The 111,875-nt window shown below is 42.2% G+C and overlaps 3 protein-coding genes, 1 non-coding gene and 1 pseudogene across 5 annotated transcripts; all 5 read left to right on the top strand.

The window, feature by feature from the left end:
- The first annotated feature begins 432 nt into the window (after positions 1-432).
- alkbh8 (alkB homolog 8, tRNA methyltransferase) lies at positions 433-13,814 on the top strand. The gene is made up of 12 exons (XM_085429899.1): positions 433-574; positions 1,251-1,384; positions 1,498-1,598; positions 2,420-2,551; positions 2,650-2,745; positions 2,887-2,991; positions 3,653-3,723; positions 7,910-8,016; positions 8,291-8,451; positions 9,259-9,539; positions 12,004-12,153; positions 12,871-13,814. Exons 1-12 carry the CDS (start codon positions 437-439, stop codon positions 13,600-13,602), a joined length of 2,208 nt encoding a protein of 735 aa, XP_085286025.1. The 5' UTR covers positions 433-436; the 3' UTR covers positions 13,603-13,814.
- Positions 13,815-23,696: 9,882 nt separating this feature from the next.
- cwf19l2 (CWF19 like cell cycle control factor 2) lies at positions 23,697-53,530 on the top strand. Its single transcript, XM_085429896.1, has 19 exons — positions 23,697-23,803; positions 25,714-25,824; positions 26,555-26,680; positions 27,013-27,126; positions 27,485-27,604; positions 28,194-28,287; positions 30,913-31,028; positions 31,818-32,352; positions 33,707-33,911; positions 35,148-35,265; positions 36,484-36,585; positions 39,691-39,819; positions 40,324-40,461; positions 50,628-50,840; positions 51,067-51,183; positions 51,334-51,489; positions 51,598-51,678; positions 51,866-51,967; positions 52,094-53,530. The coding sequence occupies exons 1-19, from the start codon at positions 23,711-23,713 to the stop codon at positions 52,232-52,234; spliced, it is 2,811 nt and encodes a 936-aa protein (XP_085286022.1). The 5' UTR covers positions 23,697-23,710; the 3' UTR covers positions 52,235-53,530.
- Positions 53,531-58,570: 5,040 nt separating this feature from the next.
- gucy1a2 (guanylate cyclase 1, soluble, alpha 2) lies at positions 58,571-110,655 on the top strand. 2 transcript variants are annotated; one of them, XM_085429895.1, is made up of 10 exons: positions 58,571-59,467; positions 59,557-59,890; positions 68,201-68,262; positions 69,630-69,739; positions 72,193-73,103; positions 88,176-88,388; positions 89,400-89,672; positions 98,782-98,925; positions 107,281-107,435; positions 107,657-110,655. In XM_085429895.1, exons 2-10 carry the CDS (start codon positions 59,573-59,575, stop codon positions 107,874-107,876), a joined length of 2,406 nt encoding a protein of 801 aa, XP_085286021.1. In that variant the 5' UTR covers positions 58,571-59,467; positions 59,557-59,572; the 3' UTR covers positions 107,877-110,655. The 2 variants fall into 2 exon arrangements, with proteins under 2 accessions (XP_085286021.1, XP_085286020.1); XM_085429894.1 differs by having other exon boundaries at positions 58,571-59,890.
- On the top strand, positions 85,414-85,485 carry trnap-cgg (transfer RNA proline (anticodon CGG)). Its single transcript has one exon. It is a non-coding gene; the product is annotated as a tRNA-Pro (tRNA).
- LOC146693906 (uncharacterized) lies at positions 92,383-93,935 on the top strand (annotated as a pseudogene).
- Positions 110,656-111,875: the final 1,220 nt, after the last annotated feature.

The raw sequence follows: 111,875 nt of genomic DNA, 5'->3' as shown, positions 1-111,875 counted from the left end.
CTTTTTCCGAGGTCGTCATTTAGGAACGTGGTGGGTAGCCGAAAACGTAATATGGTGACGATTTGTCACCTAGCGTAAAATGTTACGCTTTGGGAGTGAGAACGGGTTGCAAAGTCACATAAATCACATTTTTTGCCATTCTAATCCTCAGGTCGTCCTAATACGTCCACGCGTTTAAATGCACTCAGTTGCTGCCATGTGATTGGCTGAGTAAGACAAGATGATAATAAGTTAACAGCTGTAGCTAACAAAGTTCCGAGAAGTGCATATATATATTTTATTCACATGTAATAATTTCATTTTATTCTTAACAAATCAGAATTATGTAAGATAAACACTTTAGTTACATTTTACAAAATTTCTCCTGGAGAGGTAATCTTTGGGAACCGAAGTCTTTCAGTCCCCGTTGCACCCGGACGGATTAAAACAACGTACCATGGATGCTAGTGAGGAAAACAACGTGAAGGCCGTCAGGAGAAGTAAAGAAGAGAAAAAGCTTCTCAGAAAACAAATTAAAGCCAGTCACACATTACTGAAGCATGAAGGCATCCATACGACCCCGCAGCTTACCAGGGTAAAGAAAAATAACGTTTATTTGACGGGAAATGGTTCGTTGTCATATGTTTCATTATTCTTCGCTTGTTTTATAACATTAAAATGATTTTAAAAGTTACCTGCATATCTAATATTTAATTGTTCTATTCAAAATTTTTATATATATATTTATTACTATTGTTGTTATTATTATTGATAAATTAACAAGAAAATCAGCCGCTGTTTATGGAAAATACCTTGAATATTTTACTCGTTATAAGAGACTTTTCATTTGCTCCTTTTAAATGGGATTCATTTTTGTGTTCCTGCAGCAGTCTGAGACAGTTTTAAGAACCATTTCTATTTATCTGAAACGATTTCACGCTGTTATCTCTGCAGACAAATACAAATACGAGTTCATAAAAATTGGGTTTCATAGCAAAAGGGAACAAACTACTTTATACTAGAGACAAATATCAACAAACAAACATCAACATTTTAAGCCAGTAAAAGCATCACAACAAAAACACAAACTACTTCATTTGTTTAGTTGTTTTTTCATGAGAGTATGTGTTGTAGGTTGATTGATTGCTAAGCAGTCTAACAATCCTTGAGAAAAGGCCTTTTCCCCCTTTTTTCTGACATCTTCTTTTTTTCAGTTATTTTCAGGTTTGTTTGTTTTTGTGTGATTTTTACTGTTTATTTCACCTCTGCAGAGTCTGGTGGTGGCTAATGGTGGCCTGGGGAACAGCGTTAGTCGAGAGGAGCTCTCGGCAGCGCTGAAAGAGATGGGAGAAGTGGAGAGCCTGCTCATGCCTCCCCATAAGCCCTATGCTTTTGTCACATACAGGTACACTTGGGGCACAGACAGCACTTTGCCACAGCAGGAATGCGCTTTGTACATTGAGGACCTTTTTATTCCAGTTAAAACTAATATTATTGTCATTTTCATTCTCGTTCCAGGTGTGAAGAGAGTGCTCTAAAAGCGTACACCCACCTTAATGGACAGAAGCTGCAGTGCGGAGAGAGCAGCGTCATGCTCTACCTCGCTTATGTCAACTCAGGTACTTTTACTTTCAGTACCATCAGGAACATTGTGAGTTCTTTCAGATATAGCCTGGCTTAGACATAAATTCTCCTTTCTCTTTTAAATGGATTTACACTTGCAGGGTTTTTTTTTATTGTGTTTTATTAATGTAATGAGTTATTGCAATGCATTTGACTGAAAGTTGTCTTCTTAAAGTTCCATATGACATTACAATGGCTTCAGATGCCGGTGATTGTTCTGTATGGGTCTTATTAGAGCTTAGCTCAGCTTTCGATACAGTGGATCTTACACTGGATTGGGTTTCTTCATATGTTACTAATAGAAGTTGTTCAATCTTTGCAAAGACTATGTCAGTGTATGTCTGATGTTTTTTTTGGGTCTGTATTTTCTGCCACTTGGTCAGGTAATTGCCAGTGCTGATAGTATTTCTTGCCATTTTTTTGCTGATGACCGTCAGCTGCGTTACTCTTTTAAACAGCATGTGCACTCTGCACTCATACTTTTGATTGGCTGTTTATCAGCTGTTAAGGATTGGCTAGCTGGATTTTTTTTCTTTTAGTTAAACGAATAAGAAGCTTTATTATTGCTTTTTCATATTGCTTCTTATTGAAGCATTTGTTGGGTTCATAGGCTCTTCTGTCAAGCGATTTATAAATAACCTTGTGTTTTACTAGATAGTTCTTTGTCTCTGGATGCTCATGATAAAACTGATACATGTGCCCGACAAATCTTAGGTTTACAAGTAAGTCAAATAATCTGAAATACTCTGAAAGGTTTTGTTGGTTTTTTTGCAGCCAGTATTTAAGATCTACTGTGTATTTTCACGCTCTTGTATAGTGACCTATGAGGAGGAAGCATCCGTCCCATTGCCAGAGGGTTTAGTTCTGCTGGAGGATTTTGTGTCCCCAGAAGAAGAAGCTCTGCTGCTTGCTGCTGTAGACTGGTCATCCACTAATGAGGATGTTACAGGTGAGGGTATCATTTCCCCCCAAAAAAAGCTGTGAAGAAAAGCCAGGCATACACTTTTGATTACTGTTTCTGAATAATCCCCTTTAACTGATTCTTAGCGCAAAAAGCTCTGAAGCACAGAAGAGTGAAACATTATGGCTTTGAATTTCGCTACGACAACAACAATGTGGATAAGGACAAGCCATTACCTGCAGGTAATCTGGATCTTCTTTTATCAAACATATTGTATCAGGTGTGGTTTTGTGGACTGTGTTTTTCGTGATATGGTCTTCAGTCACTAGACAAGCATATAATAAAGCAAAACAGAAGTAGCAGAGGAATATGTGTGTTTCTAGGTATCCCTGCGGAGTGTTTACCTGTTCTGGAGCGTTGTTTAAGAAACGGACAGATCAACGTTATGCCAGACCAGCTGACTGTAAATCAGTATGAATCTGGACAGGGTGAGTTACAGCTCGAATAATTCACAGAAAGTTTTTGCTCATTCCCAACTCTTATTTTTTAATTTCTGAACTCTACTAGCTGGGATTGGCTCCAGAGCCCCTGCAACCCTTTGTTAGAATATTGTGATAAGGAAGGATAGATAGATTAGTGCTGTATGATTCTCAGCTCAGAATAATAATAATAATTATACTGGTCCTTTGGGAAGTTAATAACTGAAACAAGGACTTTTAGTCCCCGTCGCCATTATATTGTAATTTTAAATATACAATATAAATGTAACAAATTTATTAGACCACCACCCAGTGTAAGGTTTATGCCACAGCTGCTCTAAGTTAACACAGTATTGTTAATTACTAAGATGCCAAATTATGATTATTTACTTGCATTCATGGACGGAAAAATTGGTTTTAGTGGTTGAGTGTTACGCTTGATTAATAACTGCTTTTATAACTGATAATTAATCTGTTATTAAAAATGAATAAGAGAGCACACAAACAGAGTTTACTGATTTGCACCACTGGGTGGCAGCAGAGCCTTTCCTGAACCAGTCGATGAGGAGTTATGGAAGCCTTTGGGCTGAGAGAAGTTTCTTAAATGTTTCGCTTGATTAACTTTGCTCTGAAGGTTTTCATTTTTCATGTTTGTTTATGATATTTCCAGGTATTCCTCCTCATGTGGACACTCACTCTGCCTTTGAGGACACCATCCTGTCTCTGAGCCTGGGGGCAAAGGTGAGAAGTCGGTCAGGCATCTGTGATTTGATCATCGTCATCGTTGCCACAGACCTGTGAGCTGTTGGTAATTAGTAGCTGTTTGAAGCCAGCATCAGTCAGCAGTACTCGACGTGCAATCATCAGTGATTAAAATGAAAGTTGTACATAAAGATGGTCTAAAGAAAACACTGCCAGCTTTCATCTTAAAACTGTTAAGAGGTGGTTATTCGTTTAAACCCAGTGAGATCAAGTCTGTGTGTATTCATTTATAAGTTCTAGTTTAATCTGTCAAATTAACCGCAACCTTCCTGAGCTCTGTGATTTATCTGCTTCAGAGAGCTGTCAGTAGTGTGTGTGTGTGTGTGTGTGTGTGTGTGTGTGTGTGTGTGTGTGTGTGTGAGGGTGCGTACGTGCACACATCTTGTGTCCTTGTGTTTTTCCTGAGAACACTGTGTTACCTTCTCGGTGTGTCTCATTCTTTTCAGTTCCTTCTCACCGTAGCATCCGTTCATCCAGCAGGCACTTAAGGAATTAAAGCTCGCAAGAAATTTTGTAAACAAACGGATGTACACAAGAGTTATAGATTTTCCATTTTCATGTCCTTCACTCTTCCAGGTGTTCACAGGTGTTGCGACCTATAAACTAAGATCGTGGGTTTAGTCTTTGCTGCCTGATTGCTGTGGATGAACACCCATCTGTCCCTGCTTGTCTGAAAAGCAGGGGCTCTGCTAGCAATCAGCTGTCATCTGCTGTGGCATCTGTCACACACACACACACACACACACACACACACACACACACAGACTGACAGTGTGTGTATTCATTGTCCTTGCTTTTCAGTGGAGATTCAGAGCCACAGAAAAAGTGGGCATATTAAATCACGTTAAAAAAGGAAGGGACACTTGGAGGAATATTTGAAGCGAATAGACCCCGAAAGAAAGTTTTATTGAGTGCAGTTAAACTGGCTCTTCTTTAAGCGATGCATGGGAGTAATGGTACTGTTAAGCTGAGCGGTGGTATTTCTCGCAGTATTTCCTGTTTAACACCACTCAAGTACGCATTTACATGTAGTCATGGTGACCTGCTGAAGCTCAAACTGTGCTTTAGAATTGGAAAAAGTTGATTCGAATGACTAAACGTGGCATGGTTGCTGGTGCCAGATGCGCTGGTCTGATTATTTCAGAAACTGCTGATTTGCTGGGATTTTCCCACACAGCCATCTGTAGGGTTTACAAAGACAGGTCGAATAAAAGAGAATTTAACCAGTGAGCGGCAGTTCTCTGGGTGAAAATGTGTTTTTGATGTCAGAGGACTGAGGACTGCTTGAAGCCGATAAGAAGAAGAACCACTGCACGCAGAAGAGCATCTCTGAACACAGAACGCATTGAAAACTTGAAGCACATTGGCTACGTCAGATTGCCGCTGCACTCTGCAGTAAACTGAGGCTGTAGTTCCCATCAAAATTGGATAGTGTAAGCATGGATTCATGCTCCCTCGTATCAACGGTTCAGGCTGTTTGTGGTGGTGGGGGGGTATTTTCTTAGCACACTTTGGACACCTAGTACCAACTCAGCATTGTTGAAACACCACAGCCTCCCTGAGTATTGGGAAGAAGGTGCTCTGCTCCATCTCAAAGGGGCTCCGACTGGGTACTAGTAATGAAGCTCTGAGTGCACATTAGGATTTCTAAATTTGATGTTGTGGTGGTTGCAGAGAATACAACAAGTAGCTTATTTTAAAGACTATTTGGAAACCTTGTTAAATATTTTGCTACTCTGTGGATTTAATGAGTGCACTGCAGTTTGATTCAGCTTTGATTTAAGCAGACAGGATTTGGTGCATAACAAACCTTTATGCCATTCGCTCAGTTTCATTGGATTTAATTTCTCTGAAAATGTAACACAAGTGATTCAGTCATTATTAATGAAACACTTGTTTCCTGGTAATTACACGAACTATAACTGCATTATTGAGCTGTTTGTGATGTTGTATATTGGCAGCCTTTTTGGTGTGTGCTTGTGTGTTTGTGAGGACCAGTTGTAGACTACAGAAGCAAGGACTGACTTTAGGGCTAATTGTAGAAGTTAGGCAGAGGTTTAGGGTTACTTATTGTGATGCTTGAAGTTAAGGTAAGGAAGTAAAGAAGTAAAGAAGCTCTCTGTAATTGATTGTACTCAGAAAGATGTACAAACCTGTGTGTGTTTGTGTGTGCGTGCATACGTGTGAGGAGGGAGGGAGATGATGAATAGTTGTGAAGTAAAGCGTAGTTGCCGGCGTCACCATCGATTTAGTCACATTCCACCCTTTCATTGATTGGCTAACACTCCTCAGAGGGGAACACACACACACAGTAGTGTGTTAGTGAGGACCTTCATTGACATAATGGCTTCCCTAGCCCCTTACCCTAACCATTAAAAATGAATGCCTAACCCTTACCCTAAACCTAACCATAACCTAATTGTAACCCTGACACTGAAACTACATTTTGAGCCTCAAAAAGGCCTTCACTATACTTGTGAGAACCAACAGTCACTTGTAAGGACACACTCACCGGTCCTCACAAGTATAGTAGAATGCAGATTTCGGTGCTCATAAAGATAGCTAGACAGGAACACACACACACACACACATGAATGCCATCTACTTCACAAAATCCAATTTTCCTGCTGTCAGAATTTGGAGGGATACAATTGGAAATTGTTGTAGATGTAATTTCCCAGCAGAGCTTATTCTGTTATGTGCTGTAAGGAAACATTAGGATCAAACACCAACGCTGTGTCTGCTAGCTGCAAGTGAGAGAAAACATGAACAGTGTTTTAGGTGGTCGACAGTGTTTTCCTTTGGGTGACATCAGTCAAAACTGTGTAGTTTGGAAGTTTTGTGCCAAAGTCTCTTTCAGTCCTGAGCTACTGCTGGATCAGTAAAATATTAGCTTTGGTGCAAACGTTAAAAAAAAAAAAAAAAAAAAAGTAAATGAAAAATGAGTCAAAGTTTTTTAAATTTGTTATACTACTACTGCTACTAATAGTAGTAGTAGTAATAATAATAATAATAATAATAATAATAATTAATAATAGCTGTACAGCAGTATGGCTTAATTAGAATATAGAAACAAACCATGAAATTGCCCAACTCTCTACTGAAGAACTAAAAGCATAAAAACTAGTGCGTAACTTGTTTCCTGTACTTGCAGATACAGAAACATTTTGATGAATAATAAAAATATAAAGGTGTATTATCAGCAGTTATTACTTGCAGCAGATGCACAGTAATATGTAGGGAAACACTGATGCAGGATGCCAAATTATTATTGCTGTTGAACTGTTAGTTGGAATTGCATGTCCACAACAGGAGCATCATGATGTCTTCTAGGTGGATGTCCTGCTGCTGTGATGGGCCTTCATGCTTATAATGTTGGCCTGATCTTTGTTGATGTTGAGACTGATTCCCAGTTCTGATGTCAGAAGTGCAGTTTTTGTCCAGCCTCTGGGGGCAAGAGCACCGTGTCATCAGCAAAGTCAGAGTTGCCATGTTGTGCTGATAGTGCCGAGTGAATGCTGTTCCTTCTTCCTACTGTAGAACTCGTGATACAGTGAGTTGGAGAGGAATAGATATGTTTGGGTGTCTACTCAGCAAAATGCACAGGTGCAATGAGAGAGGACCAGGACCCATTCCTTGAGAGACTTCTTACATCATAGCAGTTCTTTCTCATTCACCATCATTGATGATGGCTGCATGTACCATGTGTGAGGAATCTGATTGCAGTTCCTGCCTTTCCTATTTAGAAGTGATCCACAGTATCAGATGCTGCTAAGATCAAATGCAGTCGAGTCTGTGAAACTCCCCGCATTATTCCTCAGGCAAATTGTGTTCAAAACCTTTGCAAGGGCTGCTTCTATGCTGTGATACGAGCGGAAATCTGACTGAGAGCTGTCAAGGATGTCATCCATCAGTAGAAAATGATTGGGTTACAAAGGGAAGGGCCTGGCGGCTGTTTTTTTTGTGTGTGTGTGTGTGTGTGTGTGTGTGTGTGGCATTGGAAATATGCCTGCAAGAAATATATATGTATATAAATCCACACCCAATGACTTTAAAACCTTCATAAAATTTTTTCATTTAATCAGTAATTTGTTATTATCGGTGCAGTGAAGTAATGAGTAGAAACCACTCTTACTTTTAACACAGCGCGTTTGTGTTTGTGCAGACGGTGATGGAGTTCCGACATCCTGATGGTCGTGTTGTTGCTGTGGTGCTGCCTGGACGGAGCCTGCTGGTCATGAAGAGCGAGAGCAGATATCTCTGGACTCATGGGTAAGCTGGACTGTGTCAAAGCATCAGTCTCTCCTTTTGGAGTCAGGTTCTTTTGACCTGATCTTTGGATCGATGCTTAATTTGCTGCTTTTTCCTCTGAAAAAGAAACTATTTATTTACTACAATTAGTACATTTCAGTCTGTTGATGGTCTTCGTCTTCAACCTTTGCATTGTATTTGTTCACATCCACATCCTCTCATCCTCTTCACCAGTTGGTTTGTGTGTTTTTGTCTTTTATAACTACTAAGACAAGCTCTTTGTGTGTCCTTTTAGGATCACTCCTCGTAAGTTTGACATGGTGCCGGCCTGTGAGCAGCAATCCCCCGATCATGTGACGCCTGAACCTGGAACACGTAGCAATCTGACTCTGAGCAAGAGGGGCACACGCACTTCTTTCACTTTCCGCAAGATCAGGCCTGAACCCTGCCGCTGTGGTGAGAGTGAAGCAAAACACACTTTGCTTTTATAAACTGCTTTACTCACATTATGAGAGTGAGGTTTTGAGAGGTAAATTTAATTTTAATATATGTAATATGTTACGGGGCTCCTTTTTCTCATTTTTTCATTTCTGTTGTTCTGGGTTCTTTTGTGACCTGGATGAGTTGTTGATGCGCTCTTGGAGTAATTTTGTTAGGCTGGCCACTTCTTGGGAAGGTTCACCACAGTTCCAACCATGGCTGTCACCATGGTGACAGGAGTCCCAAACCTTAGAAATGGCTTTGTAACCCCGTTTCACACTGATCAAGCAACTTTGTTTCTCAGACGTTTCTTTAGATCCTGACATGATGCTTTGCTTTTTGAGGTCTTTCAGCCTGCTTCACTTTGTCAGGTTCAGTTTAAGTGATTTCTTAATTCTACAGGTATGGCAGCAATCAGACCTGGGTGTGGCTAGTGAAATTGAACTTGGCTTTCCAAAAAATGTGGTTAATCACAGTTTAGGCTACTACTTTATCCCCCACAGGGCCAGATTGATAGGTTTGTTTACCTTTTGTCGCTTAATAAATGAAATTGTCAGGATATCTTTGTCTAATATTAAAATTAGACAGCAGGATTATGTTATTTTGTCTGACAGTTTCATCGCATGAGAATCCTAAACCCAGAGCATAGCTAGCGCTTTTGCATAAAGACAATAATAAAAGATATGCGAACGATATGATTGTAATTAAACGTTGCATGGCAACGCAGGTCAAAGATAAACGATCGGCACATCTCACCAGTGAACGCCTTCTCTCTGTCTCCAGCCTTCCCCTCTGCCTGTGACAGTCAGGGAGCTCCTTCAACACTCTCGCCCTCTACGCCGTCCCCTCCCGCGCTTCCATGTTGCCATGCCGATGCAGCCCGTCTAGAGGAGGAGTATGTGCACCGGGTGTACGACGCTATCGCCTCCCACTTCAGCAGCACCCGCCACTCCCCCTGGCCTCGCGTTTGCCACTTCCTGTCCTCGCTCCCACCGGGTAGCGTACTAGCTGATGTGGGCTGCGGAAATGGGAAATACCTGGGCGTAAACCCAGAGATGATTGCAGTGAGTGTCATTTTATACTGAAATGTCTGCGCCTCTGAGATACTTCATTGATCCCTGCAGGGTAATTTCCTCTATCACTGCTTTTTTTATTGCTGCTGTTTCTTAGATTGTCAGCGCTTTGAAATGCTACACATTTTCATAACAGGCGCTTATCTGCAGAAGCATTCATCTGTGTATTCGAGCTAGAACTCCTCTCCTTCATTTCTCACATAGGGATGCAAAATCTAAGATGGCTCTGGGCTTTTTCAAACACATGTAGATCAGCATGACTCATCCAATAACTACTAATGACCTTACACAACACTGTCGCTCTGATAAGGCCACAGAGGTGAGGTTAGAGATGTAACATCAGGTTTAACTTTGGGTTAAAGCCTTTAAACACCATCAGACTTATAGGTGAAAGGATAAAAGAAAGTGAAATGGACTTACATAAAACATCAAAGCATGGCTGTAATAAATGGAATACAGGGTTGTAATTATAGTCAGATCTGCTTGTGCTTTAATGACGGGGGAGTGATACTGATGAGCTTTTTAACTTACACATTCAAGCAGTCTTGAATGACTGCTCGAATGTGACAAACCGTTCCTAAAAACAACACAGCTTTAAATTCTTGGGAGAATTCAGGAGCTCTAAATTCGTCCATGTTAAAGGTTGATTGTCTGGTGGCAACATTTTATTTTGGTGAATTGGTGGATTGGTTCACTTGAATGAGTTGTGATGTTTAATAGAACCGGAAAACAAAAAAGATATCCTAGTTGTTTAAAAATCTCTTTAGTTGGAAGAAATTGAGACAGTATTGCGATATATACAGGGACACCAATTATCAATATTCAAGTAAATAAATAAAAATTAATCTGGGAATATTCAAAACAAAAGGCCTCATCTCACCTGATAAGAAGCAACCTTTCTGCAAACAATCGGGGAGATTGTTGAAGGTTTCCAAAGAACTTTTTCATTTATAACATAATAGTTAATGGGAATTTCTGTCTATGCAGACAGCATCAGGGATTTTCACTGATTTATCACAGTTAACTGTTGTATTGACAGACATAGATTGCATGTTATTGGCAACTTGACCCCATGCAGTCCAGACTGACTTCACATTTATGGCAGGTTTCAGTGACAGTGCTGGTGTGGTTCACCGTCTCATTTTGCAGCAAAAAACAAATCGCTGAAGTGAGATAACTTTGTCTTCTTGGATAAAACAAGTATTGTTTACATTTAAAAAAGTTCAAGGTGAGCTGTTCATCTGTAATTAGGGTACACTGTTCACCTCAGCTGTCAATGCTGGGTGTGAAGTATCCACATCTATTTACTCTGAAGGAGGCTGAAAACTTTATACTGTCAGTTAAAAAAGAATCGCCCCTGTACAGCTATACATATCATAATTTCTGCCCTGAGTGTTTTAACATTGGAGACTATGGGGTTTATTTCCTCTCAAAGCCAACCTCAAGTGGCCATTTGGGGAACTGCAGCTGTTGCGCATCAGCTAAAGCTTCTTTCCCCGAACAGTAGACAGACCACGTCGTGGTCACACTCGCAGTGCTCGGGATTTTCATAAACATAAAAAGAAAAGGAGGAACCTGAGCGAGCCACTTCAGGACCTGGTTGCATAAGCCTGACCTCTGTGCTTCAGAATGAAGCAAAGTTTGCATCATTGGGCTAGACGCTGCAGCTTACACGTCTACCTCCAGTGGTAGAGCTTTGGGTCTCTGGGAGGGTATAACTGAATGTGAAATGTAGGCGTGAGTTAGCAGAGAGTTTGCTTTTGGCCACAGGTGTAAACATCACGTCTTGCTTCAGGACGGCTAAATAAATAAGAGTAAGGCACAGCAGGATGAGATTCCTGTTGTTGCTCTCATTTCTTCCCTGTTTCTTTTTTTTTTGTTGTTGTTTTTTTTTGCATAAGCTCAGTTTCCATGGTAATATCCTACATTTCCTGTTTACGTATGCACACTGGGATATTCTTGTTTGGGATTTGGGGGTGCATGTAAGCAGCTTATCCTGACTCAGAGTGTAGCTGTGATAAATCAGAACAGAGAACACTGTGATCATGCAGCGAGCACAGCAGCTACCCGAGTTTTATTCTGCTTGTTCTCATTTTCTCCCAACCCAGGCCTCTGCTCTTCTTCTGTTTTCTCGCCTCAGTCCTTCCCTCTTTTTGTGCCTCCTGCTCTACTTAATCTTTCTGTTTGCACGTCAGCAGTAGATCGAGGGTGTGTGTGCATATGTGTAGTGTTCCCGCTCTCTCACTTGTGTCTGCTGTCTCTTGTTCACCTCGCATAGTTTATCTCCATTCTTGCTCATTTTCTCTGGCTTAAATGATCACGAGCAGTTTGTAAACGTGTTCTTCTTCAGACCTTGTACGTGCTGACACTCTGCTGACCTGTGCGTTTGTTGCCGTTTGAGAATGATAGTCCACTGAATGGCCTTGTTACTCTCTCTCTGTATGTTTTATTTCAGGTGGGATGTGATCGTAGCAGCGCTCTCGTCCAAATTTGTGCAGAGAGGGGTTTCCACGCATTTGTTTCTGATGCTCTGAATGTTCCTCTGCGAACAGCCTCCTGTGACGCTTGCATCTCTATAGCCGTCATACACCATTTCTCCACAGAGGTACACACAGCTCATCCTCATACAAAGAATAACCAGAATAGAACCGTTATATCAGTTTTATTTAGAAAGATGGACCTACAAAAAAAGACTTGTATTAATTGTTAGTAGCTCACTAAAGTTTTCATGTTCTGAACTTTTCATGGAACCGTGTGCAAAAGCCAGCTCTTATTTCTTTAAATTCTACTAGGAACATGGGAATGGATGCAGTGATTTATTCAAACATGTGCAAACATACTTGGTAATACTGATATAAGGCATAAGGAGACAGACTTAAATATTTGGTATGACCACCTTTATTCTATACAGCCTGAACTCTCTTGGGCAGCTTTCCTGTAAGGTCTGGAAGTCTTCAGGAATAGTTCTCTAAGCTTCTTGAAGGACATTCAAATCTCTTCTTGGGATGTTGGCTGCTTTTTGTTCTGTTCTCCATCAACATGATCCCACAGTGCTTAAATAATGTTGACATCTGGGCTCTGGGGAGGCCAATCCATGACTGATAGTGTTGCACTGTATGCTTTTCTCTCCAGATACGCTTTTACTGCATTAGCAGTAGGTATTGATCGGTGGATCAAAATCTGATGGTATTTTTCTGTGTTCATAATTCCATCAATTAGGAATTAGGTTGTTGGTGCAAAATCTCTCTGACAATGATTCACATGCAGTGAGTTGCATGTGATTCTGTCTTTAATTAATTTTTTTAATGTGTGTGTGTTGTAGGAGCGGCGGCTAGCAGCTATGAGAGAGTTGGTGAGACTTCTAAAGCCTGGAGGTCATGCACTCATCTATGTTTGGGCTTTTGAACAAGAGTACAACAAGCAGAGGTCCAAGTACCTCAAAGACCACAACAAAGAGCATAATGGGAAGGAAAACCTTACTAAAAACACATCCGAAGACAGACGGGAGCCTCATGGGAAATCGGCTATCCAGAATAGCGGACATTTAGAAGAAGGCTACGAACCTGTTGGCAAAGTGACTGATGGCAAGCTTAGTGTGCACACAAACCGCACAGCCTTTAACACCCAGGACCTTTTAGTTCCCTGGCATCTGAAAGAGGGGAAAAAACCAGGGGAGGAAGAGTCAGGAGATGGTGTGAAAAGGAATAAAAGAAAGGAGAAGTCTAAAAAGGTTTTAACTAACCAAACCAGAACTGACAGTAACCCTGGTCTCAGTCCAGGTTTTGATGCAAGTATGTCTCCTGGATTAAGACTTGACACTGATGACGCCACTCACAGCCCAGGCTCTAAGCCCAGTCCGAGTGGCACCACTCAGACCTCGAGTTCTCATCTGAAATCAGAGTCTGAGAGCCATCTAACCGCCGTCTTTCACCGCTATTATCATGTCTTCCACCAGGGGGAGCTGGAACAGCTGTGCAGCCAGGTGGATGGAATCAAGGTACAGAGCAGCTACCATGACCAGGGTAACTGGTGTGTTATATTAAAGAAGGACTGACACACACGTCATTAAAATCATTTTTATGCAACTACAGATCTGCATAAATAAAGAATTTTAACTTAAAATTAAAGGATCCAGTTTTTGCCTTTTACATATATATGATTTTTAACTGTGTTGGAATAAATTAAAAACAAATCTCTGCTCCTGTTGTGCTTATTTATATCACCATGTTTTGACCTTGGCTGAGCAAACACACCTTTTCCCTGTTATGGTGTCATGGATCGAATAATCCCACTGCGATAAATCCCACCAGCTTTACTCAAAAATAAATGCAACTAAATGAAACATTTCTGGAGTTAGTATATCTACTAAGCATACTCTGGCTAGCTCACTGAAACCCCACAATAAAAACAAGCCTATTCAGCCGAGTGCAAAGACAAGACTGTACCTCACAGGCGATACAACCCTAATCTCAAAAAAAGTTGGGACGTTGTGTAAAACGGAAATAAAAATGATGCGATGAAAATGTCTCATTTTAAGACAAATATTCGCTCATTTTGAGTTTGATCACAGCAACATGTCTCAAAAACATTAGGGCAGGCCATGTTTACAGGTGTGTAGCAACCTTGCTTCTTTTAAGATCTGGGAACTAAGGAGACCAGCTGCTGGGCTTTTGGGAGATGAATGTCGTAGCTGCTCAACATTCCTGGGTGGTCTTTGTTTTATTTTTGTTTCATGATGCATCAGATGTTTCCAACTGATGAGAGCTCTGGACTGCAGGCACGTTCAGCACCAGGATTCTTCTGATAAGATTGACATGATGTGAGATAACTTAATGCATTATGTAGTTCAGCATTATCTTTTGAAATATGCAAGACCTTCCCTGAAAAAGACATCACCTGGGCGGGAGCATATGTTGCTCTAAAAGCTGTTTATACCTTTCAGGACTGATTGTGTCTTTCCAGATGTGCAACTGTGCAATTCCATAGGTACTAATGCACCCCTGTACTATCAGCGATGCAGGCTATTGAGCTGAACGACGTCATATTGTTCGTGAAATAGTAAAATGTTTGTTTTGCGACACACATTTTCCCCACATTTTGTTTGACATTGTAACTCGCTGCTTTGCTTCCTCTCCTGACCTCAGTGTCTGCTCTGAAATCACTGAGCTGTAGTTCAGTTGTAGCCTCTCTGCCTGACCTTTTCAAGGTAAAGGGCTGAGGTGTAACACAGCAGTTCAAGGCTGCGGGTAATTTGGTCACATTTAGGAACTGGTCTATATTTTTTTTTGTCCTTTTAAATATGACAGAGGTGGCACCTCACGGTTAGGCATCATACAGGCACATGATTAGCTACACACTGTATGCATACAGTGATTAATAACTGTTTAACCCCACCTTTTCTACCATAAATCCTTACAAACAAACAATACAAAACTAAGAATGCTCTTAACTAAGAATAAGAGATCACAACAGGAAAATAACATATAGCTCTATTCTGTTGCCCACATTGTAAAGGGTGACTTTGCATGTAAACAGGAAAATGAGTAGGGAAGAGGTGAAAGTGGGATTGAGCACTTTAAAATTGGTTGTAATGGCTCAGCGTGGGGAAAAGAATCACAACGCAGAATCATTTCTATAGAGAGCTCCAGTAGATTTTCTTTAAACACATCATGTATTTCACATGGTTCACTTCTGAATTACAAAATCTTAGAAAAATCTGAGGCTCAGTTAACTGAAGAATCACACAAAAGAACAACTTTAATTTCACCATAACCCTCTGGAAATTTAAATGACTTTACAATTGTTGTACATTACTCTAAAATCAGTGCTATGAGATTGATTTTAAGATGACAACCTGATTTAAAACAGAATCTAACAAACAGTCTTGCCCCTGGAAATAGCTCTAAGATATTAAAACAAAGGCAAATGAGATCATTTGGAAAAAATGTACTTGTACTGTGATGAATGCAGTGCGTTTATTTACAGTGAAATCACAACAAGATGCAGACTGAATTCGGTGAATGTATGTCCCCGACTGCCGTGCAGGATCTCCTCCCAGTGACTATGGTCCGTGTTTCCGCTCACTCCGTTTCTAAATCCCGTGCGCTCGCTACGCGATCCTGCAGGAAACCACAAAAGCAGCCGTAAAAAAACACGAAGGGCAAACCACGCACTTCTAAACATCTATGTTCACCGGGTAAACTGACGGTTTCTCACGCAGCGATCCAGTGTCGACCGGAGATCACTCTGTTAAGAAGCTCCACAGGTGAGGCTGATCAGCTGCAGGTGTGTGTGGTTATGCTCCCAGGTGTGGCGGGTCCCCAAGGCGGGAACACACTCGGCAGGCCCCGGAATCAAAAGAAGATGAGCCCATGAAATAAAAAGAAGTCTACAAACACTCATGAATTCTGGGTCACTATAAATGAAAATGTGACATATTTTCAAAGCATAAAAATAAAATTTTACAAAATTCATGTTTGTTGACCATCATATTCCACGTGTCACAATTGAAAAGCATAATATACTTAGAAAGTGTTCAAAGTTGAATTTCCAGATCCCAACTAACCCAATTATTGTTTTTTTAAGCTGCAGAGTAGTTTTCCGCTCTTCTTGCCCGTAAGATGTTTCTAATCATACATTACCCATCTGACCTGATACATTAGCATTAAGTACCACCATGTGATCTGTAAGTACAGGAGTGATTGTTACTAAAAATGGACCCCTGTATTACTGTGTACATATATTCTTATTACTGTTAAATTTCATGTAATATTACATGAAAACCAATGGAAATTTGTATTTACAACAAGGACTTTTCACCCTGACGTCAAACTTTTGAGCAGTAGTGTGTATTGTATGCATGTATCTGTGTGCATGGGATCAGGATTTTGTCATCACTTCCAATCAAAGACTACATTTTTTAGCTGTGTCCGTCTTTACAAATTGAGTTGGAGTGTTTCAAGGCTGATGGAAAACTCTCCCTAACAAGTCCACTTTATTGCGTGCACATGTATTTTCTCCTATAAGTGGCTGATAGGTATCTAACTAGTCCACTTTATGCATGCTGCCTAATCTGTCACGCTTATCGGTGGCTCATGGTTGCTTAAAGCCTATGTCTGTACTTGACCACAGAGGCAGAGCATCATTCAATCCTGCCAGCTGCCTATCTTGGTAGCATTTCAAGGATGACCGACTCCACTTTCTCTGCAGCAAGACAGCTCATAACTTTTTAACAGTGTCTCCCTGTCCTGATATCCAATATCATCTGCTATAATCAAGGACCATTCACTATCATTGCAATCTACACTACAGCTCAAAAGTTTGAAGTGACGTAGAAACGACTAATTTTCTAAAAATATTGAAATTCATAATGACGTTCAATGGAATATATACAGTTGTATACAGACTAGGGCTGGGCGATATGGCCTAAAATTCATATCACGATATAATTTTAAGCATGTGCGGTAACGATATATATATTTTTTTCTTCTGTATAACGTATTTTCCACACTAAAAATCCTTTAATTTTCTCAAAAATCGAGAGTGTGCCTTATGTATGAATTCTGGTTGTGCTTACTGACCTCGAACCGATTTCTGTGTGCAGAAATCTGTTAAAAAATGTTTTAGTACAACTTTGGTAAGCTGCACTGCTTGATGGATTGTCAGAGCATTATGGCTGCCGTAGTGAGGAGCTTCGCGGAGTAATCTGGGTCCAAACCCCCTCATAGTCAGGTCCCAAAGTCAAACGAATACTAAGAGTTAAAAACGGTCTAAATTCTTTCATCTTTAATTAAATCATCAGCGTTGCTGCTTTATCGGGTGTAACAATTAAGTTTTACATCCATGAAAACAGAATTTATTAAATTTAACGGAGTTACAAGTTAACAGGAAGTTAGCTTGCTAGTTTACAACTAACCATTTCATAGCATGTTCTGACTGAGAGATTTTTGAAACTAATTAAAACGTACAGCTCTGCTACCACTTCCAACATAAATGAAGACAGAAAACTAAACAGCAGTGGCGTTTGCAGGGTTACTGAAGTTGGACTACCTGGTATATAATGTTGTGCTACGTGATTGCTAGCGACACAGCTATGTTAGCATAACATTAGCACAATGAAGCTAGAGGATGAACGCCAACTTTTTCTCCACTCGATAAAAGTTAACGTGAGGGATTCTGGTGGTCAGGGACAAATGCAATCGCATAGCAGGATGCTATACACGGGCCAAACTTCAGTCAGGAGAACAACTGAGATTATTCATCCAGTCATTTGCTATTATTCATCCACAATACGAGGTTAGTTATTAATATACTACAACAACATGGGAATAGAACAGCTGCGAGAGAATTCAACATTAATAAATCAATGTTACGGAAGTGGAGGAAGCGCAGTTTTCGGCTTTCCCCATATTTCAAAAGTGCTTCATCTCTTTGCTATGTTGCCTGGCATTATTTGCAGATGATAATGGTTTTAGCCGCTGCCATGCTTTTGACCAAAACAGGCGCAGCTTGATGACATCATCAACATGCGCTATCGCGATAGAGCGGTATAGTCAAAATCTCTATCGTTGGCCAAATTTATATCGTTTCTATCGTATATCGTTTATATCGCCCACCCCTAATACAGAGGCCCATTTTCAGTAATATCTGCTGTGTTTTAGTGGTACATTGTGTTAACTGCTGTCAGTTTGTCAAGTGTGTCAGTTAAGAAGTTATTTTTAAAACACATAAGCATCGACCAAAATCCTTGTGCTTTTTAAGAAAATAATGCATTTTTCCACACACTGTGTGCATCATCCCTTTGTTTTTCCAACTGCAGTTTCTGTGACAGTAGTAGCACACTGAGGTGTTTAAAATCTTTAGGTTTTTTTCAGTTTGCCACATCTATTAGCTCTCATTTCTTACAACACGATTTCTTCAACAAGCTTTTCATATCCATTTTTTCATGCCTTTTAAGACAACTTGAACCCAAATCTGAAGCTTTAGACCCTGACCTAATCAAATGTAAAATTTCTTTAGTTCAGTATAAATTTTTTTCTCCACCGTTAATATAATTGCATCTAACCAGTACTAAGCTACTTTGAATTATCCGTTAATTTCCAGTGCTCTTTATGTGTTATGTTACTCACAGTTTTGCTGTCTGTTTCTTTGACTTGATTGATGATCATGTCTCGACATTTTCTTCTCCTTATCCAGTACCTTAATGTGTCCTGTCTTCAGATGTAATCCTGCCACCTGCCTTCAGGTTTCCGTCTTGACTTGTGTTGGCAAAATATCCAAAGTTAAGAGAAATCCTGAAAAGTTTTTCATCTTTAAATCCTCCTCTCTTCCTGCTGCCAGTCTTGTTGTCCTCTTTTAAATGTGTTCTATTCAGTTTTTGTTTTTTTTACCTAGTATTACCATGACAACATGACACAAAGCATTATGGTAGGTTAAATCAGGGGGTCCTGTCCTCCTGATGTCACATAATTCCAAAACTGTGTTAATGATGCTAATCTTTAAAATGACACTCAATGCCTGAATTTACACATTATAAGATCTTACATATCATTGGTGTTTTCTTATTATTGCTTTTTCTCGTTTCACATTATTTTTAATTGGATTTCTTTACATACAGAGAGAGAAAATCCAGGTCAAATCAATTCTACGCCGTTCCTCTTTGACTTTTTTAAGAACAGCTGTCTACACTGATTGTTACTGTGTACTTGTACTTATTATGTTGACTGTTTCTTTTCTAAATAAATGTGTGTGATGGCCCTCAGGCCTCTATATCCCCTTCCAGGATTTTGTTAAAATGTTTGTTACTTTGGTAATTGCTCAGCTATCTTCCACTGTTCTAGGCCATCTGGGTTTGTCTGAATTTTGTTAGCTTTACACAGCACAGAAACACCCATCCACACAATACACACATTAACAATCAAGCGATGACAAGTTTAACGTTTTGATAAATCATGTGTGATATCCATAATTTGCCTTTCCCGTCGAGCCAGGGGTGTGACATGTTGGAATGTCACACGAAGATGCCTTTAATGACACTCACACATAATTTAGGGCACACCCTAGACTTAATCATCTGTCAGTCTTCATATTTTCAAAGTGGAGCTGCCTGATAACGCTCTTGATATTTTTATTTTTAGATAACTATCCATCCGTATGGTTAGGATAAAAAAAGTTGGAAATACATATTTAGACATTAAATTTATTTTATAACATAAAACAATAAAGTAATCATTGTTTAACAAAATGTTAACATTTTATTGAATAAAGTATAGGGTGAAGGAAAATTCAAAGAGCAATATCCCCATCTCCTCCTAAGAACCGAGGATAAAAGTATCTTTCAGTTTAACCAGTTTGTCCGCTATGATTGTGCTGGATGTCCAAATTGGGTGAGATTTCTTTAGGTTTGATTAGGAGTTATATCCAAGTTCAATTTGATGTGATGCCATTCAATTTATGTAGCGCCAATTTACAAGACAGTCATCTTATATTGTAAGGTAAAGTCCCTACAGTAATCAAGAGTAAACCGTAACAATCACATAATCCCCTCTAAACACTCACTTGGCAACAATGGGAAGAGAAAACTCCCTTTGAACACAAAGAAACTTTCAGCAGAACCAGGCACAGGGAGGAACAACCATCTGCTCCAATCAGGTTATAGGGTTATGGGAGGGAGACAGGACCAAAGACTCACCGTGGAAGAGAGAAGGCAAATGTTAATGACATGCAGTAGTGGTATATGAACATGCTGACAGTGAAAGACATAACTCGAAGTGCTAAGTGCATCACTGGAAGTCTCCTAGTGGTCGCAGCCTAAATCAGGATAACTAAGGGATAGGTCTGGGTCAACTGATCCAGCTCCAACTAATAAATTAAGGTAAAGAAATAAAGGAAAGTTTTGAGTCTCATTTAAAAGAGGAGAGTCTCTGTCTACTGAAAATAAATTGTGGGCTGGTTCCACAGGTGAGGGTGCTGATAGCTGAAAGTCTGCCTCCCGTTCTACTTTTAGAAAAAGAACAACAAGAGTGATTCTCAATTTCTGATGAAAGACAGTTTTAGAAAAAGCTACTAACGTGTTTCAAAGATTTGGACTAGGCAACCGAAATACTCTTGTAATCAACAACTAAAGAATGCAGTTAAGAAAAAATTCCTATGCCTCACAGCCCTTTATAACCACACAGCAAAATCTCCAGTGTTAAATTAACACTGGAGAGTGTCTATATGGGTCCACACCTCTGAGTGTTAAATACAACACTGTTGAGTGTTAAATTAACACTTTTGACAGTGTTATATGTTTAAAAGTAACTTAGTCAGTTTTGAAGATTAACAATGGCTAACACTGAGAAGTGCTGGTTTTCTAACACTGGAAAATAACTCAAAATGTTAGAAATATTCCAGTGTTAGAAAACCAGCACTTCTCAGTGTTAGCCATTGTTAATCTTCAAAACTGACTAGGTTACTTTTCATTCATTTTTATCAGGATGTCCTAAAAACTCCCTGAAAAGCCAAAATGCTGCAGCAAGAGTACTGACAGGGACTAGAAATTGAGAAAATATTGAAAAAATATTTCTCCTGTATTGGCTTCTCTTCATTGGCTCCCTGTTAAGTCCAGATTTAAATTCTTAATCCTGCTCCTCACATACACGGACTTGAATAATATGTGCACCCTGTAATGTGTTTGTGTTTCTTAAGGCCACATTAATTAACAGACCCTGTAAGGCCCTCCTTTGTTGTTACAGAGCTATGCCACGAAAAAAGTGAGGAAACAACTCCCAGTATGGCTATATCTTTTAGGAGTTTCTCTGACAGACTACATATTTGAGTAGAGTATTTATATAATGTCGTATAGTGTAGTAGTGTGAGTAGTGTAATTTATGTAAAGTATTGAAAGCCATACTACCACATGCACTGCTCCATTACCTTAATGTCATCTGGGTAGTTTGTAATCACGTCTGGACATATTGTCTTGGACATAGAAAGATTTACTTATCATTTTAAATATGGTGCATCTGTGATTATAGCGTCAAATTAAGTAGTTATGAAGGCATGTATCCAGTACCCATGCATGAGAGTACAGCTGTGTGTAGTTCTCGAATTGCTCAGCTCGGTGTAGCCACTACAGCACAGCATACTGACATATTCACTATGAGTATATGAGGCCATTGTTATGTACTGTTACAGTGTTATTATTAACATTATTATTATCACTATGAGAGATGGGAATCATGAACTGGTTCCCTACAAGAGCTTGTTCCCAGTATTTCAGGTGCTTCAGATACAAACAACAGGCGAAGCCAGAGCACAATGAAAAGGTTTATTTCATTTGGTACCTGCGATTAATATCATTTCATGTTTGGAAAAATGAGAAATATCAGATGTTATCAATTCCCTTGTTCACAGCTTATAACTGCTGTGATTAGTTCAAGATAAATATGGATTTAATTAATTAAAATATCTTTATGCTCAGTTCTCTCTAATTTTGATGGTATAATGCACTAATGCTGGAGTATAATTGAATAACAACTCCTTCTTTTTCTATAAACACCTTCAAAACTATCTCTTTTTTTTTTTTTTTTTTTTACTAGGCAGCTAAAAGATCGAGTGGATTGTAGGATAATGGGCTATTGATGTCTGTGGAGTGAAGCGTGGTTATTCCATGTGGCTCCTCTGTCAGGTCAGTAATTGATCGGCAGCTCCTCCGGGACCCACAGAGACAAACACATTAGGTGCTGAGACGGCGGATGGGTTGGAGGCTTTTATTGATAGTGGTTTATTGACTAAGTAAAACAGGCTGCATGTGAGAGAAAACATTAACAGAAAAGATGTGAGTGTACAGTAGTGGTTGTTTCAGACAGCAGTTTCAGCACTTGACATTCTGAGACATGTAAAGCTTTAGTGTTTTCCCTTAGGTGTAGCCTATTTATTTGGGAATCTGCAAGACATTTAAATCAGCTCACAGGAGTCAAGAGACATTTCTACTGAAAGCAAGTCCTTTCCTGATCCATAAGTCATATGTGTGATCTGAATAAGACAATAACAAACCTTGATTGATTTCCTCACCAGCCACTTTGCTAGGGACACTTGTTCGACTGCTCATCCTTCCATTCTCTTTCATTTATCCTTATCAGGGTTGCGTGTGGGCTAGATCCTATCCCAGCTACCATAGGGCGAGAGGCAGCCAGGATACACCCTGGCCAATCTGTACAGGGCTAACACAGAGAGACAGACAACCATCTGCACTCACATTTATGACTATGGGCAATTTATAATCCTCAATTAACCTAACCCCACACTGCAGGTCTTTGAACTGCCGGAGGAAGTCGCTTAATTTCTGCAGCAACATTGAGAGGATGTGGTGTAATTTGGCAACAGGAAAGCATGGATTCATCCTACCTATATCAACAGTTCAGCCTGATGGTGGTGTAATGACATGAGGGGTAATTTCTTGGCGAACGTTGGGCCTCTTAGTACCAGCTGGGCATTGTTGTCACAGCTTACCTAAGTCTTCCTGCTGACCATATCGAATTTCTTCTGTGACCAAACTATATCCATCCTTTGATGACCGCCTACAGCAGGATAACACACCATGTCACAAAGCTCAGATGATGTCAAACTGGTTTCTTGATCATGAAAATGTATTCAAATGTCCTCCAGAGTCATGGGATCTAACTCCAGTAGGGCACATTTGGGACGTGGTAGAACAGGAGATTGGCATAATTAGATTAGATGAAACTTTATTAATCCCTTGGATGGGTTCCTCCAGGAAATTCAGTAATAAACAAGAAGCAAATAAATCTGCAGCAACTGTGTGATGATAACATGTCAATATAGGTCAAAATCTGGGGAATATTTCCAGCACCTAGCTGAATGACTGTGGATTGTAAATACAGTCTGTATTTATGATTACTATCTTCATTGTAGACACTAAAATCACATTCTGTTGAAGTGAATTAAATTGTCATTGTAAATGTTAACTGTCAGGTGAAACATTGTGCCAAATCATAAGTGTCCATATATAATGAAATAGGATAAGGAGAAAAAATTGAGTCGAAAACATTGGACGACAAAATTACTGCCGTCTTTTTGAACTACAACAACCACAAAACGACAGTAGTCGTAAACCTCAACGCTTTACGACACTTTACAAAAACATTGACGGCGTTGTTATGGCGGAGTACGGACTCAGTTTTGAGAGTACAAGTAGCATCGATGAAAGGAAAGAAAAGAAACGACAGGCACGACAAGAGGCGCTAGAGAAGGTACGAAATGTCAGCTTCCGAAACCGTATCTCTCTGTTTAAATCTCAATTTGTTTATTTGCCATCATTTTTGGTTTAAATCATACGCGTTTTATTCAAAGGAAAGCTAGCAAGCTAAGTAGGCTAACACCCACAGTCATGTTAACTCTTAGTGTGAGTGTTTTGTGACACAGCAGCGTCTTTTCAGGGAATTATCCGTACTTGTTATATAAACCGGCACCTTTGTGTCGTTTTTGGTCCCCATTTCTCTGTTGGAAAGCTAACAGGACTTGTGTATCTTCACAATAACCCGATGACATTTGTGTATCTGAACAGGCAGATCCTGTCAGGCTCGTAGAGAGAAGGCAAACACTGAATGAGGCAGATAGCAGACATGTGTTTAACAGATGATATATGCCACAGTGTCAGCTACTCGCGCTGCCCGTTTTAAAGATTAGGACGGCCTCGTTGTTATAATCACATATATACACAGTTTGTCGATTGGGCGTTATCTTTTTGCCGTGCAGCTTTGTTTACACTGTTAGCAGATGGAGGTACTCCCACAGAGTGCACCTGATGATGCCTCCAGTAGATGAGCCACACTATCTGCTTTGCTCACACGTAATTGAGGTGGCTAAAGCAAAGAGTGCCACCTGATTTATTATACTGAGTTTAAAGTGGAATAGAAATGATTAATCAATGTCACACATGTAAACATAAACTGAAAGGCCGTTTAATGTTTAAATATTTGACAACTTCAGCCCTCATCTCCTGTGTAATAAGCAAAACAAACAGTTTGGGGACTGCCTTTTCGATATTGAGCTGTCAAATTCTAATAATTTTTAATGTCAGCTTTTCGGTTTCTGGCCACCGCATCAGGCTAGCTCTGCATCTTCCTGAACTGGTATTATACTCACCATACATTTTTTTTTTTTTTAGATATAGGTGGTTAATACCGGGTTAGATCCCCTTCTGTCTTTAGATCTGTCCTAATTTTTTGTAATTAAGATTCAACAAGGTCTTGGAAACTTTGCTCAGATTTTGGTCCTTATTGACGTGATAGCAACACACATGAATTGAGATCTGGTGGCTGAGGAGGGCATCGGAGTACAGTGAACTCATTGATGTGCAGTGATATGCAGTTAAACTGTGGCATTTAAACATTGCTAATTTGTTATGAAGGAGCCCAAAGTGTGCCAAGAAAATATTCCCCACACAATTACACAACCACCAGCTGCCTGAACTGGTGATACAAGGCAGGATGAATCTATGCTCCCATGTTGTTTCCACCAAATTCTTACCATATTCTCTTCTGTTATGGCAAAAATCAAGACTCAGCAGATTAGGAGACGGTTTACAAACTTCTGATGTCCAATTTTGGTGAGCTTGTGAACTGCAGCCTCAGTTTCTTGTTTTTAGTTAGAGTGACACCCAGTGTGCTCTTCTGCCACTGTAGCCTCAAGGTTCAATGTGTTGTGGCTTCAGAAATGCTCTTTTGCATACCTTGGTTGTAACGTGTGGTTATTTGACTTACTCTTCCAATAATAATAATAATGGATTGCATTTATATAGCGCTTTTCAAGGCACCCAAAGCGCTTTACAATGCCACTATTCATTCACTTTCACATTCTCACACTGGTGGAGGCAAGCTACGGTTGTAGCCACAGCTGCCCTGGGGCAGACTGACAGAAGCGAGGCTGCCATATCGCACCATCGGCCCCTCTGGCCAACACCAGTAGGCGGTAGGGTAAAGTGTCTTGCCCAAGGACACAACGACCAGGACAGAGAGCCCAGGGATCGAACCGGGGACCTTCCGGTTACAGATGCGCTTCCCAACCCCCTGGTGTACCTAATAAAGTGTCTAATAAATATATGTCACAATGCAAATGCTAGTAAAACTTTTGAAGTGTTTATTTCCATTTTGTCATCCAGGCCAAGCAGCAGTATGACAAGGAACAGAGGAGGAAGGAGCTGAAAAGGCAGAGAGGGGAGGACACTTGGATGCTCCCTGAGGTCAACGAGAGGCTGCAGCAGATAGAAGACGTAAGATGGAACATTTATACTCGTGCAGACAGTGCCTTTAGATAGTTGCATGAACCATCCTTACTGCGTTTGCTCAAATATGACTGGCCTCGTAAAAATATGTATTTTTAAGACTTATATTACAGATTTAATACTTTTAATACATTTAATACTTAATTTAATACTTATATTACAACAAAATAAAACTTTTATTATTTCCTTGAAGTAATGGCTGCTGGTACACTGGGGAAATCTTTGCAGTATAATCATTTCTTAAGTTTTACAGTAGGTTTGTGTAATTGATTTGTGTGCACTTTTCTGTGTTGGAGCAGTTTACGTCATGAAATAATTAAATAGGTAAATATGTTTTTAAATACAATTAATCAGTACATTTGATTAATTATGCATTTGATAAATAATTAATTTTCTATTGAAGGTGTAATTAATGACACATTTTATACAATTATTTATCTATTTTCAATTTTGGTTAATTAATTAGACGATTTATTATTTCATAGTGTATTTATTTAGTTCTTTATTCATTTCATTTTGGAAATGGATGTCGATCACTGTTGGAGACACATTCCTGTGTTTGTTCTTTATTGGAGAACTTTAACCTGGGGAAAAGCACACGTGCATATCTTTTATGATTAAGAAATGATTCTGTGGACATTTTTGACAAATTATGGTTATCTAACAAACTTAAGGTGAAGTTAAGAGAAAATAATCATTCCCTCTGCATCTGCTGCAGGAGGGTTCTGTCAAGAGCAAAAAAAAGAAAGAGAAGAAATCAAAAAAGAAGAAAGAGAAGAAGAAGAAGGTCAAGAAAGAGAAGAAGGCGGCAGAAACAGGAGATGGCTCAAGTGACAGCTCACAGGTAGATTACAGAGTCATTTACTGCAGGATTCCTTTAAGCGTGGCCTCAAGTTAAATCCTGAAGATTTATCTCCGATTTCAAGCTGATATCTGATAAATGAGCAATCGTTGAGCTTTGTAGTTGAAGATTTCATATTGTGACATTTCTGAATGATCAAAGCATGTTTATTTTGTTATAAAGTGACATCCCTGTCAAGTGGCAATGCTATTGATTGAGAAGACTGCAGCTCTTGTCACTCTTTGATTGATTTTTTTTTTTTTATTGCTTCCCTTCTTTGTTATCATTTCCTCTCTTATTCTCTTTTCCTTTTATTTCCTCTGACTCTGTGTCAGGACTCTGAAGATGAGTGGGTTGAGCTTCAGCCTCAGACACAGACTAAAGCCTGGCAAGTTCCCAGTGAGTCCAAACCTTCAGAGAGCGACGTCAGCCCAACACAGAATGTCCAGGTCACTTCCTCAACAAGTCTTTCTTTACTAAATAATTATTAGACTCAGAAAGTAATTTTTCAAGGTATTTTTAATTGTAGAATCAGGTTTCCTGAATGATAATGACCTTTCCTTTTTCATTTTTCATTATAAGAGGCGATGCTGTCTATAGAGATATGAAAGCATTTACACGTGCACACAAGCTTTGTTTGCTTTTAAACTGTACTCATACTCATTAATTACTTCCGTAAAGTAGCAAATTTGAAAATGTTTTTGGAGTTTTTCACTTCTTTGTTTGCTGTATATGAGAGGAAACCTGTTATGTGTTAAGTTGTGTATTTTCCTCGTTTAACTCTCCACTGTCTTTCTCACGCCGCAGAGAGACGAATGGATGACTTTTGACTTCCTGGCAATGAAGACTACATCCACTGCTGATAGAAGGGCTGAGAAAGAACGTCAGAAAGAGGAAGAGAGAGCCAAGGCTCAGGCCATTGAACAGGTTTGTGTGTGTTGTTTTTTTTCCCCCACTTAGTTTCTGGCTGCAGAGTGACACTACCCAAATGCATCGCATCATAATAATCTTTTCAGCATACCATGCAGTTTCTGAATCATCAAATTAAAACGAACCTTCTAGTATTTGCTTGCTTTGTCATAACTACTGGGAGCTGGGTCGTGTGATGAGTGTAGCTTTCTTTATAACTGCAAAATATTCACTGCAGAGTCTCTCACAGGTTGAGCATTAACTGTTGGTGGTGCGTGGCATAGCTACAGTTTAATGTACATATCACATTAATTGTTTTAAGGGTGTAACAGAAAACCTACAGTGAATTATGAGAACTGCTCAGCACAGCACGTCCTTGGATTCCTAACAGGATGCCAGTCAAGTAAGAAGTAGCTTTGATGAACTGCTGTTAAGAAAATTAAAGAGATCGTTTATGTCCAAATTGTTTCTCTGCAGCTTGGGTCGAACCTCTCACCCAATCAGTGTGAGTGAGACGTTCGTTTGTCACCGCTTACTGTTTTTGTGCTCCTGTTGGATTATTTAAATGAATATAAGATATTCTTTTATGTGTGTTTATAATTCTTAGGCTGGTTTGCACAAATTAGAGCTAAACCCATACTGGAAAGATGGAGGAACTGGACTGCCCCCAGAGGAGATGACTGATTCTGCAGCAAGAAAAGGTAACATACTAGACTCTATTGAGTTTTCCAGTTTTATGATTGCGAAATGTAAACTATTCTTTGAGGATTTTTGTCTCATCTCCTCAGAATATAATTTGATTCTTAATTGTATTTGTTTGTTTCACTTTATCATCAGCGAACATGAATATCCATTAGTTATATTGGTTTAGATTGAAGTGCAGAGCAGCTTATACTCTGTACATAATTTAGAGTAACCTAACACTGAAAATCGTGTGCTACTCAGATGTTCCACCTGTTTGTCCCGTTTTCTGTCTTCTCTTGCTCATGTGACCTTGATTGTCATGTTTTCTCTTCCATCCTTCTCCCTTCTGCTGGGCTTCAGCTCAAGTAAATGAGACATTTGACAAATCCGTGGTTTACTATACTGCCCATTCGCTCAAATTGGTATTTGAAATGTTGGCTTTAAAATAAGTCCCTTAAATGTACATTGATTTTAAAACTGGGCCTACTTAGTAGTGTTGTCTTTGAGGTTATATCACACTTTTTTTCCTGTGTTTTCTCAGCTTCTCTTTTTATGTACTTTAAGGACCTTTGTTCATGTTGGCTTGGAAGTTGAGTTCCATATTTAATTCTCATCCTTTGAAGCAACTATCTTGATTTAGGAAAGATCTTGTACATACTGTTTTCGAGTATTGTAAATAAACGTACTAAATGATTTGTAAAATACTATGCGGGGGCTTTAACATCTTCCCTTCCTGCATGCCTTTTAATTGATGGATATTTTATTTGGATACTCTTACAATCTGAGGCCTCAGAGGAACATTCCTACTATTACAAATAGTGACCCTCTCAACCTAACATTTATATTTCACCCTGAACCTGCCCACATTGAAAAAGACTGATTTCTTTGAGCCACAGTCCTACTCAAGGGAGTTTCTGTAAGTTTGCATTGTTTTTTGGGAGGGTTTTTTATGTGTTTGTTTTTGTTTTTTAATTAGCCAGAGACTTTGCTGGTGTTCTGAATGTGCAGAAGAAGGTAGAATAAGATAAAAAGAAAATAATAAAAAGCATGTTTGTAGACAGAAAACAAAATTGGCCGTGTGACAGGAGAGGAAGAGAAAAGCAAGGCTTCTGAGTCGGGGATTTGGGAAAAGAAAGTGAGAGAGCTGCGTTAAGCTGACAAGCAAATTCAGATATGTACGCACGTGTCTGTGATCTCTATACCATAAGTGAAGCTCCCCTTGAGAGCTCGCATAGCCTCTTGTAAACTTGAATTGAAAGCAAAGCAAAATAGGATGAAACAAAAACAAATACATGGAGTATTCATGTTTAATTCAAATTTAGTGTGGTTGAGGAATGTTGTTCACCTCATTTCTCCACACTTTTTTAAAAGAGATAGACAGAAAAAAGACTGTAGTCTTATATTTGTACAGCGTGCTTTAAGGACGACAGAGTTTTAGCTTTTTGCTCTCCTCTCTTCAACTTTGAAGCAGATATTTAAGCAGTGGCATGCTCCCAAACACAAAGAAATAAAATGCTCATTGCTGACCTTGACCAGAGAGACATTTGGCTTTGGTCGGTGCATTCGTCATGTCGTATTGCTCTGGGAAGTTGGAAGGAACATTAACTTCCCATAGATTTGAGAAATGTGTTTATCTAGTTTTTTCCCACCTCCCTAATCCTGACCTTGGGTTCGTCTCTATTACTCTTCTTCTTTTTGCCTCAGCCTGGCTTTCTTATTTTGTTCACTCGCTTTTTGTGGATTTTTTTTCTTTGTACCTGGGATTAGGTGTTTGTTTTTGGTTTTGTTTTCTTTTGTTTCTATGATGGTGTGTGCAAAAAGTCCACTAGTGAAAGGCCACCTGGATCTACTGTAGAGTTTAATGTAGATAATGCTAGTTAATGTCTGGTACAGGGTTGTCAAACATAAGGCCTTCGGGCTAGAATCAGCCCAGCAAATACTCCAAATCGGCCCATCTTAAGAAAATGTGAAGGTGTGCATACATTTGTAACTTTTAAATGAAATTTATATTTTACAGTTTTTCCTGTTTCCTTTTTTTGTAGTTTTGCATCTGTACCCCACCACAGTGATGTTAAAATTCACAATCAAGATATGATTGAACTGCTTAAAATGAATTGGACAGACTAGCTTACTTTTAAATATCAGGATTATTTTTGAAGGAAAATCCTTTGCACCCAGTGACCATGTGAAATCTAGACCCCGTAGGCTTCACCAAACGTGTGTTTCCACCCTTGAGATGCTCCGCCTGTCCTTTACTGCAGTCACCTTCAGCTGCTGCTTGTTTGTGTCGTTTTTGTAGCATTTTGCATCAGCTCCAAATCTTTCATCTGTGTAATTTGCCATGAAACAAAGAGGGTAGAAGCCTCGCCATGAAACTGCTGTCAGTTATTTGTCCTAATGATTCTGAGCCTTTGAAAATGTGGGGACTGTGTATAAAAATGACTGCAGTTCCAAAACCGATTTGTAAAAATTTTGTAAAACCCTTTGAATTAAAGCAGAGAGCCTGCACTTAAATCACAGCCTTGGTTGTTTGATTTAATTTTGCCTCTGGCATACAGAGGCAAAATGTAAAAAAAATATGTTTATTAAAATAAATGTGTTATTCAAAAACCTAACTGTGTTTTCCCTGTGTATGCCTGCAGGCCCAGTAGTGAATGATGGTGGTCTGAGCTGGCTGAGGAAAAGCTACCAGAGGATGAAGGAGCAGGCAGAGAGGGAACAGCGCAGCCTCAGTGATGTGGTGGCTGAGAGATACGGAGTGAGAATTAACTTTTGCTGCTCTGACACATTCGCACACATACATGTGCACGTAACGGATGATGACGCTGCATAACAATTGAGATTTGGACATAAAAACATCGACTGACATTCACGTTTATCTTAGTAAGAAAGGCTTAACTGTCAAAGCAAATGCACTTAGAAGACGAGGATTTATGCACACATATTCCCTCACTACTGTGGGAGGAAAGAGACACCTTGGACACCTTGTTCTATTATTAATCTGTGTCTTTGCTGTTTGACATCACACACACACACACACACACACACACACACACACACAGTGCCTGGTGTCCTTTGTTGTGTCACTTTCAGCAGTTTCAGCGTTTGTGCATCTATTTATCAGCGCAGAAAAAATTCACTGTCAGAACATTGTGTGAATAGAGCGTGTGTGTTTTTCTGTGTGCATGACTTCTGTTTCCTTTGTCAAAACTTTGTCAGCAGCGCAGCTCTTGTTTCTTATAGTAACGCAGCTGACTTTCAGCTTAGTCAGGCAGCCAGAAAGCTGCTGCTTTTTTTTGCCTGATTCATGTTGAACTGCAGTAAAAATACCTTCAGAGTCACCTGCATCTGAGGCCAACAAAATTTTTACACATCAGAGTAGCCTGCTGGAAATTATACACCAGATACATTATGCATTCACTCTATTGTTTCCTGCCACTTTTTGTTTTATGTGCCTTAGGTCCAGAGTAAAGTTCAGGTATGTGATCTGAAGATCTGAACTGAGAACATTTGCCTTGTGGTGTTTTGTATTTCTGTCTTTTTATAGTCAATGGAAGAATTTCAGCAGAGACTTGATGAGGCTGAAGAAGCTATGTACGACCAGAAGAGAAGAGAAGGAGATGGCACAAGCAGAGGCGGGTGGAGGAAAGGAGAAGAGGAGTACAGGGAGAGGTGGAAGAGAAAGGATGAGGACGGGGAAGACAGAGATCGGTGGAGAAAAAATGAAAAGGACAAAGAATCGTCATCGGAAAGCCGAGAAAGATACCACGGTGGAAGGGGAGGGTATAGAGGAAGAGAGGAGGAGCGAGGTCGAGATGGAGACAGGTATAGAGAAAATGAAAAGGATAGAGAAAGGAACAGGAATAGAGACAGAGAAGGAGAGAGGGACAGGGATAGAGGACGAGGCAGAGATGCAAGCAGAGAGAAAGATGGGGATAGGTGTAGGGATGGAGAAAGAGAAAAAGGTAGGACTGATGCAGCAGCATCATCTTCTGGGCAAAGCTGGAATCAACGCTCCCTCACGCTTGGATCATTGCAAGGCCGCTTCCTCAAACCCTCAGAAGATGATGACAGTGGTGAAAGTGAGTTTGCGTCAAGACCTTTTCTTATATGTACAAAGAAGCATCAATATATTAATCCCATTTAGGGAACATTTGCTACATAATGCTACAGTCATTATAGGAAAAACAGCAATTGGAGATCATGACATGGCCATAAGAATTGTGACCATGCACTATTAATTTGTGATCTTATTCACTTTGCTTTGAAGACGGTGAACATGTCTGCGACCACTCGCAGTCAGCTGATGTTTACAAAGCAACTTGAGTGCATCGAGATGGCGTTAAAACTGTGATAAGACAGTCTGCTGTCAGTTTACAAGGTAGACGGTGGAAAAAAATGCTAATCTGTTGGCATCTACAAACAGAAATTCACATGCAGAGTCCAGCCAGAACCTCATAGATTTGAATTAGAAATTCAGAAATTCCTCCACAAATTCTGATGTAGTTGCTGTAGAATCACATTTAACCACAAAATGGCATATATGGTGTATAAATATGGAATATAAATCCCATATAAATATGGGATTATAACCAGAGTCATACAGTTGGCACCCATTTGAGTCAAGTCACCTCTTCAAATCAAATCAAATCACTTTTATTGTCACATCACATGTGCAGGTACATTGGTACAGCTCTTGCAAAGAGACGTATTGCAGATCTGCAGACCTTTGCTGAGAGTGATTGCAGTCAGTCTGAGTCGGACCGCGATTTTTTTCGGAGGCAGGTTTCCTCCCACCAGGCAACCTATACAATCAAAAGTGATCGCCAGAGGCTGAGGGTGCTGCCTCTGAGTGACTACTTGGCCATTATAACTGCTTGCGATCGGTCACTTGACGATGCAATCACTGGGTAATCAATTTTTGTTTTTCGGTTGTTTTTTTTTCCTTTTATTTTCTCCTTAGTCAAAAGGAGGTGGCCGTCTTATTTTTAATCCTGTGTGAGAAAACACCAAAACACCTTAACGTTGCTTCTTTCAATGTGGATAAGCAGCAGCTCCACTCTAAACCCCCTCCTGAACGAGTGAACTCCTCCTCCTATGCTAAAGTCCATCCACCCTTCGACGAAAGCTCATTTTCCACACTTGTGTCTGTGATCTCATTCTTTTGCCTTTAAAAATTAACAATAATAATGTCAATAAAAATGTCAGCCCAAGGTTAACAAATTTATGAAGTTTCTCAGCAACGATGCTTCATCTGGCGGCACATGGCTACATAACATTTAGGACACTACTATTTACCATCATTGGGCATCAGTTACAATGATTGCAATTAGTCTGCGACTGGTACGTTTGGTACCGACTAGTGACAGAAGAGACGATTAGTCATCTTGTCAACTATTTGTGCACGTCCCTAATCTTTAGTTCGTTCCTCTCCAGCTCCTCAGCGTCTTCCTCCTCCTGCACGACCATCCAAAGGGTTCCTGAAACCCAGCTCTGATGATGAAGACTCCAGCAGAGCTCCAGCCTGGAAGAAGAGCAGCAGTCCTGCCTGTGAATCTGACACCTCTGATAAACCACAACAGGAACACAAGAGAGATGCTGAGAAGACTGTAACTGTTCCTCAACCTGCTGCACCACCAAGGTTTAAAGTTTTTTAAAAATTATTTTAATGCATAAAAACCAAAACTTTCTATGATGTTAAACTGCATAAAGCTGCAATAGGTGCAATTTATAAACATTCTCATATTTTTCTCTCCTACATGCTAGCTTACCTAATAATATCTTAACCACTGTTGCATATGAACAGACAGACTAAGCTCTAAGCTTAGCCAGTTGTCTTTTATCTATGCTGTTTTTTGTTTGTTTGTTTTTTTGCTGTATCTAAAACTGTAAATGGCCCCTGCAGCGGAGTTTCTGCCACAATGCTGTTTGCTCCATGTTTCTGGTGTCGGACATCAGTCACTTTGTGAAAGCATTTGTTATGAGCTCCTTCACACAGCGTTTCCCAGTAGTCAGACTGATGCAGTTTAGCTAATTCCACCATGCCCCCTGCAAGTCTTCTTTTTAAAAAAAAAAAAAAAAAGAATTTCCGTCTCTCTTATTCGCCTCTGTATTATACATACATACATACTAATCTCAGACAAAACCTTTTTAGAACAGGGTTTTCAGCATAACCTTGCGTTTCTAACACCGAAATGTTTAATTTATTTTGCAATTTGTGAGACAAACATTATGAAGAATTTAAAAATAACTGCAGTAACTTCAAGTCCAACATGGTCCTTTGTTGTAGGCCAGATGTTGGAGTATCAGTGCTATGTAAAGGCTTCACAGTTGTTCTGTTTTGCCTCATTAAGCTGAGTTGTTTGGGTAAAACGGCACTCAGAACCCCTGCAGCATGAAATGAGTCTACAGTGTGGCAGCAGCATGAAATGATGCTCTGAGAAGTGTAATAGCCTAGAACGACGCTTCCCAGGCTGCAGAGCTAATCCTTCAAGGCAAGGATGTAATGATCTCTGGAGGGCTCAAAGACTCAAATGATTCATAGCACATAAACGCAGAAGCAAACAACTATATGGTTAAAATTAAAACCTTCACAAATACATTTCCAATTAGAAGATAAAGCCTCTTATCAGGGTGGCATCATTGTGTCTTTGAAAGCGGCCGTTTGGAAGGTGGAGTACGGAAAAGTCTAAAGGAAAAGAGGAACACCGTTCAAGTGAATTTTTATTTTTTAAACTTAATGGACAATTTAATTTTGCAGGTTTCTATTTAGAGTTATGAATTTGACATATAGTAAATCGGTGACATGTTTTAAATTTTCCTTTTCACCTCTTTGTTTTAGTGCACCCTTCAGTCTCTCCTCTGTGTGTTTACCTAGGGCTGAGAGCGAAGGCGAGGAAGAAGAAGAGGAGGAGGAAGAGGTTCCACTGTTGTCAGAGGAGGAGCTGAACAAACTAGGGTCCAAGCTAATAAAGGCAGAGATCATGGGCAATACGGTGAGGCAGTTATTTATTACTGCTGACCTTCTGTCAACCTGTTTTAACTCGGGCATTAATTTCCTCCAAAGCAGCAAAATATGTTGAACTGCACTACATTCAGGAGGGCCCAAGACTAGACCTGTTACTCCTTCACACCAAAAGGACCCAGTTGAGGTGGACACCACCTGGGTGAGGTGTTTCAGTCCACCTGGGAGAGGCCCTGGGGCAGAACAAGGGGAAGCACTGGGGAGAACGTGACTCACGGCTGGCCTGGGAATGTCTTCCTAGAACAGCTGGAGAACGATGTCTGTTAGAGCTTAGAGACTTCTTAGACTGCTGCCCCAACACCTGGACCTGGATTAGTGGCAGCAGATGGATTGATGGATACAGAAACGCCTTTAGAACTGACTGTATGCTACAAACATCATTCATAACGGAACATTGTCCGGTTTAATGCAACCTCCGGTTTTGACACAGAGTTGAAAAATCCTCTGGTATTGTGGCAATTCAGTATTCAGTTTGATTAATCGGTTGTATAGTACAATAGTCTCAGATGATCAATAGCATATAAACACACATGGATATGACTACATGAATAAGTCAGAATTTGTTGATGTGAAAAAACCTCTAAAGTTCATATTTGTTGTGAAATCCAGAGTTAAGTTGTTCGGCTTTGTGGGAGAGTTGATATTGATTTGCCTTTCCTCGGCACATATGCTTCAACTCTCATCTTTGGATGGATTTAACAGCACATCAGGGGATCTGTTAATTTATAGCATTCATTGATCCGCGCACTCGAGCCTTCCTCTGTCTGTTTTCCTGTGTCGATTCTAAGAGTGCTATGGGATTTCTTCTGGTGCGTGTCAGAGCTGCCTGTTACAGTGTTACCATCCTGGCTATAATCACCTCCCTACATGATAAAGCAATCAAACTATGTCTATGTTTGCACACCTGTGTTCCATAAGTGCAGTTCACAGTCACACACTTGGCTTTAATGAAGGTATCAGTGCACTACACTCACCTCCCACTTTATTAGGAAATCTTACTAAACTGTGGGGACTTCCTTCTCTTGTTTATACTCACCTGATCAGGTCTGAAAGGATCTTTGATTGGTCAAGGTCTCCTGTCTTGGGAAAGTTTTCTCTAAAGCTTTAAACTTATGTTATATATGAACATTGTGTTCTTTGTGTTATAACTAAATTTCTGTTTTTGTGTGTGTGTCTGTGTGTGATTTAGGCCGTCATTGAGAAGCTGAAATCACAACTGGAAGCAGCTCATAAAGCCAAAGAGAAACATGCTGCCAGGAAGAAGCTACAAGAAGCAGCCAAATCAAACCAGGTCTGTAGATACTTTACAAAGTCACCATCTAACTTTATCTAACTAGTTATTGAAAAGGGAGACAGAATATTAAAAACACCTCTCAATAACACAAGATGACCATGAAGCTGTGCGGTTGGTTACAGGGTTGTTCTCAATGCGGTTTGCTTTTCGTGCGAAAAGCCGTGTAGCATTCCTAAATGACACAAAGATGGTCGAACAAGACAGAGAACAAAACATTTTTATTTTTCACAAAAAGGAAAACGTGTTTTTGTACGTTTCTTTATTCCCAGCTTTAGAAACTGTCCCTAAAGATACCTTCCAGATCACAGAAGTCTGACCATGTCAGCTTCACATCCGAGTCACTCAATTTTTGTGTTACGACAGCAGCCTTAGTGGGTCAGACCTAAAAACATTTACGTATCACTTTTAGTGTGACATAAGACTAATCCACATCTATTAATGCATAGATATGTATAAGATTATGACCTCCAAGGGAATGGAGGAACCCCCACCTCCCCACCCCACCCCCCTAAAAAAAAACACATCCAGAAATTTTGTTTTGAAATCTGTAAGACTATGCAGACAGGAATGAGCCATGCAGCTGTGGAAAGATGCAAAGGAGGCTCAGAATGACTTCCTTAGAGAAGTTTTGAGCCGGATGTCTGTTTTTAGCAGCATTCTCACATATTTATATCCAGCACCCAATGTTGCACACTCACCGTGGCTTTCTCACTTGTTAGTATATCTAAATGAAAGCATGAAGAACAACAATGTAGCAGTGACCTGTTTCTAAATGATAGAATAACAGCATTTTAGCAAAAGTGATAAGGCCAGCACTGTTACACATCCTGTATCTGAAAGGGTGAAAGGGCTGATATATACAGGACTAAACGTGTCCTGTGTATATAACACACACACACACACACACACACACACACACACACACCTTCAGATGTAAGTGAACTCTGCTGTCATGGGGGACTGCTTGTAAAAATAATTTATTTGTTTGAAGTCGTGTTTCTGTTCAGCTCTTACGTCGCGCTGTCTGGAAACTGCTCCTGTTCAGCCGCTTCACCAGATTCCTAATGAGACACAAATGTCTTGTAGTGTGCTGACGCACTCTCCTATCAGAGGTCAGGATAAGTGTGCATGATGTATGTATGTGTATATGTTTGAAATAAGAGAACACCAGTGGGGCCAAGTGAAAGGGGCCGGATGCATGTGCTACCATGTCTGTGTCCATAGCGCAGACAATTCAGTCCTCTAACGTCAGGGCACTGCTTCTTCTCTACTTACTGTCTTACTAATGTCTTTTCTGGCTTCACACGCAGCTGGATACCCAGACAAATGGTTGCATATTTCTTAGATGAGCAGACGCTCAACAACTTTATAAAGACATGAAAAACAGTGTGATTATTCCTATAATCTGTAGATCATTATTTGTAGGTTAGGCCAGATTTATCCCCAAGAAAGGCTTCCCTGTCCAAATGAAAGGACTAGAATGAAATACCTGGTAAGGGTTCAGGGAAAATGTAATAATTCTTAGGTTTTAGTGCACTTATCAGCCGAGAGGTACTTCAGCACTGTAAAGATGAAGTGGTTTTGATTTGCACTCATTTGAGATCCTTCCAGTTTGTGTTGTTATAGAAGGCAGTTGGCTTCTTTTCAGTGTTCAGTGTTTTGACTCTTGTTGAATGTCTGGCTTGTATTTAGTGTTTTTTTTTTGCAATGTGTGGAGACTTAAGGCCGTACTATAGTGACTAACGTGGAGGAAATATTCTCTTCTATTATTTAGATTTTTGTCTTCTCACCCATAGAGATGGGAATCACCAGGCACACCACAGTAGAATATTACACAATACTTCACTGCTCACATAAGATTATTGCAATTTTTGACATTTTGTGAGATGCTGAGTTTTGCAATAACAGATATTGTGATTTATCACATTTTTCAACTGGAAATTATCTCCTTAAAGTTAAACTTTGTCATATCTTTTAATTCAATAAGATAAAGTTATCCTACTCTTGAAATGAAATCGTCAAGTATACCAACACTGTGACTGAAACCTGCCATAAATGTTGCTTCGAGACAGTCGGTCTGCGATCGCTGTGATACGTGATCGAATGGGTTCAAGCTAACAATCTGTTTCTGATCGGAAAATCCTAAAAACCGAGTAGAGCCAAGCTGAGCAGGTGCTAGTTGAAAAGAAGCTTTTGTCACCACATGTTGCAATCGGTAGATGCAAAGAAGATGCTGTCTTATTTTGACCCACGTGACTGAGGCATTGGATGCTCTGAAATAGGAAGTAGCTTTGTCAAGCTTGGTGCGCCCAGTGTTGGATGTTTTTTTTGTTGAGATGTAAGTTTGCTCATCTAACATTACTGCAGGATTTGCGTGCATGAGGCCAGCCCTGTTGTTCATAGTAGTCCCAGAGTATTTTAATGTATTTAATAAAGTATCTGTATTTTGTGTGCCTCTGTTGATAAAATGATACAATATCGCCATGTATCCCCACCCTGACCACCCAGTTTTCATTTTCATGTGGCGTCCTCTCATCTTCTTTGTTCTTCTTTCCCGTCTGCCTGTCAAAACTTTAAAACTTTAATTAAACTGCAGTTACACACGTCTTTCCTTCTGTATTGATCGAATCAAACTGATAACTCTCACCAAAGTAAAGATTAGGAGAGTATACGTAAAATATGGAGATGTTAGTCCTGTGTTTTATTCAGAATGATATGAAAGCTCAAGTCCAGCCCTTTCAAGCCATTTAAAATTTCACTGCAAGTAGGATGTATTTTTATTCTGAAGGAGCCCAGATTATTAGTTGAAACTCAGCTGCTTCCTCTGTCTCGACAGCCTGTGAAATCTGACAGATCCACAAACATTAGATCCATCCTCCTCCTCTGCAGTGATCTGAGTGATGAGACTGAAAACGTCACCTTGCTAGTACATTTCAAATAGTTTTCTTTTTTAAAATATCATCAAAACTTGTTTTTAAAATTACCTTTCTTGTTACAGTTTGTGGTTGTTGAATGGTTAAAGGTTGAGCGCCTGCACAGATATAATTTTGTGTATTTACAGAATTAAATAGACCTTAAAATTACCCACTTGATTTGTTTCAGGCCTCAGATGGGACCAGTGAAGACCGGGAAATCCTGCTGTTCAGAACAGATGAGTCAGGTCGGGCCTGGCCTGTCAATGCCCCATCTGGACCTCAGGAACAGCACGGAGGACGGCGAAAGAAGAAACCGGTAAGGAAAGAAAAATTATGTAATGCAAGAAATTAGATAAATAATCTATTTGTTGTATCAGCTTGCCAACGCTTGGGGGGAAGGGAAAAAAAAAAAGACTGAGAGGGTCCTGGGCATTGATGCAACAGAGGTGTTGAGAGATGGGGAGCTAATAAGAGGCTTGTATCCAGCTATTTGACTTCTTTTTTTTGTGATATTCATCGTGTGTGAAAAGACAACAAGCACCTGCCTCTGAGCTGAAACTTGTATACAAGAAACAAAGCCCTCAGTTTATGGTCATTATAAATTTATAGAGCAGTCTAGTCTCCTTTATTCTTCCTGATTCTTTTTTTCTGTCCACTGTCTCGCACCTCCTGTCAAATATATGATTTCAGATGTTTTGAATAGACTTTAATCTTCTGGGAGTGCTTATTTTAAACATCACACCCAATTTCCAGTGATTTCAAAAAAATCTTGTCTCTCTTTGCTTCTTTTTCATACTACTGTCTTTCTGTCTCGTTTCAGATCGAGACGCATGTTGACGGTGAGCGTGTCCGTTACTTCCAAGATGATGACAATGTCGGTCTAAAGGAGATGGTGAGAAGGGAGAAGATGAGCTCTGCACAGGATCAGAATGCCCTTTACTCTCGTATGGCTGCCAAGGTAAGAAGACATTTCACCATAATTGTGCAATATCTTTATTTAACTTCTGAAATGCTTATTTATTTACAATATAAATCGTATAATCTCTTTTTTTTTTAGTGTTTAGGTTTGAACACAAGCCGACTAACACAGAGAAAAGCTAAAAATCAGCCCAAAGAGACTTCGAAGCAATCGCTACTGCTGTTGTACTGTAGAACCATTTGTAGGGAAAAATGGAGGCTACAGTGCTAAAAGCCTGATCAGGTTCAGGCTGTGAGGATGGGGTTGGCATGCACTCAGGCTTAACATTGCTCTGGATACCTTGTTAACTTTGTGTTAGCATGTTGTTTGTGCAGATGCTTTCAAAGACCGTATGTTGTGTTAGCAGTATAATGCAATTTTTTCCTGTCCTGGATGCAGATTGCGCTTTACCGTTTCACTCTTGTCCTTCTACGCAATTAAAAATAAAGGTTATGTCCATTTCCCCACTCCTCAGAACTTGTATATTTCCACCATTTTCTACAAACTCAAATCAGCTGATTGTAGTATCAACTGATCAGGGCGCACACCTGGTAATATGCAGCCACTGCATCTCCAAAAGACTGGAAACTTTCACATTGGAGCTTTGTTCTGCAGTGCGTAATATTCATGTCAGTGTCTTCTCGACATTGTATTTGCTTTGTTACTCAGGACAGCAAAAAATTAGTTGATTAAAAAAATTAATGAAAACCTCAACCAAGTTTTATCCCTGCAGGACCAATGAGGCGCATCTTTTACACCTTTTCTTTGTTTTGTTTTTAATTTAAATTTCCTCATGTTTGCGAACAAACAGGGCTCCTGTCCACAGTCCTGAAACAACAGCTAAGCAGTGTGCGGTATCCCTGCCACTATATTATTTTATATTTTATCTAGGAAACAGAAATAAAGGAGGCAAAAGTAGGTTTTTATATTAATTAAGGACATAGTGGATCCAAACAAACAAAAGCCGGTTTCAATCTTGGGGGCTGGTCTTGAGTCACATTGTAGTGGATACATGGAAAAGCTCTCTGGTTCGAGTTAAGTTAAGGAGCAGATACAAACCCATCGGGGGTCACAAGGCGGTGTGCTGCCAGAAGCTGGTCTCAAACCTGGATAAATGGCAGGTTTGCATCAGGAGGTGAATCTGCTGTAAAATCTGTGCCAGTCCGACTGCTCTGGCTACTCCCTTTGGAAATAAAGGGAGTAGTCGAAAGCTGCTTCTTTGAGTCTGAGTTCTTTGAGTTCATACATGCTGTCAGGGATGGGTTTTGTTCTTCTCCCATTTCAGACTGGGTTCATACACTGAAAAAATGTAAGCAATCAATGAACCTTGACAAATGCAGGGCATATTGATTTTGGTCTGCTTATACCCCTGGCAGCAGGTAAGATCAGCAACACACAAACTTGAAGATAGTGGACACAAAATATGGCAAAACTAACTATGTATGCATGTTAATGGGAAAGATTACCCCCCTTTTTTTCTGTCACACTTCTCTGAGGAAAACGGCAGCATTTAAAATTTGCACCGTCACATCAGTGTTTGGTTCGATGTCATTATTGGTTTCTCTCCACTACTAGCTGTCTCTGTGAGACTCTCTCAGCCACTGTGTGGTTGAAATAGACACACAGCAGAAGATGAGTTCTGACAGGTTGCGGTGCGTGTGTCAGTCTATCAGCAGCTTTGCAGCCCGCACTTTATCATGAGCCAAGACACATTTTCCTCTTTCCTCCTTCTCATGTTTTTTTAGCTGTTTGCTTCTTCTCTTGGTGCAGGTTGGAAAATGATAAGAACCTGTGCAGAAGTCATAGAGTGTGTGTATGTGTGTGTGTGTGTGTGTGTGAGAGAGAGAGAGCAAAGCGTTAATAAACAAAAGGATGGAGGAGTTGCTATGGAAATTAAAAAAAAACCACACACTTAAGCTCTGTCCACATTTTTCCTCGTCTCTGCCTTTCTTACTCGTTTACGTTCTCTTGCTGTCTCAGTCACTCAGCCTCACTTATATATTCACTACACATATGTGTGTCTAAAATCTCACACGCACAGACACGTTCTGCACCTACAAAGAGTGACACTAAAAATACATCTACAGTTACCATGGCAGGACTTCTATAAATACTGCTAATCACAGCTATAGATTGATGATTTACAAAGAGAAAGACAAACTCTCTATTCTCTCTTGATATCACACTCTGCTTCCCTCTTCGGCCCTTCCTTCTTATCTTTTCTGCTTTATCTATAATTATCCGTCTAAGCCTTTTATCCGCTTGTCCGTGTTTTTCTCAGTTTTATTTAACTCTTCTCCGTCTTCCTCTCTTCTCCCTCCAATTCTCACCAAGCCAGTCGTATGACTTCAAACGTGTTGGTTACATTTTCCAAAAAGCATAGGTGCTTGTTTGTAAATGTGGGTTTTTGTATGCAGATGGTACGGCTGAAATGGTCATCTCAGGCGGCCCATCTGGCTGCGTGTCTGTTCAGCCAACTGTTTGGTCCAGAGCACGATATCTCCCCAACTACTGAACAGCTGCTCACCACAGTGCCATCAAAATAACCCTGAATTTACCATTGAGAGGCCTTTGTTGTGGTCCTGATATCTTTGATCGGGTGTCTTGAGGTAGATAGTTTTTCCTGATTTTGTTAATTGGAAAAAAAATGAAATAAATAAAAATTAAACAAGTCGCAAATTCGCTCAAATCAGATAGCTGTGTTTGGATCATCCTATTGTCCTCTTTTGAAGCATCAACTTTTAAGAGAATTGTATTATATTTTGTATACATTCATTTTGTTGTCTTTATTCTTTTTAAGCATAATTTAGGATGTTTGTAGTGCAGTAAAAATACCACAGCTTAAACGAAAAGCAGACGTGAAATTTAAAAGTGAAATAAGAGGTCAAATGTGGCCTGATGTCTGGATGCAAACTATAATGTGATTTTTAGTACCCGTATTATTTCCTGAGTGTTGCCAATACAAACAAAGACAGCTGAATTTTAAGCACAGTTTACAGATCAAAGATATTTTATGAAAGTTTGACCTCTTCTTCAAGGTCAAATAAGGTCACAGTCAAAGTAATTTAATATTTAACATCCGCATATATCATGTGTTGTCAATACAAACAATGGCAGAACAAAACACAGTTTTAAATAGCAATGTATAGCATTATTATCACTTTGAGCTTCAGATCAATTTGTTGAACTTGAAGGAGAGGTCAGAGGTCAAATGTGAAACATTGTAAATCTTTATTTGGTACTTTCTGTACTGTTGACAATACACACCACACTTCATATTTATAAGTTTTAAGGCTTTTTGTCCATTTTTGACCAATAAATCATTAAGTTGACCTTGAAGACGTTGATAGATGAAAGGCAGATTTTAAAGGATTGTTAACATGAATTCACTCCTCCACAGTTCAGTTAAAACTTTTCATGCTATCGGGCTTACAGACAGAAAGAATGACACACACACACAAATGCCACCAAAACAGAACGTCCTTCATTGATGCAACAAATGACTAATTGTTTTATCTTGTATGTGAAAAAAATTTAATTGATTAACATTCCCACACAAAAAATGGCATGCTAGTTTATTTATTTATTTTCAACAATCACATATTTCATAATGTAAACAGTGACTGCAGTGCATGGGTATCCAAAAACAAAAGAAATGCAGCTTTGTGTGGCTCTAATGCTGTTTTATCAAGAACACACAACGTAGTTTTCTTTACCGTCACCGTGCATTTTAACATTTTTCTGGAAACGTTATGGTCGAACATCAGATATGTCGGTGTCTTGTGGCTACAGCAGCGTGCTGTATTCACGATGTATAATTTAAATTGCATCAGGAGTGCATCCGTAAATAAAACATCAGCGGTGATAGTGAGGACTGACAGCATGGTTTGGTTGATTTATTGCTATCGTATAATGCTTAATTAGTCTGTGTGAGAGTGCTCGTGATGGCATGTGTGCAGTAAAATAAAATTGTCTGCTCTTGGCTTAATGCGGTATGTGCTTTTGCACACTTCTATGCCCTCACACTCACTCCTACACACACACACACACACACACACATTCCCACCCACACTAAAACGATTAGTTATGTCTATAACTTCTGTTCCCTGAAGGAGAGGAACGAGGTACAACACATAAGTATGGGATATCACGCCCTCGCGTGTCCTGGCTGAAGAAACCTTTATTCACGCCTTTACGGCAGATGACGTGTGATGACACGCGCAAGGCCCCGCCCGCACATATAGCCGCTGCCATCACCGTCATCCCTCAGTTCGATAGCCGCTCTTCACCGAGCCAACTGCTCAGTGGGGCCACCCTGTGTTGTACCTCGTTCCTCTCCTTCAGGGAACAGAAGTTATAGACATAACTAATCGTTCCCTTTCAGTCGATTCACTCGGTACAACACATAAGTATGGGACCTATATACACGCCCCGCAGAGCAGCCACCGAACCGGAACGGGACCACCACATCCTTAGTGAGTGGTAGACCCAGCAGAAAGGACAGCATGAGCCACCGAAGGGGCTGTAACGTCCAACCGATAAAACCGCACAAAAGTGTGCGGCGACGCCCAATTAGCCGCTGCACAAATATCAGCCACAGGCACCCCTCTAAAAAGAGCCCATGAGGTCGCCATCCCCCTGGTGGAATGAGCTCCCACCCCGTGGGGCAACGCAAAACCTCCGGTGCTGTATGCCAGCGAGATAGCTTCTACAATCCAGTGGGACAGCCTCTGTCTGGACAGAGCTCTACCCCTATTCGGATTAGCGAAGCAGACAAACAACTGGTCACACAAACGCACATCCCGAGTGCGCTCAATGTAGGTGCGTAGCGCACGCACCGGACAAAGAGAATGCACCCTCCTCTGCTCCTCAGATTCAAAAGGAGGGGAGCAAAAGCTCAGCAACTCAAACTCCATTGAACTATAAGATGCAGGCATGACCTTGGGAAGATAGGCGGCATTCGGACGCAATACGACCTTGCGGCCATCAGGAGAAAACTGTGTGCAGGCAGGATGCACAGACAGCGCATGAAGGTCCCCCACTCGCTTCGCCGAGGCCAAAGCGAGAAGTAATGCGGTCTTATACGAAAGAAGTTTCATATCTACCGACTCAACGGGTTCAAACGGAGGGCCACAAAGGGCCTCCAGCACCAAAGACAAGTCCCAAGCCGGGACACTGGACTTAAGCACGGGCCTCAGCCGGCGAACCCCTTTCAGAAAACGCACGGCGAGGGGATGCGCACCTGGTGTCACCCCGTCAAAACCGATATGACAAGCAGATATAGCCGCTAAATAAACCTTGATCGTCGAAAACGAAAGGCCTTTATCCAACAGCTCCTGCAGGAATGTCAAAACATCCACAATAGAGCACTGAAATGGGAGAGTGTGGCGGTCCTGGCACCATCGCTCGAAGGCTCGCCATTTGTAAGCGTACAAGCCTCTAGTAGACGAGGCCCTGGCGCTCTGAATCGTCGCTACCACACTAGGTGGCAGACCCTTAGCAACCAAGTTTAACCTCTCAGCAGGTAAGCATGAAGGTGCCACAGATCCGGGCGCGGATGAAACACTTCCCCCCCCGCCTGAGAGAGGAGATCCCTGCGGAGAGGAAGCTGCCAAGGACTTGCTGCAAGCAGGCTGATTATTTCTGCATACCACGACTTCGCGGGCCACCAAGGGGCCACCAGGATCAGAGAGAGGGAATGCCGACGCACCCTCTCCAGAATTGGAGATATCATTTCCACTGGGGGAAATGCATACAGGAGCACGTCTGGCCATTGGTGCGCTAGCGCGTCCAAGCCCAAGGGTGCATCGTGGTCGATTATGGAGAAGTACAGGGGGCAGTGAGCATTCACCCTGGAAGCAAAAAGATCTATTTGCGCCTCGCCAAATAGATCCCAAATCTGAGCCACTATTGAAGGGTGTAACCTCCATTCTCTCACCAGAGGACCCCCCCTGGAGAGAAGGTCCGGCCCCAGGTTCAGGTGGCCCGGGACATGGGTGGCTCTTAGAGTCAGAAAATGAACACTGCACCATAACAGCAGAGAGCGAGACAGCTGCAACAGGGGAAGAGAGCGTGTTCCTCCCTGCCTGTTTATATAAGACACCACTGTTGAATTGTCCGTCCTGACTAAGACATGCTGGCCCTGCAGGACTGGACGGAAACGCTTTAGAGCTAAGAACACTGCTAACAGCTCTAAGTGGTTGATGTGCAGCTGGCGCTGAGCCGCGGACCAGATCCCTCTCACTGACGCACCCTCGCACAGCGCTCCCCACCCACTTAGGGAAGCATCTGTGGACACCACCTTGCGAAACAACACCCTCCCAATCCGAGAGCCCTGGTGCAGTAGCCCGGGCTCCCTCCAAGGACGGAGAGCTAGCATGCAAGACGCAGTCACCGGCAGCCTCCTCCGGAGGTGACGCGAAGCACACAAACGGTGAGAGAGAGTCCAGCGTTGAAACGCTCTCATTTTCAACAGCCCAAGCGGCACTACGGCGATCATAGATGCCATCATGCCCAACAAGCGCAATATCGTCTGGAAACGCAGTCTGCGTCCCAGCTGAAATTGAGCGAGGCAGCGATGAAACGCGGCCACTCTGTGCTCTGACAACCGTGCGCGGCTGGAAAGAGAGCATATTTCCAGACCGAGAAAAGCGATCTGTTGACCTGGGATTAGCGAGCTCTTCTGAAAGTTCACAGAGAACCCCAGTGTCTGAATGTGTGACAGAACCCGCGACAGCTGCGTCTCCGCCTGTTCTCTGGAGCAAGCCACGAGAGCCCAGTCGTCCAGGTAGGCCAAGATGCGGATGCCCCTCTTCCTGAGGGGCGCTAGCGCTGCCTCGGCACATTTCGTAAAGGTGCGGGGAGCGAGCGACAGCCCGAACGGCAGCACTAGGTATTCGTAGGCTACGCCCTCGAATGCAAACCTCAGAAACTGCCTGTGTTTCGGGTGTATAGCGACATGAAAATAAGCATCTGTTAGATCGATTGTCGCAAACCAATCTCCCGGGCCGACTGCACTCAGGAGCTGTCTGAGTGTTAGCATCTTGAACCTGTACGTTCGCAGGTACGTGTTCAAGACTCGCAGGTCGAGGATGGGACGAAGCCCTCCCCCTTTCTTCGGAATGACAAAATAACGGCTGTACCAACCTTTGTCCGTCTCCGAAGCGGGGACCACCCGTATTGCTCTCTTCTGTAATAGCGCCTGTATTTCCTCTCTGAGTACCAAGGCTGCCTCGGGGTTGACAATCGTGTTCACGACTCTTTGGAAACGAGGCGGCTTGACCCGGAACTGCAACCGGTAACCCATGGCAACGGTTTGCAGCACCCACGGAGAGGGGGCGCAAGCGCGCCACTGAGGGAAGTGAGCAGCCAGCCGGCTGGCCTGCAGCACTGACGGCGGGGCGCCGTCGCCCCCCAGTGTGTCTGCAGGGGACTGCATCCCCTGCCTGACCTGGCTCATTTCGCCTGCAGGTTGAGCATTTGAGATTGTTTGAGAGTAAACAACACTCTTTATTGATTGCAACATGGGAACATGTACATTTATACATTTTGTTGGGTGCACCTTTTCCGGGGCATAACAATGAAAAACAGCGGGAACACTCGATGTGGCCGCTTGAACATTCAACACATCTGAACCGTGTGCAGGGGTTATGTGCTTGGGAGACCGCGATAGGGAAGTGCAGCGCCTTCTGGGGCTGACAACCTGAACAGAACTTAAGCGGCACCTCTTGTGCGGCAACAGAGGGGTAAGAGCAGCGTCTCCCTGCTGCCGGATCCCTTCCCCACTCGCAATCACAGCTAGGAGGGCTGAGGCTCCTTCCTCCTGGGCGTCGGGTCCCGTCGGGGGCCCGGGGGAGGGCCTTTGCCCCAGGCCGACTGGCGTGGAGCTCGGGCCGGAGTACGTGCTCTCGCCGGCGGCCCTCCCACTCCAGCAGTGGGCGCCGGTCTCTTGCCAGCTGTCAGAGGAGCGGCGGGCCTGTGAGAGCTAGCAGTGGGCTTGGGCTGGGGCTGGCGTCTGGGGATGATGTCGCGCAGAGCTTCCGTCTGCTTCTTCCTCAGATCGAATCTAGCCTGAATGGCTTCAAGTGAATGTCCGAATAACCCAGCCGCAGACACTGGTGCGTCCAGATACACAGCTCTGTCTCTATCAGGGACGTCGGAGAGGGTCAGCCACAGGTGCCTCTGCGCCACCACTGTCGAAGCCATCCCTCTGCCCAGGGAGAGCGCTGCACAGCGAGACGCACGGAGGATGTAATCCGTGGTGACTCTAACCTCGTTAAGAAGAGGTGACAGCGGGCTGTCCTCCGGAACCAGCGATCCAAGCTCCGCCAGGCACATTGCTTGGTACGTCTGGAGCATGGTGACGGAGCTCATGGCTCGAGCGGTGCCGGCCTGAGCCCGATAAATCTTCTCCAGCTGCGAGGCCGAGAATCTGCAGTGCTTGGACGGCAGAGTTGCGGGGCCACCGACACCATGGTTATGGGACGGGGCCAGATAAGCAGCCAGAGACGGCTCCATAGGGGGTGGGTTAGCTAAACCAGCTCCCTCGGCGCCGTCCAATTCCATGTACTGTCCATAGCCGGGCACAGTGACGCGGGTAGACAGAGGTTTGTCCCATGACGCTGTTAGCTCGCAGAGAAAGTCTGGGAACATGGGGAGGCAGTTTTTGGCCGTTGCGGGCTCCGGTGGAAGGAAAAAACCCGCAAACCGCGACGGCTTCCGAGCTGGTGGAGGAGAGGGCCAGTCCACCTGCAGCTTCTCAGCGGCACGGCGAAACAGGGAGAAAAGAGAGGTGTCATCGTGGCCGACCGGCGCAGCAGCGGCGGCATATTGGGTCGACAATGAGCTCTCCTGCTCATCCTCCGACAAACCATGGATGTCCAGGCCGATGTCCAGCACGTCATCGTCTTCCTGGGGAGCGCTGGCGGGCTTCAACCCAGGCTGAAGCCCGTCAGCGCTCCTGCATGGTTCCGGTCCGTCATCGGCTAACCCGTCAACGTATTCCATGTGGTCAGCCCAGCTAATCGCGGGGACATCGACCTGAAAATTTTCGTCTTCGGACTCGGACGAAGCCGGGGCTCCAGACTCGGAAAGAAGAGGGTCATGCCGTGCGACAGCCGAGCGTCCCAGCACTCTTTCCACAAACGTCACCCGTCTTTCCAGGGTCGAGCGTCGGAGCTGGCGACAAAACGCACAAGCTTCGGGCTCCGTCAACGCTCTCCTAGCGTGGACGATCCCCAGGCAGACAGGGCAGGCATCGTGCTGGTCGCTGTCGTGCAAAGAGAAACCACATCCCTGAGGACAGGGGCGAACAGAAGATTTCTGCTTTGCTCGCTTCGGTTTGGAGTCCATTCCCAAAACGCAAAGCGAAACGCTGCACAAGAAAAACTTGAAAATAGCGCTCCGCGGGCAGCCTACGCACCAGCTGGGCGGTGGAGGCTAACACCAACAGGGGCAGTTAAGCTAGGTTCAAGTTGGCAGACAACGGAGCTAACTAGCAGTAGCTAGCTAGCCCAACTCAGCAGAGGTGTTCTCAGCGAGGTGAAGAGCGTAAGAACTGAGGGATGACGGTGATGGCAGCGGCTATATGTGCGGGCGGGGCCTTGCGCGTGTCATCACACGTCATCTGCCGTAAAGGCGTGAATAAAGGTTTCTTCAGCCAGGACACGCGAGGGCGTGATATCCCATACTTATGTGTTGTACCGAGTGAATCGACTGAAAGGGAACTAATCCAATTTTCACTCTCACACACTCACTCCTACACAGCGTATCATGTACACACACACACTTGAGCGACGCTTGACTCTCGCTCTCTCAAATACACACAGATTCCAACCTGTTGCTGGATCACCATGGTGACAAGACTCAGACGTAGAAACACTAGAGTCAGCGTCCTGACGAATACTGTTAATGCACAGAGAGTCGACACCTGCGTGCATTTAGTTGACACTACAGCAATGACTTAATTAATAAATAATGACAGTTTCAATCGCTTTACTGTTTTTAAAAATGTATGTTTTCTCTTTTTGTTTGAAAGTCTGAAACAGGAATTTCAAACCGCAAAATACACAAAAAACAACATCAGACATGAGAGAAAATGTATAGAGACGCCCCCCTCACCGTTTCTGTCTCCGTCTCTGTCTCTTTATCGCTCTCCTCTAATCTAGATGATGGGGAAGACGGACGGCGACAACTACACGCTGGACGACATGTTTGTGTCGAGCGCAGCGCAGCGGGAGGGTGAGGGGAGGGAGGAGGAGAGGATGAGGAACAAAGCCATCGGGGAGAGTAGGAGGCTGGCTGCCTCAATGGAGAAATGCCAGCACTGTTTCAGCAGCAAAGAGCTCCAGAAACACCTTATAGTGGCGATAGGAAGCAAGGTAAGCGCTGGTTAACGCAGGCTGTTATGGGACAAGTAAAAGGAATCTGTGCTGGCATACTTGGATCCTCAATTGTTCGAGTTGTCCATCAAGGTATAATTGGAAATATAGATGATAAAGGTGGGCTGTGATTACTTTTGGAATGTCGAGAAGGTTTAAACCTCATAGATTTATGCATGCTTTGCTAAATTTCATCTGTGTCTGTGTGTTGTGATCTTGTTCTTAGGTGTACCTAAGCCTGCCCGCAGGAGTGTCGATGACAGAGGGCCACTGTCTCATCTGTCCACTCCAGCATCACTGCTCTGCCACTGGCATGGATGAGGATATATGGGCAGAAATGCAGGTTAGCCCATCAGTGCTCGGAATACTGTTGCTCCAGGCTACAGGGACAACTTTTATCTGCATTTATAGAACAGTGGCAGAAATCATTGGAGCCAAATTGCTGCTATAAAGTGTAACTGAGCTCACCTCTGTGCCACTTTACTGCCCTCAGCTGTTCCGACGTACTTTGGTGCGGATGTTCGAGGCCCAGGAGCTGGACTGTGTGTTCATGGAAACGCACATGAATCCCCGCAGGAGACAGCACATGGTGTTAGAGTGTATCCCACTACCCAAAGAGCTGGGAGATATGGCACCTATCTATTTTAAGGTGTGTGGACCTCCTATCTCTCATCAGTCTAATTGAGTGTATTGGTTGCTTTGGGGTTTAAATAGCCTTTCTATTGTGGTTTTTAAAAAACAATCTGTGTTCTCTTAGAAAGCTATCATGGAGTGTGATGAGGAATGGGCCATGAACAAGAAGGTTGTCGACCTCTCTTCGAAAAGCATTCGGCAAGCTGTAGGTTAATTTTTACTCTGTGCAGTTAATTCATTCTTAATCTGGTTACTTAGTATTTCTCTCTGTTTTTGTTCTGCTCTCTGCCTTGTGTTGTTTTCTGTGCAACTTTTCTTTCAACTTTCTTCTTCTGCTCCTCTGTGTTCCTTTTGAAATGGTAATTTTCATTTTTATTTTATTGCCTTCCCAGGTTCCTCGGAGTCTGCCATACTTTGCCGTAGACTTTGGACTCCAGGGGGGCTTTGCTCATGTCATTGAAAACGAACAGAAGTTCCCTCATTACTTTGGCAAGGTCAGCGGGTGTTTTGAGACTCTTACACGTCATGCATCTCCTTGGGCTTTTTTCTTTCGTTTTTTTTTTTCTGGTTACAATACAGTAAAATTTCAGTACGAGTGACCTCTCTTTCTTCTATTACAGGAAGTTGTAGGAGGCATGCTGGACTTGGAGCCTCGGCGTTGGAGAAAGATGATTAAAGAAAATTTTGATGACCAGAGGAAGAAAGTGTTACAGTTTTCACAGTGGTGGAAACCACATGACTGCACCAAGACTCAGGGCTAGAAAAATTCTGTTTTATTGTTTTGTTGTACTTCTTACACAAACCACCATGTGTTTCCCAGTGCAGGGATCGCATTTGATGAACCTGGTGTAGAGTCCCAATTTGGAATTTAACATAAATGTGCTACTAGCAATGTTACCATGAGATAATTTTCACTGAAATAAAAATAAAAGGACAAATGAAGAAATGTGTTTCAAAAGTTTGTTTCAGTTACATATGTTTGCATAATAAATGCATTTTGTCGCTACATATATGCAGTAGATAGTATGTGTAAAATGTTAAAATAACAGTTTTATGTGACCATAATAGATCATTTCAAAACTTTTCCCACCTTTAATGTGACCTCTAACCTGCACAATTGAATATAGTTTACATCTGAGAGGTTCCAGAACTAATTGGTATTTCTTTATAATTTTTTAGGGTCTTATAATATAAAATGCTTGAAATGACAGGATGATACTGCCACCGCCATGCTTTACCATAGGTATGGTGTTCTTTTGGTGTTGCAACACCAAAACACATCTTTTGGCAAAAATTTCCCACATGTTTTTGGGAAACTTGATTTTTTTTCCGGGGAGCTTTGTTTTTGCAAATTGTAGCTGAGCTTGATTGTTTTTGTTTTGTTTTTTTCTTTAGTCCGTCTTGCAACCCTACCTCAAACTCCAAACCTATGGAGAATATTGGAGTTTGTCGTTCCAAGTAGTATACAACCAGCATGGTTGCACTTTCTGGAAATTCCTGCAGCTCCTTCAGTGTTGCTGTAGACCTGTAGAACTTTTGGCAGCCTACTTGACTAGTTTTCATCTTGTCTTTTCATCAGTTTTGTGGGGACAATCAGTTCTTTGCAATGTCACTGTTGCCCCAAAATCTTTGGGCATCTGCCGGAAAGATGAAGATGAAGAGGAATGTAACCTTTCAGCATGACAATGACCGCAAGCATACATCCAAATCAACAAAAGATTGGCTTAATCAGAAGAAAATTTAAGGTTTGGGCATCCCATCCAGAGTCCAAATCTAAATCCTAAACGAGAATGTGTGGGGCAATGTGAAGGGCTGTGCACAAGAGATGCCCTTGCAATGACAAGTGGACAAATACTGCCATGTCAAGGTGTGCCATGCAGACTAATACTGAATGCTGTGATTAAATCAAAATGTGCATTTGTTTTGATGTGTGTGCACAGTTGTGCAACCAGCTTACATTTTTATTTTTGTGTTTTTACTCACAGATTTGTTTGTTTTTTATAGTTGAATTGTAAATGTTATAGGTCACATTAAAGGTGGGCAAAGCTTTGAAATGATTCAACGTGGTCTGATTATTTAACATCACAAAAACCTGGCCCTTTAATTGTACAGTGGATACTAAATTAAAGCCCTTGTCTCTATGCCATACCCACCATTCTCATCTCTTGCCAATGCTGCCCTTCTCTGCCTTTCCAGCCGTGGGATTTAATTTCTTTCCCAGTGGTCTCATGATCCTTTCCAGCTGTCACTTAATTCTAAAAGAGGGTTCCATGTCATCACCACATAGGCAAGTGTACACACATGCTCATATGTCAGAGCATTGCAACCTTTAGACCTAGTCTGTTGTGGATACACACCTCTCGTGAGCAGTGGGCAGGATTGCCCCAGCATGCAACCTTGGCAGTTTTTCGGTTAGAGCATTGGCTTTCTTATAGGTTTGCTGCTTCATTGACCCCTGTTATTTTCAGGTTTCATCTGAGATACTGTTTGAAGCATCGGCACATCTGGTTTGTGCTGAATTTCAAAGAATCACACAGAGAAAGATTTGATTTTGCAGAGTTTGTGTATATGGTCACAGATTATTAAAGAAAAGCACTAAATTAGGATCCTGTGTCAGAAAACATAACAGAGTGACTGGGTACCTCACTGCAGTTCCTCCTGTTCTTTTTTTCTTACATTTTTAACCTGTGGGTACACAGAACAGGGACTCTTTATTTAATAAGGGACATTATTAAAATACTCCTCAGATGGCACTGGTCGGCACTTTTATTAAGAGAAATCAGGTGTGTTATGAGACCAGGGAGATTGCCCCTTACTTGTAGTATGAGCACTGACAAAATTTCATTTCCCTGAAAAGGCAGTGTTATGTGTTATTATTGTTGTTTTTATGAGCGATCAATAATCTGTGTGTTGTTTATTATTTTTTCTTTTTCTATGTGCATCTGAGTGACAGTTTTGGCATAAATAGGCTGCACTTGCCGCCATGAACGTGATGCAGCTGACAAAAAAACAAAAAACAAAGCCATCACTCAATACGTGAAATCAAAAGTTGGGTCACATTCCGGTCATTTACGTGGAAATTTGGCTAAATCTATGACATACTCCTTTATGCAATTCCCTACTCTTTAACCCTGGTTGAACTTAAAAAAACATCCTCATGACCAGTAAAGCAGGTTCTTTATATTGTACATGTGTCAGAGAGGCACAGTTTCACGGTTAATAGCGTCAGAGTGGCGTGGAGTGATGTACGGTTATGGCCAATTAGATTGGCTTCTGGCAGATTTATGACCAAATCAGCCATTTGTCTTCTCCCATCCCTGCCTTAGCTGGCCTGACTCCTGGTATTCTGCAAACCCCCGGCACCATCCTGTTGCATCTGCTGTAGCTTTTGGTTCATTTATGCCCCCACCCACTCTGCCTCAGTATAGACAGGAGGTAGATATTTGACAGAGAGATAAGACAATAACATGAGTGTATGTCTTCTGCGTCACAAAATTGAAACCGACATGCCTGCTTAGCAGCGCTCGCCACAGACACACGCGCAGCAGAACGAAAGGATCTTAAAGGCATGACTCACTGGTGTGTGCCATGGGCCTGAACCTTTCTTATCTTTGTGCATTCCATAACTACACGCATTTCATCTTTTACTGGCTTAAACTCCAGTGATGCTGTTTCCTGTGTGGCTTTGTCTATATGTGGGTTTTTGCTCCATTTCACAAGTATGGATTTAAATACTTCTCATTCTGTGTGTGTTGTACTGCACTGGTTAAATTGTGTGACAGTATGGCTGGTATTGTTTTTATCTTTTGAGTCTGCTGGTGTGCAGTACTGTGGAATGAACTACTGGAAAGCTGGTTTTGAGTGGGCCGTTGTGGCAGTTTATAGTTCTGCCTCTGTCTGTTCTGCAGATAGATTTCATCAGTCATGCAAAATACAGATGCGCAACTTTCCAGGGATCGTAATTGAGGTCAGGTCAGAAGACACGTGTGGTCTGAGTAGAAAGAGCCATGGTGCAAGTGTTCCCTTTCATCTTTTAAGATCCTGTCACTCAGATTTATGTATTTTCTAACTTTGCCCAAATGAAGAGTTAAAACTATTTATTTTCCAGGGTTGGCTGTTGCCTGAAAAATCATCACAAGATGCTTTTTAGTCATTTTCATAAATTCACTTTTCTCCACCCTGCGTGCCGTCACCCCTCTTTTGCACGTTACGTGGTGTATGCTGTACAGTGCAGCGAGGAATGCCCAGACCTCTACATTGGAGAGACCAAACAGCCACTTCACAAGCGCATGGCACAACATAGAAGAGCCACCTCCACAGGACAAGACTCAGCAGTCCATCTGCATCTTAAGGATAAAGGACACTCTTTCGAGGATGCCAATGTTCACATTTTGGACAGAGAGGACAGATGGTTTGAAAGAGGAGTGAAAGAAGCCATTTACGTCCACTGTGAGCGACCATCTTTGAACAGAGGCGGTGGTTTACGACACCAACTGTCTGCCATCTATTATCCAGTTTTGAGTTCCCTTCCCAGACGCCTTAACGCCCACTCACATCCTGGGCCATCTGACCTCAGGAAATCACATGATAAGGTGGAGCCAGGTTTCACAATGAGCTCACCTGAAACTCTGGCTGATTGTGACCTAAACCCGCTTTCACACCTTGGCTTATGTGATTAGGTAGAGGATCATCAGGGGGTCCTTTGTCCCTCTTTGGAGAGAAACTCCCACTGGGTTTAAATCTGGGACTCCCCACCATTTGACCTTAGAACTGAAGAAGCTTCTCGGATGAGAGGTGAAACGGCTTCAAGCAACTTAAAGAAGTCCAGACGCTTTTCTTTCCAAGCTCCTTAGACTACGATGACCTGGATGACCGAGAACCTTCACAGACGTAATCTGTTTTACTTCTACTGACTTTCATTCCTCTTCTGTCCAGTGCATACCTCCACCTCTCCAAACTCTCTTCCCCCTGCTCCCCACTCTCACCACAGATCACATCATACTCCACGTAGACTCCTGCCCGACCTCATCTGTCAGCCCGTCCATCCACCATTGCGAACACGTACTGTGCATCCATCAATCCTTTTTTAATTCTGTAGGAAAAGCAAGGAGCTGTGCCAAGAACACTCAAGGTTGGACTGCTTCATCCGTTATTTCAATGATGACATTTCTATTGTCTAATGGCATCCGTGTTACATGCGCCTATTGAAGGAGATTACCACAGTATTTCAATAGTTGCCCTTTCTATCTGTTCTGCTTCCATGATAGCACAGCCAGTGATCTGTTGCCCTGTCTGTACTTAGCTTTAGATGGCTGGCAGCCAGCTCGAGGCAGTCTCTCAGCTGGTAGGCTTATCTCCTTTGGAACATCATTTATTCTATTGTAGTGTTGGCTTTATTAAATGCCCACATTATGACTGATGGATGGCAGACTGATGCAGACAGATAAGGAAAGAAAAAGAAGGCGTTCGTGTGTGTGTGAGTGTGTGGTTGTCTATGCACAAGAGAAAGTGTGTGGGTGTGAGTTAGAGAGAAGAGAAAAAATAAAATGATATGCAGTGGATTGGGGTCACGCTGCTCCAGAAAGTCAAATGAATTAGCGCGCACCTTCATGAAATTGTGTTAGGGTGTGTGAGCATATACATGCACTATGTCTGTCTGACTCAGTGTCTTTCTGATTGGTCCATTGGGGCCATTAATGAACATGATCTGCTAATAGAGGTCAAGGTTGTGACTGTTGTTAGCGCCAGACTGATCGTCATTCTGTCCTCTGATCAGATACAGCAAGCATGTGCCACCGCCGCGAGCTCCATTATCACCCTTTAGAGCCATGTTCGTCCATGTAAACCCGAGCTGAACATATCTGGCACATTGCCACGGACCTGGCTTATTGACCACGGCTGTTGTTAGATTACAATCAGATGCTGCTCGAGTGCCATTTCCTGTTAGTTAATTGAGGAGCAGACTGTTGTCTGCCAAGATTTCACAATTATGAAACCATGTTAATGACAGTATGGAGACTTCCATCTTTAATTCATTTAATGTAAAAGTATTGCATTCACTGTGTACTAATTACAGCCATTTTTATATTCCCCCCCTTTTCCGGTTGCTCAAAAGTAAATGGACAAACTAACATAATTTTAAACAAAATGACTGTCATTAATACTTTACATGGTGTTCATATTACACACACATTCACAGTAGAGTCTACAACACACTTTGAACTACAGATCAATTGAGAATGTATGAATAGCCTATTTGAAATGAATGAATAGTTGATTCGTCTTTAATTACTGTTTCAGAGAGCATGTTTTTTGCTTTTGGAGAAAACATCTGCTTTCATCCAAGGTAACGTCACTTTTTACTTAAGATCTGACAACACACAACCACAGTGATTTTAATCTATTTTATTGAAAGTGAAAATGGCAGTGTTGGAATCAAAAATGATCAATACTGATTCTGTATTAATAAACATTTAAAGTTTAATGAAGACTATCCGGTGCATTCAGCATTGGTAGTATATCCTTCATGGGGGATGTGCTTCCCACACTCACTGAAATGGAAGCCCAGGTCCCTTTATAATCTTATGAGCTACTTTTGCTAGCTATTTTAGGGAACAGCCCTCACTTGGCGCCTTTTCATTTAACGCTTTTCCCGAGCACTTTATACAACATAACTCCTTCACACAAGCACTGCTTTCAGTGCGTCTATCTAACATCCCATGAAGGCTTGAGCAGTCAGGAAGCGAACCAGCAACCTACTGACTAGTTAACTGCTCTTCAGTTATGTCAGTTTGTCATTGTCCAATTACTTTTGTCCAATGTCTGCGTGAGTGTGTGTGTGTGTGTGTGTGTGTGTGTGTGTGTGTGTGGGGGGGGGTTATGTATGAAAATGGCTCTAATTCCTAATACGAAAGACATAATAATAAACAATAAATAAAAGTAATAATAAATACAAAATAAAAAATGTAATACAAAAATAAACTAAAGTACACAGACTATGACATTGCCCAACTCCGTCTGTCTATCGATTGGCTCTGGTTTGTTTTCCAGCGCAGAGTAGCGCGTTGACGCGTACTTCACAGCGCGTGCTTCGCAGATTAGAAGCACCACTGGCGCGTGCTGCTACTGCTGGCTCACCTTTCGCGCTCACTCTCGCGCGCGCTTTTACCTTTCTAGCTCACCTCTACCCCGGCCACTTCTTAAAGCAACAAAAAAGGGCCAAGGAGCTGCCGTGAAGGAGCGGAAATAAAAAGATGGAGGAATGCCCGGACTGCGGTTAGCAGCTGGAGGACCGACAAGAGAACCGCTGTCGCAGAGGACTAAGAGCAGGAGGAGGAGGAGGAGAGAGAGGGAAGCAGACGCATCTCACATCTGCGGTGACTTTGGGGATTTCTGGGCAGCGTGAGGAGAAAAAAAAGGAAGATACGTTACATTTTTTTTCTGATGCTGTTAAATTCTCCCGCGTGCAAGAGGAATAATTACCATGTGTTTGGATTATCGGTGGACCAGCGCGTTATGCTCTGCAGTTTCGGCAATTAGGGGGACATGTCCTTCAAAATAGTTGCGTCTTTTATTAAAAATAAACACTGTTGCCGGGCGTGATGAATTCTTCCGCTCCTCATTTTTAATCGGAAGCATCCGCTGGAGTGTTTGGCCACCCGGGGGAGCGGCGAGGAGGACGTTTTTTAGGGGGTAACGGAGGACGGTTTTAAAGAGGTGATACCCTCCCCCTTCATAAATGCTTGCGTGCCGTTAGTGCTCTCGCTCTCAGTCGACCTCACCCCCTCCTCTCTCTCTCTTTCCCCGCGTCTCACACGCAGGCAGACGCGTCTCATATGCATACACAGACACGGGCAGGACTGGACATTATCTCACCCGCACACCGACACAGCATGCGCGCATAATCACACACATACACACAAGCCTTTCCTCTCAACCAGCCAGCCCTCCCTCCCCCCACTATCTGATGACTCCCCGGTGTACAGGTGGACGTGGTACGGAGCCGACTGTAGCATCATCCTCATCCTTAACACCGCCACTGTTATCATCATCACCATCCTCCTCCTCCTCCTCTTCTTCTCAGCAGCACAACCACCACCATGTCCTCGTCGTCGCGCAAGATCTCCTCGGAGTCGTTCAGCAGCTCGGTGGGCTCGGACTGTGGGCTCGAAAGCCCCGGGGGAGACGGAGGGGACGGCGGGTTGGAGCCGGCGGAGGAGATCCGAGGGTGCCCCTTCTCTTCCTTCCCCTCCTCCCACAGAGCGGTGCTCTGGAACGGCCGCAGCCCCGCCGAGAGGACCGTGTTCCCGGCGGGTGAGGAGCAAGCACCCGGCGGACCACACAAGAGGGTCACCAGGAGGAGAAGGGTGAACCTCGACTCGCTGGGGGAGAGCCTGAGGCGGCTGACCTCACCCACGGTAGGATTTCAAACAAGTGTGAAAAAGCTTCACTGTGACCTCATCAATTGTCTTTAACATGTTTCTAAAGAAAGTTGCGGTGATTCTGGTGCATTTTGCCTCCTGCTGTCAGAATATTGGTCACATCAGGGACTTAAAGTGTGTGTGAATTTGTGTAAACGATAAAGTATTCTTCTAAATCATTAAAAAACTCCTTGTTTGTCATACAATTAGGTCAATTACTGACCAAATCAGGTCTCCTGAAGATGAAACCTGTAATTTAAAACCAGCAGGGTCAAATATCCTGATGCATTTATTTCACTGCTCAGAGATGTCTCCAAAGTTCAGAAGGAACAAAAACAACCCAACAACATTCAAGCCTCTCCACATTAGTGTATTACTCCCAAAAACCCAGACAATGCCCTTTCTTACATCATGATAGGATGTGTGCTGTGCTGTCTACGAAAACAGCCTCTTTTCATCCTTCACCTCTGATAGCCTGAATCATCTGGCTGATTATATAATAAATATGTTGTTGTGAGTTAGAGAGAGACAGCGAGAGCGATGCCCATGGCTTGTCTGTGTGTATGCGAGGATGCTGGGAGTGTGGCGAATGAGCCTGCTGCTGTGTCTGCGTGTCTCAGTTGTGTGACAGGCTGTAATACAATAAAACCGCTATTAGAACTGAGTGCGATTGTGATGGATGGCGTGTTATTAGGGAATCTGCTATTGCACTGTCCCTCGCGATGGTACATCGGTTTGGGATTTGATTGCATCTGTTGTTCTGTAGTTACTCAACAATAGAAAATAAGTAAACAGATGGACAGACAGATGTGGGCAAAACAAAAGTACCAGTTGGGGACAGGACATCAGCTTTTAAATAAATTATACCACAATCTCCAATACTTATGATATTAAGGTATTTGCATATTATCAGTGCCACCATAATGTTGCTTTTTGGTGCCTTAAAACTGGGTTTAAGCACTCGCCTATTCCAAACTTCTTTCTGGACAGAGAAGATATTTCCTAGAGATATTTGTAAGCACCAGAAAAATGTGCATGCTACAAATAAACTGGGGAATAAAACAACAAATCGAGTAATAGGATGACTGTTGTGAATGTCTCTTTGTACCTGATTTGCTCAAGTATAAAAGAAGCTTATTTAGCCACAGTGCTTCAGTAAAAACATCTGTTAGTTTAGGTGCATAAAAATAATTAAAAAATACTATAGTGCGTTTATTGCAAGTAGTCTGTCGTTACATCCTGATGCCTGTTTAGGATATTGAACTGTAAATGTTGTCATGAAGGAGTTCAGTAGACATTGCCCAACTCTAAAAACGACAAAATCAGCGCAAGAGTAGTCTTCTTGCTGTGTTGTGAGTGAAATATGTATCTATCCTGAGTATTTGGTCATTGGTTTGTGACTTTGCAATTTCATGCTGAAAATCTAAAAGATTATGAACCTGAGTAGTTTGTGATAGTTTGGCCATGGTTTAACATGAGTGGGAAGTAAATCAGACACAAGCTGAAGACTTTGAGCCACAAAGTGTGTTGCTGAGACTTGAGACAGGCCGGAGACATGTCCAGGGTCTACTTTGCCTCTCACCCTATGACAGCTGGGATCGGCTCCAGCACCCCCATGACTGTGACTTGAATAAACCAAAGAAGATGGATGGATAAATGGAGTGCCACATTGACTCCATAGACTGTGTGTAAAATATGGAATTAACTTCCAGGTCCTGATATGCTCTAATGCACAATTGTGTTAAACTTGTGTTGTTGTTTTTTTGCTAATAACCAGCAAACCGTGACTCGTCTGTTTTGCAAAAACAAACGTGTCCAAGACTAAAGACGACTCCTCGTGTCGTAATTTAGCACCTCAGTAAACACTTCCTTAACGAGTTTATAGCTTCACTTACTTAAGTCTTAGTGAATACTGCGTGATGTTCATTCTACATTACTTATGTTTACAGCACTTTTTAAAACACACAATTACAAAGTGCTGCAATGTTTGGATAAAACCACACATTAAAGATAAGTTTTCAGTTCCCAGCATACAGTCAAACATAAGGTCATACTTCTAGTCCCACATGCATACTTCCATGCACGTATTAGAATCAAACCAAAGCCAAATATAAAAATTAAGGAAAAGGCAATTTATAAAAATGAATTTTCAGCAGTTTTCAGCATTCAGGGCTGAGGATGGCTGATCCAAAATTTTAGGTGTTGCAACCTAAAAAGTGCGATCGCCTCTGGTTTTAAAATGGAGTGTGTAACAGTTAAGAGGTCCCGATTGAATGATCAGAGAAGCCGGGCTCAGTAGGTCTGCTATATAGCAGCAGGAGCATGGCCATGTAGGACTTTAATAGTTATTGATAACGTTTTAACACAGATTCTGAGCTTTAATGGAACCCAATGAAGAGAAGCATAAAGAGAAGTGAAAAGCAGACCAGCTGAAGGCGGATCTTAGATGTAAGAATGTGGACTGGATAAGCTTTGAGATGTGAGTCAAAATCAAAATTTGATATTGCTTACAACTGACCAGCTTAGAGTAGCAGTCAGGGCTGAGCCCGAGATTGAACTGGAGGCTGTTGAGGTTGTTGGGCTTAACAGTAAAATACAGAATAGCAATGATGCGTGTATTCTGTATGTTTACCCCTGGGTATACAGAATACACGCATCATGGTGTGGCTGTCTATCGATTATTGTGTCTCCCAATGATGATCATGGGAGTTGTGATGGTGATGAGGTCAACTCAAATCATCAAAATGTAAGTCCACAAATGTCAGTGGCGTTGTCCATTGTTTATATACAGCCTATGCTTGATTCCCTTTGGTACCGGCACTAGGTTCAGTGTTTTTATTTTAAAAAAATACCTTAAACTTCACAGTCCTTGTTCCTTTTATCCCTGAGTAGATTTTAGGGATCAAAGACATGGATGTAATGGGGATTTTTTTTTCTTGACAGTCAAAATGGCCTGAAATGGTGAAAATGAAGGCAGCGGCACTGTATAGTCTTGTCTTGTTTGTGGTCTGTTGGGGGACTAATGAAGAATAAAGCTTTGTCAGATGTTACCGCTGGGATGCTTCGTCATCGCAGCGGTAACATCTTGTTCCACTTGGACAGAGATAAGTATAATAGCTGAATAGATGACCATTAGGTATACAATACATAACAGTCTTTGCTTCTAATCTGCTCTCATATGGTTACAAGATCTGTGTGTACTCCACGGAGCAAGAGCACTCCTGTGTTTTCATCAGGCTACGGTTGGTTGCGGGAATAGGTTTCTCCAAATTGCAAACACTCAGCTCTCGTGCTCCCATTCCTGCGAGAAATAGATGTTGTGGTGAAATCGATGCAGAAGAGCAGCGATTGTCTGCTTTTCTTTTCTTTTTTTTTCAATGGCCAGGCATAACCTCGCAAAATAACAATATTCAATAGCATAGCTGAAAAAAACTGAAGTTGGTGTATATTGGAGAGGACCAGTGAGAGCCAGCTTCAACTCTCAGCTGCAGCTCTTACTGGCCCTGATCTTTAATAGATCTATGAAAAAATAGGGAAGAGGGAACACTTAAAGACTGATTAGTATAACACTCAATGATGGTAATATCCAGCATTTACTGTACATGTGGATGACTCTGTGGAACTGTGTGTGTCTACATGCATGTATGTGTTTTTTTTTTTTTGCAATAATATGCAACAGTTTGGCATCCTTACGGGTCATTATGATGTGCTTTGATCATAGAAAAAGGGAAAATGTCCAAGGTCTGATGGGCATTTGTGTGTTAGAGCAGCTCTGCCAAAAAGCCGTGGCGTAAACGTCTCCTTATCATGTTTCTTTACTATGGAAATGTAGGGAGGGATAGAAACAGGGATGGGGAGGGATTAAAATGGAGCCGTAAGTAGCGACATACATATGCAAATTAACTCACTGACTGATCAAACAACACGTTGTTTATTATCTTTTTTGTTCTCCCTCTCACACAAACTCTGCTCAAGCACACAATGGGTGCGTGCAGAAGCAGTGTCGACTACTGATTGCACTGGACCGTGACCGACGGAACAGAGCGTGCTCTCTGTGGTTGTCTTCACACTGACCTAGAAGAAATAACACACACAGATACATCCGTGCTCACCCACAATTACATGTGGTCAAACGCTCTGCCTGTTTCTTGTGCGCTTAGTTTTGTGTACACACATGAAGGGTGGCCATTAGCTTTGTGACCTGTAATGCTGATCAGCCCTGAGTGTTGGTCACAGATATGAAAAAAGTGAAACTCTAGAGTACGTCCTAGAGTGTAAATCCTTAAAGAGTAGATCAGTGTTGCTGGAAGCTACACTGCTTACAAATATCGATTACCTGTTACATAATTAATTAATTATAGGATTACCTTCCTGCTGCTGTCTGTCATCTTCTCCCCTGTGGATTTCTTCACAATGAGTTTGTCACCTTCTGGTGACTTTACCCACATTTATATTGTATGAGGAGTCATGAAGTACTGACTCTGCTAATTCAAATTGGTGGAGGAATCTTCATGTTTTAATAAATAAACTTACTGGCCACTTTATTAGACACACTGCTTTAAGCTGTTAAGCCTCCAGCAGTTTTCTGATCTCCGCAGTCTCCTCCCTTTTGCTCCCATCTTTGGGTGTGTGGGTGCTTAAGAGGTTAACTGCTCATTTGTGCAGATATCTAAGCCAATCGTGTGGCGGTAAATCAGCGCATTTAGGCATGTAGACACGGTCAAGACGACCTGCTGAAGTTCAATCTGAGCATTAGAATAGGGATGAAAGATGAAGGGTCAGAATTTGGTGCAAACAAGATAAAAGTATGAATCCATCTTGTCTTGCATCTGGTGGTGGTGTAATTTTCGGTTTCTTGCCACAGTACCAGCTGAGCATCATGTCACAATGCACTTAATCTCATACTGGTTTCTTGAACACCACAGTGACTTCAGTGTACTTAAATGAGCTCCACAGCCATCAGATCTCAATCCAACAGAGCACTTTTGGGGTGTGGTGGAACCTCATGGATATGCAACCTGCAATACCTGTATGATGCTGTCATGTCAATATTAGCACAATTTCCTATTCCACACAGTCTATCACAATCCAAACAATCAATAATCACATCAGATGCAGCTGTTATTTCATTAAAACTGTTGTTTTTTGTACCGTTAAATTACATTTTTTAGAAGATGAACATTTCCTCCTTAGCTCTAGCAGCTAAGGCAGACAGGTTTAGCAGACGTGTTAACTGACAGCACCACCTACAAGCAGAGCATGGTTCCTCAACCCAAATGACCATGCATAGCACAGGAGTGGGAGCTGTTCTAAAGGGGATATCACACAGACACACACACAAAGGTACCAAGTATACAAAAAAGCACAAGTCATGAACTCTGTTTGTTCAGATACATTTTTTTTTACTGAAACTGGATCTGAGTAGCTGCAATTGTGACATATAACAGTATTTTAACAGCTAATGGGCCTGTGAGTAATCAAGGCTGAAGGTTGTTACTGACTTATTAAAGGCCTTACACTGGATGCTTTCCTTTGGATTGACTTTTATTCCTGCATAGCTGTCCCCAAGTGACCAGAGTTTACCTCACCTCTGCAAGCTGAGATTTTGTTTCCCTTAAATATACAAGAAAAATCTCCACGAGCCGTCTTAGAGAAGAGTGTTGTGGTTAAATGCATGCTGGAGGAGGCCTGCAGACGAGTTGACACACACACACACACACACAACTCCCAAATGTCAACCATGCATTGTGCAGACCTCCGTGTTGGGAAAATTGGCTGCTTTATTCAACTCATGTCCAGAGGCTGGTTTGAAATGTGAAAGTGTAGAAGAAAACAGGACATTTCAAAACAAACAGATGCGCAACCGTATCCGAACAAACCTCTGTGCAAAGCGTAGGTCGACCTTTGTAGTGACAATTTTCAAACCTGTTTTGTTTTTGCTTTCCATCCGTTTGTCAGACACGGTTTTCTAAAGTGATTTACAATGAGTGTGTTCAACCTTTGTAGAGGAAGCAGCTAGATGTCATCAAATATTCACTCCACTGTCGTGTCTGAGACACTGGCTGCATTACGCTTATCGCGCTTTATAGTCACATTAACTGCTGAACTGTTCTCAGAGAGAGCCTTAAAATCCAGATAAAATGCAACGATTGGTATTCATTTTATATAGTATGCAATTTAACATGTTCATTATCACCCATTCAGTATCGTTCTGTTGCTCCCAGCTGAGAGTTTAAATAACCCACAGCAACAAGTTGGGCATCTTGATTTGGTAACTCGACGCTTACCAAATCCTACCATCTCAGCACCTTTGTGTAACTGAATGAGATTAATGTGTGTACAGTAAACAGGCCAGGGATGCAACAATGTAGACTAATGATCATGAGTGTGTACAGTAGGTTTGCACATTTAGGGCTGATACCAGTGTGTGCCTGTGTGTTTGGCCAGGTTTACAGTAAGTATTATTATAATGTAATGTGGCCAGTGAATAGCTTCATGAAAGATGCATTTAAAGGAGTCAGGCTGTCATGAGAAAACACTCGTTCTGTTCTGTACGTACATTTAATTCAGTTCAACTTTATTTATATAGCGCCAAATAAAAAGAGCTGTTGGTCCAAGGCGCTTTATGTTGTGAGGTAAATCCCAACCATTTGAGCAAGAAATTGGTGACAGTGGGAAGGAAAAATTCCCTTTTAACAGGAAGACCCTCCAACAGAATCTGGCTGAGGGAGGGGCAGCCGTCTGCTGTGACCAGTTGGCGATGACGAGAGGAAGACATGACAAAAAACACACATACATACACAACTATGCTGTATATAGAAGCTTTGTATGAATACACAGTGAAAGTATGTTGTTTTTCTTCACTATTGGTTTTTGAAAAGTACAGCCCATTGGGTGTGTTTATATCTGGGAGTTGTGCTCATGCTGTTTGGCTGATCTGTGGCCAACTGGTGCTAAAAAGTGACAAAACGTGTTTGTGTCATCAGGTGTTTTTTAAGCAGCTAACATGCAGGTTAGCTACAATATGACGTCTAACTGCGTTCACCTTTTAAAACGTCTGATGACGCACACACAGCCTGGTTCCCTGACTACTTCTCATCATTTCTCATGTTTTTTGTGCTGCATGTTCACAACTCACTAGCCTTTATGTTTGTCATTCCCTCTCTGTCTGCAAGACACACACACACACACACACACACACACACACACACACACACACACACACACACACACACACACACACACACACACTGTCCGGAGTGGGTGGAGGCCTCAGAATGACCTCTCCAGCTGGCACACTGTGTTCTAGTATTGTCACTACAGCCTTGTATTTCAGCTGTACCACAGATAATCACATTGGACCCGCCCTCTCAAGCTTAGGCTGTCAGTAACGCAAAACACGGCAGCTGTACACACATGCACACGGACAGTTAATCTCATTGTGTTATGGTCATTTTGACATTTTTATTTAACAATATTGTTTTGGGTTTTTTTTTCTGAAATTGGGATGATAACAATATAAAAGGGAGTAGAAAAAATCCGTTTGGATGGAGGCTAGTTATTCACACCTGTGCTGTACTGTGACATGGCAAAAGGTCTTGAGTGGAAACAAAGCCTGTTACATATTAATCTATCTTGGCTACAGTTACACATCAAGGCTGACTTGATCACAAGTAATCTGATTGGATTTTTTATATCAGACTGGATCATGTTTTGAAAATGCATTGTACAAAAGAAGAAGAAGTAGAAGAAGAAGAAGAAAAAGGACTGAAATTATTGTTGAGCTGTCCAGGATGTACCCTTGCCCTGGTGTCAGCTGGAATAGATACCGACCCTGCCTAACCCTGGCTGGATAAGCTGATAAGAGGATGGATGGATAGAATCAGTGAAATGTGATTTCATTAGGTCTTTGTTAGGTCGGCCAGATTGTTAACACAACTTTTGCATCAATGTCCGTGTGTCCCTGAAAAACCACACGGCCACAGACCAAAGACATGCTGGTGATTCTAAATAAAGTATAAACTGAGGCACATGTCATCCTCTGACAGCTGGCACAGCTGGAGAATTGGTTAAGGAAATGAAAATGTTAAAATGTGTCCATATCTACACACATGTTTTCAAGCTGAGGTGTAATACCAACTGAAAGATCAGCAATGAATCAGGAACAAATTTTTATTGGTTAAAATTTGGAGTTTGGTAAATTAGAGTGTGAAGTTAAAGGGCCATGCCATTTATCATAAAAAAATAATTCAAATGAGGAGAAAAAAAAAAAAAAGCTTTTCTAATATTTTTCACTTCTGCTTGCAGACGCAGACTGTTCAGGAAGCTCTACAGCGGACTCTACAGTTCTACAGACAACAGGAGATCAGGTAAGGCTGGCTTGCAGTCAGTCTCTCTTTCTTTCTTTTATTGGCCTCCGGTGCGTGGAAACTTCTTCTGTCACTTGCTGTCTTTCTGCTGTCTTGTCTCCGTATCCCCGCCGCTCATTCTCTCTCTTTTTTCCTTGTTTTTCTCACTTGGCTCACTGTCACACATGTTCATACGCACACCTGTTCAGAACCTGTGAACCTTCCTCGTGTCTCTGCTATCTCCCGTTCTCCCCGCTGTCTTCTCTTTCTCTGTTTCTGCCACACTAATACAAGCGAGACAGACAAACACACACACACATACATATATAGACACACACTCCTTCACCTCTTGTCTCGGGCTCTCTCGCCATCCTGCCCTGTCAAAACTGTAAGACACAGTAGAGAGGCTTCAGTCGGGCGTAACACAAGTAAGCATTGTTCACGAAGCATACACTGCATACTGATACAGACCCTGGACTGTGACTTGGACTTCTACTGTTATTTTCTTTAACTTTCCTGACCACTCTCCTTTTCACACTTTGGCCTCAGTTGTTGTCGCTCGGTATTTTCTTGCTTCAATTAATGTACTTCATTAAGTAATTACCAGAATTCCCACAAGTAATACTCATCTTGCCTCTAATTTTGGAGCATCACAGTGCATGTAATTGTGGCATAAAGATTAGGGAATAAGCTTGCGAGCAAAAGGCCTCTGAACTGTCTGACAAGGAGACAAATAAAAACATTCCTTATTTGCATTGTTGAGGTGACCTTGAGCATTTTTCCATGCCTCTCTGTTGTCCATCTGCTTCTGCTGGCTCTGCTAAGTGATCAGCAAATATGAACGTGTGCAGGGTATGCATCAGGTCACAGAAAATGCTAAAAAACATATGTACTCAATTACCATTGAAAGTCCCGAGCCAATCAGCTAGTGTCTCTGCCAAGTGTAAAGTTTGTTGGAGAAGGATTATGCTGTGGGGTTGCTTTTCAGGAGTTGGGCTCGGCCCCTTAGTTCCAGTGAAAAGAATTCTTATTGCTTCAGAATACCAAAATATTTCAGACAATTTAATGTTCCCAACTTTGTAGGAACAGTTCAGGGATGACCCCTTCCTTTTCCAACATGACTGCACACCAGTACACAAAACAAGGTCCATTAAGACATGGATGAGTGAGTATGGTGTGGAAGAACTTGATGGAGTGGAGACTGCGAGCCAGACTTTCTCGTCCAATATCAGTGTGTGACCTCACAAATGTGCTTCTGGAAGAATGGTCAAAAATTCCTATAAACACACTCCTAAACCTTCCAAAATAGTGCAAATGTAATTTCTCATCACAGAGACCATTCATGATGAACCACCATAACTTATGTGTTTGGTTTGTTTCCTTTACAGGTGTCAGGAAGTTGGAGGGGAGAGACGAGAGGAGAAATGTCCATTTCTAGAGAATTCTGGTTCAGAGGAGGATGTTCTACAAATCCTCCAATACATGGCCACCATACTGGGTAAGTATATGAGATAAAGGTAGATGGGAGTGTGTTTGCCACAGATCCTGCCTTTGTGTTTTTTTCCCTCCCCATTTGCATGTCCTTCAATATTAACATAGTTATTTGTGCATGTACATACACAGAACCATCCCCCAGAGGCTTGACTTGGAAAATACATTGTAGACACTTCTAAGCCTTTTAAAGGAGATGCGGTATCATGGGTAGTGTGCATGCAGTCGCAAATATACAACTATTTACAAGGATAAGCAAACACACACCACCACACACTGTATGACTCACTATGGGGGCTTCTACTGTCTCCAATGCCCAGCATCAAACACACACACATGCACACGCACGCACACTGTCCTGGTGAGTCACTCAGTACAGCTTCTTCTTCCCTCTGTTACATCTAAGATCTCTTCCTGCCTCCATCTACAGTCTCGTACGTCCTTTGAGTCTTTTTAAAAAAAATTTTAATGTTCTGATTTTCTGCATTTTCTCGGTAAGCCGGTGTTACAGTATGGCGTTTATGTCTGTTTTGGGAAGGTGTTTGCCTATGCAAATGTGCTAGCATGCAGTCTTCCAAACCCCCCCCAGTGACACTTCGCTCAACGTGGATGACGCTGTGCAGAGGTCGAATGCTTATTGGCTAAAAAAAAAAGAGCCTTAATAGCAGTAAAAAGTAATCCTTCTCGCATCCTACCCTTAGAATTACCAGTTGACCTAACCTCACTAACTGCATGTCTTTGGACTGTGGGAATCTAGAGTACCCAGAGAGAACCCACACAAACAAGGGGAGAACCTGCAAACTCAACACAGGTGGTGGAATCGAACTCAGGACCTTCTTGGTGTTAGACAACAGTGCTAACCACCATATCCTTTAATTTCTGTAATGAGTAAGAACGCATTCATGCATTATTTTTATGCCACTTTCTGATAAAAGCATCCAGCTCATTAATACTCTTTGGTTTCTGTGCTGCCAACGATTTTCAGTGAGAATAAAAGCTGAAGTCAGAGACATCAACTCAAGGATATTTGAGGAATGATTTCTAAACTTTGGGCTGATTCAACTCTTCAGTTTACACTTGGAGGGAAATGGATTCTGTAATCAAATCAATCCAAGTTTTATGTAGTTCTTGGTCAAAAATGTACTCTGCTGTGGTCTCCAGCTGTGACATCCATATAGTCTATACTCAAACTTTTGTCCTCACCATGCCTCTCCTTTCCCAGCAAAACTGGCAGTAATTTTATAATGCTCCTAATAGAAAAACTGGAGCTAAGCTAAGGCATCATCCATCATTAGCTTTCTTTCCCCATAGATCACTAATGGCGTTTCACTAAGGTGCTCCATTTTTTTAAAGGAAACATTTACAAAACCCCATTTAGGCCTCTTTTAGCCTTTATTGTCATTGTACAGAGTACAACGAAATGGGAGTGGCACTCCAATTTCGTTGTACTCTGTACAATGACAATAAAGGCTATTCTATTCTATTCTATTCTATTTTTATCTGGGTTTTCATTCTTTTGGTCATCATCCTGAGCGCATGACTGTTGGAAGAAGAGTACAAATCAGCTGATAAATAACTGATACCTGTATCATGGTTCATCTTAATAATAATAATAATACATTTTATTTATAGAGCTTTTCAAGGACAGCCAAGGACATGTACAAAAAAGCGAACAAAAAACAAGTAAAGGAGAACTAATTAGTGTTTAGATTACGCAGTTGTGTCACATAAAGCGAAACACTGAGGCCTACAGAGGATTTGGCTTTTGCTTGGACAACTGCATATACTCTCAGGCACAAGAGTACCAAAATTTCTTCTGTGACGTCAGAAGACTATATTAATCTCTAATCTGGATTCACTGACTGTGCTGTTTGCAGTTTTGTTTTTCTGTGAGCCTGTTTAGTCGGACCTTTTGATGTCTTTAATTATACTTCACAAATTCTGTGGATTTTCTTCCGTATTTATTTATTTATTTTTTTACAGTTTTATCCTGTTTTGAGGTTTTATTTACGTCAAATGTCGCTTTGACTTTTTTCTAATCTTTTAATCCCATTTTTTTTCTGTCACTCAACAAGCACCCGACATGTTTATTTTATTTTATCTGTATTAATTATATTAGCACAGCTTTGATGTTTGATTACTCAAAACACTGATTTTCTCTGCTCGATATCCCTGAAATGATTTTTTCTGCTGGATTTGAATCTCTGTCTAAACATACCATGGAGTAAAGATAATGTTGGGTTTTATATAAATTGCCGCTGTAACAGAAAATCATACTCGTGTAGGCATCAAAACATTAAAGTGCATATTTCTTCTTCAAAAACAGGAGAGTATCTTCTCCAATATGTTGATAGTTTAGCTGTTTAGTTCACTGTCTATGATATCAAAACTATGTTTACATCCTCAGAAGAGTGCAATACAGCATGGCTGACACTGGTGTTTCTCATCCCCCTGTCCCAGGAGTACCATTCTGTGAGCTGCGAGAGCATTTTGGAGAGGAGTTCTTTGGTCTCTGCTTTGAAGAAAATGAACGTGTACTTCGGGCTGTGGGTGGCAACCTCCAGGATTTCTTCAATGGCTTTGACGCCATTTTGGAACACATTCGCACCTCTACGGGGCGCCGTGCCTCATCTGAGAGCCCCTCCTTCCAGTGTAAGGACCCCCGTGAGGAGGACAAAGGCAGAAGAAAATTGGACAAAGTTGGAGATCAGGCAGAAAGAAATGGAGGAGGAAAAATATTGGTTCTTCATTGCTTCAACCCTGCCCCTGTTGTCGGGTTGGTCATGCCGGGGTTGATCAGAGCTGTTGCCAGGCGTATCTTTCATTCACAAGTGGAGGTGGAAGAGGTGCCCCCTCTAACTCCCTTGTTGCCCAATAAAGATGCAGAAAACACAGACTGTGACTCGACGACCCCGACCCCGACCGCGTCTCCCACTGCCTCACCCTCCTCATCCCCATCCCCTCCCTCTCCTTTCCCGACCACTGCTCCGACAGTTTGCCTCTCCTTCCAAATCCAGGAGACCAGCCCTCTTTGCATCTCTTCCCTCCCCAACGCCGCCTCGGCGACCGGTAAACGACCCCCCCTCTCGATCTCCACCAACCCCAGCGATCTGCGCATTGGCCTGGCCACATTTTGCCGTGCCTTTCCGTTTCACCTTGTCCTGGGGCCTCACATGGAGCTACTGCAGCTTGGGGAAGGACTGAGGAAACAGACTCGTATAGAGACTTACCGGAGCCTCTCGTTCAGGGACTGTTTTGAGATTGTCTCACCTAAGATGGATCCCTCATTTCAAGGCATCCTACTGAGGCTTGCATCCCCATTTACTATCCGTACCAGGCCTGACACCACACAAGCGGACATCAAGGAGAAGGTAAAGCTATCCTACATGGAAGATTAACTCCAGATTCCAAGTTCTTAAGTAATGAGGTCACTATTGTCATGTATTAATCAACACATCCTAAAAATCTAACCATGCCATGATTTTATTCCAGATGTATGTGCTGTCTTTGTTGCCACAGACACAGAGATTGTTAACAAGCATGATGCACTTGTGCTGTTGGAACAGCTTACATTCTGTATCACTGTTAAAACAAGCATGGCACTGCCTTTAGATCAGTGAACTGTGGCTTAGTTTTGGGCAGACTGATCCATGTTTAGCCTGATTAGAAGAGCATGCACTCTTTGTCATGTCCCAGCGTAGGGCTTTATGCACCATGGAAAAAATGGAATCTTTGTTCTGCCTTGGTATCACATGAAAGCTTCCAGTGTTTCCTCTAAATTAGTGCAAGAAGGCCACAGTTTTATTGTCTTTATAGTTACAAATTTCCCCAGATACCGATTTGTTTAATGTGTCCTAAGTCAAGGCTGAATTTAGTATAGCTAAATTTGAACTTCTCTGTCTTGTCTTTCATCTCCCCCCCCCAAAAAGTAGTCATGTGTTAGCAGCACTTTGTTTGTATTGAACTCTGTTCCACGTCATCACATCAACGCCCACAGGCTTGTAATGATTTTGCTCAGGAGAGGTGTGGTTTGAATTGGTTCCAGTTTGCGAGAAAGAATTAATCAGTGGGATTTGTGTGCTATATCCAGCTCTCTATTGATTGGATGGTCTCCACAGGTCGCCAGCGATAGCACCGAACACCCTGACGCTAAACAGAATCGACAGAGAAGAGATTAATCAGAGCAGCCACGGTGCTGCGCAGTGTATGTGTGATTGTGTGATTGAGTGAGTGAGATAGGTATGTCTTGAGCTTAAGCTGCAGAGAGGTGCATTAATTTTATAGATTCATATCTACCATATCCGCAGGTCATGAGATATTTACATCTTTGATCTACCTTGAAGCTGAAAGCTAGTTTCTGATCATTTTAGCTACAAATTTCTTCCCATCCACTTCGAACCAAAGGCTTGAGCATGAAGAAAAAACTGTGATTTAGGTAAATAAGTGATATTTGTTTGATTTTAAATCACTTGGAGGGTTGTTTTCATATTTATGCGTTTGTCCTGTTCCTCTGCTGTCCTTTTTAGCGGTTGCTTGTGTAACAGGTGGCTTATTCTGTGTTCAGATGAGAGATGAGATGATTTTAATGAGACAGTGCCAGGACTTATGCAGGCAGACTGTTTTGGCAATTCTAAGCACAGATGCTATTTTTACTCTTGTAGGCAAAGCAACACCATGAGCAAAAGGGTGGGTGAATATAGATGGTGTGGAAGATATGGAAAGAAATCTTTACCTATTGGCTTTGTAGCGGGCGCAATAGCTGGGGCAATGAAATGACTACATGTATCATATATAGTGGCAAGTTAAATGAATGGCAATGTGAAGCTATAGTGAGTGGCACACAATGTGTTTAAAATCTCACCATGTTATGCTCCTTGTCTAAGCACTGTTTGCTCTAGTCATTGCCCTGGCACGGCAGCTAGCAGTTAAAATTCATTTTTAAACTAAACTGACGTAAATATTTCAATAAAATACCTGTATAAATAATTGAAAATCATCGAATTTGTTTTACTTTTATGCAAGACGATAAGTGGGTACATCAAGGAAGTCATACTGATTTTACATCATCGGCCACTTTGATCTTAAGTGGGCTGGACCAGTGAAACTAAATGATAGGCGTGCAAGTTCTGGTAGCTGGTAGCTCATTGCAGAGACTTTTCTGCAATTATAAAAGCTAAAGTTTTCATTAATTCACTGAAAATGTCCTTTTTTAAAAAAGTCACGGAGTGACAATTTTAAGAACTATTGCCCTTAATTACCACATTTCAATACTGTAATAATTTCTTAAAATAAAGCACTTATTTGGGCATGGTTGTTGTCTGAAAAATGCAAGCTGCAATGTAGATGCTAAGATGCATATATAGAAGGTTCAGTTTAAGTGTTGTCAGTCTTGCTTTGGCCATTTTTAGTTCTTGATCCATTCATTTGCACAGCTACACAGGTTCATGTCCTGGACACATGTATGCAGAGGCACACAATAACAATGAAAGTCCACATTCCACATGCCCTCAGCAGTCGGATCCCACCTCTTCACAGTCAGATCTCAAGCACCACTACAGCGTCTCCTCTCAAGCTTTCATCTTCTCTCTGTCAGTGTCTCTTAAAAATTCACTGTAATTCTCTCTCACCTCTCTCTCCTTCTCTGCTGCTTACTGAGGTCTGTCTCTTCCTTCACAAAGCTTTTCTGCTTCTTATCTCCAAGCCTTTTCATTTTCTTCCATTTCTTCGGGGAGTAAATTAATTTTAAAAATGTTTTTATCGATTAAAAAATGCAGCTATGATTGCTTCAAAAATGCCAGATGCATCTGGTTGGCAAAGCACAAACATAAGTTACTGATTGGTGCTACGGGCAAAAGATTGCGTGTGAAATCAGGTTTAAAATCATCCACAGTCCTCTGGTCGAAAAAGGTATTTTAGCACATCTATGTTTACTTCAGAGTCAGTGAGGCTTCCTTCTGTGTGCGTCACCAGTGACCAAACCTGGCACTGCTGAAATTTAAGTTATATATCATCTCCAAACTCCAAATACTATTTGCTAGAGACTTTAAAATATGTGTTTCCAGAGCAGGCAAATATAGTTTTTCCCAAATTTTTGCCCGGTGAATCTTGTGTCACCTGGGCAGACAGGCAGAAAAAAAACGAGAGGATGGGCTGACATTTTCACCAGAAAGGGCAGACAGTGAAGGCGACAGGCCAAGGTAAAGAGGCCTCACTCCAGTGCCGTGCAATGTGTGTGCTTGTTTGGATGGCCTTCACTGAATTTTCAGTTTGACTTCTTTCCTCTCTTCGCCCAGGGATATGTGCTGTGCAAGAGACCTACTGAAAAGGTCAGCTTGGTCTTTGTGCGCAGCGAACACTGTGGTCAACACACTGAGTGCAAACAGAGTGCACTCTTATATACTCACCTCTAACCGATGCATCATCGCCTTCGTCATGTTTCTCTCACACTGGAGTTTACGTCTGCCTCTTAGTAGGGGTGGGCGACATAAACAATATGCGATTGAAACGATATAAATTTGGCCAACGTCAGAGATTTCGACTATACCGCTCTATTGTGATAGTGCATGTTGATGATGTCATCAAGCTGCGCCTGTTTTGGTCGAAAGCATCGCACACACCACAAGAGCAGCGACTACCATTAATAACTAACCTTGTATTGTGCATGAATAATCTCAGTTGTTCTCCTGACTGAAGTTTGGCCCGTGTATAGCATCCTGCTATGCGATTGCATTTGTCCCTAACCACCAGAATCCCTCACGTTAACTTTTAATGAGTGGAAGAAAAGTTGATGTTCATCCTCCAGCTTCACTGTGCTAATGTTATGCTAACATAGCTGTGTCGCTAGCAATCACGTAGCACAACATTATATACCAGGTAGTCCAACTTCAGTAACCCTGCAAACACCACTGCTGTTTAGTTTTCTGTCTTCATTATTTTGGAAGTGGTAGCAGAGCTGTACGTTTTAATTAGTTTCAAAAATCTCTCAGTCAGAACATGGCGTGAAATGTTTAGGTGTAAACTAGCGAGCTAACTTCCTGTTAACTTGTAACTCCGTTAAATTTAATAAATTCTGTTTTCATGGATGCATGGATGTAAAACTTAATTGTTACACCCGATAAAGCAGCAACGCTGATCATTTTATTAAAGATGAAAGAATTTAGACCGTTTTAAACTCTCAGTTTGACTTTGGGACGGAGTTTTGGACCCAGAATACTCTGCGAAGCTCCTCACTACGGCAGCCGTAATGCTCTGACAATCCGTCAAGCAGTGCAGCTTACCAAAGTTGTACTAAAACATTTTTTAACAGATTTCTGCACGCCAAAATTAATTCGAGGTCAATAAGCACAACCAGAATTTATACATAAAGCACACTCTCGATTTTTGAGAAAATTAAAAGATTTTAAGTGTGCCTTATAGTGTGGAAAATACGTTATACAGAAGAAAATAATATATCACGATATATATCCTTACTGCACGTGCTTCAAATTATGCCGCAATATGGATTTTAGGCCATATCGTCCAGCCCTACCTCTTAGATTATTTGGATTCCTTGTTTCTAATTTGGAATAAGTACATATGCATTTAGTATGGTGCATTTTTGTTTTCTTCATACAGAAGATAGAGCTCTCTTGAAACATCTGTGTGAGAGGTCAGACAGTGAAACATAGTTACAATGCTCCCAGTCTTAATAATGTGGTGAGACTCTGTCATGTACAAGAAACCAGTTTAAGTGACACAATGCTTTATCCTGTTATGTGACAGCTGTGTGCAGGCAGGAGAAGGACCCAAAGTGCAGACTCTGGAGACAGAAAGTAACTCAAAACACAGCTTTAATGCTGAACTCAAAAGGGTAACAAAACTAGGACCAGACAGACAGACAGACAGACAGACAGACAGACAGACAGACAGACAGACAGACAGACAGACAGACAGACAGACCGACCGACCGACCGACCGACCGACCGACCGACCGACCGACCGACCGACCGACCGACCGACCGCCTACATAAGGGTAGATCACAACACAGACACAGAGAAACACAGGGCTTAAATACACAAAGGGAGCAATCAGGGAATGGGTAACAGGAGGGAAACACAGCTGGGGAAAATCAGGCCTAACGAGACAAAGGAAGCAAAACCAGACACATTTACACGAGACACGGACTTTCAAAGTAAAACAGGAAACATAACACGGACTGAGCTTACAGACAGACTCACAGGCAGGCACTACAACAGAGGGAACAGAGACGTGGGACCAGGGCAGACACAGACACTGACTGGACACGGGGATATAGCAACTAAGGATTACACCGAGACATAAACCATAAGACAGAACTCTAAGAGACCAAAGACTAGAAATGATAAATAATATAATAAACTCAAACCCTGGGTCAACAACCCAGGCATCCTAACATATCCTGCTGGAAGCAACCGTCAGAGGATGGGTACACTGTGTTGATGAAGTGACGGACATGCTCAGCATTGATACTCAGGTAGGGTGTGGCATTTAAATGATAGTCAATTGGTACTGAGGAACACAAAGTGTGCCAAGAAAATATCCCCTGATGCTATCATCCAAATGTTGCAGCAGAGTCATCAAAACAAGGCAATATTTTTCCAGCCTTCTGTTGTCTGCTTTTTGGTGAGTTGTGTGAACTGTAGTCTCATTTTATTGTTCTTAGCTGACAGAAGTGGTTCCCTGTGTGGTCTTCTGCTGCTGTAGTTCATCTGCTTCAAGTTTCAATGTGTTGCGAGTTCACAGAACTGTTCTGCACACCTTGGTTGAAACGTGTGGTTGTATGAGTCGCTGCTTCTTTCCTATCTGCCCAAAGCAGTCTAGCCATTTGCCTCTTACCTCTGACATCAACCAGAGAAATGAAGCTCACATTTCTCCTTTTCTGGCCACTCTCTGTAAACTATAGTCATGGCTATATGAAAAAAAAAAATCCCAATAAATCAGTGGTGTATGAATGATAGAACAGCTTCACTTTAACAGGCTGATGAAGGGATTCCTGTTAAATATCTCATGTCTGAGAAAGGTTGGCAGGTTTGGTGGTATTTTTGGGGGCAAGGTCTGAATGCACTGGATTTTGATATTTTGTTGCTCTTAAAAGTAACAGGGTGAATAGCTCAGAATCTGTGAGTCATGGCATCTGCCTCCACAGCAGTGATGCTTTGTTACTAATATCAGAAAAGGTCCTAGACTCTTTGGGTCAAAGAGTCAAAATTCTGGTTAGGATGAGTCAGTCGAAGTCTAAGTGAGCGCTATGTGTGAAGTGGTCTATATTAGCTTAAGCTTATATTGTTCAGCTGATTTTTGGCAGTTATTAATAACACGGTGTGTTTTTGGGCAGTCACAAAGAAATCTTGCTAAATGATAAAGTGAACAAACATTTGTCAAGGAATGGACAAATCTGCTGTGTAATACTTGCGTAGCAAATGCTTCTGTACTGCATATGTATGGACTCTTCAGTGAGGTTTGTGTGTGTGCGCATTATTTGTGCACCTGTTTGTCGGAGTACAAAGAAAATCTTGACATTAGCGCCGCCTTTGATCTCTGAGAGATAAATCACCGTCGTTACCGTTTGTTCGGTGGAGAGTGCTTTGAAAATCAGTGTCCTTCCTGTCTATGTTTACAATTGCTACTTTAATAAAATGCAGCGACAAGGAGGAAAGAAATGAACTGACAGACTGGGAGAAAACATCAGAAGAGGGGGAAACGGTAAAAATATTTTTAGCCTGTGATTGTTGAGACAAAGAAACCTAAAATAGAAAGAGAAGGATTTATACAGATTTAGTGCTTCAGTGTTTATGTAACATTTGGCACAGAGATTGACAATTGAGTCCCTGTGTGATAAAGCCTTAAAATGAATACATCTACATATCCAAGTAATGGAGAGGCACATTCATCAGATTCTTGGGACGGATCTGTTTTCCACCCTACTACCGTATCAATCTTTTGTGGACGAGCACATACTATACTCCCAAATACTATATTTTGGGGCCCAGAGATTTGGTAGTAATCATAATGCAAAGCAGAGGTTTTAGAACTGCTTCACTAACCAAATCACCTATAACCTATAATCACATATAAGTTTAAAAAAAACAACAACTTGAAAATAAATGTTTTTTAAGTTATTTTTGCCTTTATTAGATAGTGGACAGGGAAGCAGGGGAAGGAGCTACATCTCAGCCTTGTAACACACAGGCTCCTGCTCACCTGTCGAGCTAAATTGGCACTCCATGTTACACATACAGTAAGTTAATCCTGTCATGCCAAGTGTATCACATTTAATACATGACTTTTTGTGACCTCTGCATCATCAGTGTGATTTCGTCCCCCACGAAAAGCCTAAATAAAAATTGCACAAAACATTTTTAAGCAATAAATTGCACAAAAATAATGGATGTAGCGAACATGATACATATATGTTCATTTATATACATTATTTTCTTTAAATATGTCAGAAGGTTCACTAAATGGTCCAGTTTCAAAAATCTAGAATTTTCCCGCAGTTATTTCACATTTCAGGCTTTACAGGACTGAAGATAACGGCCATGATGATGTAACTTTCAGGAGAAAGTAACAGAACGCCTCGTAGTTTTCCTCTTGTGGTGAAAGAGGTATGCCTCGCTCTCTAAGAAAGATCTCTGATTTGCGATACTAAACACAGAGTTTTCTCTAGGTGGTTTACAAAAAAAAAAAGTCACTGAAGGGCTGTGAAAAGTCACTAAATCTTGTTGGCACCAGTGAGGTGAAGTGTGAAAGTCACTTCTGTAAAAGAGTGGGCTGTCAGTGGCTCAATCTGAGACCTTAAAAACCAAATAACAGCTCAGCTGGCATCTCAAAGCAAGGATGTCCTGGGTTCAGGGTGTGTGTGTGTACGCGTGTGCGCTTGTCTTACTGTGAGAGTGTGATATAAGAGAACTGTCCAATATAGCCAGATCTTTGTAGCATTTTGTCCGTGTGTGTTTGTGAGTGAAAGAGGGGGTGAGGGAGGCTGACTCATTGACTCTTTGCTGCTCAGTGCCTGTTCATGCAAATGAGAATCTGTTGACATGCCAGAGTCTGCTCACAAAAGACAATCCATTAACTGTCTGTTCCACCTCCTGCTATCCTTCTTCCACTCTCTCTTCCTCTCTTCCATTTTTCAAGTCGAGTGCGTCTAATTTTCCCCCATGCCTGTCTCTTTCTCTCTGGTCTCTCCCCCCCTTTCACTTTCTGCCTCTGTTTACCTCTCAGTACCTTTGAGCTGTTTTATCCTTTGCCCTCTCTCCCTTGCTGCCAATGGCCACAGACACCCAAATCTGTGCATTTCAATAGTCAAATGTGAATACTACTGTTTGCTGCTGATCTTGTATTGTAAATATTACATATCCAGAAAACAAATATGCACTTATGGCTTTTAGTTGGACCATGAAGAAGGGAAAGGCAGTTCTTGCTAGCATGTAATAAAGCTGTTAATAATATGTAGGTTTGATTTGCCTTGGTGTAATTTAATAAGGAAACATCTTTCTGACCTTTTAAAGTTAGAAAAAGCACTCAATAACTAGTAACTACACACCAACTACACACTTTGCCAAATGGATCATCATGGCCTTGCCGTATTGGTCCATTTGATCAACCTTTGTTGTTATTATTTATTTTATTTTATTTTCAGTTGTTACAGATGGGACAGACATGACTGAGGGATAGGAAAGGGAGAAAGAAAGATGAAGGAAAAGAAAAACAGAAGGGAAGAGGGACAGTGAGAAAGGGCACTTAAAAAGAGAAAGAAGAGAAAAAAAAATCTCCTGGATCACCTGTTGAGAGAAAAAGAAGAGAAAACAAGCAAAAACAAAACAAAACAGAGCAACATACTAAACACAACACCATCACGTTAATCTAGCTAAGTGTAAACAGCAGTAAATACTAAATATTGAATGTTATTGTGTAGCAAGCAGGACCGACAGCACAATGTGCTAGGAAATAGCAGCCAATAAAGGTGTAGTTTATGTCTATGAACAGTGAACACCCGTGTGCACACCTGTGTGGATCAGTGCGCTTGTATTCAAAAGGTTTCCCCATGTAATGGTCTGTTAGAGGATGTAGAGAGCCATAGCCCCCCCCCCAGGGCATGAAGCAGGCATGGAGGAGATCCAGGCTCCAGACATCCAGAGGCCCCAGAGTGCGAGAGCCCAAGGAGGACCAATGGAGGGGCATCCGTGCCACCCTCCTGGGAAGAGCTGAGGAGAGCCCCAGATGAGGGGACACCCAGTAGCCACAGAGCAGAAGCCAGAGGGGGCTGCACTGGCGTGCCCACCGGCTCTGCCGGCAGCCAGCTGTGCCAGAGTGAACCGAGCCGCAGGCCCAGAGGCCGGAGGCCCGAGGGCCCCCTTTGCCCCAGAAGGGGCCTGACCAAGCAACAGGCACCAGGCCCCGCCAAGTAGTCACCGGGAGTGAGCTGGTACATACCTGAGTGCCCAGCCCCGGACACCAAGAACCACCACGCACCGATGCCTGAGGGCATCACTTACCGGCAGGAGTGTGGTGAGGGGAGATAGGCCTTGGAGGGCCTGGGAGTTCCCAGAGAGGTGGAGTGTAAGACCCAACCTGACATATAAACTAGAGATGGACTGATCCGATATTACGTATCGGTATCGGTCCGATACTGACCTAAATTACTGGATCGGATATCGGAGAAAAATAAAAAATGTAATCCGATCCATTAAATATCACGAAAGCACCTCACAAAACTTGCAACACGCCGTAACTCACCTCAGAACGTTAGCACGTCGGAGCAGTATGCATCACGTGACAGAGCGGCTGTGGCATGCGGGACCTGTCGGTGGTCTGGAATCTGGAAAGCATGTGGAGCTTCGCTAGCAACCCGGCATTTCATCTCCGACAAAGTTATCCCCGAGAGAAGTAAAGCAAGTGTGTAAGTCCATCTCTGAATGTTTGTAAAGCATTCCTGCGTTAAGCTTAACAAGCGACTGCCTCTTCTTGCTGCTACTTCAATCATGAAACTGCTTAATGATCAGCTGATCGGCTTTTCTGTCGCGAGTCCGTGTCTCTTGTTTGTTTTTGGCCCACTTTGCACCAGAAAGAGGAAACCAGCGGCTGAACAACAGCAGCACGTTTAAGCTTGATAAGCTGTTGTTAGAATTTATTTATTATTACTTTCTACTCGAGGATCTTTTTCTACGTAGCTGACGCTGGTAACTGTGCAGGGGCGGATCTAGCAAAGTTTAGCCAGGGGGGCCGATAGGGCATTAACAGGGAATAGGGGGCACAAAGACATACTTTTCTTTCTTATTCTCATTTAAAATGTCTAGCTTTTAATAAATAATTATCTGACACCCAAAGTTTTAATTTGATGTAAAATGAATAGAAGTCAATTACTGTATATAGTGACTATTAAGTCTAATATATATACCCTAGTAAGCTATAGTACTTTTTCCTTTGGGAAGGTACCATCTGTGCAGTCTGCAATTTTGTTGAAGAAAGATGTTGAATCTATTTAATATTTCTTGAAAAATAATTGATTTCTGTGCATTTTTTTTCACACTGCATCAAATTAAGGTTGATTACGTCGATTAAGCATCATGAGGTGGAGCGTGAGGGGTGGTTCCCTATTTTTTATTTATTTATTTTTGTTGTTGCTGGGAGTTGGAACCCTATTAGTTAGGTTGCTTAATATTTATGCTAAGTACTCTTTAAAAAACCAGAATAGGGAGGATGGTGTAGGTTTAAGTTTATTAGATTGATCAGTATTGCTGAACTATGAAATATTTTTTTTTTTGCATACAGGTATAACAGAATAGCTTTAGTGTAGTTGTTGTTTTAAACTTGAGTATGAACTTATACAAAATGCAGCAAGATATTTAAAAAAACAGTTTTGTTGATTAAAAAACACTATATCGGATTCATATCGGTATCGGCAGATATCCAAATTTATGATATCGGTATCGGACATAAAAAAGTGGTATCGTGCTATCTCTAATATAAACACAGACAAACAGGCACACACAGACACAAACATGCATTCCCACCCTAATGCACACATATACAAATACTTAACACTCACCCAACGTAGGGATAGACATACATGGACACTGTACACACAATCACACTCCCCAAACAAACTCTATACCCCAGGTCCAGGTACCCTCGCCCCTGGAGGGGGAAACGGCACCTAGACCCAGGAGATGTTACCCTTTCCCCCGGGGTGGAGGCAAGCAGACCGCCCCAGGCTCCGCAGCAGCAGGGAGGCCCCAAATCCCAGATCCCAATCGGACGGTCAACACCTATATGTATGTGTTATGAGAGTGTGAGTAATGTGGATGTCTAAGTTGTGGAATAAAATTGAGGCACGGGTGGCCAGATAGAGGCACGGGTGAGGCACACTATAATTAAAAGATAAGATATGTGCAGTAGCATGGCATGCAGTAGTAAAGTGCATTACTGCTTATCTCATAGGTGCAGAAGAAGTTTTGATCCCTTATGGTGAACACACATTGACTTTATTGCCAGCTACAAACAAGAATCACTGCAATATGCTGAAGTAGGGTTACAACACACTGACCTCACCTTACTTTCTGCTTTTATAACAACATTTTAAAAAGGACATTTCAGTGCCTCCTGTAGCTTCTCCCTCACTAAAATCTGATCAGAGCTTTTTGCTGTTGTCTGTCTTCTTTCTGTCTTTATTGTGTATTTGCTGGTTTTTCACAACCTTTTCTCCTCACTTGTTCTTCCAGCTATTTCTATAATATTGCTATTTTTCACCATTCGCTTCCTTCTTTCTCTTTCACCCATTTCTCCTAACCTTCCCCCTGTATCTCTGTCGCCTTCTTTTCCAGCCACTGTTCCTTTTCCCTAACCTCCGTACAGTTCGCTCGCCTCCTCTTTCTCTGTGCAATGATGACAGGGATGCAGGCAGAAGCAGAGGAGAGTGCTGAGCTAAACAGAGGCGCACAACTAGGGTAGCACGACTGCCTCCAGGGGTGTGTGTGTGTGTGTGTGTGTGTGTGAGTTTTCTCGCGGACTAACACAAAAAATGGGAGCGACGGAGCGACAGGGACGGACATTCAGAGCAAGGTGGCGAGGCAGCAGTACAATTATAGCTACTGTACAAAAACCCTCTTTATTTAATAAAATTCAACCTTCTTTGTGAAACAGTATCGAAAAAACTGAAAATCAACAAAAAAGGAGACTAACAGTTGTGAATGTTTACAACAGTCCTTTCAGAAAATTATGTTAGATCTGGAGGATGGTTTGAAATTATTGCTGGATGTTTGTAGGGCTGATATCCCAATGCCGTGACACGGTGCAGACATTACAGTGCACATTAATCTGTCAATTACTGGACTTCATGTAGTTAATGTGGGGGCTTTTTAATGATGACTTATTATTAGACATTATTCAGGCTTCTGTCATGCTCCTATTAGTTTTTCATGAGAGCTTGGAAGTGCTTGATCTTTAATGATGGTCTTGCTGCTAGTACACTGTACTGTAATGTACTGTCATCTACTCTACTGATAACCAACCATTGTTTTGGTGTGGCCTGTTTTGGCATAATAATGGATTATATGAAACAGAATCCTACGAATGCCAAATTGGGACCAGCAAAACATGTATTTGTTATATAGATGTACAGTAATGTGCAAAAATCCTGGGCCAGAATCTATATTTGTGCTGGCTCGTTGGTCTAGGGGTATGATTCTCGCTTCGGGTGTGAGAGGTCCCGGGTTCAAATCCCGGACGAGCCCTGAATGGTTTAAAAAATATTTCATGTTTTCTATGTTTGCCCCCCAAAAAATATAAAGAAATGAGTGGTAGTTTGCAAACTATTGCATGTTAATGTTTATACATATTTTCCCAATAAAAACAGGACCTATCCATACATTTAGAAACACACTAACGTATTTCAAAAAACAGTTGAATATAAACTTGATCTCCTGACTGACATACTGTCAATACATGGCTACAAGTTGTTTTGTATATTTACTCCAAAACGTTGTTTAACGATCGCTTTCAATCTGTATTGTCATCTTTAAATAAAGTGACAAGTCACACATGGTCCCCTTTGTGTAAGTGTGAGGAGTTCAGCCCTGCCTCCTCTATGGAGAGCACAGGAGATGAGAGAAAAACAAGGAGGTCAAAATCTCCACTCACAGCAGGGTTTCGAGGGATGTCTCTGGTCGACAGCTGTGCTCCGCGTTATCAGATGCAATAATCGGCCTTTATTGGAACAATAACAGTAATTTAATTTTCAATCTTATCGGCCTGTAATATACTGGGCACCAATATATCATACTTATCTAATTAATAGTACATATCGTGTTACAGTAGTGGTCTGATAAGATGTACACACTAAATAGAAACACTGAGGGACATCGTGATGACATCGTGATAACTGAGTTACAATCAGTGTTTTCTGTGTAACTTTTATTAATAACAACTAGGAGCCTTCAAAGTGCTTAAAAGCAGGCAAACTTAGGACCCGTATGTCATTATTGAAACAATGTTGCCTTGCTTCCAATATCAGCAGTTAGCTGAACTAAAATAAGTTGTAAGATCAATTTATAATTTGTGTTTTCATGCAAATCAGATTTCAAAGAGAAAAAAATATCAGTGTTACTTTTTGATCATGTGAAAGAGTCAGAAAAAAAGCATTTAAAGGCTGCGTAGAGACCGACAAGACGGAGAGTAGTATATTTGTACTGATGTCACAGTCTCCATGGAGATACTTGTTAGTATGTCAGACATGTAGGCCCTCCCACTTGGCCAGGCTCAACCTCAGGAAACAGCAGCTCACAAAGACATTTGTTCAGGTTGGCATATGTTTTTTCTCTGCGTGCATTTGAGCGCGTGCATCGGCGTGTACGAGCAGTTATGCTCACATGACTGTTTTTCCAGTGCGATGAACTCTGTCAACCAGTAGTTTTCATCTGAACTGAATCACAACAAGATTCAGATCCTATGAGTTGCAGCCTGCATATGTGCAAATATGTTTGCATGCATTTTTGTATGTATGACTGTCGGCATTTCTGAGAAACAGACAGTCACAGGCCGCGTGAGTGTGTCCCTCTTCGATGTATGTGTGGGGAAATGCCGTGTTTGTGTGTAGATGTAGACTGTATGTATTATGCAGACCTAGGAGAGCCTTGTGCTATAAATAAAACAGGGCTGCAGTGTGCTCACTGGCGGAATAATCTATCTGACACTATGGAGAAAGAGGGAGAGCGAGAAGGAATGGAGCAGACAGAGACGAGTTCAGAGAGAGAGGAACGAAAGACGAGTGAAGAGAGAATGAAGAAGAGGAACTGAAGAAAAAGGAAGGAGCAGGGTTAAGGACTGAGCAGGAGAGAGAAAAATTAAAAGGGGCTAATCCACAGGGCCTCTAGCACTTAGTTAGCATCATGACACAACTCAGAGTCATGTTCAAAAGGGCGGTAATGCCTTTCTTCACTATCTCCTTGTAAATCTGCCATCCATGCTCGCCTCAGTCTCTCCCTTCTACATTATGTCTGCAAAGAGCAAAAGGTGGCTTGTTTTGTTTATGTTCCTCACACCTGTGGTAAGGACATGTAGCAGGTCCTGCACACATTTGTCATTGGGTGTAAGTGCTTGTGAGCAAAATGTCAGAAGCTATTAAAACCTCACTGAAATCTCTCTGATACTGTGAAGATATTGTTGGCAGTAGAGCTGCCGGTTATGGATTGGGTCGCTTTTTTTTTTTGTTACAGTTTACCCAACTTGACCACATCTTTTGACCTTTCGCCAAACCAGTATTAGCCTTCTTTGGCTGAAGTTTTTGTTGTCCATGGATCTACTAACATTGTAACTGTTGCTAATGCTAATAAACTTTATCCAGTTCTTACAGACCCTTTCCCAAGAAGTCTGCGTGCATTTATACATTATAAAACATTTGATCTTGCCTTTCAAAATCTTATTCAAAACGTTAGCTAAATCATAGTAATCTGCTGTTGCTGTAATTCTGATCTGTGTTGTAGTTACAGCATTATGTATATGTACATTTGGATGCAGACTGCAATTTTTTGACTCATTATGTTATTATTTGTATGATTGCATATAATTTTTTTATTGAAAACTAATATTGAGCACATCCAACAAATAGCCACCGAATAAACAGCTGTTGACCTTGAGCTATATCTAGACGACTATAATGGGGCTTGATATTGGATAATAGCTGGATATTAAAAACATCAGTAGGTCTTTTATCAGTCATAATCCAAACGTGTCACTTTTGTTTCATTAGTACAAGTACTGTAGATCATTATTTGTCTGCTACTAGTATTAATTGAACATGGTTATGATAACAAGAATCTGTCGTTTTAAAGCTACAAAGCTGATGTCAAAACCACAGTCTGCCTGCTTTCTTTAAGTAAAGAAAAAGTAAATAGACGTTTGCCTCTTTAACTCTTCTCCCTGCCAGGTGATGGAGTTGAAGGGTCAGATGATCCATGTGCCCGAGTCGTGCTCCGTGATGTTTCTGGGCTCTCCCCGTGTGGATAAGTTGGAGGAGCTGATGGGCAGAGGTCTCCACCTGTCAGATATCCCCATCCATGATGCCACACGGGATGTTATCCTGGTTGGGGAGCAGGCCAAGGCTCAGGATGGCCTGAAGAAGAGAATGGATAAACTCAAGGTAAATCGGTTGACAGTGTAGGCTCTGGCAAAGTAACTAATTTACCCATTTAATTAATGGGAAGGCTTTCCACAAAGGTTTACGAGTGAAGTTTTGTGTTTTTGTGCTTCATCCAGAAGCACATTTATAGGTCAGATTAAGGACAGACCAGCTGTTTGGGCTTTGGGGGGGGGGGGGGGGGGGGGGGGGGGGGTTAGCACTAGCTAGCAACATATATCAAGAATAAGAAAGTGTATGGTCTTAAGCTATAGTCATTTCACTCATGTGTTTGTTACGTTGCAATCTTTTCTTGTGATGCTAAGTATGAACTCAATGTTGAGAGTTACGGCTCACTGCTTGTTGAAGTCTTAACACAGTGAGTGTCTACAGCAAGCTACTCTTCTCTCTTTTTCCTCTACTACCTACTGACTGCCTCACTTCATGTGAGGCTCACCTTGTTCTTTGCTGCTGTTCAGTTTGTCAGAGACCAAGTCATGGCGCCTAAACTGGTGAAACTACACAAAAATATTCAGTATGTTTATTTGAGCTTTTCCACAATGCGAACAACTGAAGTGAACAAATTAAATCCAGTGCCTCAGCTGTACCGGCTACTTAAAGCTCCATATTGACTGTATTAATGCATACTGCCTGGAAAAAATGTGGCTCCTGGGACTTCCTCTCATAATTTGCTTTCAAAGTACCCTTGAGCAAGTCACTGAGTCTTGACCCAATCCTGTGCGTCTGTTCATTGCATCACTCTCACTGCAACTACACCCCCAGGCTAGTGTTATAAATAGCTATGTCTGAGTCAACTTGCCTGCTTGAACAATGGTATAGCACTAAGAAGCTTACCCAGAGATGCAAATAAACATATACAGACACACACAATCCAGAAAAAACAATCACACATAAATACATTTGCATCCACCAGCATTTTTAAAAAATTTGATGCAGTACTCCCACATCTCAGCATCTCTGTCATCAGTGCCCTCTTCAAAGCAAAGCGCACAACCTCTCGCTCTTCTCTTCCAGGCCACATTAGAGCGGACTCATCAGGCACTGGAAGAGGAAAAGAGGAGAACCGTGGACCTGCTTTATTCCATATTTCCGGGCGATGTGGCGCAGAAGCTGTGGCAGGGTCAGCCGGTGCCCGCTCGCAAGTTTGATGACGTCACGATGCTCTTCTCAGACATTGTGGGGTTTACTGCCGTGTGCGCTCAGTGTACGCCTATGCAGGTCATCTCCATGCTGAATGAACTTTACACACGCTTCGACTACCAGTGTGGCATTCTGGATGTTTATAAGGTCAGTAGACCGAAAGATATCCGCCTCCTTCATAGGATGTAGTAATAATAGAACTGTGAAATATTATTTAGGGAGGAGCAGTTTGATTTGGTTGCAAATGTAATATCTTTACCGGTTAATGAGTATACTTGTGTAAAATGAGTTCATTAAGATTGTTTTCCCAAATTTAAACCTTCCCAGAAAGTTAGAGCCCTCATTTCTTGGAATCTTTGGAGTGTTACCACACGAGCCAGCCTTTTCAGGGTGTGTCACTGTGTTTGTGCAAGTGCGTGTGCGTGCACTGTGTGTGTACGTGCCCTCATGTGTGGGTGCACTTGTGTTGTGGAAAAAGTAACTGATTAATGGCCAGTCTGTGAGAGCTTAACAAAGATGTGTCAATATTGTCCATCTGACAGTGTGGCTTTATGCCTAGTTACTGTATCACTGTAGTCTGCTGTCTTTTCCTCTTTTTTCATCTTTACTTTCTGTTACCACGTCCTCTTTTTTTCCAATCTTTTTACCTGTTTTCAATTTTTCCACCTTCGCTCCTCTCCATCATCGCCATCGTCAGTCATCTTTCATCTCTACCTTGGTACCTCAGTGAGCGTGACGGCAGCATACAATTTCCCATAAAAATGCGCTGTTACTGTGTTCTCTCTCAGAAGTGTCACACACATATCAGATACACGGCGAAGTGAGATGCAGAGGGTGAAGGCAGGGAAGTTGACTGTATGTAACGAGGTATATGTGTATAGCAGGGGAAGAGTTAGGGTGTCAGCTTGTGTGTGTCAAAGAGAAAGCAGAAACAGGAGGACATGGTGAGGAGACTGAATCACCCATATGTCGCCATTGTCATGGTTACTGTCGAAATGATTTAGCCGGTGGCAGGCCTTAATGAGAGCAGTTTGTCTCCAAGCCTCTCTACTCCCCTTCCCCAACCACCACCACACACACACAAACACACACTTCTGTGCCATTTTTTAAAAGTCTGTGTCCATGACACCTAGTTTGTGTTGTCATGTGGAGACATCCATGAAAGTGACACTTTGTTTGCTTTATTGACACGTGCGTTCTTAAACTGTTTACACTTGCTGCTACTGCAGACTAGGAAATACTTGGCTTTATGGCTTAAATCTTCTTCTGTTTATGCAGCAGTTGTCATAGTTTGGATATTACACAGAATCAGTATACTTGAGAAGAGGTGAAACCTCTCTTAAGTGTAAAATCCTCATTAATCAATGGGGATTGGAAAAACTAATGATGAGCACAGAAAATGTGACGTGTTTGGTATTCGTACACATCACACAGTTTCTGCCGATTTGTTAGCTACACCCTGATGTGAATCTCCTGTTCCACCACATCACAGAAACAACCGATTGAGGTCTGATGGAGGCCATTTGAATACAGTGAATTCATTGTTCTGCTCAAGAAACTGGTTTAAAATGATTTGAGCTTTGTGACATGGCACCAGTATGATAATGTGAAGATGGGGTACACTGCGGTCATAAAGGGATAGACATGGTGAGCAAACTGTGTTGGTTAATTGGAGATAAATGATCTGAATTTCAGGAGCAGGACCACACCTCCAAACACGCCCTTTCTGGGTCTTATCTATATATGACCCCCCCAGTTCTTCGTGTCCCAACCTCCCTCCCCTTTTTCAACTCTTTCACTTCTTCATTTCTCATTAGTACATGGGAATCTGCCAGGCCCATCTAGGCCTTCCCCAAACTGCAGCTCAATTCTAGATTAAGCCATTCATCTTTATCTACTAAAAAATGCTGCCAAACCTAAAATAAGGACGTGGGCCCAGCTAGTGAAACGGTACTCAGTTGGTACTCAGAGGCACTATTGCACCACCACTGGCATCCCGAACTGTTGAGAGAAGGCAGGATGGGTCCATGCTTTCATGATGACCCTGTTATCCAAATGTTGCAGCAGAAATGGAGACTCATCAGACCAGGCAACTTTTTCCAATCTTCTACTGTCCAATTTTCAGTGAGTGAGCCCAATTGAACTGTAGCGTCAGTTCTTTTTCTAACTTCGCTCGGTGTTTCACTATGGGAATCGCCTCGGCGTGACCAACTACGGAAGCTCCAATGACACCACGTCTGTCTATGACAGACCTGTCGAGCCGTGCTCAGGGCTCCGCCCCCTCGTACTAACACGGCCGACCAGCTCCTCCTAACTCATTCTCGCTTTCTTCCCGTGAGAAACTACTTTGAGCTCCCTCAGCGCATCCAGGCTAACTTGATTAGCTGCTTAACAGTTCTCAGGCATCCCGTGTAGGAGTACGTCGCCGAACGCAGTTTTTCCGGTTCCAGTTTGGATCGTGCTGAGTAAGTCCTTCGAAAGAAGTGTACTTAGAGTTGCACTGTGGAACAGCAACCGCGTCAGGCGAGCTGTCCCAGCGGTTCCTGGTTTTAGTTAGCAAGGTAGCCGACGTTGTGTGACTCGGGCTAACGCGTTACGGCGAGCTGTTCGTTAACTTGTTAGCAGGCCACGAACCACATTAGCGTCTCACTAGCATTAGCTTGTTGGTCGACGTAGGGTTCGGTTAGCATTAAGTTGCTAACGATATTGGCTAGCGGAGTGCAGCTAACGTGTCACGACGAGCTGACTCCCGCCGCGACTAGATCGGATTTAACACCCGCTGCTAGTCCTAGCTACTTACGGGCTAACGTGTCGAGACGAGCCTGGTGTAGCCTAGTCTCACCCCTTTCCGCTAACCATGTCTACGGCTCCTACGCCCGCCAAAAGGTCGGAGCCGAAGGCTAAAGAGGCTGCATCCCGCCCGTGCCCCGCATCATGCGGTGCCACCATCTCGGGCAGGGACCCTCATCCAATGTGCATCGTCTGTATGGGTGCCAAGCATGCTCAGGCTTCACTGGCGGACCCTCAGGGATGCCCACACTGTGCTTTGATGCCAGAGAAAGTCCTGGAAAGGAGGCTGAGAGTAGCAGTAACGAACAGTCAGGACCCCTGCCTGTCGGCTGCTACTGCTACGAGCGATATCCGTCATCCGCAAGCCTCCACAAGCTGGGCGGACATGATGGAAGAAGAGTCCCCGCTCATGCCCCCATCGTTCGAGGACCTCCTCGATCAAAACGTGGGCGAGCCGGGTGGCGAGGACGCGGAGGGCGATGCCGACTCCGACCTCCTCGACCTGGAGGACATGGATGAGGAACAGGAGGATGACTCTACCTTTCCTCCCCAGCAGTCCAGGCCACCGAGTGGGGCTGAAGTTGCACCCCTGGTGGACAGCAATTTGTACGAGGTCTGTAACGGGCTGCTGCCAAGCTAGGCATCCCATGGCCAGCCGCCCAGGATGCCGAAGGGGCAGAACGCGACTTGTACGACGGCAAGAGGCTCCCACCAGCCTTGCCGCCATCAAAGCAGCTTCTGCCAGCAGTCCCAGCCTGCATGAAAGAAATGAGTCGCTATTGGTCAAGCCCTTTTAAAAGCAAGCTTCCGACCAAGGGCTGCTCTAAGCTTGAGATCCAGGGGATGGGTGAACTGGGGCTGACTGAACCCCCAGCAGTGGAGCCTTCAGTGGCGTATCACCTTCACCCTAACCGCAGGGCAATCTCAGCTTCTTCTAGCATTTCTTTGCCCAACAAGATAGATCGCCTCACGGCATCTATTTATCAAAGGACATACAAATATGCTGCACAGTCAGTGTGCTCGCTTAATGCAGTCACACTGCTATCAGCATATCAGGCAGAAATTCTGGAAGACATGGGCCGTCAGCTTGACTCGGGTTCCCCGAACCCAGCCCTCTGGGATGAAATCTGCGTGGTTAATGATCTCATTCTTCGCTCCTCCAGGGGAGCAGTCCAAGGGTGTGGTCGCGTTATGGGCCTTGCAGTCTCGGGTGAGAGAGCCTTGTGGCTAAACCTGTCAGGCCTGGGTGATGCTCAGAAGGCTGAGGTCATGGATGCAGCCTATGACCCAACCAAGGGTCTCTTTGGCCCAGCCCTGGAGAGAATGAGAGAAACAAGCACCCGCAGAAAGCAGGAGGGTGAAGCATTCAATCTCTGCTTACCCAGAAAACCTAACTCTCAGCCCCAGCAGGTGCCAAGAGCTGGCTTTGCAGCAACAGCAGCAGCTGCGAGAGGGAGACAGAGTGGGGTCAGAATGCAAAGAGGAGCAGGAGGCCAGCAGGGTGCCCACCAGGCCAAGGTAGAGAACCGAAGACCTTGGGGCAAGCATTCCTTTGTAGCAGTTGCTGCAAAGAACAAGCCGTCACACCCCGGAGAGGGGAAAAAGAAGCGGTCAGCCTAGCACACGCATTCTGTGTCACCCCTCTTTTCTTCCCCAAAGAGAAGGAAGGTGTTAGAAGGGGTAAACAAATCACTCCAAAGTTCAGGGTCTCCGGAAGTTTCCAGTTCACCAGGAGCACCCTCTCAGTCTCCTCCTCCAGTTCAGGGAGGACAGACTTGTGGACAAATGGCGCAGTGTCACCAAACACTTCTAAGCACTCTGTCTGTGTCACCAAGCACTGCCCAGAGTCACCAGACACTTCACTGTGGTTTGGGGGTAACAAAAGAAATAAAACGTGCATTTCTGCAGCCAGGCAGTTTGCCAAGGGCAGAATGTCCCCCCAGTTTCAAAATAAAAACAAAAGAAAATCACTGCAATTTGTCTTTGTTCCCAGCGGGGGGAGCTCACGCTCTTCCCGAGGGGGAGAGCCCCAACTCCTTCCGGGAGACAGGGGTGACGTCACGCTACCGCTTCTTCAGAGGCCCGCTCGCAGCGCGGCTGGAGCGGTGGCGCGCATGCGCAGTTCATCCCTGGGTCTTGTCAACCATTTCCCATGGTTACAGACTACAGTTTGCGGCAAAACCACCGAGATTCGGCGGAGTGTTAGCTTCTGTGGCCAGTCGCGATTCAGCGAATGTGCTGGAGGAGGAAATATCCTCCCTGTTACACAAACAGGCGATCGGAGCGGTTCCCAGCGAAGAAGCTCAGCAGGGCTTTTACTCCCGCTATTTCCTCATCCCGAAAAAGGACGGAACGTCGCTCCGTCCTATTCTGGATCTGCGTGTGTTAAACAAGCATTTGAGAAAGTACACGTTCAGAATGCTCACACACAAGACGCTTTGTCGCTCAATTCACACAGGCGATTGGTTTGTTACAATCGACCTATCAGACGCATATTTTCACATCGCCATTTATCCTCCACACAGGAAATATCTCAGGTTCGCTTATCAGAGCGTAGCGTACGAGTTTCAAACTATCCCATTCGGGCTATCCTTAGCTCCGAGGGTGTTCAGCAAATGTGTGGAGGCAGCGCTGTCTCCGTTAAGGAACAGCGGCATCAGAATATTTTCTTACATAGACGATTATCTAATATGCTCACGATCGCGCGAGCAGGCGATCAAAGACTCCGAGGTGGTGGTGAATCACCTCACGGAGCTTGGGTTCACTATCAACCTGGAAAAGAGCCACTTGGAACCCGCACAGTTTACAGAGTATCTGGGGCTCAGAATAGACTCCATCTCTTATCGTATCGCACTTTCAGAGCGGAGGATCGCATCCTTCACTCACTGTCTTTCCCGTTTTCAGCTGGGGAAAGTCGTGCGGTTCCGACTCCGCCTCCTTGGCCTCATGGCCTAGGTGATATCGGTGGTACACTTGGGGCTGCTTATGATGAGAGATTTTCAGCGGTGGGTCGCTTCTCTGCAGCTGTGCCCTCGCCGACATCTCAGTCGTGGTGTAAAAATAACGCAGCCGTGTATTGCGGCTCTCCGGCCCTGGAGGAGCCCGACAGCTCTTGCGGCGGGGGTACCGCTCGGGGCAGTATCATCCAGGGTGACGCTGACCACAGATGCATCCCTGTCAGGTTGGGGTGCAACTATGATGGGCAGAGCAGTGAATGGCGTTTGGTCACAGAGACTCACTCTGAATCACATAAATGTGCTGGAGCTCCGCGCGGTGCTCCTAGCCTTACGGCATTTTCTGCCGTATCTCCGGGGTCAACATGTTTTAGTGAAAACAGACAACTCCACTGTAGTTGCTTATATCAACCGCCAGGGCGGCACCCGTTCCCGGCAGCTACACAGGTTAGCCAGGGAAATAATTATGTGGAGCAGCACTCGGCTCCTCTCCCTTCGGGCAACTCACGTGCCAGGAATTCTGAACAGGGGGGCGGACCTCCTGTCCAGAGGAAATCCACTGTTCGGAGAATGGAGGCTTCACCCACAGGTGGTGGAGCAGATTTGGCAGAGATACGGCCGGGCTGCCGTAGATCTCTTCGCCTCGCGAGAAAACACACAGTGCCCCCTGTTTTTCTCCCTGTCAGACGCACACGCGCCACTGGGCGTGGATGCGCTGGCCCATCCTTGGCCAAAAACTCTGCTGTATGCTTTCCCTCCCCTCAGCCTGATCTCCCCAACACTGATCAGAGTGAGGGATCAGGGGCTGTCTCTGATTTTAATAGCTCCACGGTGGCCATCCAAACACTGGATAGCAGAAATCATCCAGCTTCTGGTGGACGAGCCATGGCCACTCCCCATCCGCAGGGACCTTCTGTCTCAGGCGCGGGGGGAGATATACCATCCCCATCCAGACCAGGTTGCTCTCTGGGCCTGGCCCGTGAAAGGTGGAATTTGAAGGCAGCAGGCATGCCTCCGAAGGTTATTGAAACCATTCAGAATGCCAGAGCCTCCTCCACCCGTTCCATTTACAGCAGTAAATGGCGTGTTTTTGAAGAGTGGTGCCATGAAAAGCAGATTATCCCTTTTCAGTGTTCAGTGGTGGAGCTGTTGTGTTTTCTTCAAGACTTGCTGGACAAAAGGAAAGCTTTTTCCACTATAAAGGTCTATTTAGCAGCTATTTCAGCCTGCCACGTGGGGTTTGGTGATAAACCTGCTGGGCAGCACCCCCTTGTAGGTCGCTTCATGAGAGGAGCGCGTCGAACGCTCCCAGTTTCTAGACCACTGGTCCCTTTATGGGATCTGTCAGTCGTTTTAGACGCCCTCTCCCACCACCCCTTTGAGCCTATTGGGGCAGTGGGGTTGAAGTTTCTCTCTCTTAAAACCTCTCTGCTGTTGGCTCTAACCACAGCCAAGCGAGTTAGTGAATTACAGGCTCTGTCTATTCACCCCTCTTGTCTACAGTTGGCCCCGGGACTCACTAAAGCACTCCTGAGGCCTAACCCAGCCTTTGTCCCTAAAGTGTTGGAAACATCATACAGTAGAGCTCCTAGCTTTTCACCCCCCTCCATTCTCTTCCGAGAGGGAGCAGAGGCTGAACACTTTGTGCCCTGTCCGGGCCTTGGGGACTTATGTTGACAGAACAGCTGGATTCAGGAAGTCGGATCAGCTGTTTGTTTCCTGGGCCTCCCCTCACAAGGGCAGGCCCGTATCACGCCAGAGACTAGCTCATTGGATTGTAGAGGCTTTAGCTCTGGTTTATAGCTGTAAGGGCTTGCAGGCCCCCCCGGGACTCCGAGCACACTCCACTAGGGGTGTGGCCACATCCTGGGCGTTGTTCAGAGGTGTATCAGTCCAGGATATTTGTGCGGCAGCAAGCTGGGCTACGCCGCACACGTTTGTCCGGTTTTATCGGCTGGATGTTGCACAGTCATCCCTGGCTCAGATGGTGCTGGATTCTGGTGCCTCAGGTTCGACCTGAGATCCTGGAGTAGCACTGGAGAGTAGCTTCGGGAGCTGGCGCAATCCGGGAGTGGGCCATATCTCCCATAGTGAAACACCGAGCGAAGTTAGAAAAAGAACGTTGGGTTACTTAACGTAATCCCTGGTTCTTTGATAACAGAGTGAGGTGTTTCACCAACACTTCCCTCCTTGCTTAGGCACGGAAAGAAATCTGCTTGGAATGAGTTAGGAGGAGCTGGTCGGCCGTGTTAGTACGAGGGGGCGGAGCCCTGAGCACGGCTCGACAGGTCTGTCATAGACAGACGTGGTGTCATTGGAGCTTCCGTAGTTGGTCACGCCGAGGCGATTCCCATAGTGAAACACCTCACTCTGTTATCAAAGAACCAGGGATTACGTTAAGTAACCCAACGTTTCCTGTTCTTAGTTGACAGGAATGGCACCTGGTGTGGTCTTCTGCTGCTGTAGCCCATTAGTTTCAAGGTTTAATGTGCTATATGTTCACAGATGCTCTTCTGCAGACCTTGGTTGTAACAAGTGGTCATTTGAGTTACTGTTGCCCTCCTATCAGCTTGAAGCAGTCTGAACATTCTCCTCTTACCTCTGACATCAACAAGACTTTTTCACCCAGAACTAACTGCCTTTTCTCTTTTTCAAACCATTCTCTGTAAATCTGAGAGCTGGAGATGGTTGTGTACGAGGCTATCAGCAGTCTTTGAAACACTTAACGCTTTCTTTCATCATCATCTTTCTTCCTCACTCTGATGCTCAGTTTTAACTTCAGCAGGTTGTTTTAATTGTGTCTACATGCCTAAATGCACTGATTTGCTCACGATTTGAATTGGTGTAAATAACAAAGTGGCCAGTGAGTGGATTTAGGTTGATCCAAGCATCTCTGCCTCCCAACCCATTAACAGGGAAGCATAACAATGGTTAATATATAGGACAATCATCAGGTTCACTTACCAGCAATTCACCATAGTAGAAACAATTATTTTTTTCCACTTGAATGTAAGCTTTAGGTTGATCCTGGTTAAGTACAAAAAGTTTTAAAATGTTCATGGTTTCCAGGAAAACAGATAAAAATAAACCCACAATTGATTGGTTTTATACAATACTGATAATTTTATCATGATTAACTCATTCACTGCCATTGACGTCTATAGCCGTCAATTGCAGTGAATGAGTCAATGGGTTTAACTCATTCACTGCCAATGGCTGGCAGTGAATGAGTTAAAAACATTTTAACTTTTTTTTGTCTAAGGCAAGAGAGATATGCTGTAGTTTATATATTTTATCAGGAATGAGAGCAAGGAGAGGTCTCTGCAGAGAAGTAGTGAGCATTCCTCAAATGTTTTTGGGCAGAGATGGGCCAGCACAAGTCACTTCAGCCAACCATGTCCAACAGCTGAGGAACACCCACTTGGGCTCTGCAAAGGCTCCTTACTCATTGAAGTCCTTCAGCTTTAGCTTAACATAGTTACATGTACTCATAGCCACTCTTCATTTTGCAGATTGAGACAATAGGTGATGCCTACTGTGTGGCAGGAGGGCTTCACAAGAAGGTTGATAGTCATGCAAAGCCGATTGCACACATGGCTCTGAAGATGATGGAGCTTTCAGAGGAAGTGTTGACGCCTGACGGTAAACCTATCAAGGTGAGTTTTCATTCATTTTCCATCTTGCGTCCCTTATAATAATTTCAACTTGCTAAAGGGGTTGAAAGCGTCTGTTTATTCTCTCCTATTCTGCATCCCTAACCTTTTTTTCCTGCTATTTATCTATTTTTTGTATAGAAAGCTGTCTCCTGAATAAGTTATATACAGTTTAATCTTGTGCTACTGTTGATCCTGTACCTAGGTTTACGTTTCAAACTTCATGTGTGTGTGTAATTGTAAAGCAAATCATACTAAAAGGCAAATTCTGCTGAATTGGTTGTTATCAAAATAACTTAAGCTGATCCGAAGTCCTTCTGTAAGGTTGTGGTTACAATTTGGTGCCGAATGATGCTGTTTATCTCTTCACTTCCCAGATATTGACATTCTTGACAATGTGGACTTATCAAACCAAGTGTGATCAGTCAGTTACTTGCTGATCAGAATCCCAAATATCTCACCGTATCCTCTCCGGTTATCAATCGTTATTCCATGGCAGTTTAAACAATGCATTCAGTCATAACAGTAGCTAAATGACTGCATGCAACAAAGTGCAAGTGTTTGTTTTCACATAAGCTTCATTAGTCTTATATTTCCCTTTTAACAGTTTTCTCTGATTCATCCACTTCCAACAAGATGAAACCTTAGTTTGAGTGCACCATTCACTGAGCTGCCTCTGCACTACGATAATGCTTCCTTAACAAGTTTAGTTTGCAGTCATTTCTCTTTTATGTCCTGTGGTTATAATTATAAATAAGACTTTGTGAGACTTTCTAGCAGTGCCAGAAACAGAAAGAAAAAATCTGAAAAGATATGAAGACGTTAGTGACATTTATTAATTGCCAAGAGATTTTCTTGGCATATTACCACCCTTAAGCCAAGCACCGAATACTTTATTTAGAAGTGCCGTGAATTAGCCAGCTATTGTGAAGCTTTGGACTGCATGCTTAATTTGAAAATTTCATCAGCCAGTTAGCACTATTAACACATTGGTTAAAGATGCTTTAAAGATCCTTTCTTGAACAAGAAGCATATTTATATGCAGTGTGCATTTAAGTGAAGAAAAAAAAACACTCTTAATCCTGCATTAATTCTAGTTTTGCAGCTGTTATCCCAGGATATCAACATGTGTGACAAAACATACTGTGCGTACTATATGCAGTCATTTATTTTTAGTACTAAAAAGTGTTCCAGGAAGAGAAGAACACAGGTAAAGATAGGCTCCCCTTTTCCTTTTTCTTGATTCTTCCCTTGTTACTTTTTCTATCTCTCAATTTTTCCATGTTTTCTAATCAATAAATAATATATGTTAAGATGGTTTACCCAAGCCAACAACATATTTAAGACAGCCTAAGTGTTGCTTAGCTGACATTGGTGCAGTTAATACTCTTTTTTTATCTTTCTTTTTACACCAGGTCCAACACATAAGTTTGTTGTATTTTATGGACATTTTTATGTCCTATTGTTGTTCTATTGTTGTGTGAAAGGAACACTTAATACAGTTATATTGCTAGAAAAATATACTACAGGATATGGACAAAAGTATCTAATCTCTTAATCTTGGAATTCAGATGTTTACAGTCAATTCAATTCAATTTATTTTATATAGCACTAAATCACAACAACAGTTGCCTCAGGGCGGGTTTACAATATAGGTGACAACCCTACAATAATAAAGAGAAAACAGAGAAAACCCCAACAATCATATGACCCCCCTATCAGCAAGAGCTTTGGCGACAGCGGGAAGGAAAAACTCCCTTTTAACAGGAAGTAACCTCCGGTAGAACCAGGCTCATTTGCCAAAATCGGACAAAGACATGCTGTGGATTAGAAATTAATAGACAGAGATTAATAATAATGAATGATTAAATGCAGAGAGATGTATAAACAGAAAAAGGTGAGTGAAAAAAGTTAAGTGAAGAAGAAAATGGCATCATGGGAAGCCCTCAGCAGCCTGGACCTATTGCAACATAACTAAGGGAGGGAGGATTGCCCTAACTATAAAGTTTGTCTTTTTTTGCCAGTCCCATTTTTACAGGTGTATAAAATCCAGCCTGTAGCCACGCTGTCCGCCTTTACAAACATTTGTGAAATTGTGGGTTGTTCTAAAGAGCTCACTAAATTTGAGCCTAGTACTGTAACAGGATGCCACCACTGCAACAAGTCAGTTCGTGGAATTTCTCCTCTCTTAGATATTTCATGATCAACTGTAAGTGGTATTATTGCAAAGTGGGAGTGTTCGAGAACCACAGTAACAGTAAAGTTAGAGAGCAGAGTCGACAAGTGCTGAGGCGTGTAGTGCGGAAAAGTTTGCAACACTCTGCTGACTCAGTAGCTGTGGAGATCCAAACCTCCTCGGGCATTAACATCAGCGTTAAAAACTGTGCGCCTGGTGCTTCATGGCCTGGGTTTTTATGGCTGAGAAGCTCCTGTAGGTGTAATGTGTCCATATAGTGCCACATTTAACAGCTGCACTTGAAATAGTAACAGTGGTACTGTCCACATCATGTTGGTGTTGTGAGCTTTGACACATCATCGCAAAATGATCACTTATCAGCTCATTTTCATAGGTACGAAAATGAAAGCTAGTTTGTGGAACTGCATTTAACAGTGGTCTCACTGTACTTTTAAAAATGCTTTAAATTGTGTGTGGCTTCAAAGAGAGAGGAGAAGGAAAGCTGCGGGAAAAATGATGACTACAGTATTTTAAGTAGGAAGGGAAGCAAAGAGTCACGAAGGAGTGAACCGAGTTTCAACCTCTCATGTTAATTTAGACGAATAAAAAGGAAAAGGGAATGATTTATTTATGACTATCCTTAGTCCAGTCACTGTGAAGGTCACCCAGCACACTTACGATGCCAAAGTGGCTTTGGAGGCTTTGCTGTATTAAATCGTATTACAGGCTGAGGCTTTGATATTCAGTGTTTTTCTTATTGGGAATAACCAAAACATTTAGAAAGTCCTAAATAAAAGATACTGAGTAATGAGTACTTCTGGTTTAGTACAATTTTGCAAAATATGAAATTAATTAGCTCTTTTTTAAAAGACAAAAATGGATATTTGTGACTTTAACAAATTGAGGAACAATAAACATCAAGACCCACAAACCAGGCATAAGTGTAAGAGAGACTAAGATGGACAAATGTTAAATAACAGAGAGAATGCTGCTCTGTGTACTGCATGCTCCTAACATTGTCCATCCATCTTAAAATAGAAAGACCTTGCCAAGCATTTTTGGCCTGCTCTCTTGCTCTCCCACTTTCTCTCTCTATTTTCCCCTTCCCTTCTTTATCTTTCACCTCCGCCTCCTCATCTCCCCGCCGACTCCTCCGCAGCCTGGCTCAAACTCCTTTCTTTAATTTCACCTCTTTCTTTTTTTCCCTTCATCCCGAAATGCAGTCTTGTTCTGCTTTCCCTGTTTTGCACGCTTTGTGATGCTCTCCTCCTTATCTCTCATCACTTTATGTTGGCATAAAGATATTCAACACTTCAGCATGACAAATGGTGTTCAGCGAGTGCACTCCGCTCCAGCCAATGCTGCACTGTTATGCAAACTAACACGAGAGCTGTGAGAGAGGAGTGAGAGAAAATGTTTAGCCACGGAGAGAAGACTGAGCAAGTGATCGAGTGACACAGAGACATATACAGAGGAGATGTCAAGAGAGATTCACGTATAGAAACCAAACATTGTGCTGTATGTTGTTTTTATCTACATTATTGCCTCAATTACAGGTCTATGCCACGATCTGTATGTATGCGTGTGCTTGTGTGTATGAGTGGGTGTATGAGTAGGTGAGCAGGTGTGGACGGGAGTGATGTAGTGCTTGCTGCGGCTAATAGGAACTGTTCCCAAACCTCAATGGTTTTCTCACCAAATATACTTCACAAAACACACTGTGTTAACACTCTCTGTATGCAGGTTTATATTCAAACTAAACAGTTGTTATTCTTTTTTAGTGGGCCTATCCCCAGCAAACAGAGACTGCATCTGCAGAACTGAGAAATGGACATGGACGTCCATGCAACCTGTATAGGACATTTACATGCAACAACCCGGCAGGTTGTTGCATGTAAACGATGCTCAGTTGGTACTATTCCTTAGCCCCTCATCTGTTGTTCCGACAAGGTTTGGGGAAAACAAAAATATATATTTTATTTATTTATTTTTTTTCTCCTGTTATTTGGTAGGAGGGGATAAAATGGCTCTTTTGATGTTGAAGGTCGTTGAACTTGTACCATTACACAACTACTGGCAGCATAACCCATTAATACAAGGCGCGATGGGACACTTTAAATTTTGTTTATGGCAAATTCTGACTCTACCCTCTGAATGTCGCAGCAGAAGTGGAGATTCATCAGACTAGGCATGGTTTTCCGATTTTCTATTCACCAAATTTAGTGAACACATTCAAATTGTAGCTTCAGTTTGTTCTTCTTAGTGGACAGGGGTGGCACCTGGCGTGGTCTTCTGCTGCTGTAGTCCAACACCTTCAAGGTTCAGAGATGGTCTTCTGCATATATTGGTTGGAACGAATGGTTATTTGAGTTACTCTTGCCTTCTTCAGCTTCAAGCAGTCTGGCCATTCTCCCCTGACCTCTGACATCAACAAGGCATTTGCACCCAGAGAACTGCTCTCTGCAACATCATTGATGGTTTTTATGGGGAAATCTCATTAGACCAGCAGTTTTTCAAATACTCCAACACCTGCAGCCAAGCCACATTTATTTAAATCACATTTCTTCCGCATCCTGATCCTCATTTTGAACTTATCTTCACAATGTTTGCATGCCTAAATGCATTGTGTTGCTGTCAAACAACTTCTCTCTGAATTATATATTTTAATCTCTAATATATTGATATGATGATAAGAGAAAATAGCAATGCACAGTTTTTTGATTTATACCAACCCGCTCCTCCCTGCATGCCTACTCGTCTATTCTATAAAATTTGTCAATGACCACCGAATTGTTACAAATTATTAGGCACTTAATATTAAGTGTCACCTATTAGGGAATAATCTCTAACAGGCATTTTTTCCAGTTTCAAAGTCTAAAAAAAGGCTTCTGTTTTTTCTTTCTTTCTTTCTTTCTCAGAGCACATGGCAACATCATTCAGATTGCTTCTTTTGTCTCAACAACAATCAGAAGCCCAAGACATTCAGTTTTGCAATGCTATAAAGAGATCGTTGCATAGCATGTTTAGGAGGCGGGACCCATTTGACTTTTTTAATGATTGACTAATCAGCTAACTGACTGTTTCAGAATTACAAATCTGACTTAACTTTGCTTAAGTATTGCTGCACTTTTGCTTACACTGGCTAACCCTAGCTCCCAGTTTTTTCGGTACATCTAGCCAAAGCTAATGCAGTCTAAGACAGTGGTCCTGCCAACAATTGTTTTTCGTTAAAACTGTTTGCATGACTAGGTATTTTTTTCAGATAATGCTATAGGGTCTATACCTTACAATACGAAGAATGACTGATGTTATGTTAAAATGAAACCTAACTGAGCCTTAAAGCAGTTTCCTTAAATGTGTTTTACCTCAGTAAAACTTACAAACTGCTGAATGACTGTATGAGAAATATTCACTCTTTAACAACAACTCCCTCCTCTCTGTGTCTCAGTCTGTCTCCATCTTTGTGCTTCTGTCAGCTTGGCCAGAGGCTAGAACGCGATTGGTCGTCTGCGCTGCTGCGCCATTTGCTCTTTGGCTCACTGAAGGCCATGTGCTATGGATGCTGACTCACAGCGAAAAGGGAGGGGAAGGGTGTATGAGTTTTACAGTGTCTGTGTTTTGAGACTGAGAAAGAAAGAGAAGTGTGGGCGCTGGATGTAGATTTGTTTGTGTGAGTGTCTGTTGTAGAGACAGACAAGTACATGGCCATCTGTAAGCGGTTTAGCTAGAAAAAAAATAGGTCACACTAGTGCACCTAGCAGCACCTTTCTCCTGTGCTTTCTGTCTCTCTCATTTCCTTTGTCTCTCCGCCTCTGCTGTCAAGGTTTTGCCATCTAATTATAGGGTTATTTTGTCTCCCTCTCCATTGTCTTTCAATCTGTCTTGCTCCTTCTCTCTCACTACTCCACTCGGCTGTTGTTGCTATGACTACCATGCACTGTGCTGGAATGCACAGTGTGGCATTGATTACAAAGGTGAAGAGACGCTCAAACAGATCATTAGAAATCTACTGGGTTCCACCAGAGACATTATGAGGAATCTTGAATAGAAATCTATGAAAGCATCCAACAACACCATAGACCACGGTTGTTCCGCTCCCAGCCTTCAAAGAGCCAATCAGCAGCAGAACCAGAAAACATATCAGCCAATCACGCTGTTGCAATGACACAACATTCAAGGTTCACAGCACCGTATTGGTAAACAAATATAGAGACCGTGGCTCAGGGGGTTGGGAAGCATATCTGTAACCGGAAGGTCGCCGGTTTGATCCCCGGGCTCTCTGTCCTGGTCGTTGTGTCCTTGGGCAAGACACTTTACCCTACCGCCTACTGGTGTTGGCCAGAGGGGCCGATGGCGTGATATGGCAGCCTTGCTTCTGTCAGTCTGCCCCAGGGCAGCTGTGGCTACAACTGTAGCTTCCCTCCACCAGTGTGTGAATGAATAGTGGCATTGTAAAGCACTTTGGGTGCCCTGAAAAGCGCTATATAAATCCAATCCATTATTATTATTATTATTATTATTATCTACTTGTTGTAGTAAAGATGTAGGTATGTCTGTCTCGCATGTTTCCTGTCTAACTGTAGCAATAATGTGAATCAGCATGACAGCAAGAGCTCCAATGGGATAAGCCAGGGATATTACAGGATTTAAAGCAACATACAAGATGAAAACCAAGCAAGCAAAAAAGATGTGACAAAAGAGTGAACTTCAGTTACAACCAGCACGAGAGACAGGAGTTAGTAGGACCTCCATCATACAGCCCTAGAGTTCAGCTGGCAACCACGTGGCAACCTCTGGTCTCTAGGGAAAAATTTGTATTCCCTGACCAGCTGACAAGAGTCTGCTGGAGATTGCTGGTGAAATTGTTGTAAAGAGGGTCATTGCTTTGGTAGTTTGCACAGAAGATGCAGATTTGTCTACAGACAGTCACTGAGAGGTTTTGAAACCAGAAACAGGAAAAAAGTTCTCCCTTACTGCTGCAACCAACACGTTTCAAAAGGCACACTTGTACTTTTAAGGGGAGACAAATAATTTCCATTTCTTTAATGCAAACTATGGGGGACTGTGGACAAATACTAGCGGAATTGCAAGGAAGTTTTAGTGCAGCACTGTATCCGGACCAATTTCACTACGCTGTCGATCGTCTGAGTTGTTTTTAAAAATAGTTCCCAAGGTCTTTCCAAAATGCGCTCCAGTGTGTGTAAAGAAAGACCAAACAAGTCTGACTTTCCTGTAAAAGTTAGGAAAAGTTGTAAAAGCTGTTGGATATATTTTATTGTGTATTTTCATATCTGATTCTCTAATTTGGTTTGCGATACTGAATCGAAAAATAACAAGCCCGGTCTTGCACCAGGTAAAAAGAATACTTACCTGGTGTGTCGAATAAGTCAAAATATGGTTTTAAAATCCTTATTGTAGAAAGAGTCTTCAAATACTTCAGGACTCGGTAGCACTGGCTTATTTGGGAGGGGTCTGTTCGCACAGCCAGACATGTACACCCCCACAATGACTTGTCCCCGAGTGGTAGAAATAAATGCTTGGTTGAGTGACCATGAAATGCAGCGATAGCCAGATAGCTTTCACTCCAGCCATTTATAGATTCATGCTTCAGCCAGATTATAATACGAACACCGCGTTGCTGCCATGGATCTGTTACCAAGTGGAGATGAAATCAATTATTTATTTGATTAATTTCCCTCTCATGCTCATGCTATTTTAAGATTTTCATCTCTCAAAAAATCTGCTTCTCCAGGATATCAGATTAGGTAATAACATCCAGACTAATATGGAACCATGATTACGACGCTACAGTTTCCATTTATCGGATCAATGCACACAACATAGCCTTTGTACTGCAGGATAGACAGCAAACAAATTAATGGCATCAGCCTGGTTCAGCAGGGAAATCAAATTTATGAACATCTGCAACAGTGGCAGGTTTGTTTACTCATTTTAGAGGCCAAGACGAGTTCAGTTTGGGCGCCTTGCTCTGAACTTTGATGCGGACAGTAATATTCTTTGGACTGTAAACAGACTCAGGTAAAACCGCTGTATAGAGTCTGTTTTAATGCCAAGTGCATGCGTGCTTCCAAGATATGCACATGAAATCCTTTCACTGCTTTAACATACCTTCCACTTCTGTTTTTTTCTTCTCCCACCACCTTCTTTCCTTTCTGTCTCAGCTGAGGATAGGTATTCACACAGGTTCGGTGCTGGCAGGTGTGGTCGGTGTTAAAATGCCACGCTACTGCTTATTTGGAAACAATGTGACGCTGGCCAGCAAGTTTGAATCAGGAAGCCATCCCAGGTGTATCAATGTTAGTCCCACAACGTATCAGTAAGTACCTGTGCTGTATGTTGCATAAAAATGTGTTTCATATATACTGTATACAGTACCTTAAATTATGGAAGTATACGCCCTCACAGGCTTTTTATTTGGTGTTACTGTTTTAGTGTGACTCATTATTCGATCATAACTTGATTTAATATTCATGTTATTTTACTTGACCTCTGTTTTACTTTTTTTAATCTTCTCTTATTTTCGTCTCTTTTCAACAGACTGTTAAAAGACGACCGCTCTTTTTCATTTGTCCCTCGTTCAAGGCTGGACCTCCCAGAGAATTTTCCCAAAGAGATCCCAGGGACATGTTACTTCCTGGAGGCGGGCACATCCCACAGTCACGCCTCACTGACAAGCTCTCGCTCCGCTCCTCCGGCCTCTATGAGGAAAGTCTCCTACAGTATTGGGACCATGTTTCTAAGAGAAACAAGTTTGTAGAGCCCATACACAGACCAGGTTACACAGTTAATTATTATGTTAGTGACTGGATTTTGAACTTGTGCAGGAAACCAATTACACAGATCTTTGGATATGCAAATGCATTATTTAAGAAAAACTTTGATTCAGACCTGTGGGATGGCCTGTATGAATGAAACTTTGAAAAGGCTTTCATCATAAGTGAAGAAGAACAACATGCCCTCGTCTCTCCTGAGCAAAAGAGATACGGTTCAAAAGACTTAAGGAACAGCTACTGCGCTAGTCTCACAAGGACCCTCCCCCAGGGAAGTGTACTGATGGAATCAATTAGAAGAGAAACCTTAATATAAACCTTCATGATCTAGCTGGATTCCTCAGCTCCAGACCTGGAATCTGGTTCTCTCTGACCTGCGTCTAAACACGGGAATGCTTGGAGAAAGCCTGGGGATAGACCAAACATATGACCGTAATTGCACTCAATAGAAATGGAACTGCGCAAATTGAACAAATCCACTTCCCATTAACAAACTGGGTGCTGAGTATAAAGTTGGGTGAATTTTTGCAAGATGGCAACATTGCCATAAACGTTTGCTGTGCATCATGGCCACTTTTACAAGGATGATAACAACACAGCAACCCCTTCCTCCCCTAGCAGCTGTCTCTATGTAACGTCATGCTTTACCAAACATACGTCTAACAACTGCTACTTGTTATATTAGGAAGCATCAACCTAGGAGAAGTTGGTTGTGGTGGCGGGTGATTAATGAGAGGCACAAAGGAGACAATTTAGTAGTCATCTAAGGACAAATGCCAAAACCACGAGCATTAGGCTGACTTTATAGGTCTGTCTACTTCTAGCCTACTGAAAACTATAACCAACCCAAGTCCAGCCATTTCATTGCATATTATATGTGTAGGTCTGAAAATTATTCCCAGCTCAGTGCCTTTTTATTGCTCAAATTTGGACAGATATAAGATGAATTGAACTATATATATACTATAGAAAATATAGGGATCGCTCAATTTATCTCATGTTTTAAGTTGTTTTATGACTTTTTAAAAAACGGTTAATGACATGAAAGGAAGAATGACATTTGCCAATGCTTTTAAGCCACTTTTGTATTTGTTGTACATTTCACTCTTGGATGGTAATGATTGGTTGGCAAGATAAATCAAGCCTTCCTCAAAGAATTCTGATATTTTAATTTGCATTCACTCGACTGTGTCCAGATCCAATACTACACACTAAATAGTACTTATAATACAGTACTGTGCCAAATTATTCACTTAGTCGTAGTATGCGTATCTTACACAGTTCACACTTACACACATAACCTGTTTTAACGGCTTTATATTTTTAATATACAGTATGCAGTTCTCTACTAGCCCTATCAGGTGCAACCACCAGGTTTCAGATTACGTAGTAGTCTGAGTATAATTTGCTCAAGAAAATCAAGCGATGTCAAGCAAATTCATCTGAGACAGTCTTCATAAGCTATCATCATGCAGCGGGAGCTGAAGGTTTGAAGTTGAATAGTCTTTGTATATTTGATAGCCCCGGCAGATTTGGGTATTATTTTATAGTTACTTTAAAGTGCTGCCAGTGTTCTTAAACAGTTGAGTAAAAAAATGTTTATATCAGTTTAAATGGTTGATTAAGGTAAAAAAATATATACGGGGTTATAGTTTAAATTATATCGATATATATTTGATGTTAAATGAAATGTTTTTATTATGATATGAAGGGAACAGCGATAACAGCCTAAATGAAATTATTACTAATGGATGGCCCCCAACAAGCAAAAAACATGCATAAGATCTGTTATTTAAATCCAAATGAGCGGTACTCATTGCTTCCTTTCCATGCTTGACAACATCACATTATTGCTCATGTTGCTTTAAATCTAACTTACTTAATAAACTGATAATAACATCTGTTCCGAAAGAAAAGAATGGCTTCGTCACTGGTTTACTCCTGCACAGATTATAGTTCATAATTTTAATAGAAATAGGATGTCGCAAATTCACTACATCTTGCCAAATGACATTCTTGTTGCTTGAACCCAACAAGATAAAATAAAAAAGTGCCAAATGTGTATTTAGACACGCCCGAACACCAGGTTTTATTCCTGCTTTCCACATCTTAATAGCTCGCAGTAGTAGCAGGGAGGAAAAACAATGGTTACACATTGAAACCCATTGATATAAGAGATAACAAATACCTTTTCTGCCCTCTAACTTAGACATTCACCAGCACAACTATGTGTTGTTCCAAACTGATGGAAATGGTGTTAAGAGGGCAAACAGCACAGATTTCCTTTTAAACTGCCAGTGTTCATTATTGCCATAAAATTCTGTCAGCAGAGTCTCAGATGGGAGGAAGCATTACAAAGCTTGCACATTTTAATTTAATTAAATATTTTTTTACGTGTCACCATCATACCCACATTTCCTATTAACAAAAACGACTATTTCTAAAGTGTATGCTATGCAGTAGAGGGCTTACAGTTGGCTAGACAATAAACACATCAGTCAAAAACATGGCAGCGTAGCTTTTTGCCTAAAAAAATATTACGAGTTGCAACACAGCGAAAAAGTTTTTTATTAACATGAAACTAGGTGCCGTTGTTTAGTGGGACAGCTTTGCCATCTTAAGCTTAGAGTTTATCACTTAAAGACATCTGTCAACTTTAAGCTTAAATCAGTGGATTATTTTGCGTAGGGGGTTGCTAAACATTTTTATTACACTTTGCGGCAGCAGAGAAAAAAAAAATCTGTCCAAGACCGTCCATTCGTTTTGTATGATGCATGGAGAACCAGAATCTGCAGTAACCATCTGAGACATCAGCAAAACATGCATCTTATGTAAGTATTCATCAGTGGCTCAGAAGATTAGCATTTCTCTTTACATAAACTGTGTCAAGCCTATCAGTCAAAAGTAACGTGTATGTCAGACATAATGGTGTTCATCAGGTCTTCCAGAGTCAAGGGAAGTCGGTCTTTAAAGCCAGGGAAAGTAAAAAGGTGGTTATTGTTTTTTTAATTGACCATAAAGTTAGTTTTCACAGCTTTTCTGTGAGGTACCAGAAGGGTGATTTTATATGAAACCACAATTTTCAAAGTGTCTTTAAATTCTACCTAAAATTTTGTGTTATCGCTGCAAATAATCAACAATATTTGCATTGATTTCTTTTTTTGGAAGGACTCAACTACTGTGTTGTACCCACCAGTAAGATAACCCCCCAGAAACCTTGTTAAGTGTATTTGACAGCTGCATTACTGAGCCTGGGGGAAGGTTTTTACAGGGCAGGCTTTCGCATACAAATGTACAAGTACTTCCCAGCTGTCATCCTGGCGAAAATGCATAGACAAATTAATGTATACTTGATAAATCTACTGTAGCATAAATGTAGTGCAGTGCCTAAATTTTTGCTGGTAGGCTTAAAATAGGACGTTACACCAGCATTACACCCACACAACTTGTGTCCAGTCCTTACATCTCCAAGTCTGTAGATTCTTGGCATAATAATAAATGTTTGGCCTGATCTAACAAGTCTATTTAGAAGCAGAGGTGTTGCAGGTACTGATTCTTTACAGTGATACACCAATGTAAGTGACTTACTCACACACAGGCGTTCTTTAAGGTAACAATGGCAATACAACTGAGCTATAGTGTATAAATTGTCTCAAATAATGAACATGAACAAATACTGTTAAGTCAGTGTGTGAGGGTCCAACATCCAGTGAGACAAAGCCAAATACATCCATGACTCCTCCAGCTGTTGTCTGCGTGCCTGATTGCGTGACTTTGTGCGTGTGTGGGTCAAAAAATAGGAGATACTACAAACACCACTTATTAGCAACATCTGTACAATTTTAATTATGTAATGTATTCCAAATGGGAAAAAACAAACAAACCTGAAATTGTATTACGATTACTTTGCAGGTTCTTTTTGGTATAATTCCAAAGTGAATTGTGAGTTGTAGCAAAACAAGAATCTCTGCTTTGTTGTCCTTATT

Source organism: Copadichromis virginalis, linkage group LG14, assembly GCF_057382275.1.
Source record: "Copadichromis virginalis isolate Kocher_CV1m ecotype Utaka linkage group LG14, C_Virginalis_male_GT1.1, whole genome shotgun sequence".
NCBI lineage: Eukaryota > Metazoa > Chordata > Actinopteri > Cichliformes > Cichlidae > Copadichromis > Copadichromis virginalis.
The sequence above is the reverse complement of the archived record's forward strand: the minus strand, read 5'-3'. Positions and strand labels throughout refer to the sequence as shown.

What these genes read in the sequence shown, in the direction of transcription:
- alkbh8 (XM_085429899.1), top strand. Translation starts at nt 437, where the DNA reads ATGGATGCTAGTGAGGAAAACAACGTGAAGGCCGTCAGGAGAAGTAAA. An exon ending in CGACCCCGCAGCTTACCAGG is followed by an intron (nt 575 to 1,250) that starts GTAAAGAAAAAT and finishes TCACCTCTGCAG; the next exon opens with AGTCTGGTGGTGGCTAATGG. An exon ending in TACACCATTTCTCCACAGAG is followed by an intron (nt 12,154 to 12,870) that starts GTACACACAGCT and finishes TGTGTGTTGTAG; the next exon opens with GAGCGGCGGCTAGCAGCTAT.
- cwf19l2 (XM_085429896.1), top strand. Translation starts at nt 23,711, where the DNA reads ATGGCGGAGTACGGACTCAGTTTTGAGAGTACAAGTAGCATCGATGAA. An exon ending in GACAAGAGGCGCTAGAGAAG is followed by an intron (nt 23,804 to 25,713) that starts GTACGAAATGTC and finishes TTTGTCATCCAG; the next exon opens with GCCAAGCAGCAGTATGACAA. An exon ending in CGAAAAGCATTCGGCAAGCT is followed by an intron (nt 51,679 to 51,865) that starts GTAGGTTAATTT and finishes TTGCCTTCCCAG; the next exon opens with GTTCCTCGGAGTCTGCCATA.
- gucy1a2 (XM_085429895.1), top strand. Translation starts at nt 59,573, where the DNA reads ATGTCCTCGTCGTCGCGCAAGATCTCCTCGGAGTCGTTCAGCAGCTCG. An exon ending in GGCGGCTGACCTCACCCACG is followed by an intron (nt 59,891 to 68,200) that starts GTAGGATTTCAA and finishes TTCTGCTTGCAG; the next exon opens with ACGCAGACTGTTCAGGAAGC. An exon ending in ATACATGGCCACCATACTGG is followed by an intron (nt 69,740 to 72,192) that starts GTAAGTATATGA and finishes CCCCTGTCCCAG; the next exon opens with GAGTACCATTCTGTGAGCTG.